We start from the raw sequence: 144,179 nt of genomic DNA on the forward strand, positions 1-144,179 counted from the left end.
AAGGTACTCCTCCCTCTTTTGTTTGGGTTTCAACCCTGTGTTTTTGTAGTGTTTGTTTGGTCTTTGTCCCCGTGCCTTTACACGGCACGCCGTAATTTGGGGTATAAAAAAAATTATTACGCATTCCTGCGCCTGTCTCCCGAATCTCTTCATACCAGCGTGACACACACACAGGCCACAAATTATGTGTTTATAATACCGCGTTAGGGGGAAAGAAATACCAAATTATTAGGGTGAGGCACATGGGCTACGAACAGCTTACTACACAACATACACTTAATATTAATTTCGTAGCTACAGTATACATATCTCCCTTGCATATTACATAATTTATGCAGCAGCATAACATTACAAGACATTTTTGGACTCACCTTGTGCTGTGCTCACTTAAACCAGAAGGTGGTGGGGCGGTCCTATGTGGGAAAATTTGGTCATCAAACTTTGTCATCAAAGTCTGTCGTTCTCTGGATTTATGGTGGGAACTCGGAAAAAAAACAGCAGGCTAATGATTGCTTTGCAATGCTTGCAGTTAGCCACTGATTCCTTGAATTTTCGATTTCCAACTTGTTGTGTAATGTTTATGTCAAATGGCCAATGAGCACCGATACGTTTTATCAAAAATTTCTCTTCATTATTTCTCTTCATATAACAAGGATTAAAAAGATCTGCCAGTAGATTGTCGACTTGATTCATGATGACTGCTGGCTAAGAGTTTGAAAGAAATGACATGATCAATCCAATCAAAGCTACTGTACATATTTTGTATTTGTATTTATTATGAATCCCCATTAGCTGCTGCCAAGACAGCAGCTACTCTTCCTGGGGTCCAGCAAAATTAAGGCAGTGTATACAATTTCAAAAACATTACATTCACAGATTTCACAACACATTGTGTGCCCTCAGGCCCCTAATCCACCACTACCACATATCTAGAGTACTAAATCCATGTGTATGTGTGTGTACAGTGCGTATGTTTGTGTTGCTTCACAGTCCGCACTGTTCCATAAGGTGTTTTGTAATCTGTTTTTTTAAATCTGCTTGCATAAGTTACCTGATGTGGAATAGAGTTCCATGTAGTCATGGCTCTATGTAGTACTGTGACCCTGTTGAGTCAATTGCAATTTTCCTAAGTCCTTTTTTGTGGCACCTGACCACACAACTGAACACTAGTCAAGGTGCGACAAAACTAGGGCCTGTAGGATCTGCCTTGTTGATAGTGCTGTTAAAAAGGCAGAGTAGCGCTTTATTATGGACATACTTCTTCCCATCTTAGCTACTGTTGTATCAATGTTTTGACCATGATAGTTTACAGTCCAGGGTTACTCCAAGCAGTTTAGTCATCTCAACTTGCTCAATTTCTACATTATTTATTTCAAGATTTAGTTGAGGTTTAGGGTTTAGTGAATGATTCGTCCCAAATACAATATTTAGGGCTAACTTATTCCTTGCCACCCACATTGAATCTAACTGCAACTCTTTGTTAAGTGTTGTAGTCATTTCAGTTGCTGTAGTAGCTGACGTGTATAGTGTTGAGTCATCCGCATATATAGACACTCTGGCTTTACTCAAAGTCAGTGGCATGTCATTAATAAAGATTGAAAAAAGCAAGGGGCATAAACAGCTACCCTGGGGAATTCCTGATTCTACCTGGATTATGTTTGAGAGGCTTCCATTAAAGAACACCCTATGTGATCTGTTAGACAAGTAACTCTTTGTCCACAATATAGCAGGGGTGTAAAGCCATAACACAAGTTTTTCCAGCAGCAGACTATGATCGATAATGTCAAAAGCTGCACTGAGGTCTAACAAGACAGCACCCATAATAATTTTATTAGCAATTTCTCTCAGCCAATCATCCCTCATTTGTGTAAGCGCTGTGCTTTTTGAATGTCCTTCCCTATAAGCGTGCTGAAAGTCTGTTGTCAATTTGTTTACTGTGAAATAGCATTGTATCTGGTCAAACACCATTTTTTCCAGAAGTTTACTAAGGGTTGGTAACAGGCTGATTGGTAAGCTATTTGAGCCAGTAAAGGGGGCTTTACTATTCTTTGGTAGCAGAATGACTTTAGCTTCCCTCCAGGCCTTTCTAGTAGGCTTAAACTGAATATGTGGCAAATAGGAGTGGCAATATCGTCTGCTATTATCCGCAGTAATTTTCCATCCAGATTGTCAGACCCTTTTACTATAATTCTGTATATCATTTATCTTTGTTTCATAGTATAGCATAGTTTATTTTTATTTCGTCACATGATGTTTTTAATTTGCAGTACGTTTGCCAATCAGTTGGGCTGCCAGACTTATTTTCCATACCTTTCCCCTCATCAAATCAAATCAAATGTATTTATAAAGCCCTTCTTACATCAGCTGATGCCAAAGTGCTGTACAGAAACCCAGCCTAAAACTCCAAACAGCAAGCAGGTGCAGAATCACGGCGGCTAGGAAAAACTCCCTAGAAAGGCCGGAACCTAGGAAGAAACCTAGAGAGGAACCAGGCTATGAGAGGTGGCCAGTCCTCTTCTGGCTGTGCCGGGTGAAGATTATAACAGAACATGGCCAAGATGTTCAAATGTTCATAGATGACCAGCAGGGTCAGATAACAATAATCACAGTGGTTGAATAGGGTGCAACAGGCCAGCACCTCAGGAATAAATGTCAGTTGGCTTTTCATAGCCGATCATTCAGAGTATCTCTACCACACCTGCTGTCTCTAGAGAGTTTAAAACAGCAGGTCTGGGACAAGGTAGCACGTCCGGTGAACAGGTCAGGGTTCCATAGCCACAGGCAGAACTGTTGAAACTGGAGCAGCAGCACGACCAGGTGGACTTGGGACAGCAAGGAGTCATCATGCTAGGTGGTCCTGAGGCATGGTTCAAGGGCTCAGGTCCTCCGAGAGAAAGAGAGAGAAAGAGATTGAATTAGAGAGAGCATACTTAAATTCACACAGGACACCGGATAAAACAGGAGAAATACTCCAGATATAACAGACTGACCCCCCCCCCGACACATAAACTATTGCAGCATAAATACTGGAGGCTGAGACAGGAGCGTTCGGGAGACACTGAGTCCCCATCCGACGATACCCCCAGACAGGGCCAAACAGGCAGGATATAACCCCACCCACTTTGCCAAAACACAGCCCCCACACCACTAGAGGGATATCTTCAACCACCAACTTACTATCCTGAGACAAGGCAGAGTATAGCCCACGAAGATCTCACCCACGGCACGAAACAGAGGGGGGCACCAACCCGGGCAGGAAGATCACGCCAATGACTCAGCCCCCGTAATAGGGATTGAGGCAGAAAATCCCAGTGGAGAGGGGAACCGGCCAGGCAGAGACAGCAAAGGCAGTTCGTTGCTCCAGTGCCTTTCCGTTCACCTTCACACTCCTGGGCCAGACCAGATGAACCTGTAGCCATATTACTTCAACAGTATTTAACATTAGATCGTCTCTAAGATTTACAGGAATGTGGTTCTGAATATGGACCACAACACCGCCCCCGTTGACATTTCTGTATTTTGTTACAACAGGGTATTGCTTCCACTGTATTGTCAAATGTATTATCTAAGTGAGTTTCAGAGATAGAATATGAATGTCATCTGCATCCTCCGGGTTGTTAATGTGAGCTATTTTTAGCACCTTTCTGGGTTGCTTGATTGTTTTTAATGGTTTACTGGGAAGCTTATCAGAAGTAGACGTGCTTATGTTATTTATATTGGAGCTGATAGTGCAGCATGAGCTGCATAAAGTGGTCTTCCTACTAGGGCACACCGCCTCAGTGCTAACAGTGTAACTCTGGTTCATATGCTAATGATTACTGCATACAATAACTGTAAGATAAACAGAGGTATTTGGTGCAATTAGGGGCACATAAATGAAGTTACTTACATTGTGTTTGCCAATGACCCTAGGATCATGTACAGTTGAAGTCGGTAGTTTACATACACTTAGGTTGGAGTCATTAAAACTCAACTTTCAACCACTCCACAAATTTCTTGTTAACAAACTATAGTTTTGGCAAGTTGGTTAGGACATCTACTTTGTGCATGACAAGTAATTTTTCCAACAATTGTTTACAGACAGATTATTTAACTTCAAATTCACTGTATCACAATTCCAGTGGGACAGAAGTTACATACACTAAGTTGACTGTGCCTTTTAAATAGCTTGGAAAATTCCAGAAAATTATGTCATGGATTTAGAAGCTTCTGATAGCCTTATTGACATCATTTCAGCTAATTGGAGATGTACCTGTGGATGTATTTCAAGGCCTATCTTCAAACTCATTGCATCTTTGCTTGACATCATGGGAAAATGAATAGAAATCAGCCAAGACCTCTGGTTCATCCTTGGGAGCAATTTCCAAATGCCTGAAGGTACCACGTTCATCTGTACAAACAATAGTACGCAAGTATAAACACCATGAGACCACGCAGCCGTCATAGCGTTCAGGAAGGAGATGTGTTCTGTCTCCTAGAGATGAACGTACTTTGGTGCGAAAAGTGCAAATCAATCCCAGAACAACAGCAAAGGACCTTGTGAAGGTGCTGGAGGAAACCGGTACAAAAGTATCTGTATCCACAGTAAATGAGTCCTATATTGCCATAACCTGAAAGGCTGCTCAGCAAGGTAGAAGCCACAGCTCCAAAACCGCCATAAAAAAGCCGGACTATGGTTTGCAACTGCACATGGGGAAAAAGATTGTACTTTTTGGAATAATGTCCTCTGGTCTGATGAAACAAAAATAGAACAGTTTGGCCATAATGACCATCGATATGTTTGGAGGAAAAAGGGGGAGGCTTGCAAGCCGAAGAACACCATCCCAACCGTGAAGCACTGGGGTGGCAGCATCATGTTGTGGTGGTGCTTTGCTGCAGGAGGGACTGGTGCACTTCACAAAATAGATGGCATCATGATGGAAAATTATGCGGATATATTAAAGCAACATCTCAAGACATCAGTCAGGAAGTTAAAGCTTGGACGCAAATGGGTCTTCCAAATGGACAATGACCCGAAGCATACTTCCAAAGTTGTGGAAAAATGGCTTAAGGACAACAAAGTCAAGGTATTGGAGTGGCCATCACAAAGCCCTGACCTCATCCTATAAAAAAATGTGTGGGCAGAACTGAAAAAGCGTGTGCGAGCAAGAAGGCCTACAAACCTGACTAAGTTACACCAGCTCTGTCAGGAGGAATGGGCCAAAATTCATCCAACTTATTGTGGGACGCTTGTGGAAGGCTACCCGAAACGTTTGACCCTAATTAAGCAATTTAAAGGCAATGCAACCAAATACTAATTGAGTGTATGTAAACTTCTGACCCACTGGGAATGTGATGAAAGAAATAAAAGCTGAAATAAATCACTCTACTATTATACTGCCATTTCACATTCTTAAAATAAAGTGGTGATCCTAACTGACCTAAAACAGGGAATTTTTACTAGGATTAAATGTCAGGAATTGTGAAAAACTGAGTTTAAATGTATTTGGCTAAGGTGTATGTAAACTTCCGACTTCAACTGTACATTTGATGCAGCATTATGACGACTCATTGTCACAATGGTAGAGATTAACTGAGCTGGTCTTGGATCATTGAAAAGTAATTGTTTCATCGCAGCCATGCGTGGACAGAGTCCAGGAGCCAAGATGATTTTGGATGTTAATCTATGGCAGGACCCAAAGGGCTTAAATGTTCGATGTCTACCCTTACTAAGGAATAAGACTTGGCCTGTGATGTAGTTTCCCCATAAGTGACAGAACACTGAGCCAATCACAGTGCACTGCTCCTATTTTCTGCTGGCTCGCCCCACCACCACAGAAAGCACTGAGCTAGACTGAGACACCTGCATTTTGGAGCTGCCTTACTCAAGTAAGCAAACAAGAGACCATGTTTGTATGCGGCTTTATTAACTCAATGATATATATATATTTTACATTGTTTGCGAACTAATATATGACATGTTTTAATGCCAAAATAACATGCAAAATTGGCAAGCCCCCCACCCCCCAAAAATAGATATAGAAAATGTATTTTGTTGCTAAAAATGTGGGGCTCAAAACAGGTGGGGCCCTGAATGATGGTCGCCACTGATTCTGATCTACTTTCCGGCTGTCTTTTTAGCCATTTATGAATGTGTTATTCAATGCGTTTCTATAGGCTAAAGTAGTAAAGGACAAATTCAATATTATATCAAATAAAATATTTTAAACCTTAATGTTGTTAAGCAATCACATCATATGAAGCAATTATTTGTTAAAATGTCAATTTATTGCTCATTAATCAATAGTAATACCATAAATTGCAGTCAATGACATGGAATGCAAGTCCTCAACAGATTAAACCTGTATAACACCATACAAACAGAGCACAAGTATCAACAGAAAACACATCGTTAGACAATTGGGATCAAGTTAACTTAAAAAATATATATTTGTATTAAAATGACAGCCATGTCCATTCTTCACTCATAAATAAACATAACAGCCCAGTCTACCTCATACAGCGTTGCCGTGTACAGTATGGTTGCCACAATTCTATTCAGATTATTCAGGACATACAGGAATGATTTACCTGAGTTCAACTCAAATGAGATACAAAAACATGGCAACCTCTTCCACAGAGAAATATACAACACTTACTGTACAGACAAAGACAAATCAGGAAAATAGATCAGTGTGAGCATCATGATACATGTATTCAATTGTGTTTGGACTAGGCATTTATATCTAACTAAACACACACTCACATGGCAAGAATGATAAAACTCATTCCTCCAAACCGCTATCAGGTTTCGTCTTTGCATCCATAGCAGGGTGAAGTCAGTTTCATCTCAAGCCCAGAAGACATGATCAGAGGTTAATAAAGATACTGTCATATTAGTAATTGTCAGAGGATGCCTACAAAACTACGGACTTAATATTCTGTGGTTGTTTGAGATTGAGAAAGAACAGTAGTCATTGAGAAATATTGTCAGAAGTGAGTGGTTACAGCAAGGTATATATATCCCTTGTGGTCAAGCTGCTGGCCCAGGATATCTTTCAAATGAGTAACAGAATACTCTAGCTAGTCTATCTAATCCTGTGATTGACAAATCGGAGCTATGAGAGCCGATTTCCAAATGCAACAATCAAACAATGAGGCACAAACGCAAACTGGCATGTCCAGCAACCAGGGCTGGCAGCCAATGACAAATACACATCCCTATAGCGTAATACACTGTGTTCAAGGCCAGGATGCAAGGAATACAATTGCCTAAATCAAATTAACTATGGAGTGCTGGTTTCTACTCTCAGGAATTCATTAAGATATTTTATATGATATTCAGCATCTGGAAATGTAAAGGACTTATTGTACAAAAAGAGAACATCCAAAGCCAGTTGGGTGTTGTTCCCAGAACAAATAATTTGCACTTTTACTTGCAAAATGCAGCTTATTTTGGTTAATGTACGTTTTCCCTATGTACACTACCGGTCAAAAGTTTTGGAACACCTACTCATTCAAGGGTTTTTCTTTATTTTTACTTTTTTCTACATTGTAGAATAATAGTGAAGACATCAAAACTATGAAATAACACATATGGAATCATGTAGTAACCAAAAGTGTTAAATCAAAATATATTTTATATTTGAGATTCTTCAAAGTAGCCACCCTTTCTTTGCCTTGATGACAGCTTTGCACACTTAGCATTCTCTCAACCAGCTTCATGAGGTAGTCACCTGGAATGCATTTCAATAAACAGGTGTGCCTTGTTAAAAGTTAATTTGTTGAATTCTTTCCTTTTTAATGCGTTTGAGCCAATCAGTTGTGCTGTGACAAGGTGGGGGGGGGGGGTTACAGAAGATAGCCCTATTTGGCAAAAGACCAAGTCCATATGATGGCAAGAACAGCTCAAATAAGCCTAGAGAAAATACAGTCCATCATTACTTTAAGACATGAAGGTCTGTCAACGCGGAACATTTCAGAGTTACCTCTGCTGCAGAGGATAAGTTCATTATAGTCACCGGTCTCAGAAACTGCAGCCCAAATAAAAGCTTCACAGAGTTCAAGTAACAGACATCTCAACATCAACTGGTCAGAGGAGACTGTGTGAGTCAGGCCTTCATGGTTGAATTGCTGCAAAGAAACCACTAGTAAAGGACACCAATAAGAAGAAGAGACTTGGTTGGGCCAAGAAACAGGAGCAATGGATATTAGACCGGTGGAAATTTGTCCTTTGGTCTGAGGTCCAAATTTGAGATTTTTGGTTCCAACCACCATGTCTTTGTGAGACGCGGTGTGGGTGAACGGATGATCTCCGCATGTGTATTTCCCACCGTGATGCAGAGGAGGAGGTGTGGGGGTGCTTTGCTGGTGATGCTGTCTGTGATTTATTTATAATTCAAGTCACTCTTAACCAGCATAGTTACCACAGCATTCTGCAGCGATACGCCATCCCATCTGGTTTGGGCTTAGTGGGACTATCATTTGTTTTTCAACAGGACAATGACCCAACACACCTCCAAGGCTGTGTAAGCACTATTCTGCCAAGAAGGAGAGTGATGGAGTGCTGCATCAGATGACCTGGCAATCCCCCGACCTCAACCAAATTAAGATGGTTTGGGATGAGTCGGACCGCAGAGTGAAGGAAAAGCAGCCAACAAGTGCTCAGCACATGTGGGAACTCCAAGACTGTTGGAACAGCATTCCAGGTGAAGCTGGTTGAGAGAATGCCAAAAATGTGCAAATCTGTCATCAAGGCAAAGGGTGGCTATTTGAAGAATATCAAATATATTTGTTTAACACTTTTTTGGTTACTACATGATTCCATATGTGTTATTTCATAGTTTTGATGTCTTCCCTATTATTCTACAATGTAGTAAATAGTAAAAAGAAAGGAAAACATTTGAATGAGTTGGTGTTCTAAAACCTTTGACCGGTATTGTAAGTACAGTTAAGCGTCAGGGTACAGTAGTAAAATGCTGCACGCGTTAAGTTCGTATTGACAGTGCTTAGGAATCAAAGTTGTAAATCACAAATTAAACCATCATACTGGTATCTCTACTCAGTACAGAGATTAATAAAGTTGAATAAAACACTTTTTTTAAATCCAGAACTACATATACAAAAAGTTCAACGTGGAAACCATAGTCATCGAGTTATAAAAATGAAAAAAAAGACACTTGAAGCGATTTGGTTGGAAGTGCATTTAAACAGAAGGCAAATTGACCCAAGCCTTCCTGTCCAGTGCATCAAAGGGTTATTTGTTCTGTTTTTACCCCTTCCCTGTCCCTTTTTAACATGTGTTGCACTGTCTTTACAAGTATTACCACATTCCAGTGACATAAATCCATACAATACTCTATTCATGTTTTTGCTTCTAGTGACCTCTTTAGGTTCCCTGTCTGTCAATCACTGTGGATCAGTAAAAAAAGTGCTGAAATGAAAGGTTGGATCATAGAGAGCGTAAGAAAGATAATTAGGGGAGTTGTGTAAGCAGGATAGAGCTTAAAATGGCTCATGAGGACAGCTTGGAGTAGCTGGGCGGTGAGAACTTGCGCTTCAGGTATTTGATGATATAGAGAGGGAGACAGCTGACGATGGTGATCACTGACACCTTCCAAAGGAAGGCTGGTGTCGTGATGAAACCCAGGTCTGGGATAAAAAAAACAACACGTGTTAGAAATCTGTCCAAATAACGGCACATACAATATGTGCCAGGCACTAACATGTTGATATACATTCATTTATTATCACTTTATTTTCAATTTATTCAAACGATTTAGTTGATAATTATGGATCCATGTTTTCTGTTTAAAAGAGCTTTTGCACACATGCCTGGAATGAGACATCACTGAGTGGAATGGTAAAACAATATAAGTAGCAGGAAAATATGCTCAATACGTCACATCAAATATGGCTGCAAAAGACATGGTCAGAGAATGGTCACTAAAGGAACATGAACAGGGCTGAGCAGTCACAGCACGGTCAAAAACAGTGATGAGAGGAAAGTGTGAAAAGGAAGTGGAGGAGAAGAGGTAGCGTTTCCACAGTGCTGCACACCTACCCAGAAATGCTCCAAAGGACACGCTGCCTATGCCTGTCCCAAGGACACATACAGTAGCAAAAAAGAGGATGAGCAGAGAGAGAGAGAGAGAGAGAGAGAGAGAGAGAGAGAGAGAGAGAGAGAGAGAGAGAGAGAGAGAGAGAGAGAGAGAGAGAGAGAGAGAGAGAGAGAGAGAGAGAGAGAGAGAGAGAGAGAGAGAGAGAGAGAGACCAAATGAGTGCCAGCATGAGAGAAAAAAAACAGGGAAAGAGATACAGGAGCGAGCGAGGGAGAGAGAAGATGGCAGACACGAACAAAGCACAGACCTCCAAGGTTTAATTGGGTTAACTCATAAACATAAGTGCATCAAACTAAAACACACAAGCTGCAGTGTAGTGCAAAGGGTGAGACTGTTCCACTACAAGATTAAAGTGTTTGTAAAAAACTGCCCTCCACATAACAAAAAGCAAGAGCAACATCAAATAATTTCCCCTCAACACTTATCAGCACAATAGCAAACAGCATACCATTTTTTGGTTTTTTTACTTTGGCCCTAAGGGGATAAATAACATTTAATCGAGTTGTTTATTTCCCTCAGGTAATCAACATTTGCTTACCGAAGTACTCATTGAGGAAGGCAAGCGAGGCTATGTAGCAGCCCAGACTGAGGAACTCTGCTAGCACCATGAGCCAGTGCCAGGTACGGATGTTGAGCGCCACCATGAGCAGCTCGGTGAGGATCAGCGCAGTGAAGGAGATGGCCACCACATGCACAAACTCAGACTCAAACAACACCAGTGCACCGTACATCAGGATGCCACCTGGGGGCGCCACAAAGAAGTGTTAGTGACGTAGTACTGGTTGAGTAACTGTTTAACCAGCTTGAGAAAGAAACTAGAGAATGATCAACTAGAATGAATTCTAGTCATCAACTAGAATCAATTTGTTTCTAGTTAATAACAATAAGACCTAACATTAAATGTACTAGCTTATTCTTTTAGGGAACCAAATATGACAAGTACATTAGGCCTTTGTTTTGGTTTATTTCTTAAGTTACTTTGATCCCCAATGCTCACTGAAAGCATGTTATTCAAAATATGTATTAGGATTCAAGTAAGTCTTAAGACACAGGATCTGACTCAATTACAGAATTTATGAGGGTAAACAGACAATGTGTCCAAGTGTATCCAAAAACCAACCAGGTAAACCACAGTACTGTAGCTTGACACTCATTAATCTATTCTATGGTGGTGCGTACTGTATTTTGATAGCCTTTCATTTAATTATAACACGCCGCAAATTGAGCTTAATAGCCTATTACTGATCACATAATTGCCTTTCCATACAGTCTACATACAGTGCATTCCTGGGAGTTAAACTGTAATAAATTAAAACCGACGATCGTGGCCTGATATTTTTTCTCCCCCCTCATATCTCCCTGTTTTTCATTGGACTTTGGTAATAGACCTTTAATTAAAAAACGAGAGCTGTCAGGAAGTGACGCTTCAGTAAGAACATAGATCTTTCTCAACACGCTGCATGGCTTAGCGATTACAGAAATATCGATTTACTGGACAGACAAAAGCCTGCGTGTAACTGCAGATGACGCTTGGAAACCTAAGCTACTGAGAAACAGGACTGTCTGAGAGTCAGGGGGCCAGGGGACTGACGCTATCGCACATACTAAAAATGATGAAATATAAGTGTGGTGCCTGGATGAACGGTCAGTAATAAAAGGTGTTTAAGCCAGTACGCTGCGCTTCGTTCAGGTTGCTTTCAGAAAATCTGCCATACTGTGCGGATGGATAATTTGGATATAAGAGTTGTGCACCTGGCCGACACCTTCATTACATTTACATTCACATTATCTTCATAACATCCATAATGTTTAGAAGCACTCTCACCTGTGTGTTAGTATTCATCATTAGAACTGTGTTAAGGAAATCTAACTCAGAAAGCTACAGGAGTATCCTGTCAATTCTCTTACCTTGGTAAATACTGATTAACACCCAAATGAGAAAAGTCTTGAAAGACAAGGAACGACCCTAGAAGAAGAGAAAAATACAGAATGGCAGACATCATACTCTAATTCCTGTCAAACCACAAAACACAACTTTTGAATTCACTTTAACCTGTTAAACCCTTAATGAAAATAGAATCAGTGTAAATTGACCATCCATTCCCTGTCAGCCTGTATTATATAAGAGAGGTTGTCATTTTACCTTGGTGAGGTCTTTGTAAAGCTCAGGGTACAGCAGGGCCATCTCTGGCTTCACGTCCTGGTCCAGCACCAGGGAAAATACAGGGAACATAGTGTAGATGGTAGAATACCTGCACAGAAGGGGAGAATACAGGACTGGAGTTAATACAGAACACTGTACCAGTGCATCAATAGAAAGGGGCTCACCTTCTCATGTTTAGATGCATGCACATACTGTACGCACAAATGGAAACAATTGCAGAAGAAATATAGACAACCACATACCCAACCATGAGAAAACCCTGGTACAAAGGGACTGATGCAAAGTAGAAAATGGAGGAAAACACTGCCTGCAAAGAGGGAGAGATATGACACATTTCATTCAAGTCCTTCCATATTCAGTACGAGTAACATAAACATGTTCAGGTCTGTTACCTGCATGGTTGATATGATCATGCCTCGGTGCATGACAAACTGGCCCAGGGCTGCTGAACGCTTGTAGCTGTTCCGGCCATGGACCATAAGCAGCCGGCCAATGTGCTTAAACTGAGTGATTGAGAAATCTGCCGCCAGGGATGCCTGCTTCCCCTCCTGCATGGGGAGAGCGTAAGTGCGTAATGTTATTCTACGGAAGGACACACCCCATATCCGACTAAATATGGCACCCATAACAGGTTTTGCATTTAATTTTTTTATTTTATTTGACTATTTAACATTATAATATGTGGATAGGATAAGAGGAGGAGTGATATGGGTTGTTTACCTTTCCTTCAATGCCGATACCACAGTCTGCTGCCTGGATCATACTGACATCATTACCTCCATCACCTGGGAGAGACAAGAGAGCCACACGTCAGCCACAGGCTCAATAATAACATGTAAAAGAGCCATATGGAAATAAGGCTTACGCCCCAGGATGATGACAGAACAATGTTAACACTGATGCTTGTGCTGTTTGCTTGCCATCTTGTGGACATAATTGGTGTGTACCTTCTCGTACTGGGTTTAGTTTCTTCTTTTCCAAAAAAGTAGTCAATAGTGAGGTATATTACTGGTAGGAATTTTCTACAATTGGCATTCATTTTACACTGAACATTGTAGCAGTTGTGTCTGATACAAAGGATGAGAGTGGTTAGTTGTTATGCATCTGGGTCTTGCCCAGGGTGCAAAGGGGCTCACCTATGGCACAGGTTCTGTTGGCTGTGTGCTGCTTGAGCAGGTGGACGATCTGGGCTTTCTGAGTGGGGGAGCAGCGACAGCAGACTACCGCCGGACACTGACACGCCAGCTCCACAAACTCATGCTCATAGTACCGCAGACACACCTGTGGGAAGATAAACATATAGATTCGGAAAATGCAAACACATCCGGACCCACACAAGAACATTTACATAATGAAGTATTTACTACACCATCTCTTCAGATCCATTCTTTTATTTTTTTATAGCTTTATTTAACTAGGCAAGTCAGTTAAGAACAAATTCTTATTTTCAATGACAGCCTAGGAACAGTGGGTTAACTGCCTTGTTCAGGGGCAGAAAGACAGATTTGTATCTTGTCAGCTCAGGGATTCGATCTTGCAACCTTTCCGTCACTAGTCCAACACTCTAACCACTAGGCTACCTGCTGCCCTGTCAATCAATGGTGTTATAATTAAGCAACAAGGCCAGAGGTGGGTGTGGTATATGGCCAATAAACCACGGCTAAGGGCTGTTCTTCTGCACAACGCATAGTGACTGGATACAGCCCTTAGCTGTGGTATATTGGCCATATAGCACAAATCCCAGAGGTGCCTTATTGCTATTATAAACTGGTTACCAATGTAATTAGAGCAGCTCAAATAAATATTTTGTCATACCCGTGGTATACGGTCTGATATACCACGGCTGTTAGCCAATCAGCATTCAGGGCTCAAACCACTCAGTTTATGTTTTTTTGGCTGCATCTACATTACAATCTGCTTTGAGAGGTCTGTGAGAAGTGTTTGTGCTGTAGTACCTCCAAGGAGTCTCCAGAGATAACCAGAGCACAGTCGTGTTTCCTTCTGAAGGCATTGAGCTCCAGATGGGCCTCTCCTCTGTTGGAGACCTGCTCGAGAGCCAGCCAATACAATTAGTGGAAGGACAGATACAGGACCATTTCTTCATCCCTTTAACACTCATCAAGTGACAGATTATTATCTTAAGATGAAAAAGAAAGAGAAGCGTACCGATCTGAATACATGAATATCTTGGCTTCTGGACACCAAATGGGAGCTTTTAGCGATACAAGTAGCTGTCTCCAGCTTATCCCCAGTAAGCATCCATATCTGAAGAGAAAACAAAACCATGACATGGAATCAGTGACAGCATTAAAAGCACCATTTTACAGTACTAGTCAGATTCTGGTATGACATGGAATGCCTCTTTTTCACAGCTAACATACTGTACATGGAAAGGACAGCGCAATATAAATGCATATAACAAGTTCACAGTTGTAGTAAAACACAAAAGAATAGTGTGGTCTCACACCTTGATCCCAGCGTTTCTGAGGAGCTCCAGGGTTGGCCTAACATCAGCCTGTAGTTGGTCCTCAACCCCAGTCAAACACAGAAGCTCCATCTCCCTCTCCAGACTCTCTACCACTGCTGCCACCTTCAGAGCCCGGTCATGGATACTCAGCTTGGCCTGGTTGAAACGGTTCTACACCAACACAGAGGGAAAGATAGTCAGTCAGTGAGGGAGGCAGAGATGAGAAAGGAAGTGATAATGAAAGAGATGGGGAGGTAGAAATCCAGTCAAAGGGAGAAAATCAGAGAGAAATAAATAACCATTGCAAAAGTGTGTAGCGCATAGGGCAAAAGAGAAAAGGAAATAAGTGGAATGAGGGCAAGTAGGCAGCTCATTTGGTTTGAAGATTATTTTCAATTCAGCAGGACATTAAGGAGGGACATTATGTTTTGCACCTCAAAGTCTGTATACTGCTCTTCAGACAGAGATTTCTTAGCCACCACCAGGGTCCGAAGCCCCTCCCTGGCCATGTTCCCACACTGCGAACAAAAGAGGGGATAGTTAGGAAAGAGTGATATGATTGATGAAACCAGAAATTACTGAACATTTGTAGAGACAAACTTACTCTCTATAGTCCAGTCAGATACATATTTATTAAACAAACAATATGTTTCAACAAATTTCATATGGCATACAGTAGGTTTAACATACGCTGAATAGCATACAGTACAGGCATAGATCCTTTAATCTAATTGAGAGTCAGCTGCATCAGAACAGCACGTACAGTCAACCAACAAAGACAGAAATCAATGGGGAATAAGGTCGCCTCGGGAGAAAGTTCAGAGGACACAAAACCCACATTTTATTGTTTTATATGAAACGCCAATGAGCTGAAAGTGACGCGCTGATTGCTTATTGACATGGTACCCATATAGCGCCACTGCTTGGACAGTCTACGGGATATTACAGTCAATGGAACATCATTAACACCATTGTTAGGAATATGACATACTGGATGCGTCCCAAATGGCACCTTATTCCCTATATAGTGCATTATATTAAACCAACGCCCTGATCAAAAATAGTGCACTAAATAGGGAATAGGGTGCAATTTCGGATGCATACATTAATGCCTCCTAGGAAAGGAATCCACTTCATGTTGGTCACTAATTAAATCAAAAACAGCCCCTGGTCCTAAATGACTCAATATTGCCAATACAATTATGAACATACAGTATTGCACACCCAGTCATGGGTGGGCCTGTTGATCTTGTGATGAATGAATGTCCTGGTTAACAACAGAGGTAATTACCCTGCATGTGTTCGATACATTTTGTTCATACGTACAACAGTCTGGATGGAAGCCTTACCTCCTCCTCCAGCCAATCATTGTACTGCACGATACTCGCCATGGCAACATCAGCACCCTTCATATAAAACGTGATGTCACCTGTGGTCTCCTCCTAGAGCAAAATATGAGAGAAAATGTAGATGTATATTCATATAAAAAGCATTCCAGTGCCATATAATACGAACACCAGACCTGAATTCAAATATAATTTTTTGTTAACATGTCTAGATGGGGTTTGCACCATTCTGACTTTTCTACTGGCTCCATTAGAGCAGGAAAGCTCAACCAAGCACAGCTTAAGTATTTGAAATGATTTCAAATAGTATTTAAACCCAGGACTGACTAACACACACCTACTCATTCAAGGGTTTTTCATTATTTTTAAAATGTTCTACATTGTATAATAATAGTGAAGACATCAGAACTATGAAATAATACATATGAAATCATGTAGCAACCAAAAACGTCCAAATATAGTTGACGTCGGAAGTTTACATACACTTAGGTTGGAGTCATTAAAACTCATGTTTCAACCACTCCACAAATTTCTTGTTAACAAACTAAAGTTTTGGCAATTGTTTACCGACAGATTATTTAACTTAAAATTAATGTGTCACAATTCCAGCAGGTCAGAAGTTTAAATACACTAAGTTGACTGTGCCATTAAACAGCTTGGAAAATTCCAGAAATTTATGTCATGGCTTTAGAAGCTAATTGACATAATTTGAGTCAATTGGAGGTGTACCCGTGGATGTATTTCAAGCCTACCTTCAAACTCAGTGCCTCTTTGCTTGACATCATGGGAAAATCAAATAGAAATTAGCCAAGACCTCAGAAAAAAAAAGTAGACCTCCACAAGTCTGGTTCATCCTTCGGAGCAATTTCCAAATGCATGAAGGTACCACGTTCATCTGTACAAACAATAGTACGCAAGTATAAACACCATGGGACAATGCAGCCGTCATACCACTCAGGAAGGAAACGCATTCTGTCTCCTAGAGATGAACGTACTTTGGTGCAAAAAGTGCAAATCAATCCCAGAACAACAGCAAAGGACCTAGTGAAGATGCTGGAGGAAACAGGTACAAAAGTATCTATATCCACAGTAAAACGAGTCCTATATCGACATAACCTGAAAGGCCGCTCAGCAAGGAAGAATCCACTGCTCCAAAACCGCCATAAAAAATCCAGACTACGGTTTGCAACTGCGCATGGGGACAAAGATCGTACTTTTTGGAGAAATGTCCTCTGGTCTGATGAAACAAAAATAGAACCGTTTGGCCATAATGACCATCGTTATGTTTGGAGAAAAAAGGGGGAGGCTTGCAAGCCGAAGAACACCATCCCAACCGTGAAGCACAGGGGTGGCAGCATCATGTTGTGGGGTTGCTTTGCTGCAGGAGGGACTGGTGCACTTCACAAAATAGATGGCATCATGAAGATGGAAAATTATGTGGATATATTGAAGCAACATCTCAAGACATCAGTCAGGAAGTTAAAGCTTGGTCGCAAATGAGTCTTCCAAATGGTCAATGAACCCAAGTATACTTCCAAAGTTGTGGCAAAATGGCTTAAGGAAAACAAAGTCAAGGTATTGGAGTGGCCATCACAAAGCCCTGACCTCAAGCCTATAGAAAATTTGTGGGCAGAACTGAAAAAGCTTGTACGAGCAAGGAGGCCTACAAACCTGACTAAGTTACACCAGCTCTGTCAGGAGGAATGGGCCAAAATTCACCCAACTTATTGTGGGAAGCTTGTGGAAGGCTACCCGAAGCGTTTGACCCAAGTTAAACAATTTAAAGGCAATGCTACCAAATACTAATTGAGTGCATGTAAACTTCTGACCCACTGAGAATGTGACGAAAGAAATAAAAGCTGAAATAAATGATCCTCTCTACTATTATACTGACATTTCACATTCTTAAAATAAAGTGGTGATCCTAACTGACCTAAGACAGGGAATTTTTACTAGGATTAAATGTCAGGAATTGTGAAAAACTGAGTGTAAATGTATTTGGCTAAGGTGAATGTAAACTTTCGACTTCAACTGTATATTTGATATTTGAGATTCTTCAAAGTAGCCACCCTTTGCCTTGATGACAGCTTTGCACACGCTTGGCATTCTCTCAACCAGCTTCATGAGGTAGTCACAAGGAATGCATTTCAATTAACAGGTGTGTCTTGTTAAAAGTTAATTTGTGGAATTTCTTTCCTTCTAAATGCATTTGAGACAATCAGTTGTGTTGTGACAAGGTAGGGGTGGTATACAGAAAATAGCCCTATTTGGTAAAAGACCAAGTCCATATTATGGCAAGAACAGCTCAAATAAGCAAAGGAAAGCGACAGTCCATCATTACCTTAAGACATGAAGGTCAGTCAATGTGTAACATTTCAAGATTTTTTACAGTTTCTTCAAGTGCAGTCACAAAAACCATCAAGTGCTATGATGAAACGGGTCTCATGAGGACAGCCACAGGAAATGAAGACAAAGTTACCTCTGCTGCAGAGGATAAGTTCATTAGAGTTAGTATCCTCAGAAATTGCAGCCCAAACAAATGCTTCACAGAGTTCAAGTAACAGACACATCTCAACATCAACTGTTCAGAGGAGACCGCGTGAATCTGGCCTTCATGGTCGAGTTTCTGCAAAGAAACCACTACTAAAGGACACCAATAAGAAGAAGAGATTTGCTTGGGCCAAGAAACACAAGCAATGGACATTAGACCGGTGAAAATATGTCCTTTGGTCTGATGAGTGCAAATTTGAGATTTTTGGTTCCATCTGCCATGTCTTTGTGAGACGCAGAGTAGGTGAACTGATGATCTCCGCATTTGTGGTTCCCACTGTGAAGCATGGAGGAGGAGGTGTGATGGTGCTTTGCTGGTGACACTATGTTATTTATGTTGAATTCAAGGCACTCTTAACCTGTTGGGTCTAGGGGGCAGCATTTGCACGTCTGGATAAAAAAAATGTACCCGATTTAATCTGGTTACTAATCCTACCCAGTAACTAGAATATGCATATACTTATTATATATGGATAGAAAACACTCTAAAGTTTCCAAAACTGTTTGAATGGTGTCTGTGAGTATAACAGAACTCATTTGGCAGGCAAAACCCTGAGACATTTTCTGACAGGAAGTGGATACCTGATGTGTTGTATTGACTTTAAACCTATCCCATTGAAAAACACAGGGGTTTAGGAATATTTTGGCACTTCCTATTGCTTCCACTAGATGTCACCAGCCTTTACAAAGTGTTTTGAGTCTTCTGGAGGGAGATCTGACCGAACAAGAGCCATGGAACGGTGATGTCCCATTAGACACCTGGCGCGCTACTTCATGTTGGGTACCCTCGTTCCAATACGTTATAAAAGACTATGCATTCGTCCACCTTGAATATTATTCATGTTCTGGTTAAAAAGGCCCTAATGATTTATGCTATACAACGTTTGACATGTTTGAACGAACGGAAATATATTTTTTCCCCTCGTTCATGACGAGAAGTCCGGCTGGCTTACATCATGTGCTAACGAGACGGAGATTTTTGGACATAAATGATGAGCTTTTTTGAACAAAACTACATTCGTTATGGACCTGTGATACCTGGAAGTGACATCTGATGAAGAGAATCAAAGGTAATGGATTATTTACATAGTATTTTCGATTTTAGATCTCCCCAACATGACGTCTAGTCTGTATCGCAACGCCGTATTTTTCTGGGCACAGTGCTCAGATTATTGCAAAGTGTGATTTCCCAGTAAGGTTATTTTTAAATCTGGCAAGTTGATTGCGTTCAAAAGATGTAAATCTATAATTCTTTAAATGACAATATAATATTTTACCAATGTTTTCTAATTTTAATTATTTAATTTGTGACGCTGACTTGACTGCCGGTTATTGGAGGGAAACGATTTCCTCAACATCAATGCCATAGTAAAACGCTGTTTTTGTATATAAATATCAACTTGATAGAACTAAAAATGCATGCATTGTCTAACATAATGTCCTAGGAGTGTCATCTGATGGAGATTGTAAAAGGTTAGTGCATCATTTTAGCTGGTTTTATGGTTTTGGTGACCCTGTCTTTGACTTGACAAAACATTACACACAACTCTTGTAAATGTACTGTCCTAACATACTCTAAATTTATGCTTTCGCCGTAAAACCTTTTTGAAATCGTAAAACGTGGTTAGATTAAGGAGATGTTTATCTTTCAAATGGTGTAACATAGTTGTATTTTTGAAAAATTTGAATTTTGACATTTATTTGGATTCAAATTTGCCGCTCTTGAAATGCACCTGCTGTTGATGGAGTGCACCACGGGTGGCACGCTAGCGTCCCACCTAGCCCCAAGAGGTTAACCAGCATGGCTACCACAGCATTCTGCAGCGATACACCATCCCATCTGGTTTGTGCTTAGTGGGACTATCATTTATTTTTCAACAGAACAACGACCCAACACACCTCCAAGGTGTGTAAGGGCTATTTGACCAAGGAGAGTGATGGAGTGCTGGGTCGTGACCTGGCCTCCACAATCACCCGACCTCGACCCAATTGAGATGGTTTGGGATGAGTTGGACTGCAGAGTGAAGGAAAAGCGGGCCAACATGTGCTCAGCATATGTGGGAACTCCCTCAAGACTGTTGGAAAAGCATTACAGGTGAAGCTGGTTGAGAGAATGCCAAGAGTGTGCAAAGCTGTTATCTATTCAAAAGGTGGCTACTTTGAAGAATCTCAAATATATTTTGATTTGTTTAAAACATTTTGGGTTACTACATGATTCCATATGTGTTATTTCATAGTTTTGATGTCTTCACTATTATTCTACAATGTAGAAAATAGTAAAAATTAAGAAAAACCCTGGAATGAGTAGGTGTGTCCAAACTTTTGACTGGTACTGTAGTTTTGTTGACCATTACATGGGTGGTAACTACGTCCATACCCTGATGATGATGCCCATCCTCTTGCTCTCTGAGGTGAAGGGGAAGATCTGCAGAATGTAGTAGGTTAGGACCTGTCCTGCTGGGGTCTTCAGCTGCAGGGAGGTCAGGTCCCTGTTCACCAGAGTCAGCCCTACGCTCTCCGTCCACCGCACCAGCGCCACCTGAAGAGGAGCAACATGCACACACACACACAGTAAGGTCAATGGTCAGGAACACACCTGCACTACTTCACAGACCCAGGTCCTCTGTGCCTCTCACTAGGGACTAGCTACGGGTCCACATAGAGGGTTCAGAGGTCAAGGTTAGGGGCTCTGTGTACGCTCACAGGGTCAACTTCCTGATCGCCTTGAATCAAAGGAAACACACAGGAAAGTAACTGGTTCATTGTTAAGTATCATTCACAGCTGAGAGTGAATACAATGAGACACAGAAGGAGGCTGTTGGCCTCATAGTAACAGAAGGACTATTAAACTATAATTCAGTGTCCAATTATTACACAATAGAAGAATGGTGAATAATCCTGAAGTCATAGGCTATGCTTTAGATTAAGACATATGGTGAAGGGACAAATGTGTTATCCAGAACCATTATAATGGTTGATAAACAAAAAAATATGCACATTTGGATAATTTGTTTGTCCAATTATCTTAAGTATCACTTGTGGTCAAAAAGCATAAAAGTAACATGGCCAATAATTGAAACAGAAAGGCAACTGGCCTCTACTTAGTTATCATAATGAATGGGGATCTTTGTGTGCGTGTCCCTTCCCCAACAATGGGGCATATGCTCAACCGCAGCTTCATGTAAACAACCTACACATCCATGCTCAGTGTGCCAAAATAAATATTTTCTGTGGTTTAACAACTGGTTGTATTACACACCATTGAACTACAAGAACATGCTTTGCATTTCAAAATAGAGTCCAGTACACTATTGTGATGCAGAACAGCCCTTTACTGGATATAACCCCAAATCCTGAAGCATCCACAGTTGTAATATTGATAGTTGGTTGCCTTACAAATACTCTGTATACAATGCTCTAGGTGCCTCATCTCTGGAGTGGAGTCCATTCACAAACAGAGGAGTGTTTTTCTGGTTTTCTTTTCCCTCCTCTCCTCAGCAGGAACTCCTGCCCCCCAAGTGAGTGTTCAGCTGCACACGACTCAATTCTCCACGGGTTCATTTTCAATTTGCTCACTCAAAGGTTGTTATTATACTCCTGACCTACAAATTGGAACTTCCTGCTAATACCCCATAATTTCTTTCTGGTTCCCCTTTGAGGTCCGTGCTAGAGCTGGCTATATTTACTTAACACACATCTGTGAATCATAATCGCATGGGCGTACGTGCGGCACATATGTGTGTACAAATGCGTACAGAGTCAGGATTTAATACCTACCTCCTCAATCAAGTTTATCAGCTCCATGGGAACGGTTTAAAGCCATGTCAACTTTGATACAAACTGTATGTAAATCATGTGTTACACAAGTAATGTAAGAGACTACCCGTGACTACTTGACGACAATGGCAGACCGGTTTAAAGTACCCAATCAATCATTTCAATAGCATTCCCAAAGTTCTAGTGATCATGTATATCAACATGGCAGAGCTGCATTTAAAATGAGCAGCAGCTAAGCATTTCATGATGAAAATGGATCTGTAATAGCTAAATTCTTCCCACCATGTCATTACCAATCAGAACTAGGATTTTAACAGCACTCACTAAATATCATTTTCTTAATTGATTTAGGGTGGTCAACATTGAAAATACTAGCTTGTAGCACTGTAGCTATCACACTAAAACTGTGCATTTATGTTAAACATTCATACATGCTGACTCTAGATAAATGTCCATATTTGCAGTTTAATTTGGTCACCTATTGAAAAGGTCAATCAGGGACTTGCATATGCAAGTGACAATACTCAACCAGCCAAACCAATGAATTGCTCCTTTGCCTGGTACTCCCCTTGGGGTCCCCTTTTCCATCGGCTATCCTATTACCTCCTATTGGAGATGATAAACTCCTACTTCATGAGACTCCACGGTCATTAAATGCCATGGTCAAACATTCTCGGGCCAGTTCCGAATGGCACCCTATTCACTATAGGCCCTGTTCCAAAGTAGTGGACTACATAGGGAATAGGGTGCCATTTGAGACGCAGCCCTCCTCTGACATCACAGGGTCAGAGGTTAGAGCAGGGCCCTGTTCACAGCATGGTTGACCAGAAGGTCAACTGACCCCTGACCTCGGGTCGGCCCACTTCATCTCCTTAATGACGGCTCATTACATTAGAGAGAGTCAGCTAATTAAAATATGGGCCTCATAGCGCTGCGCTGACAGGGCTCTGCCACTGTTGTCAATGAGGCTGAGGCAAGAGAGAGAGGGAAAGGAGAGCTAAGGGGAGAGAGAAAGAACAAAGAGAGCGAGGAGGAGAGAGCGAGTAGGAGAGAGAGATGTGAGCAGAGATGGAGAGGAAGAGACACAGATAGGGGTGAGGGGGAACTGAACAACCACAGACCCTTCTCATCGTCTCTCAGAGAAAATTAAATATTGATCAATCCAAGCAGTGCCAGACAATAGAGGGAGATAGAGCCGAGTGAAAAAGGAAATAAATAAATATACACATGAAGGTGGGACAGGACGGGCGAGCAGGCAGGCAATTCCAGAGCAGACAAAAAGGGAAACCGAGATATATCTTTTGTAACCGTTTAATCTTCATTTTGACTGCTAGGTTGAGCTCGAGCCCAGTGCAAGTCAAGGTAAGTTTCACAAAGGCTTCACAAAATCATTGGGTCATGGGTGAGAAACACTTCAATGGCCCTGAACACTGTACTATATGGTGGGATTAGCGATCCTTTGATATGTATTGAATATTTATGACAAAGTTATATGGCGAAGACTCCTCCTCATCCAGCAATTTGTCCTTGTGCCCTGTATGTATTCAATATTCATCCAGGACTTTCTTGGATTTATCAAAAAATAGTAACCACGTTTCCATCAGAACGGGCAGTAAATAATTGGGTAAGCAACGCCTGGTACTCCTAAACGGCCCTACTCTAGGATTACAAAGACAGACAGGCAGAGGAAGGTGACGCCACAGGACTGCCGTTGGGGTCTTTATCAGTCCAGATTCTTCCTTAATTAGAGCTATAAATTCTAAAGGACACTAACGCCGCTGATTAAAATAGCTTAACCTCTGACAACTTTATGGCTTCTGAGTTAACCTGGGCCTCAATGGAATGGCCATTATGACAAACTACGAAGATAATTTAGTGTTGAAGACGGACATCAGAGAGAAACATCAGAGAAACCGGGGTTGTATTCAGTAGCCACTAAACGGAAAACAATGGACTGAAACAGGGAGGGGCTACATGTACTTGTCCAATAAGAAACGCTTGTTTCGGTTTTCCGTTGCAAAACATTTTGCTTTGGTGTGCGTAATGAATACAACTCGGTGGAGTTAGTGCTGACCTCGTCAGGGCTGGAGGCCTGATAGGTGCGGTTGTCGTCGCTGAAGTCCTGGTCGGCCTCGGCGGCAGTGGACTCCGTCTCCCCGTTGGCGCGGGACTCGTAGACGGGCGTGACGTTGTGGCACAGCGCGATGGCCTTCACTGCCTCGTGGATACGGCTGCTGACGCTCCTGCGGACCTTGGGGGCCGCCGCCTTGGGGGCCACCGCCTTGGGGGCCTGGGCTGGCTGGGGCTTCCTGGATGGGGTGGAGCTGGTGCTGCTGTTGGACTGCTGGGTCTGGGAGCTCGGCTGTGGAGGCAAAGTACACCACATTTATTGTTATTCTGCATACAGGGAGTGGACTACGATGACATGAAAAACAGTCATTCCCTATAGGGAATTCCAAATAGCACTGGGCTACGTTCAGTTGCCAAACATTCTCGAATGTTGCAGATAGAAATGCCATGACTAGAGTCGACATGACTCCTTGTTCTACATGTTGGATTAGCATGCTTGTTCTACATAGCATATTTATATCTGAATGTTCCAAAACGTGTTCTCTGACAACTCCCATCAATTCAACTCAGTGGCGTCTCACGGGCAGCCCACTGTGCCAGCTAGGTTTGACAGAGTTGATGTGTTCCACTGAAGCGGATGGTTTCACCTTATTAACCCTTATTGCTGCTAGAAAGAGAGACTCCTACAAAGACGCAAAATGGAAACACTTCAGCAAGCCTACTACAATGGAGTGCTCACTTCACTATGAAGAATGGAAGAGGTCAAGTTATGAGAGCTCCTTTTATTGCCAGCTGCCATTAACATCATGTTTCATCCCTCTCTCTCTCTCTTTTCAGAATACCCTTCACTCTCTCTCTGTTTCAATCACTTACACCGGGGTGGGTAAAAAAATTGGTCTGATTAAAGGGTTAAACCTCTATTTGATTCCTCTATGTCTACATTGACATCTGTAGTTAATAGATTACTTCCACCGAGTTGGCAGATCTGTACACAACTGTGCTCTATAGTGTACATTCAATGTAACAATGGCATCACCATAGCTTTGCACATGATATTAAATTGATTTATTCCTATGAATTACATAATGTTTACAGATGCCTGCATAATTCAATTTCACACATTGATATCTATATGCCCTTTGTTCGTCACAAACCATTACCCGCAGGGACCTATAATGAGGTTATGATAGATTTCCACGTAGCGTTTCAATCAACCTCTGACCCTCTCTGTCATCTCAGTAATAAAGGGAACATGAAACACACCAGCACGACAAATCAATGGGGCTGAAGCGCTAGCTGCTATTGAGTAGTGTGCTAAAAAGACTCATCTTTCATTAGCCAAGCTTAAACAGAGTGCAGGCAGATGGTTCCATCCTCAGCACAGCTGTTAGGGGCCTGCCTGAGTGTGAACAATATCATTCTGTCATGCCTTCGTCTAGAGATCAACCACCTAGAGGGAACGCTGGTTTTTACTGTACGTCGGTGTAACGCTCAGGGACTGAGATTGAATGAACAATGAAAAGGCCAAGACAAGAAGTAGTGGAGAGAGAGGTTTAACTAAGTGTCTCTTTATGAGGAGTCGTGGGCCACGATCTCTCCTGGTACCTATGAAAGTTAATAAAACAAAGAGATCAATAGCTAATCTTTCTCCTGTTTATTCCCCTAAATGACAGGTGATGTTTGCACATGTTTACTGAAGTTTCTCAAATTCAGTGAACCATTTAGGACAATACTAAGAATGTGACCCTAAATGGTAGAGTATGATCACCTGTGCGTATGACTGCCCTATATGGCTCTGTATCTCGTCCATGGTGTCCGTCCCATAGGACACTGTCCCCAGGTGCAGCCGCTTGAAGATCATCTCGTTCTGTGTCAGAGTGCCTTCAATTCACAAAGCAGAATGAAGTGAGATTCGTATTAGAGGCAAACAACAGGTTATTGAGCGAGAGAGTCTCTATACCAGCACATAATTCACATACTGCTGCTCATCAAGTCATTTTTGAGTGGGTCATGTATGCATTCTTATAGCTAGTGTTACCCCTAGGATTTCTTTCAGCATTGGTGGCAGAGTTTAGTGGGGGGAGGGACATTTGTCCTCAGAAGAATGCCTAATGACCACGTACCATCATGCATCTCATTACCCGTATGGACTCCCTGTCCTCTCCAACCAACCCAACACAGCATACAAGAGATACTGAGTGTTCCGACTAAAAACTACTGAAAATGGAGGCAGCGGCTCTCGTTTAATGGATGCTGCTTGCCAGAATGTGTATTGATACAGCGTAAACCTGATTAGGGGGCAACTACCTTCCAATAACATCACGGGCCCACAAGGTTATCCAATTCTAACAGATTGATCGTTTTTGCTTTCTTTCCATGTGGTTTAACTATCAACTGGGATAAATAGGTAAGGAGGCTGACTAATCTATTCCTACTCTGCCTGGTAAGACAAAGAAGCATGTCAGGACCACCCCCAGAGTTGATCACTTTGATATAAGGTTTGGATCTTGGAAAGGACACTCATTTGTTCTAAAAGAGTCAGAGAAAGAATACATGTAGAATAAACAAAAGAGAAATGAACTAACAATCTCATGTGAATTCTATATTTTCAGGGATGCAAACAGGTGAGGACCCCAAAAGGTAACCACATTTTTGGGGCACGGAAATGAGTGAAAAATCCATGTGAAGTGCAAGAACATTTGGTTATTTTTTGAGAATAACAAGTCCATAATACAGATATGAAAATAGTGTCCTGATGTAAAGGGGAGTAGGGCTCATCATGACATGTCAGACAGTAATGCATCAGTCTTCAATGCAGCTGCATCTGACAAGTTGTTCTATAGAGGTGCATAAAGAAAAGTAAAACAAATCTAACATATTCCTAGACGCAGATTGTTTTTAAAGTTTTTTTTACAAGGAGTACATTAGCACAATGAAAGTACTTAAAGGCTGCTGCCCTATGTACATAGTCATGGAACACAGGTCATTTTAATGTTTACATACTGTTTTACCCACTTCATATGTATACTGTATCCTAGTCAGGCATATCCTATTTAACTATCGCTGTACATATACTTTTCTTCAGATATACTAAATATTCTATCCATATACTGTCGATATTGTCTATACATCCCATATACACACATATACAGTACCATTCAAAAGTTTGGGTACACACTCATTCCAGGGTTTTTCTTTATATTTTTCTAATTTTCTACATTGTAGAATAATAGTGAAGATATCAAAACTATGAAATAACACATATGGAATCATGCAGTAACCCCAAAAAGTTTTAAACAAATCAAAATATATTTTATATTTGAGATTCTTCAAAGTAGCCACCCTTTTGGCATTCTCTCAACCAGCTTCACCTGGAATGCTTTTCCAACAGTTTTGAAGAATATATATATCACTTGCAGTCGAAAGTTTAAATGCACTTAGATTGGAGTCATGAAAAGTCGTTTTTCAACCACTCCACAAATTCTTTGTTAACAAACTATAGTTTTGGAAAGTCGGTTAGGACATCTACTTTGTGCATGACACAAGTAATTTTTACAACAATTGTTTACAGACAGATTATTTCACATATAATTCACTGTGTCACAATTCCAGTGGGTCAGAACTTTACATACACTAAGTTGACTGTGCCTTTAAACAGCTTGGAAAATTCCAGAAAATTATGTCATGGCTTTAGAAGCTTCTGATAGGCTAATTTACTTAATTGGAGGTGTACCTGTGGATGTATTTCAAGCCTACCTTCAAACTCAGTGCCTCTTTGCTTGACATCATGGAAAAAAACGAAAAAAATCTGCCAAGTCCACAGCAAAAGAAATTGTAACCCTCCACAAGTCTGGTTCATCCTTGGGAGCAATTTCCAAACACCTGAAGGTACAACGTTCATCTGTACAAACAATAGTATGCAAGTATAAACACCATGGGACCACGCAGCCGTCATACCGCTCAGGAAGGAGACGCGTTCTGTCTCCTAGAGATGAACGTACTTTGGTGCAAAAAGTGCAAATCAATCCCAGAACAACAGCAAAGGACCTAGTGAAGATGCTGGAGGAAACAGGTACAAAAGTATCTAGATCCACAGTAAAACGAGTCCTATATCGACATAACCTGAAAGGCCGCTCAGCAAGGAAGAAGCCACTGCTCCAAAACCACCATAAAAAAGCCAGACTACGGTTTGCAACTGCACATGGGTACAAACATTGTACTTTTTGGAGAAATGTCCTCTGGTCTGATGAAACAAAAATAGAACTGTTTGGCCATAATGACCATCGTTATGTTTGGAGGAAAAAGGGGGAGGCTTGCAAGCCGAAGAACACCATCCCAACCGTGAAGCACGGGGGTGGCAGCATCATGTTGTGGGGGTGCTTTGCTGCAGGAGGGACTGGTGCACTTCACAAAATAGATGGCATCATGAGGATGGAAAATTATGTGGATATATTGAAGCAACATCTCAAGACATCAGTCAGGAAGTTAAAGCTTGGTCGCAAATGGGTCTTCCAAATGGACAATGACCCCAAGCATACTTTCAAAGTTGTGGCAAAATGGCTTAAGGACAACAAAGTCAAGGTATTAGAGTGGCCATCACAAATCCCTGACCTCAATCCTATAGAAAATTTGTGGGCAGAACTGAAAAAGCTTGTACGAGCAAGGAGGCCTACAAACCTGACTAAGTTACACCAGCTCTGTCAGAAGGAATGGGCCAAAATTCACCCAACTTATTGTGGGAAGCTTGTGGAAGGCTACCCGAAACGTTTAACCCAAGTTAAACAATTTAAAGACAATGCTACCAAATACTAATTGAGTGTATGTAAACTTCTGACCCACTGGGAATGTGATTAAAGAAATAAAAGCTGAAATAAATCATTCTCTATTATTCTGACATTTCACATTCTTAAAATAAAGTGGTGATCCTAACTGACCTAAGACAGGGAATTCTTACAAGGATTAAATGTTAGGAATTGTGAAAAACTGAGTTTAAATGTATTTGGCTAAGGTGTATGTAAACTTCCGACTTCAACTGTACATATATTCAGGACTCCGACATTGCTCATCCTATATTTCTTAATTCCATTCTTTTACTTTTTAGATGTGTATTATTGTGGATTGTTAGATATTACTGCACTGTTGGCGCTAGGAACACAACTATTTCGGCACACCCGCAATAACATCTGCTAAATATGTGTATATTTTAATGATAAGACATGAATGAAAGTTCATGAATAAAAGGTTTTTGGAGTGTTCTATGCTCAATCAAGCACATTGTACCCGCAAATATGAGTGACTTAGGTGAAACAAAAATGTTCAGCTGCCCCTTTAAGGACGGTAGGTTGCCATGGTAACTGTCTAGAATCTCTGACATCTCTTGGCTAAGTTAGCAGTTGCATCAATCGCAAACTAACATTGAAAAATAACCCAGCATGTGAACAAAACTAATGTAAATAGCCAAGAAACACTATGACAAAGTCACACTTTAGTAGACCTGGTAAACCCGACCAACTATGCCTATGTGCTTCCCAATTTGTTTTATTTCAGCACCACACTCACAGTGCCACAGCCCCCCAGTTTGTGGTGTGGAGAGATGACAGAGCATACCCATGAAGCACTCACTCTGATATGACATAACTGACATCACATATCTGACAACACTGTCTTTGACATTCTTTTTGTAGGATGCGTTGGGATGCATTCTGCGCACAGTCAATGATTTAGAAATGAGAAACTACACAGATCTACACGATTCATGTGGATGACCTATTTTGACATCCAAACAGCGAATATCGCCGAAAGCGACAAGCTTGCATTCCTGATGGTTACATTTGGTCATACTACAGCGGCTGTGTGTCCTGTCACCTGTTTTGTCAGTCAGTAGGTACACCAGGCGGCCCAGCTCCTCAGGAATGGTACTGGTCCGTACCACAGTACCAGGGATGTTTTCATCTTTCATGATCATCCAACCGTAGGCCGACTTCCCCATGTCCAGATTGACACGCAAGCTGCAGATACAAATAAAACAGAGGTCAAGTCAAATATGTGTTAGGCAAAATATGTTTTAAGCAAGCAAAATTAAATCCAACTACCATGATTCTACTCAAACAATGTCACCCAATAATATACGATTAGAAAGGTTAAAAAATGTAAAACATCACAGCACAACTGAACAATATATGACACATGGTGATAGGTGGGATGGGCTGAGAATGTCTGAGGGGCAGGATTAAAGAGCTTATGTTTGGTAATGTATTATTGTTATGTGACTGCTTTATATAAAAAGTAACCATGTTTGTCAAATATATATGTAAAATGTATGTATATGTAGCAAAAAAGCTGTAAAAAAAACAAAGAAATTTGGCCTCCGAAGAGGGGTTAATAAAAAATAATTTAAAAAATAATGATAAATAATAATGTTACCCAACAAGAGTCAATCAAAGACTAATTAGAGCAGTGAAATGGATTCCATGCTGTACCATAGTTAGATACACTATCTATACTGTGTCTACCTCTATGTGCTGTTACCTGATGGGGATGATGTAGGAGAATAGCACGATGAAGCGGAACAGGTTGCGAAACCAGGGGCCCACAAAGCCCTGCAGCGCTACCATGACAATAGACAGGACCACCTGTGCCAGGAACAGAGCCTTGGTAAGGCGGTTCAGCTCCAGGTCCAGCAGACCCACCTGTAGAGGCGAAAGAGGTCAGGGTTCAGAGGTTAAAGGTCAGGGTCAGAGCCACAGGTTAAAAAGACAGACAAATCATCCACTGGGACAAGATATACTTGGTTTAGTTGACTCTTTATGCATGCATGTACTTATTATGGATCCCCATTGGCAGCAGCTACTGTTCCTTTGGTCCTGCCACATTAAGGCATTTATATACAATTAAAAACATTACATTTCACAACACATTAACTGTGTACCCTCAGGCCACTACTCTACTACCACATATCTGCAACACAAAATCCATGTGTACGTGTGTGTATAATGCTTATGTTATCATGTGTGTGTGTATGCGTGTGTGTGTGTATGCGTGTGTCTGTGTGAGTCTTCACAGTCCCCACTGTTCCAAAAGGTGTTTTTGTTTTCCGTTTTTTAACTTCACTAGGCTAGGGGGCAGCATTCGGAAGTTTGGATGAAAAGCATGCCCAAACTAAACTGCCTGCTACTCAGGCCCAGAAGCTAGGATATGCATGGATAGAAACACTCTAAAGTTTCCAAAACTGTTAAGATAATGTCTGTGAGTATAACAGAACTCATATGGCAGGCAAAAACCTGGGGCAAATCCAACCAGGAAGTGGGAAATCTGAGGTTTGTAGTTTTTTTAAGTAATTGCCTATCCAATATCCTGTGTCTGTGGGGTCAGATTGCACTTCCTAAGGCTTCCAGTAGATGTCAACAGTCTTTAGAAGTTGTTTCAGGCTTGAATTGTGAAAGGGGATCGAATAAGAGCTGCTTCAACAAGTGGTCAAGCTGAAAGACATTAGTTTAGTCTCGTGGCCGTGAGCGTGACGCTCGTTCTCTTTCCTTTATAATGACAAAGGAATTGTCCGGTTGGAATATTATTGAAGATTTATGATAAAAACATCCTAAAGATTGGACATGTTTCTACTAACTTTAATGGAGCTTTTTTGACTTTTCATCTGGACTTTGTGCCCGCGCTTTGTGCATTTGGATTACTGGACTAAACGCGCAAACAAAAAGGAGGAATTTTAATTATGAGGTTTCTATTGTTTGAATTTGGCGCCCTGCAATTTCACTGGCTGTTGGCGAGGTGGGACACTCACATCCCGAACGATCCCCGAGAGGATAAATCTAATTTTACTGCTTGAATGCGTTACTTGATGTGGAACAGATTTCCATGTAGTCTTGGCTCTAAATAGTACTGTGCGCCTCCAATACTCTGTTCTGTACTTGGGGACTACGAAGAGACCTCTGATGGCATGTCTTGTGGAGTATACAGGAGTGTCTGAGCTGTGTGCCAGTGGTTTAAAACAGACCGCTCGGTGCATTCAACATGTCAATACTTCCCACAAATACAAGTAGTGATGAAGTCAATTTCTCCTCTACTTTGAGCCAGGAGAGATTGACGTTAGCTCTCCATGTACATTTAAGGGCCAGCCGTGTTGCCCTGTTCTGGGCTAATTGTAATTTTCCTAAGTCCCTCTTTATGGCACCTGACCACACGACTGGACAGTAGTCCATGTGCGACAAAACTAAGGCCTGCCTTGCTGATAGCATTGTTAAGAAGGCAGAGCAGCGCTTTATTATGGAGAGACTTCTCCCCATCTTAGCTACTGCTCCATCAATATGTTTTGACCATGACAGTTTACAATCCAGTGTTACTCCATGCAGTTTAGTCATCTCAACTTGCTCAATTCACACATTATTCATTACAACATTTAGTTGAGGGTCAGGGTTTAGTGAATGATTTGTTTTTGAAATATTTAGGGCTAACTTATTTCTTTCCACCCATTCTAAAACTGACTGCAGCTCTTTGTTAAGTGTTGCAACAATAATAAAAAACATTGTACAGCATAAAAACATTGAGCATGACATCCAGACATATCCTCCAACATAGCATACACAGTCAAATACTATCTCACAAGCTACAATACAGAACTAAATGGGTTCAAGTCATCAACTCCCAGTCTTAGAAACAACATTACAAATAAAAATGTATCCAGCTTCTAGAAGTGTTGTTTCTACAAGTGATCCTAGCAAGCATTTGTTCATAAGATTTATGATAAAAAAACATTAAAAAATAATATAAAATAAGATGCTAACCTCCAACATTTATTCTATCCACTGTTTCAGAGTAAGAGTGGCATGACCCTTCCAGAGTGGCATGACCCTTCCAAATTCTAAGGATTACTCTAGCTGCTGTAACGATACCAACAATGATCAGTGCAAATTCGTTACACAAATTCGTTACATTAAGTAACTCTGTTCTATCGCCCAAGAGACATATCAGTGAAACTGGAATTGTTAACCCCAACCATTCCTCCAGATATTTCAAAACATACTTCCAGAAAGGTAGTACATTCCCATATTGCGTGTAAAAATGTCCAAGTGTCTTTTTGGCATTTCCAACACAGAGAATTGTTGGTCAGCCCCATCTTACGAAGTCTTAGTTGGAGTCCAATAAAACAGAAATAACTCAGAAATTTTTCAGACCCCTTGACTTTTTCCACATTTTGTTACGTTACAGACTTATTTGAAAATTACACCGTTCCCCCTCCCCCTCGATCTACACACAATACCCCATAATGATTTTTTTTAAATTGTTGCAAATGAATTAAAAATAAAAACTTATATCACATTTATATTAGTATTCAGAATCTTTACTTAGTACTTTGTTGAAGCACCTTTGGCAGCGATTACAGCCTCAAATCTTCTTGGGTATAACGCTACAAGCTTGGCACACCTGTATTTTGGGAGTTCCTCCCATTCTTTCTCTGCAGATCCCCTCAAACTCTGTCAGGTTGGATGGGGAGCGTTGCTGCACAGCTATTTGCGGGTCTCTCCAGAGATGTTCGATCGGGTTCAAGTCCAGGCTCTGGCTGGGCCACTCAAGGACTTTCACAGATTTGTCCCAAAGCCACTCCTGCATTGTCTTGGCTGTGTGCTTAGGGTCATTGTCCTGTTGGACGGTGAACATTCGCCCCAGTTTGAGATCGCCGAAGCAGGTTTTCATCAAGGATCTCTGTAAATTGCTCTGTTCATCTTTCCCTCGATCCTGACTAGTCTCACAGTCCCTGCTGCTGAAAAACATCCCCACAGCCTGATGCTGCCACCACAATGCTTCACCATAGGGATGGTGTCAGGTTTCCTCCAGACGTGACGCTTGGCATTCAGGCCAAAGAGTTGGTTTCATCAGACCAGAGAATCTTTAGGTGCCTTTTGGCAAACTCCAAGCGGGTTGTCATGTGCCTTTTACTGAGGGGAGGCTTCCGTCTGGTCACTCTTCCATAAAGGCCTGATTGGTGGAGTGCTGCAGAGATGGATGTCCTTCTGGAAGGTTCTCCCATCTCCACAACGAACTCTGGAGCTACAGTACCAGTCAAACATTTGAACACACCTACTCATTCAAGGGTTTTTCTTTATTTTTACTATTTTCTACCTTGTAGAATAATAGTGAAGACATCAAAATTATGAAACAACACATATGGAATCATGTAGTAACAAAAAAAAGTGTGTTAAATCAAAATATATTTTATAATTTAGATTATTTAAAGTAGCCACCCTTTGCCTTGATGACAGCTTTGCACACTCTTGGTATTCTCTTAACTCTAGGTTATGGTCAATAATATCAAAGGCTGCACTGAAAGCTAACAATACAGCTCCCACAATGTTCTTATTAGCAATTTCTTCCAACCAATCATCAGTAATTTGTGTCAGTGCAGTACATGTTGAGTGCCCAACTTTATAAGCGTGCTGAAAGTCTGTTGTTAATTTGTTTACAGAGAAATAACATTGTATTTGGTCAAACACTATTTTTTCCCAACAGTTTGCTAAGAGCTGGCAGCAAGCTTATAGGTCTGCTGTTAGAACCAGGAAAGGCCGCTTTACCACTCCTGGGTAGCGGAATAACGTTGTCTTCCCTCCAGGCCTGAGGACAAACACTTTCCTCTAGGCTCAGATTAAAGATATGACAGATATGAGTGGCTATAGAGTCAGCTAGCTACCATCCTCAGTAGCTTTCCATCTAAGTTGTCAATGCCAGGAGGTTTGTTGATCGATAACAATTTTTTGCACCTCTCCCACACTAACTTTACAAAATTCAAACTTGCAATGCTTTCCTTTCATTTTTTAAATGCATGAATGCATCACTGTTCGTTGTTGGCATTTCCTGCCTAAGTTTGCTCACTTTGCCAATGAGCCACTACACAGAGACGGATCGATTGGTTTCAACAGAGAGACAAGAGAGAAAGACATCTACGCGTAAATATATATTGCATTTCTAATCCAAATGAGCGGTGTTTAGGGTGCTAAGTATTCTGGTTACTGTGAGCGTAGTTTCCAAATGCATGTACGATAGGTTGACCCTCTGTCTCTCCATCTTTCCCCACCCCCTTTCCATTGTGTAACAAGCCATCATATCGAGTCTGTCCACTAGGGTCTTTTATGTCATTTAAGTGTGTATGGGTATTGTGTGTTATTATTTCGTTAGTTAATAAATAAATGATTAAATCAATTTGTGTGGTACTGAATATTCAAAAGGGCTAGGGTTCTTGCAGATCCAATGATTATGTGATGTTCAGAATGAGACTGATGAGGTAATAATGAATAATTGACTGTTATTGATGTAAGAGATCTCTGTATATCTTTAGAGTTTAAGTCGGGAGATGATAACTCGTTAAACAACTCTTCCCGTGGTGCCACAAATTCCTAATGAGTTAATTGTTACATGATTAATTTAAAAATCAAGTAACAATTAGTTCGATAAATAACAGTCATCAGATTAATGATAGTCACGTCACGACACTGTTACTCCTCGCAGTTCCACACAGGGCAGGTCACAGGGAAGATTGAGGTTTTATCAAACAGCAGGGATGTAGACAGCAAGTAGCAGTAATGTTTCTTTGCCGTTGCAAACTTCTTCCTCTTCATTGCCAGTTCCTTGGACAGGTCCGGGAAAAAAGACAGCCGACGACCTTCCCACTGAAAGCCACTCTTCTTTCGGCGCTTTAAGTACCTTGTCCCAGGCTGTACATCGTAGGAAGCGGATGATAACCGTTCTCGGGGGCCTCTTCTCATCAGGCATGGTTAAGCTGCGATGGGTTCATTAAATTTCGAATTTGTGCCTGTAGTCAAATCCAAATCTTTCTGCAATGATTTTCTGCATTCACAAAATTAATCCACCGCCAGCCTCACTCCCCTCTTTCAGATTAACCAATCTCACCCTATTCTCCTACTTCTGTTCTCAAGTTCTTCGACACGATTTCAAAATATGTCCAGCTTCTTCTCGTGATTCTCATTACCCTTCTCCAGATGGGAGACAGTGAAATCCGTCCCTCTGCCCCATCCATCCTCTCTTGTATCACACCAACTTTTCCCTTTAGCTCGGTAGTTGTTTTATCATGGAGACATCAGATGCAACACCCAACAAAGTCATATTCATCTTTCCCATTCGCTCTAATAGATCCTTCAGATTTACCGATTTCTCCGGGTTTATGAGTTAATCCATGTCTGGGGGTGGGGGGGTATTCGGGAGGACTTGCTGTTTGTTTGCTAGTTGTTGTGAATACCACGTGTTAGGCTTGAATACATTTTTTGCATGTCGACATTCCAATAACACCACTTTAGCGAGATGTTTCAAAATGTAAATGATCTTTATATTAAACTGTACTTCAAGTCAATATATGAAGACAAAAATGAAAGCGTATGCTGTTGAATTTCAATATTTACATTCGGATATTAGGAGCTCTCTGAAGTGCTGCCATCTTTTTCGCGGGACCACGTGTCATGACTCTCTCCTTGGTGAGGATCAAAGGTGCCAGATCAGCTGGCAATGGCTGACAGATAGCCAAACTCTCTCCCTCTCTCTCTCACAGGGCCGGTTTTAAGATTTAACAGACGGTCATACAATTGAGAACTTTCTGTTTCTTGGTGTCTAGTTTGGGAGAATGGAATGTCTGGGTGTTACAGAGAGACTCTTGCCCAAAAAACTTCAACATCAAACAATGGACACTGGGACAAAATATTTCAACATCAGAATGTTGGGAATGATGACAGATGGAATATGGGAAACTAATGTATATTTTGTGAAGTCATTAAAATGATCAGAAAGACATTATAATGGAAGCATGGTAACTTTAAGAGTTGTAAATGTTGTAAAACTTACTATTAAATATGAAACTATTTTTGAAAAGATAGCAATGTGACTTTTGCCTTCTAAATCAGAATTGTTTTTCTTCAAACTTGTGCCCAGTCAGTAGCCAAGCCCAAGTGAGCTCAGAGTTTGTGTCAACATGATGGAACCACTGTTCAGGCCAGAGGGCGGGACTCGCTGAGAATTTAAATACAGACCAGAGAACGTAGTCCACACGTTGAAATGGTTAAAACTACAAAACAAGAAAATGGTAAGACCCTCTGAAACTCTTGACGAGTGAAGAAGGTAAAGACTAGACCAAACATTCACAGTCTGCAGCTGGGTATGTCAAGTAGTCTGGGACAACTGACCAAAGATGGGAGGGAAAAACTAAATGTTCATATTCCTGTGAGCGTAGCTTCCAAATGTATGTACGATAAGTTGACTCTTTTTGTCTCCCTCTCTCCTTACCACCCCTCCCTTTCCATGATGTAACCAAACGGTCATGCTTTTGCTAGTCCAGTAGGGGCCAATTTACATTCCATTATGTTAGTAATCAATAACCTATACAGTGTGTATGTGTGTTTATGCATTTCTGTGTGATTATTTAGTTAGTTAGTAAATCAATAATTAAGCCAATTTGTGTATCGCTGATTCATCACTTAGGCTAGGGTTCGTGCAGATATCCAGAATTATGCGATGTTCAGATTGAGACTGATGAGGTAATAATTCAGAATTTACTGTTATTAATGTAAGAGATATTTATAGATCTTTAGAGTTTGTCGGGAGATAGTAACTCGGTAAACAACTTTTCCCGTGGTGCCCCAAATACCTAATGAGTTAATTGTTACATGATTAATTTAATCAAGTAATAATTAAATGTAGTAGGTAATTATTCGATAAATAGCAGTCATCACAATAATAATAATCACGTCACAACACACGACTCCATTTCTTCTTTTTATTCAGTTTAGTCACATGATTTCTCAATTTGAAGTACGTTTGCCAATCGGTTGTGCAGCCAGACTTATTTGCCATTTATTTTGCCTCATAACCATACAATTTATCATCAATCCAAGCGGATTTATGATCTCTAATACACTATATTAGGCCCAGCCTTTGGATCTTTGGTTTTCCTAGATATGGCTACTATATTGTGATCACTACATCCAATGGATTTGGATACTGCTTTAAAGCAGATTTCTGCAGCATTAGTAAAGCTGTGATCAATACATGTTGATGATTTCATTCCTGTACTGTTTGTAAATACCCTGGTTGGTTGACTGATAACCTGAACCAGGTTGCAGGCACTGGTTACAGTTAGAAGCTTTTTCTTGAGTGGGCAGCTTGATGAAAGCCAGTCACAGTATTTAGGTTACCCAGAAAATTACCTCTGCTGACGTCACATACATTATCAAACATTTCACACATATTATCCAGATACTGACTGTTAGCACTTGGTGGTCTATAGCAGCTTCCCACAAGAATGGGCTTTAGGGGAGGCAGGTGGACCTGTAGCCATATTGCTTCAACAGTATTTGCTCAACGCAGCCTTGAAATGGAGTCCCGGAGCCAAGATGATTTGGAAGGAGTCCGTCATTCCTGTCTAGCATCTTCTGTTTTCAGAAGGTGTCAAAGTTATTCCAACAGAGCTACAGTAATCTTTTAGCCAGGTCTGGTATTGAAGGCAGAGCTGTAGTCGATGAACAGCATCCTCACATACAGTGGGGGAAAAAAGTATTTGATCCCCTGCTGATTTTGTACGTTTGCCCACTGATAAAGAAAGGATCAGTCTAGAATTTTAATGGTAGGTTTATTTTAACAGTGAGAGACAGAAGAACAACAACAAAATCCAGAAAAACGTATAAATTAATTTGCATTTTAGTGAGGAAGATAAGTATTTGACCCCTCTGCAAAACATGACTTAGTACTTGGTGGCAAAACCCTTGTTGGCAATCAGAGGTCAGATGTTTCTTGTAGTTGGCCACCAGGTTTGCACACATCTCAGGACGGATTTTGTCCCACTCCTCTTTGCAGATCTTCTCCAAGTCATTAAGGTTTCGAGGCTGACGTTTGGCAACTCGAACCTTCAGCTCCCTCCACAAATTTTCTATGGGATTAAGGTCTGGAGACTGGCTAGGCCACTCCAGGACCTTAATGTGCTTCTTCTTGAGCCACTCCTTTGTTGCCTTGGCCGTGTGTTTTGGGTCAAAAAAGGGAGATATAACTTCAGTGATTTTTGCAATTCGTTCTAGTCATTGGCAGTAGATAAATGGAAGGAAAGGCGGCCAAAGTAGGTGTTGTCTGAAGATCTTTGAAAGCATTTTTTGGTGTCCGCTTGGGGCAGGATGCACACAGCTATGGAAATAATCCCTGGGAACTCTCTCAGAAGGTAAAAAGGGTAACATTTGATAACCAAGTATTCCATATGTTGTTGGTCATAAAACAGAGCCCACCTTCTCCCTATCGCCTCGAAAAACTGTAAAACCCTCCGGTTGTATATAATCGATTTGGATGTCGGGGGAGAGACAAGTCTCAGAAAAACAGAGTATGTTGCAGAATCTGATGTCCCTCTGGAAGGAGATCCTTGCTCTGAGTTTGCCAAGTTTATTCATTAATGATTGAACATTGGCGAGTAGTATGCTCGGTAATGGAGGACGAGTCGCCCGGCATCTTAGTCTCAGTAAGACCCAGCCACGTCTGCCTCTCCATCAGGCGTCTCCGCTTCCTACTCTACGGTAGAACTCTCAGGTAGGCTGAGGTCTCACCAAAAAGGCTTGCCCATTGTTCCAGCGTCTCCAGTAAGGTCAGGAGGACAGTGAGTACCCAACAATTCATATCCAATAGTTCTGCCCGGGTGTATGAAGTAATGCACGAAACAAATTGAGTAAGAACATTTGAGAAAAACACTTAAAAAAAAACAAAGTAAAAACTTGCAATGTTTAATAGGGGCTCGGGGCGAAGCGCCATCTGTCGGTGCCATCTTAGCTTCCCACAAATTAACCAGATACTGACTGTTAGAACTTGGTGGTCTACAGCAGCTTCCCACAAGAATGGTATTTAGGTGTGGCAGGTGAGCCTGTAGCCATATTACTTCAACAGTACTTAACATGAGATCCTCTCTAATCTTTACAGGAATGTGGTTCTGAATATAAACAGCAACACCTCCACCATTGGCACTCCTGTCTCTTCTGAAGATGTTAAAACCATGTATTGATACCGCTGCATCTAAATGTATTATCTAAGTGAGTTTCAGAGATAACATTTGCATACTGACTATCTGTTACTAGCAGGATTGTGGAGTAACGGATTACATGTGAAAAAATTAAATATAATACCAAAAACGATAACTGTAATCCATTACCAGCTAAAATATTGTAATCAGATTACAGATACTTTTGAAAAAACTAGATGATTACTTCTTGGATTACTTTTCAATTCAGAAAGGATGTTTGCGAAAAAAAATCTTTGGCACTTCTGTTTTCTTAATGACTCTCAAATCAGCATTGAAAAAAGCAGCAAGTTTAAGTTTGTTCCACCTGAGCGAGTCTGACCACAAGTCAGAGATCACCATGATGACACACCAAATGTGTTTTATGGATCACAGGAAAAGTGCAGGAATAGGCTTTTTGTAGGCTACAGTGTGTGCAAATGGCGTAAGGAGGTAAGGCAATAAATAGGCCATAGTAGCGAAGAAATTACAATTTAGCAAATTAACACAGGAGTGATAGATGTGCAGATCATGATGTGCAAGTAGAAATACTGGTGTACAAAAGTTGGATGGGTTATTTACAAATGGGCTGTGTACAGCTGCAGCGATTGGTAAGCTGCTCAGAGAGCTGATGCTTAAAGTTAGTGAGGGAGATAAGTCTCCAACTTCAGCAATTTTTGCAATTCGTTCCAGTCATTGGCAGTCATTGGTCAAACGTTTCAGGTAGCCTTCCACAAGCTTTCCCAATAAGTTAGGTGAATTTTGGCCCATTCCTCCTGACAGAGCCGGTGTAACTGAGTCAGGTTTGTAGGCCTCCTTGCTCGCACATGTTTTTTTTCAGTTCTGCCGACACATTTTCTATGGGATTTAGGTCAGGGCTTTGTGATGGCCACTCCAATACATTGACTTTGTTGTCCTTAAGCCATTTTGCCACAACTTTGAAAGTATGCTTGGGGTCATTGTCCATTTGGAAGACCCATTTGCGACCAAGCTTCACGGTTGGAATGATGTTCTTCGGCTTGCAAGCCTCCCCCTTTTTCCTCCAAACATAACAATGGTCATTATGACCAAACAGTTCTATGTTCGTTTCATCAGACCAGAGGACATTTCTCCAAAAAGTACGATCTTTGTCCCCATGTGCAGTTGCAAACCATAGTCTGGCTTTTTTATGGCAGTTTTGGAGCAGTGGCATCTTCCTTGCTGAGCGGCCTTTCAGGTTATGTCAATATAGGACTCGTTTTACTGTGGATATAGATACTTTTTTACCCATTTCCTCCAGCATCTTCACAAGGTCCTTTGCTGTTGTTCTGGGATTGATTTGCACTTTTCACACCAAAGTACGTTCATCTCTAGGAGACAGAACGAATCTCCTTCCTGAGCGGTATGACGGCTGCGTGGTCCCATGGTGTTTATACTTGCGTACTATTGTTTGTACAGATGAATGTGGTACCTTCAGGCATTTGGAAATTGCTCCCAAGGATGAACCAGACTTGTGGAGGTCTACAATGTTTTTTCTGAGGTCTTGGGTGATTTCTTTTAATTTCCCCATGATGTCAAGCAAAGAGGCACTGAGTTTGAAGGTAGGCCTTGAAATACATCCACAGGTACACCTCCAAATGACTCAAATGATGTCAATTAGCCTATCAGAAACTTCTAAAGCCATGACATCATTTTCTGAAATTTTCAAAGCTGTTTAAAAGGCACAGTCAACTTAGTGTATGTAAACTTCGGACCCACTGGAATTGTGATACAGTGAATTATAAGTGAAATAATCTGTCTGTAAACAATTGTTGGAAAAATTACTTGTGTCATGCACAAAGTAGATGTCCTAACAGACTTGCCAAATCTGTTTATTAACAAGAAGTGGAGTGATTGAAAAACGAGTTTTAATGACTCCAACCTAAGTGTATGTAAACTTCCGACTTCAACTGTATGTAGTAGAAAGCGATGGGTTAGGCGAAGCCTACATAACCAACCCATAAAGTAAAATTTAACAACCATATATGGCCAGCTATGTAAACTTTAACATTGATTTATCCTGAAATAGATTTTGTTCAATTGGTAACATACATTTGTCTCTTCTAACGCCTCTTAAGGGGAAAGTAATCTAAAAGTAATGGAACGTTATCAGATTACGTTACTGAGTTTGGGTAATCCAAAAGTTACCGATTACAATTTTGGACAGGTAACTAGTAATAAATTACATTTAGAAAGTAACCTACCCAAACCTGGTTACTAGCAAGTTATCAATTTCATTTACCTTGTTTCTTAGGATACATATGTTGATGTGGGCAATTTTTTTGCACTTTTCTGGGATTATTGATTGTTTTTATTGCTAAACTGCTAGGCTCATCAGAGAGAGACATGACCGTGATAGTTGTGTTTGAGCTGATAGGGCAGGGTGAGGTGTACACAGTGGACTTCCTACAAGGGCAAACCGCCTCAGTGCTAACAGTATAACTCAGGTTCATAGGCGCATGATTACTGCTGACAATAGCTGTAGCATTGACAGAGGCATGCATATAGAAGTATTCCTTCATATAGAGACAGCGGGCTCCCTAGTGCATGAACTTATAAAGCTAGGTACTGGATAGGCAAATAATGCTTAAGCCATTTCTTAAGTCTCACTTTCAAGAGAGGACTTTTTTTTGTTATCACCTCCTAGCATAATGAGTTCCTCAACCTTATTACGTCAAGGGTGAAAAACACAGGAATAAATCAGGCAAAAGTCTCCACTGCAGTCTTTTATCATGCAAACCGTGTTGTTGGGCAGAGATGAGTTTCTTGGTGGCACTTCCTGGTAAACCATAAACTGCATTGTCACAAACCTCCTTGAATACCACAAAAAGGAGCCAAAAAAGAGAAAGTTCCCATATTGAAATGGCTTTTCCTTCAAAAGGTCCCAAGTTTTCTTTTATTTCTCAAGTGCATCGCTCAGCCAATGGAGCATGTGGGAAAATGATGTCAAAAAAAGAAGTGCCCTTCCCCTCTCTGGCAGGGCTCGCAGCAAAGCACCGAACACAGAGGTCTTTCATCTCCGCACCATGCAAACAAAAACAGCAAACCATAACATCTCCCCCTAAATAAAGGAACTTCGATTGAAAAGGGGGGAGGAGGAGGATGGGGGGTGTATATAAAGCAGGTGAATTCCAGTGCTGCTAAGCCCCTACCAGCCCCATTCCCCAGAGAACTGAGAGCACTGAGAGAGCAGTGACTGACTTATCTGCTGTAGTTAAACCCCCGCTGTAGAGGGGGGTAGAAATATCCTCCCCACCCCAGTGCCTCACTACATGGTTCATGCTTGAGCTATTGAGAAAAATAGGGGGGTTGGTAGATTAAAATTAAGAAAAATTTAAGACAGAGGGCACAGTTTAATGGCTGAAAAGCAAAGGATACCATTTTGCCTGAACAATGGACCAACCTTCATTTTCTGAGGCTCGCTGAGGATCAGATGAAGTCACTATTCATTCAGTCGGGGGGGGGAAAGGACTCAATTACCTCAACCTAAAGATGCTATCAATGAATAAAAGTGCATATTTTACTCCATTCATCCCAAACCCATTAAAAGTGAAAGGAATTATTTAATCTGGCTGCACGGCTGTGTTTGTGTGAAATTTGATGATGAATTACAGCCTTGAGACATGCATATTCATTGAGCAAAAGCCAAAGAATCCTAAAACTAAGACCATGGCAAAAATAACAAGCAGGTAGTATATTCAGGAACATTCCACATGATTGTGCTTAAAAGAAAAGGGAAAAAGACAAAACAGCAGAGAAAGCATTTCAGATCTTATTGTATATCATGCTAACCATTCTAGTAACTGCCAATGTGCTCTGTGAGGTACCAGTGGAAATAATAAGTACAAAAGATCTTGCATAAACGGGATTCAATGAGGAATAGACGTTGGGGAATGTCTCACATCACAGAACGTTGATGTTCTGTTTTAACAACATCAAAATAAAAAGAGCAAAGCTACACCTGATGTCCTGCCACTGAGATCAAGTGCATTGTGCTGGCTTGTGTCACAATAGATTATGAGGCAAAAACCTTCTTGTGACTTTAGCCACACTGTACTGACTTTCTCCCCAATCTCAGTCTCCATATTGGCACTTCTGACATCTCCTTGAAATATTGAATTCCTCTCAGCCGCGGAGCTTACACAAAACACTGGCCCTTGCTGTTCGACCGGCAACATCAGCGATCTTATTAAAAGGAACTTGTGTCAAAAAATGTCCATAGTGAGGAGAGTGTCAACCAACAAAAAGGTTAACACAGAAGAGTGTGGTTGTGGCAAAAATCTTTAGGTAAGAACTCTGTACACATATCAGTGCATGCCAGAGATATTCTTCCTTCTACTGTTGCCAAAACAGTGCCAGACAGCGGGATCTAGTCGATAGCCCTCTATCAGTTGACCCGCGTCCATCTAATCTGAAGATCTTGGGTTTGAAATCTTATATTTAGAAACGCGTTTTCATTAATCTCCTCGTTCTGGGGAGAATAAACGCTCAATGGGGATTCTGCAGGATTAACTTTGTGCTGAAAATGTAATTTAAATCCTGGGTTGGTTAATTTCCCTCCAGGTTAATTAGCATGGGGGTGACCTTTAGAATTGACAGGTCATCAGTGATTGATTACTGATTAGAGAAAGGCAGCAGAACGGAGAGAGGAGTTCTGTGGCTCTCAATGCTGTACGGGCCTTGAAACTTTTGAGGCTTATAATCTTACAAATCTGTCACCACTGAAATGTTATAAATGGTATGACAACATTTCAGTTTTTTTGTAGTTGCTTACTGTACATCTTTAATAAAAGGGGAGCCTTAAAGGGATACTTTGGGATTTTGGAAATGAGGCCCTTTATCTACTTCCTCAGAGGCAGATGAACTCGTGGATCCCATTTTCATGTCTCCGTGTCTAGTATGAAGGAAGTTTGAGGTAGTTTCAAGAGCCAGTGCTAACTAGCGTTAGCGCAATGACTGGAAGTCTATGGGTATCTACTAGCATGCTAGCAGACACCCATAGACTTCCAGTCATTGCGCTAACGATAGTTAACAATTGCGCTGACGCTAGTTAGCAACTTCCTTAAAACAACATGCAGAGACATAAAAATGGTATCAATGAATTCATCTCACTCTGGAGAAGTAGTTAAAGGGCCTCATTGCCAAAACCCCAAACATCCCTTTAAATAAAATAGAGGGGTTATATTTGGTGTAACATTATGGGTTATCTGTTCATATAACAAGTCTCTTACACAAAAGCACATATAAAGACACACAAATCTCCAACTTCTTTCTGCCTGTACACAAAAAACACTTACCTTATTCTTGGGCGAGGACGTGTTCAGTACACTCCTGGTCTCTTTTCCTGTGTAGATCACCACCCCTATCACTGTGCCTGTCAAACAGAGAGACAGGAAAGCAATGCTGCTCATTAACTGGAACACACAGACATTTCAGACTCATCTTTGTCAAGTAAGCGGGAGGCAGGTAGCCTAGTGGTTAAAGCGTTGGACTAGTAACCGAAAGGTTGCAAGATCGAATCCCTGAGCTGACAAGGTAAAAATCTGTCATTCTACCCCTGAACAAGGCAGTTAACCCACTGTTCCTAGGCTGTCATTGACAATAATAATTTGTTCTTAACTGACTTACCTAGTTAAATAAAAGGTATAAAAAAAATCATGCAAAGCACAGAGAGCGGCTGTGCTCTATGCTTGTAGCCGCTCAGCCCCACAGACAGAGACAGAGGTTTAATGGGTTCGGCTCCTGGCCGGACTCTTCCCATGGAAGCAGCTCTTAAAAGCCAATCGATACTCCACCATCTTTATTTGCAGATTCATTAAGGCACCCTTATTACAGAAGACAAATGTGTCATTAATATTAAATGATCTTAAATGGGAGAGCAAGACCAGTAATATACTTAAATACAGCCCATGCAATCCCCCAACTAAAAAGGCTAAGAGGGAGAGAGGACACGACTGGGTGAGACAAAGGGTAAAGAGAAAAAAACTGAAAGATTAGGTGAGGAGGAGAGAACATTCGGTGAGGAAACAAATCAAATGTTATGAATCACCTTGACTGAAGATAAAATGGCAAAAATGGGACAAATGGTTTTGGCACAGACGAGTTTTCATTTAAATATGTGAATAACTTCTCACACCTAATACAGCAAAACCGTGATCATCTGAGGAGTGCTTTACCAGTCCCAGACAAAGACCTAAGTCTATCGAGTGTCCTTCTGATGAAAGCCAAGGAGAGTTATGTGGTGGACAATGACAAAGCCTTACAAGAATGATGTCAGAGCTCTAAGTTAGGTGTGTGTGTGTGTGTGTGTGTGTGTGTGTGTGTGTGTGTGTAAGTAAAGGTGGGTTGGGGGCAATAAAGGATGTGTGTTTTTGTGTTCAAGGTCAGGCCAAGGGAGAGAGGGAAACCGCAGATCAATGGTGTGGAGAAGATGACTGAGAAAGCATCAAACACTTTCTACTAAGACAACTGTGGTGTGGAGAATTAAGCTAAGCAGGCTGACGTAGGAGAAAGTTATACACTAAGCTCACACATTTAATTGAAATGTATTTAAATCTCCCATTTCCACATCATTGTATCTCACTAAAAAAAGTAATTGGGTTGGATGGAAAATGTGATCCCAAGTCATAAACAACTACACATCAGAAATGTCTAGATAAAGCTTAATTGCAAACTTTGGATGCAAAATGAAAATTACATGTTGACCTATCTTGGCCTATGACAGTAAACATATCATAAACCACACAGTTGAGAAGTTTCTTTTACTTACCAGATGCCACAATAGTGCTGGCCCAAAGGGTGTGGTCAATGCTCAAACTCTCATGGATTTGTGGGTCACCGTCTTCCTAGAGGGGAAAATTCAAAAATATGTTTATCTTTGCTCAACATTCAAGAAGTAAAAGGTTACTTTATAGGGTAATACCTGACCACCCATCCTTAGACGGTGCAGCCAGAATACCAGAAAGCCATTCAGTACCATTCATTTCCATAAGCACCTGCTACCATGGGTCCAAGCTACATACTGTAGCTACATACTCCCTTATCGATACTTTCACTAGATGTGGCGATAGTGGGGAAAGAGGCTCCTTTAAAAGAGTCCTTGGGGGGTTGCAGATGAGATTTCAGTGATACATAAGCCCCCAGAGGGCCTCGTTTCAGAGTAGTACCCCCACCCCCGATGCTCTTAAATAAAGACGTACGCTGAAAACAGCTCGAGTCAGAATAAGTGCCGAGGCAGGGGCTCCGATTTCAGCTCGAATTGCATGCCTGATATGATAACTATGATACCCAAGCGCCCACATCCGGTCAATTCATTAAAACAGGGGAAAAGGTGCATGAAAAATAAAATGGCAGGTTGGCTGAATGCTTGCCCGCTCTGACATTGACATAATTTTCCACATCGTTCTTAGAGTCTGACCACTGAATGTAGAAGTAGGGAACACAGAAGGAAACAAAGCTTCATATCCGTCTTGAGGAAGGAAAGGAAAGCCTCATAAATAGGTACGTTTAGTTGAAGGGGGTCAGTGGGAATGGCCGGGACTAAAAGTACACGTTATGCAAAGGAAGGCCGCGGAGCAGAGCGGAGGATGAATGAGCAGAGGAAGTGCTCGCTCACTAAGCCTGGTGTGTGGCCAAGAGTGAAGGCGATACACAAAGCCCCTCTGTGTTGGGGCTCTACTCTCTCTGGGGGCTGCACTAATCTGCTATTAATAAAATAAAATAAGTGAGGGGACGGATGGAGGAGAGCAGGGAGGACCTTCCTGTGATGTCAGCACTCAGCACCATGCCTCCTGGAGATACTGCTGCTGCTCACACTATTCTTTATTGTTGTCATTTGTCAACGTGGTATATCCCTTTGTGATGTTGATCCTCTTTTTGTGTTCATGTCATGTACCTTTCACATTCGTTTGACAGTGTGATGTCAGTGAGCCACTTACCCTTGTGAAGTTTCCCTCAAAACTGTGGATGTCCAGCTGAGGCTTCTGGGCATAGACATAAGCATTGATGGAAAAGAGGTCCTGAGAGAGGGGTAGAAATTACCTGAATAAAGTAATCAAGTACATTTTTTCAAGCCTTCCTAACTCTCCCAGTGAGAGAGTATCAAAGGGTCAGGTCAGGTGTTGAAGAAACCTGTGAGGTTTGCCAAAGATAACACCTGCTATAAAAGGATGGGATTATCGTGTCAGCGAAAAGAAGTGTGTGTGTGTGTGTGAGACACAGTAAAAACAACCCAAAACTTTAAAAAAAAGATGTAACTGCAAACACACATACAGTACAGACACTCCCTTACTCTCTTCTATTATCTCAACCCCCTTAAAAACTGTATCAAGCTGGGGGCTCCCGAGTGGCGCAGGGGTCTAAGGCACTGCATCTCTGTGCTAGAGGCGTCACTACAGACCCTGGTTCAATTCCAGCCTGTATCACAACCGGCCGTGACTGGGAGTCCCATAGAGCGGCGCACAATTTGCCCAGTGTCGTTAGGGTTGGCCGGGGAAGAATAACAATTTTTCCTTAACTGACTTGCCTAGTAAATAAAGGTTAAAAAGCGCCATTTCAGTTGTATGACCTGTCGCCGATCTTACTGCAGCCCACTCCCCTTGTGGAACAGAATTGATTGTAAACATTAAATTATTCAGCCAGGCTGCCTCTATGCACCGGGTACCCTCAGTTATGCTCACATAGTGCTCTCAGGGTGAGAACATGGCAGGGATGGGAAGATTATCTTACTCAGCCCCAGTGTAGAGCTGTTGCCAGTAGATACCTCCTACTGATGAAATAGAGACACTCTAGAGCCAGACACAATAGAGGCAGAATTATGTCACTTTCTCAGACACAGTTGCAGCAAGTGTCTTCCCACATAGACTAAATGTCTCATCAAGATAGGAAAGGAAAAAGGAAATGGATGGGGTTCTGAATCAAATGTTCAAATAAATAATGTGCTTATGTGAACAAGAGAGTTTTATGAGAAAAGTGTATCTGAAGTTAGAATTTGTAACCTCGATTAGTAATCTGGTCAAATAGCGATACTGAATTCTGTTGTTTTTCCCCTCTGTCCAACATAAATTCAATTCACTCTCAAGTGTTACTGGGTGAAAGGTTATCCCTGTATAAAGATCATTCAATCATAACACATGGGACATATAACTAATAAAATAGAACCAAACAGCTCAATAGACCTCATCAAATTGACAGAATATGATTTGGTTAACAACTGTATGGATCTTTTCAAAAGCTTGTCACAATTCACTGAACGTTAAAATGACCCCACAGCCTTCTAAAAATCATCCTGTTACAATAAGTAGGGAGGTTGGGTTTAATTGGGGTAAAAAGTAATACTACAATGATTGCCATCCCCCATCGACTGGAAACCTTATATGGTAATGCAATCATCCAGTTGACTTACTGAAACTTGAATTCTGTGGTCACATTAAGTAGTGACAGAAAAACAAACATAAATCTAAAGTGGTTAGTATCATCTCATCGTAGAGAAAGAAGGTACTGTGTTCTAGGGTATTCTGGCTGTCATGAGGATAAGGTTTCCATGCCACATTAAAGACCACCTAATACTGACAATAATGTTTTTAATAACACAAAATAGTTAACATAATCACTGAATATTACATGACATTTGTCAGTTATATTAGTCACATACTGAGAACAGGTCATGTACATACCCCCAGAGCAGGTAGTCTTTGTGTGCAAACAACAGCAACTTTCAATTTCCAGTCGGTCTCGCCATCTAATTGGTCCGTCCTGATGAAACATGAACCTAGAAAAACAAAACGTTTTACAGTAGGTATGCTTTTAATCCCTCATAAAAAATAACTGTGTGTAATCAGAGACGTTTGGGTTTAGTCAATACCTCAAATATGAAAGATATGCAGTACAGTGAAAGAAGATGTATACATATTATAAATATCAGTTCTTAGTCTGAAAGTATTAATGTACTAATGGTCAAAACATTACATTATGCCTGCTTTCAACATGTGTGCACTGCACGATATAGAGCCATGAGAAAGCCACTTAGCCATCCACAAGAGCCTAACAAATGCTTAGAGTTCATGAACTGTATGGATCTGAGGTAATATTCCATATGAAACTGACGGATGAGGACGGCTATTTGACAGAGAGGCTAAAGGGCAGCTTTAAATGGGCCCAGGGGATTAAGCATGATGGAAAACATATCGCTGAGGATGATTCATGGCTGCTATGATGACTCTGCTCACATAACACCACTGAGATGTTGTGAGGGCATAAAGACATCAGTGCTCCCTGCGAGGGCATATTGGCACATAGGAGATCGATGGAAATTATGTCCAGAGCCTTTATTTCTCATGATACCTCTCAGAGAGGAGCCCGAGACCTGATGGGACCATTGATTAATTGATATTTAAATCATCAGTCACTGGAGGAGTCTGGGATATCGTTTACATTCCCCAGCCAATCAGCTGATGGTAGGGAACACAGAGGCCTCTGATGAGACGAGTCAGTAATACCACACTGAGCTCAATACTGTCCCTTATCATCAGTCAAAGGCTCATTTCACTCATGCATTACATTCTATAGTACTGTATCTATAGTAAAATCATGGACTGATGTTGAGTTTTTTTTATTACTTCTATTCAAAAAGGTGGACATGCTTGTTCTATTGCTTGTAAATGCAAAATAGTTCAGATTTTGATTGATACTGTACTTTCGTGGGCAGGGTTTTTCATTACACATATAGGTCACAGGACAGTCCCTAAATCTACAATAAATCATAATCTGTGTTTTTCTGGACAGAGAGCCAGATCTAGGGTAAATCCTGCTACTTTACTATAATGTGACAAGAGAGGATTATTGAATTATGTGAGGACAGGCTTTGGCAGTCCTGTATTTGAATATCTAATGCTTTGGAAATTGGAACGTGTTTATATCAAATATATTTTATCACTACTGTAACTGTAAAGAATTTGTTTGGGTGTTTATCATTCCCAAATCCGATATCTGAATGTTTAACTCTTTATTCAATCTACCGTACAACTTTTACTAGAAAAAGTACTAAACTCAACTTTACTTTTCCAGAAAGGTTTGTTTCAGTGAGCTACAGCTGAATTAGATAGAAAGACAAGGTGGGATATTTGAACTGTCATGACTTTACTTTCTCTACACTATTGTATAACCAAAATCGCCAGTAAATATTAGCCAAGATAAACATGACAGGGGAAAGCATAAAGTTACTGACTGGATAATGTAATAACACTACTCTAATTGAACAATCCCTTCCCCTAATCATTTATATGGACTACATAACTTTGTAGTGGTCTGTTAAAGTCAAACTTTATTATCTACACTATAAATGCACAATGTAAAGTGTTGGTCCCGTGTTTCATGAGCTGAAAAAATAAAACAATTTAAAATCACAGAAATTCTTCATGCACAAAAAGCTTATTTCTCTAAAATGTTGTGCACAAATTTGTTCACATCCCTATTAGTGAGCATTTCTCCTTAGCCAAGATAATCCATCTACCTGACAGGTGTGGCATATCAAGAAGCTGATTAAACAGCATGTTCATTACACAGGTGCTGGGGACAATAAAAGGCCACTAAAATGTGCAGTTTTGTCACAATACAATGTCACAGATGTCTCAAGTTTTGAGGGAGCGTGCAATTGGCATGCTGACTGCAGGAATGTCCACTAAAGCTGTTGCCAGAGAATTGAATGTTCATTTCTCTATCATAAATTGCCTCCAATGTCATTTTAAAGAATGGCAGCACATCTAACCACAACAGCCCATGTCCTCCACATCCAGCTTTTTCACCTGCGGGATCATCTGAGACCAGCCACCCGGACAGCTGATGAAACTGAGGAGCATTTCTGTCTTTAATAAAGCCCCTTTGTGGGGAAAAACTCATTCTGATTGGCTGGGCCTAGCTCCACTCCCTTGCCCAGTCAAGTGAAATCTATTGTTTCGAGCCTAATTTATTTATATCAATTGACTGATTTCCTTATATGAACTGTAACTCAGTAAAATCATTGAAATTGTCATATGTTGAGTTTATATTTTTGTTCAGTATAATTACACTGATGGTATTTGTTGTGCTTTGGGAATGTTGTGTTTATTCCATGTTACAGACACTTTGAGACCCTACAACCCACCAGTCTTCTCTGATGTCCTTAGAAATATCATATCTGCAGGGATCCTTTGGTTCTGCAACAAAACATTATAATGAGATAAAAACAGAAAAAGATGAGGTGAGAATTAGCTAGTCAACTAAGGCCACTAAGTGAGCTTAGTATGGTTGTCAAAATGTTAGCGAGTGCAGTAACAGTAGTCCTGGGATATTCCTGAATAATTAAACAAGGTCACTTCCATGACCAGGCAGTTACAGTGATCCAGTCATATGAATCACTTACGGCCATATGATACTCAAACACAAAGTGAATTTACAGGATTGCAACATTGCTCACAAGAGCTATAAGAGACCCACCTTTTCAACTATGATGAGATCTCCAACTTGTATGTCAGAACTCTTCACTTGAACTTTACCTGAGAGAAAAATAAAAGACAACCAAGATCACAAATGTCTGTAAATAGACAGAAACACAGAAAGAAATCTCTAAAGTGGCTCCTTTACAGACACATTGACTGTAGATTGACTGCCTCATAAGACACACTATGAATGTTTAAACAGAGGTGAAATAAAATGCATGTATTGATCTTTGGTCATTGAAAATGATGCTGACTCTTAAAACCACAACCCTGTTTTTCTATCACTCTTCTTCTCACTCCCTCAACTTTGAAGAGATTGATTACCTTGACCATGCAAATGTAATACCCTTCTGTTTTGATCCCTGGTGTGAGGCATAGACAAAAACATGGGCACACCAGGTCACTCTCAATTATATCCATTCAATACCCTCTTTCCGACACATAGACACACACTAGACAGACACACCACACACTAGACAGACACACCACACACTAGACAGACAGAAGGCACACACACACACACACACAAAATAGACCAGGTGTGGGAAACTGTCGACCCGCATTCCTTTTGTGGGCCGCGGACCAATTACAACAAACAAAACATTTATTAATTCATTTTTGGGGGATTTCTTCTGGGGGGGAACTCTTGAGAGTTAGAATAATAGAATACACGTGCAATTTCAAAATGTGACTGCTGATGCACAACCAGCAGTCACTCAATTTGCCCATGTCAGCTAATATTTTTTCGATTGGTAAGTTCTTCTAGTGGCCCGCTATCTGATTGTGTAGTAAGCATGGTCGAATTACCCACTGATCATCAGTTATCATGTTAAACTGAAAATATTTGCTTCCATCCTATGGCAAAATGTGTAGAATTGCAGCGAACTTGCTTTAAAATAAAACAACATTTTCTCTACGCCCCATGGCAAAATGTGCAGAATTTCAGGAAACGTACATTTTGTTATCATTGCTATCACCCGCAAGGTGTGGGGGGGGGGATGTGTGTACGCAGACCCACGAGACCCGAGTTCCGTTTTTTTTGGGGCCCCCACCCAAGTTGCCCATCCCTGCACTAGACACACACACATTCTCTGTTTGAAACTGACATCCCTCTCCAGTGTCATGGATATCACACTAGAGGATTTCCTCACACACACACAACTGTTTGCAGTCTTGGAAAGAAATCAATGCAATTACAGCAAGTAGAATGACTTTCGTTAGAATGCAGAACCCTGTGAGTGTTGTTCCTTAATTGCATGGGGCAAGCTTAAGTACAACTACAATATCATTCAGCATCATGTGACCAATCAATTGTGAGCAGAGGAGCAGCCATTTCCACAACAGTTACAGTAGTATCTCCATCCATACAGAGAAGGAGGATATTTTTTGTTGTTATGAACCTCGCACTGTGAGCTTGCTGTAGAGCTGGGAGTTCATCTCCTTGTCCCTCTGGTACCGTCGGACCTCGTCCACAGCCTCACGTACCATTGTAACAGCCATCACAAAGCCCTGGGTGGCAGAAATAAAAACACACAGTTGACATGTAACACACAAGTACTGACAGGATGTAATACAAGTGTGTTCATATTTAGGACTGGGACAACGTCAGTTTTTGTGTTCAAAAACAAAGGTTAGCCTATACAAAACATTCACACTAATCCTGAAAAGTGAAAAACACATTTACCAGAGGTGCCCAGTAGGTGTACAAGTACCCTATTTTTAGGGCTGGCACGAACTGGGAGCAGGCCACCACTAGAAAGTACAGGTTCAGGAAGAACTTGAACTGCTGGTAGAGAACCTGAGAAGAATAAGAAAATGATGATTGAATATCTGCACTGAAGAAACAACGCAGACAGTCATAGCACACCGGATGGGTTAGATCAAATCAAACTTTGTCACATGCGCCAAATACAACCGGTGTAGACCTTACCGTGAAATGCTTACTTACAAGCCCTTAACCAACAATGCAGTTCAAGAAAGAGTGAAGAAAATATTTACTTAATAAACTAAAGTAGAAATCGATTAAAAAAAGTAACAATAAAATAACAATAACGAGGCTATATACAGGTCCTAGACTTGGCGCTCCAGTACCGCTTGCCGTGCGGTAGCAGAGAGAACAGTCTATGACTTGGGTGACTGGAGTCTGACAATTTTTTGGGCTTTCCTCTGACACCGCCTAGTATATAGGTCATGGATGGGAGGAAGCTTGGCCCCAGCTTCCTTGGGCACAGGGACTATGGTGGTCTGCTTGAAACATGTAGGTATTACAGACTCGATCAGGGAGAGGTTGAAAATATCAGTGAAGACACTTGCCAGTTGGTCCGCGCATGCTTTGAGTACACGTCCTGGTAATCCATCTGGCCCTGCGGCTTTGTGAATGTTTATCTGTTTAAAGGTTTTGCTCACATCGGCTACCGGGAGTGTTATCACACAGTCATCCGGAACAGCTGGTGCTCTCATGCATGCTTCAGTGTTGCTTGCCTCGAAGCGAGCATAAAAAGGCATTTAGCTCGTTTGGTAGGCTCACGTCACTGGGCAGCTCGTGGCTGGGTTTCCCTTTGTAGTCGGTAATAGTTTTCAAGCCCTGCCGCATCCAACGAGCGTCAGAGCCGGTGTAGTAGGATTCAATCTTAATCCTGTATTGACGCTTTTCCTGTTTGATGGTTCGTCTGAGGGCATAGCGGGATTTCTTATCAGTGCCGGATTAGTATCCCGCTCCTTGAAAGCGGTGGCTCTAGCCTTTATCACTATGCAGATGTTGCCTGTAATCCATGGCTTCTGTTTGGGATATGTATGCACGGTCACTGTGGGGACGACGTCGTCAATGCACTTATTAATGAAGCCAATGACTGAGGTGGTATACTCCTCAATGCCATTGGATGAATCCTGGAACATATTCCAGTCTGTGCTAGCAAAACAGTCCTGTAGCGTAGCATCCACGTCATCTGATCACTTCTGTATTGAGCGAGTCATTGGTCCTGCCTGCTTTCGTTTTTGCTTGTAAGCAGGAATCAGGAGGATAGAATTATGGTCAGATTTGCCAAATGGAGGGTGAGGGTAAATTTGTGTGTCTCAGTGTGTGGAGTAAAGGTGGTCTAGAGTTCAGCAATGACTTGGTGAAACATAAGATATTACAGTTTTTAATATCCCATTAGTAGGATAGTCTTGATCGTATTTCATCCATTTTGTTTTCCAATGATTGCACGTTGACCAATAGAACGGATGGCAGTGGGAGTTCACTCACTCGCCTACGATTTTTCAGAAGGCAGCCCGACCCCAGCCACCTTTTTCTCCGTCTTTTCTTCACGCAAATGACTGGGAGTTGGGACCGTTCCCAAGAAACCAGTATATCCTCCTCGTCGGACTCGTTAAAGATATTTGTCCAGTTCGAGGTGAGTAATCGCTGTTCTGATGTCCAGAAGTCATTTTCGGTCAGAGAGATGGTAGCGGCAACATTATGTACAAAATAAGTTACAAACAACGCAAAAAAACTCATAAAATAGCACAGTTGGTTAGGAGCCCGTAAAACGGCAGCCATCCGCTATGGTGCCATTTTCACATTGAAGTGGAAGAAGATACAACAGCTCTGCTCTTACTTGTTACACATTAGCCTGTGTAGGGATGGAAGGAAACAGTGTATTTTTAAGTTCTCTCGTTAATTACATTGAGATTTCACTTTGCAGAGTCACAAAGTGTTCCCAATGGCAGCGATGGGCACGTCCTGAGTGTGTCAGAATAATCTATGAAGCAGAGCAACAGGTTCAATAACTGGGCCTACGTAAGGTGCGCATTGTCTTGATAGTACTGTATTGTGTTTGTCTAGATCAGCCTTTGTTTCAAGTGGAAGATATTTCCAGAGTAGATGTGTCAGATGGCACACACAACACACACCTGGGACAAGTGTCACATAAGAGTCCCAGGTGTGGTGACTCGACCACACATTACACTGTCAACTTGTGCGTGATATTTCAGTGGGGAGTCTGAACTTCTTTAGCAGAGTGAGTTCAGATCAGACATGCAGGAAAGACCTGCTTTCAAAAAGGTTGGCATATGACTCCCACTAGTCTCCCATATGTGGGAGTCTAACTCCCACAGATAGCCAAATTCCATTTTTTTGTAACGATCACAATGATGAGCGCTTGCTTCCAGTCCCAGATTATTAGAGCCAATGGGATCAATGAATGACGCTCTATAGTAAATGAACTCCTTGACCTTTAGGATAAAGCATACTGCTAAACCATTTAATAATTCAAAGTGAAGGAGAAAATCGGAGGGTTTGGCTCAATATGGATGAGAATATGTATGTTTCTGAGAGACAGTTGACATTTTATGACTCTGGCTGAAGACCAGTGTCTTCATCATGAAGCCATCTGGTAAATAAAACTGAGCTTTGGTTGATCTTAAGCTTTTTCTTCAGAGCCAAAATTTGTTGGAAACTTAACATTACACCTCAGTTCAGCAATTTCTTCGCAGCATGTTCTTCTATACATTTTTCTAAATATATGTTGGAATTGTATGCACCCTGAACTATACTACTCAAAAAAATCAAGGGAACACTAAAATAACATATCCTAGATCTGAATGAATGAAATAATCTTATTAAATACTTTTTTCTTTACATAGTTGAATGTGCTGACAACAAAATCACACAAAAATAATCAATGGAAATCCAATTTATCAACCCATGGAGGTCTGGATTTGGAGTCACACTCAAAATTAAAGTGGAAAACCACACTTCAGGCTGATCCAACTTTGATGTAATGTCCTTAAAACAAGTCAAAATGAGGCTCAGTAGTGTGTGTGGCCTCCACGTGCCTGTATGACCTCCCTACAATGTCTGGGCATGCTCCTGATGAGGTGGCGGATGGTCTCCTGAGGGATCTCCTCCCAGACCTGGACTAAAGCATCCGCCAACTCCTGGACAGTCTGTGGTGCAACGTGGCGTTGGTGGATGGAGCGAGACATGATGTCCCAGATGTGCTCAATTGGATTCAGGTCTGGGGAACGGGCGAGCCAGTCCATAGCATCAATGCCTTCCTCTTGCAGTAACTGCTGACACACTCCAGCCACATGAGGTCTAGCATTGTCTTGCATTAGGAGGAACCCAGGGCCAACCGCACCAGCATATGGTCTCACAAGGGGTCTGAGGATCTCATTGCGGTACCCAATGGCAGTCAGGCTACCTCTGGCGAGCACATGGAGGGCTGTGCGGCCCCCCAAAGAAATGCCACCCCACACCATGACTGACCCACCGCCAAACCGGTCATGCTGGAGGATGTTGCAGGCAGCAGAACGTTCTCCACAGCGTCTCCAGACTCTGTCACATGTGCTCAGTGTGAACCTGCTTTCATCTGTGAAGAGCACAGGGCGCCAGTGGCGAATTTGCCAATCTTGGTGTTCTCTGGCAAATGCCAAACGTCCTGCACGGTGTTGGGCTGTAAGCACAACCCCCACCTGTGGACGTCGGGCCCTCATACCACCCTCATGGAGTCTGTTTCTGACCGTTTGAGCAGACACATGCACATTTGTGGCCTGCTGGAGGTCATTTTGCAGGGCTCTGGCAGTGCTCCTCCTGCTCCTCCTTGCACAAAGGCGGAGGTAGCGGTCCTGCTGCTGGGTTGTTGCCCTCCTACGGCCTCCTCCACGTCTCCTGATGTACTGGCCTGTCTCCTGGTAGCGCCTCCATGCTCTGGACACTACGCTGACAGACACAGCAAACCTTCTTGCCACAGCTCGCATTGATGTGCCATCCTGGATGAGCTGCACTTCCTGAGCCACTTGTGTGGGTTGTAGACTCCGTCTCATGCTACCACTAGAGTGAAAGCAGCGCCAGCATTCAAAAGTGACCAAAACATCAGCCAGGAAGCATAGGAACTGAGAAGTGGTCTGTGGTCACCACCTGCAGAACCACTCCTTTATTGGGGGTGTCTTGCTAATTTCCTATAATTTCCACCTGTTGTCTATTCCATTTGCACAACAGCATGTGAAATTTATTGTCAATCAGTGTTGCTTCCTAAGTGGACAGTTTGAATTCACAGAAGTGTGATTGACTTGGAGTTACATTGTGTTGTTTAAGTGTTCCCTTTATTTTTTTGAGCAGTGTATTATAAATTGGTACATGACACATCTAATATAAGTTTGTAATAAGTTTTTATTTTGTCCTTTAGAACGACACATGTCTAAAGAGCATCCTGATAGATAAGCTAACATTCAGCACTGTGTGTAAACTCACCCCAGGCACAAAGGTGAAGAAGTTGTACTTCTGGTTTTTGATGGCGTTCTTGGGGTACTTCTCCTCACACTTCTCCGGGTGGCCCAGCCACACTGTCCGGGCTTTCAACTCCTTCGTCCTCCGACACATACGAGCCAAGCAGTCACAGCAGCTGAGGGACAGAATGAAGAACGTCAACACCATCAGCCACGGGTGACGTTGTCACGAGAATCCCTTATTCCCAGTGAGTAGTAGTCCAAGAACAGAAGAAAAAAATGTGTTCCTGCCAGGTAATCCAAACAAAAGGAGAAAGAATGGCATCTTAAGAAACATAATTGGAGTATAAATACATAAGTCCCAAACAAGGTTTTTGCTTTCACGGTTATCTTCAATTAAACAGAAACCCTAAATAAATAGCCTGACACTAAACACGCTTTGTTCAGACGGCCTTCCTCATGGACGGCCTCCCTCATGGACGGCCTTTGGAAAGGTCTGAAGTGTGGCATCACTGCTATGGAAATAAAATAGGTCAGGTGAGCTACCAAAGGAAGTTGCGTAATGTTTACAGGTAGATTTTATAATGTAAAGAAACCTCTAGCTATGGAACGGTTTATTTACACTTTTATCATGGGATTGTTACTGTGTTACTGGGGTTCAGCCTGGATACTGCATAGTAGAGACTAGTACAGATTCTTGAGTACACATTCACATTCTCCCAGAGCAGGCTAGGTTTCTCATCGTTCATAGCATCGCTGAGGAGAAACAATGTGGTGGTCCAGTCTGCTAATTAAATCCTAAGCCATGTCACTGTTAATTAGATCTACTGGGTTGCTTTGACACAATTTTTAACAAAGCTCTTTTAGCACTTTAAATTAACTGAAAAGGTTAGGAGCACTCCAGGGCGGATTTCCATGTGAATGTTACGGCAGCCAGACTTCATTGCCAGCTGAAGAGACCAGTCAAGTCCCACTCAAGAGCCAGACATATGGAATAAATGCTTTTTAGGACATTATGTAATAATTGCACATATTGTCTACTCCATAGGTTCTTTGTGAGTTTTGCCAGGGGTGGCTGAGTGGCACTGGTAACATCCAGAGATTAGCCATTCTCTATGCATCTGAGACTACAAGAGGTTGCAAAGAGGCGAGAATATCTGTTTCAGTACAGTCTCTGCAAACACATTTGACATGCATAATGGCTACTTCATAATGGCTGAGTGATGTGGACTGTGTGTGATACAACTGCTTGTCTTTAGACAACTAGCTAGTGGTAGGGATAGCTAACATGGGTCTATATTCAGATGCATCTGACTAGGCCTCTGCCCTAAACTCTGGCACTAGGGAGAAAAGAAAGTCTGGCCTCATGGTGTACACCGTCATGCTGATTGCCTTGGCATTTACACTCTTTAAGCACATTGGCAAAACACAAAACAACATAAATCAACTTTGAAAAAAATGTGTTTGTGTTGGCTTCTATGTAACCGCTCTCTACATGCCACCGTCCAGATTCATAAGTGAGATTATTTGCTCAAATGAATACTATTTAAATAATAGGACATTTGAATAAGCAGGGGTTATTCTGCGTGAATTATTTGTGTTTTATAATCCTCGGCTAAGCATACATAAAATTACTGGAAAGCATCAAACTGGTCAGCTGTGAAAAATCCGATTTGTTCATTAGGGAAAAGATCAATACGCAGTTTTGGGCTGGAGATGCACCACTGATAACCAAACAACACTGAAAATGTAATATTCTATCAAATTCATACATAAACATTTCTAAAAGTTATTTGTTTGGCATTAAAATATCCCTCTTCCATTTGTTTACAAACCTTATTACATTTTATTGGTGTTAGTGCTGATAAATATTTCACTCTAACACATTGTAAATTGTATTTTAGTAGAGGACAAAACCCATCAAATAAATCATTAGCTGGATAAGCCGCATTGTATTGTTTGACCTCAAAGTATTTTGGGACTGGTAGTGCGTATCGAGGAACTCAACCAAAAACATCCCCTCTGCTCACTTCATGCACAGCTACCAGTGCGTTGGAAATCCAAACTGAGCTTCTCTGGCATACAATACAAATATACCAATAATGCACCCTCCCCTCTTCCCCAACACACACACTTTGGGGCAGGGAATGCCAATATTTTTGTGATTTGAACTGAAGTCCCTAAAACTACATTACCATATAGGGCTCCCGAGTGGCGCAGCGGTCTAAGGCACTGCATCTCAGTGCAAGTGTATCACATCCGGCCTTGATTGGAAGTCCCATAGGGAGGGAGCCAATTGGCCCAGCGTCGTCCGGGTTTGGCTGGGGTAGGCCGTAATTGTATATAAGAATTTGTTCTTAACTGACTTGCCTTGTTACATTTTTTTTTTTATAAAAATTAAAAAATATATAGTATAGCTCATCTTTCAATAAAGCCACTGGTTGCTTGATGAAAAACAAAAACCTTCCAAGTGCCCCTGTAGCTCAGTTGGTAGAGCATGGTGTTTGCAACGCCAGGGTTGTGGGTTCGATTCCCACGGGGGGCCAGCACAGAAAAAAAAAAATGTATGAAATGTATGCATTCACTACTGTAAGTTGCTCTGGATAAGAGTGTCTGCTAAATGACTAAAATGTAAATGTAAGGCTGAATCCCAATTCTGCACCCTCTTCCCAAAGTGTGCACTCACACATTCAGGACATGGATTTAAAAGCATTGGATTTGTGCAAGCATTAGCTAGAGAAAGTTTCCACCATTGTTAAATCTTTGACAGGGAGTGTGCAAGTCAGGAGAAGGGTGGAGAATTGGGATGCAGCCCAACAGTTAGTGGTTCCACTTCCGCCTACCTGCCACAGAGGATCTTCCAGCCTCCCATGAGAAGCCACCCCAGGCCTCTCTGTCTCTGGTTGACCCTGGCCCGAGGCAGGGTGTGGTAGTCACTCTCATCATTCTCAAAACCTTCCTCAGACATCATCAGGGGCATTTCGTCCAAGTTAGAGGGTTCATCTTCTAAAGAATACCTGGAAAGGAAAAACAATAGGCTTTACTGTAAATAATACAGCTATATACAAGTTAATTTCAAGCAGGCACAGATACTAACAAACCTGCAGTGAACATATTGACAGAAGAGACCTTACAGCAAACGCATGTACGCTTACAAAATACAGACGTTTGATAACTGGGCTTGTTGTTACAGCAAAATATTTACAAAAACAGGAAGGAACTCATGGTAAAAGTGAGAACTTGGGAACTAACAATAATGAAGACGAGGGCAGAAAATTCTAGACAGTTGTTTACCCAGACAACAACAAAGGCCTATCAGGGTGAGGATCTGTATTGATTGCAACCTTAAAGCAGGGGAACTTGAACATTTGTCAGTTGGTTTCACTGATTCACTACCACTCTGATAAAGAAAAGGTTCAATTAATTAATTTGCTGACACATTCCTCCTACTTTATTGCATTACATCGATTCAACTGGGCCACATTTTTCACTTAACAAATAGGATCCTAGCATCCAGATCCAAACATGTATGGACCCTAACAGTCTTGATGCATGTAAACTAATCTCTACTGCATTTTAAAGCTTTAATATCGCTGATGTAGGAATGAAAGACTACTGACAAATATAATTAAGCCAGAGGAGAGGTTGGCTTGGTTCCTATGTCCTGGAGTAGCACACAATTCACATTAACACTAAAATAAAGGAAACTCTCTTGGGGACATAATGTCTTATCCATAAGGACTTAAGGAAGTAGGAGCAGATCTACTACAATACCAGGTAGAGGGCCTCTCAATGAGCTGGACTAACTAGACAACATACTGTGTATTTGAGAACATTTGCACATTCTGTTAATCTTGCCTCAGTCATTGAATGGCTCCACAACTCTCCAATGCAACACAGACACATTTTGATAGATAAGCTACAATGCAACTGGTTTAGTCCCATGAGGGTATCAGATTCACTGACACTAGGCTATATTGGTGATTAGAACAGCTTCTCCCCTGGTTACTGTAAACCCCTGGCTATTTTCCTTTCTGTGTTCATGTTATTCTATAAGTAGGTATAAGCTATTCCATTTCTTCAATTGATCCTTTGTAAAAAAGATTTACAAACCACTTTGCTTGAGTAATAATTGGCCCGTACAAAATATCAAAGGGATATTGTCTAGCATTTATTTTCAACAACGCATTGTCTCATCATGAAAACCTGTAAAATATGATACCTGCATTGTATCAATCATTGTTTCACTCTACACTGAAACAATGGTTCCCCTACATTCAAATGGAGGAGTGAGGAGCCATGCCCAAGACAAATGCTAGGCCTTGCATAATAATCTGGCCAAGCATTTGTTGATTAATCATTTAATTCCACCAACAACTACACAAAAATGGACAAAGGCAACAATTGATGATGAAAATGTAAAAAAATGTGGTGGTGTTGTTGTACTTGTAAAAGATATACATGAAGCGCAGATGGAGGACTTTAGTACAATCTCAGGGCCAACCCATCCCATACAGTAACACTTGATGCATTTAAACTCTACCGAGCAGTGCAATACGCCAAGGCATACGATTCTATGAACTGGTAAATCAGGGAGATTCCCTACTAATGTTCCTGCTTATCAGAAATGTGAGTTTCTGTCAGACATATTATGTGGAGGGGATGTGGTGGAGAGAGATAGCCTAGTTGGAAGTCATTCCAAAAGAAACTGCACTGCTGACAGCATCATTGAAGATTTGATTAAATGGAAAACAAAAATGATTAGGACTAAGCTAGGCATATATAATAATATCTAGAAAAAAAATGAAGTGTGACGTTTTCATAAACTCAGACCATGCTGAATGTCCATGGCTAGATGAAGAGGAGTGAAAGTAAGGGACAACACCTTTTCAATAGAAACCACCTACAGAGATTCAAAGAGCCATGAAAATAGGATTGTGAAGGTGTAAGGAGGTAGGGAAGCACGTTTGCTGGCATTGCTTTCTTCAAAATGCACTAACAGACTCAGCAGTGAATGTCTTTATAATGGCCACATTCGAGGTCCATTAGCAAGGACACATCCTCAGCAGCAGGTTATTGATCAGTGAGCTAGTCAAGCGCTCTGCCTCCAATTCTCTTCCTACTCTGAGCCAATCCGGGCCAGCAGATGGGTCGCACTGTATTACCTAGTTTCAAATCATGAGTTCACTTGGAAATGTGGAAATAAGCACTGTTTGCAAATAAATAAGAATTTGTTCTTATGACTTGTCTAGTTAAATAAAGGTTAAATGTAAAAAATAAAATAGCCAACCTAGATATATAACCTGATGACAAAGAAGGGGCGAGTTGTAGAAAAACGTCATGTGACGCTTGGCGTGTCAGCAAAGCTGTTCTGTTATCTGGCGGTGCTTGGCAAATAAAGGGCTCCTGAGTCCTAGTCATTCCTAAAATAGCAATAGGTCTCGTCTACTTTTCCTAGTCAAGAGAGATTAGCAGTTATCATACAGCTAACATTAGCTAGCAAAGAACCCTGCTTCGTTTGTTGAGGCCAGAGGTAAGAATTGCTTATTAGCTCACGCGGCTAGTCACGGAACAACTATTATTTCAACGTCCCCAAACTACTGAAATGCAAAATAAATACTTATAACGATGTCTCCACCGGTTGAACAAAAAACGTGTCCCATACCTAGAATGTCTTGCAGTGTTGTAATAAGCAATTTTTTCCGAGCCCTTCCGCATCGGGTTTAGTGGGATGCTGTCAGCCATCTTGGCTGGACTATACACATCTTGACGTCACTGCCAGTACCGGAAAATGCTTTTCTTACAGTATGCCATGTTCAACGTATCTGGGAACTCGGAATTCTCCGACCTCGACTTCAGTGCGTTACCGACAACTGGGAACTCGAAAAAAAAACGAGCTCCGACTAGGAAAAATCTTTTGAACGGTCATCCAACTCGGGCCTCTTTCTCGAGCTCCGACTTTCCGACTTGAACATCACTGACTGACATCGTGATTTCACCTAGCATTTTTCCGAGTTCCCAGTTGTCGCGAATGCACCATTATTCGGTCTGACTGGATTGACAGATGCGAATGTGGGATTTTATTAGCTCAGTTCGTTTTGTAGTCTACAATTATGAATTAATGTCGCTACATGTTAAGCAGTAATGCTTAACACAGTAAAAGTTGGAAAAATCACACTTCTCAAATTGTAGATATTTATTTAAAGTAGCATGAAATATTGTAATCTAGACAAATAAATTATTTTCTTTCAGTAGATGTCTGTCGGCCCAGCAAATTTTGCTTGTAAAAATATTTGCTGAGATTGAGAGGATCCACTTCCATTGCTTTTTAGGCCATCCTACCATATGCACACTAATTTTTTGTTGTTGTCTGTAGCCTTCATGCAGAAAAGAGGCAAATGTCTCTGGTTTGTATCTGTGATGCCTCTTCTGTACATCACATTTAGAAATCTAAAAAACAGTTCTCAGTGGAGGAGATAAAATGCTGAAATCTCTAACAACAAGATAAACCAAAAATGCAACTTTTTTGACTAAACCATATAGCTTACATTCTGTTTATGTATGCATCTATAAGCCAATTGATTGTTTTCACAATTTTATCTAATATACATTTTGGATGCAGAGAAAATAACCTAAATGAGAAAGCTGAAATAAATGCTGATAGACTGCATAAAGTCAAGAGTAAAGTCCAGTGAAGAAATGGGACATGCAATTTAAGCTGAAGTAAATTCAATAAATGATTGTCCAACCTTAGGCTTGCTCAATTACTTGCACAAATTCTTCAATTTGAAATGCTGCAGGCCTACATGTGAGGCCTCGTTATAAAGACATTTGTGCTTTGCACCAACTAGCAGCAGTGACCAACCGACAGATTCCTCTCTTTGTATTTCTATATCACATTTTCCATGTCACATTTTCCCTTTTTAGAGTAATAGAGTATGTGTCTACAGTAAGCACCATGGACGAAGTGAAACAACCTGTTTGTGTAGGCAAAACCAACATTTGCAAATGGACAATTCCATAAAACAAGAATGAAATACTGTAGGTCTGTGAATGAATAAAACATTTTTTTTATCTCTATATAATACATAGTCAACTTGTTTTTACAAATAAATCAATCATTTATTCTCTACATTGTTTGTATAATCTATTTATCTTATTAATCTGCCATTCAATTTATTTAAATTGATCCCAATCTCTTTACTGTCATCAATTAACATAGAAAAGTGTCGGGTCGGTTAATTCCAAGGTCCATGGCTGTCTTTCCAAGACTGGTCATTGGTGGGCTACTCCCAGTGCTGACTCTGTCCATGCCTGCCGTCATGGGATAAAGCTGTAGAATCCCCCCATTCTGGATCACTGAAATCTCATTCTTCTTCATGGCTAGGCCGTTGGTTATAGCTGATGCGTAGCGGTTCCAGAACCCTGGGTCCACGTTCATGGCCCGTTCCGTCAGGTCCTTCTGAAACATCTCTCCAAACTTCATGGCAGCTTCCCCACCCAGCAAGGCCATGGGGTTCTCCACTGACAGACGCCTGCCTCTTCTGGCTGGTGCGTTGTTCCACATATGAGTGCCCATGTGTACCTAAAGAGGAATGGGGAGAGGGGATGGAGGACATAAAACCCAAATACATTAACATTAGTCATAGTTATTAGCTAAGCTATAAGCTAAGCTAAAAATATTCTGAAATTGTTTGAACAACAGGTACTGAGTCTTAAGAGTGTTTGGGAAGAAAATACAGTAATTATAATCCCATTAAAATGTGTAGTACCTTCAGGTTTCCTTTAGTTGTGAATGCCCTGCCACAGATGGAGCAACCGAAAGGTTTCTCCCCTGTGTGGGTCCGCTCATGGATCTGTAGAGCGCTGGCTGAAGAGAAGTTCTTCCCACACGCATGGCAGTTGTGTTGCTTCGGGGTCCGTCGAAGTTGAGGTGGCCCAAGCAGAGAGGTAATTCCTGGGCTCACCAGAGATGGAGGAGCAGCAGGGACCTGGAGGCCGAATGGATGATGCAGCCCCTCATTGAAGTTCGTTGGTCGATGGTGCCCATTCATTTCAGATTTGATCATCCTTGGCGCAATGCTGGTAATCAGGCTAGGAATGCTTTGACTGGAACCTAAAACAATTAGATAACGGGATGTTTAGAGTTTTAATATGTTGTGGGGATAACTGAATAAGATCTACATTTGCTAGATAGTGAAGGGGGAAAACAACATTTTCAACCGTTGTAGTGATATAGAGCGTTTAAAAATAGAACACCTTTTTACATTGTTGTTACATCTACTCTATACAACAGGTATTATCAGTTGATATTGTTATCTCACCACGTTCTTTACTCAGGAATAGCGTACTGTAAGGACTCTCCTGTTTCACACACTGCCTGTTAGGTTGCATCCCTCTCAGATCCAAAGTCACTCCATTTTCCAGTACCGGAGATGAGGTGGGCGAATCAAATTGCTCACTCTTCACTGAGGCTGTGATCTCTTGGGACTCTCCACTGTGCTTCCCAGATGGGGAATTGCAGAGGTGGACCTCAGAATTGCTTTGCACAGGTGAAACTGGTACATGCATACACGTGGACGATTCAGACACGGTTGGGCTGCTGGCTGGATTGTGATTCTGTCCTTCTCCCACTATAGAGGAGTGGATAGCAGCACGGCGCTCACTGTCCATAAAACCATTCATCATTGACTTTAGCCCAAAGGAGTGGTTTAGGTTTATGGTGGAGTCTATCATTTTCATTTGGTTCTCCAGTGCAGCTATGCTGAAGACAACAGCATCAGAGTTGGGAGGAGAACTAGAGACAGAGCTCAGGGGTTTAAGGGTATCTACACCCCCCTCTTCATCATCCTCTTCCTCCCCCATGGAGTTGTCATACATGAGGTCATTGTCATAGTTATTCAGGCTATCAAAGTTCTTCTCATGGAAGGAGAGATCAGTGTCGAGGTCCTGTAGGCCGTCCATTAAGGGTGAGTTTGAGATCTGACCCCCCATATGCATGCGGATGTGCTGCTGTAGAACTACAGCATTGGTGAACTTCTTCTGGCAGATGGGGCATGAATGTTGAACCCGGAGAGGAGGGTTTGCTCTGTGGACACCAATGTGTGTATTCAGGTTCCCTTTGGTGGTGAAAGCCCTGCCACACACCTTACATTTAAAGGGCCTCTCCCCAGTGTGGATACGGTAGTGCATCTTCAGCGCGCTTTGGCAGCTGAGCACGCGATGACAGAGGACACACTGGTTGGGATCTGTTATCTTCTTGTCTATGTTTTCCACCAGCTGCTGGAGCTTTGAGGTCTCTGACGTTTGCATAGAGTCCAGGAGGCCACCGAATGGAAACTTTGCTTTGAACGGGTCAGAGGCCAGGGAAAGTGGTAGAAAGTTGGAAGTCAGAGCACTGGGCTCAGGTGTGGATGTGGTAATAGTCATGGCTTTACTTGTTGCCACAGTAAATGGACTCACCCTGGATCTAGTCATCCAGTTTTGGGGCAGATGAATTTCCTCTGCTTTCAAGACATGGGAGGATTCCCCCTCCTGATTAGACTGTGGAGACTCTAAAGCTGTGGGAACACTGGTTTCATTTCCTGTAGTGTTCAGTGACAAAGACACACATTCACTTAAGGCTGGGGAGGGCCTAAAAGGAGATTTGATGGGTGGTGTGAGACTTAGAGATCCACGTGAGCTTCCCATAGTAGTGAGAGAGAAGGGAAGCTGAATACCCATAGAGGTGGGTACCGTCGCTGAAACAGGCTTGCTATCCAGCCAAGTGGTTCCTGTTTTTTCAGGCGGGAATGACATGCCATAGGGAATACCAGAGCTCGTTGGCACATTGTCTAAATATTCCGGCACTGGATAAGGGTTCATCTGAACATGGGGATACTTTTCTTTGTGTCTCTGGAAGTGGACTTTCAGGTTCCCTTTAGTGGAGAAGCGATTGCCGCAGAGGTTGCACTTGAAGGGCCTCTCCCCGGTGTGAGAGCGCAGGTGGATCTGCAGCGCGCTGTCGCTGCCAAACACTTTGGCGCAGAACCTGCACTTATGCTTGAAAAAGGGCTCCTCGGGGCTGGGCTTGGTGTCGAACATGGACACACTGGGCAGCTTGCCATTCCGGTGGTGCTTCATCAGGGCGTTGAGGGGGTCGAGGGCATTTGTCGTGGCTGCGATGCTGGCCAGGGGGTTGGGGAAGATGACACTGCTGGGGGGGCTCTGAGGTAGAAATGGCAGGCTGGATGGTGAGCTGAGGAGACTGTTGCTCTGATCCTGCATGGAAAGTGGGCTGGACGAGGTCAGGGTCTGAGTACAGCTACTGCTTGTGTGTGAGTATGAACCCATATAGGGAGGATGTAATGAGGAAATATTGTTGCAGCTAGTAGGGGGAGGGGCAGAGTTGTCAGAAGGAGCTGAGGTACATCTAGCATCTCTCATGTGGGCCTGTCCATCTGAAGTTTGTTTGGAGAGTGTGTGGGACCTTTCAAGCACAGATGCCGAAGACACAGATGCTTGTCCATTGACAGCAGAGGGTATGGTCCCAGACAGTGGTAGGACAGGGGGAGCGATGAGGCCTTGGGAGGGGAAAGTGTTTGGTGCCAGTGAAAGGGCCCTAGAGACTGGGTTTAGTGCTGTTTGTGTGGGCTGTCTGTTCATGAAGGCCACCTGGCTACGGATCTGCTCAATAAGCTGCAACTGGTGGACCTGTTGCTGCTGCAAAGCCAGCAGGTGCTCTAGGATCACTGGGATGGCCGCTGTGGCCGCCTTCCCTCCTGCCCCACTGCTTTGGAGGCTCTGGGAGAACTGGGCAACAGCCACCCGGGTACTGTGGAGGATCTCCAGCGTTACGTTCGTACTGGGCATGCTGCTAGTCACAGAGGACAACTGAGATGAAGGGATGGCCAACTCAGTTATATCTGGGGGATTCTGGGGGCTAGATGACTTATATTTGTCATGGTGCTGCTGCTCCACCTCCATGGATTCATCCTCCTTCTCACCCATGTTCATCTCCTCTAACATATCTGTGCTGTCATTATCATTATAATTCATAGGCTCCACCAGTTCAAGGCCCCTGTCCGCTGACTCCATGTCTGCTGAGTCACTGTGGGCCAGGTTAAGAATGGCCAGGCTGAGGGTTGGAGAGGATCCAGCTGGGGACCCCTCAGGTTCAGGGATCCCCTCATCTTCCTTCACAATGTGGACCTGAGGTAGGTCCTCTGTGCAGCTTCTCTGGTGCTCATACAGTTCAGCCCAGGTGAAGTACTCAGCAATTTTTTTACGCACATGCGTTTCCTCAATGCCACTGCGGCGCTCCTCCTCATCCATTCCCTCCAATAGAGCTGCATGGAAAACAGGGGGAGAAGAAAATAATTGTTAGTTAATATAACTTGGATGACAGACTATAACCCTACAATTACAGTAAGAGTAAACATTTTCAATGATAAACTAAATCTATAGTTTTCATTCTAAATGTATAGATTATTTGCATCATATTAGATCCAGTTTCTACTAAATTCAATCTCCTTGTATGCAGCTGTTGTAACGGCTCTCGTTGGTGGTAGGAAGAGTAGACCAAAGCGCAGCTGGAGGCTCGCTGGAGGCTCCGGACTGGGGCCCGTCGCTGGAGCCTCCAGACTGGGGACCGTCGCTGCAGGCTCCGGACTGGGGACCGTCGCTGCCATCTCTGGACTGGGGACCGTCGCTGCAGGCTCCGGACTGGGGACCGTCGCTGGAGATTACGGACTGCAGACCGTCGCTGGAGACTCCGGACCTTGGCTCATCACTGGAGGCTTCGGGCCATGGATCATCACTGGAAGCTTCGGGCCATTGATCATCACTGGAGGCTCTGGGCCATGGATCATCACTGGAGGCTCCGGGCCATGGATTATCACTGGAGGCTTCGTGCCATGGATCATCACTGGAGGCTTAGTGCCATGGATCATCACTGCAGGCTTCGTGCCATGGATCATCACTGCAGGCTTTGTGCCATGGATCATCACTGGAGGCTTCGGGCCATGGATCATCACTGCAGGCTTCGTGCCATGGATCATCACTGCAGGCTTCGTGCCATGGATCATCACTGGAGGCTTCGTGCCATGGATCATCACTGGAGGCTTCGTGCCATGGGATCATCACTGCAGGCTTCGTGCCATGGATCATCACTGCAGGCTTCGGGCCATAGATCATCACTGCAGGCTTCGGGCCATGGATCATCACTGCAGGCTTCGGGCCATGGATCATCACTTGAGCCTACGTGCCATGGATCACCACTGCAGGCTCCGGGCCATGGATCATCACTGCAGGCTTCGTGCCATTGATCATCACTGCAGGCTTCGTGCCATGGATCATCACTGGAGGCTTCAGACCATGGATCATCGTACGTGGAGCCGGAACAGGTCTCACCGGACTGAGGAGACGTACTGGCAGCCTGGTGCGTGGAGCTGCCACAGGGCTTACCAGGCTGGGGAGAACCACTGGAGGCCTGATACGTGGAGCCGGAACAGGTCTCACCAGACTGGGGAGATGCACTGAAAGCCTGGTGCGTGGAGCAGGCACCGGATACACTGGGCCGTGGAGGCGCACTGGAGGTCTCGAGCGTAGAGCTGGCACAACCCGTCCTGGCTGGATGTTTACTTTCGTCCGGCAAATGCGGGACGCTAGCACAGGACGCACTGGGCTGTGAAGGCGCACTGGAGACACAGTGCGCAGATCCGGCACAGGATATCCTGGGCCGAAGAGACGCACCGGAAACCAGGAGCGCTGAGCCGGCACAATGCGTCCTGGCTGAATGCCCACTCTAGCACGGCAAATGCGAGAAGCAGGCAAAGAGCGCACTGGGCTGTGCATGCGCACTGGAGATAGTGCGCATCACCGCATAACACGGTGCCTGACCGGTCACACGCTCCCCACGGTAAGCACGGAGAGTTGGCTCAGGTCTAAACCATGACTCCGCCAAACTCCCCGTGTGCCCCCCCAAACAATTTTGGGCAGCTTCCTCTCGGGCTTCCGTCGTTGTTCTAATTCCTCGTATCGTCGCCGTTCCTCTCTTGCTGCCTCCATCTCCTCCCTTGAACGGCGATACTCTCCAATCCGCGTCCAGGGCCCTTCTCCATTCATTATTCCCTCCCATGTCCACTCATCCTGGCCACGCTGCTTGGTCCGTTTTTGGTGGGATCTTCTGTAACGGCTCTCATTGGTGGTAGGAAGGGTAGACCAAACCACAGCGTGGAAAGTGTTCATGATTACTTTTATTCACAAAACACTTAAACAAAATACCAAAAGGCGAAAACGAAAGCGCACAGTTCTGTCAGGCACGGACACTAAACAGAAAACAAGATCCCACAAAAACCCAAAAGGAAAATGACAACTTATAAATGATCACCAATCAGAGACAACGATAGACAGCTGCCTCTGATTGGGAACCACACTCGGCCAAAAACAAAGAAATAGAAAACATAGACTTTCCCACCCGAGTCACCCCCTGACCTAACCAAACATAGAGAATAATAAGGATCTCTGAGGTCAGGGCGTGACAGCTGTTAATTTGATTTAGTTAATCAATCAAATTATGTGACCTACCAATTGTGCATACTGCAACTTAATGAAATTGATTGATTATTGATTTCCAATGCATTCATACAGTTAAAGTGCCATGTCCGTTGAGTACAAATTGGGTCTTTGAATGGCTCATTCCCTATTGCAATCAACCACTCTAATTTCCGCAGCAGGAATTTCAAATGCTATTCTACAACACTTGGCTCTGTCAAACAAACAAATCATTGTCTATTAGAGCATGCCTGGGAAAAATGCACCATTATCTTTGTGAAATCGTTTACAAAATGACCTTCTGTAAACATGCTGAAAACAAGTTCATACAACAGCAACATTTCCAAATAATATTTCATAGCTAATTCGAATTACTACATTCTGTGAATTCATGTGAGATTATATTTCGAGTGTAGTAATTTAAAACCCAATAATTGATCTTCATGTAATCAATTCTATAGGAACCTTTTAAATGATTAATCTATAATGCTGTTTCTATTTGAAAGTAATAATTAGTTTAACATGTTATCAATCTAGATCATTAAAAGATGTATTTATTGGTCTGATGTTGATGTTAAATAACTTCACTTATACTTAGCTACATAATCCAGCTATAAACACATGGCAAGCCATTTTTTTATTCCTGGCTGCAAATACCTCCCTCGCACACACAGAAAATTATGTTTTAACATGATATTTATCTAGATCTTGGACATGCAATAGCTACTGCTATGTTAATGTAAATTCTATAAGGAATAAACAGACTTTCATACAATCTCATGTCCTCTTGTTCAGTATCCTGAGTGATATTCTGGCAGCTGCAGTAACTGTAAAAAGTCTAGAGAGCTTAATTCTTTTAGACATTAAGCTTCTCCTAAATGCCCTCAAATCAATGCAGTTGACAGGGAAATCGCCATGGCATCTGTTAAAGCTGTGTGTTGTTAGGAGGCAGATGAGCATGCCAGCTGGGTAATGCTGGGAAGTTCCAGCGAAACAATACTTTATGTGCATCCAAAATGGCATCCTATTTCCTATATAGTGCACTTTTGACCAGCGCCCATAGGGTTCCATTTTCAACCTTTCTTTTATTGCACGCACACCCAAGTTGCTTTTCAATGGGCATTGAAACAACTTTTCAATGGGCATTTTGGAATGAATCAATTCAGTCTATAAAATCAGAAAAAATGGATAACTGTGCATGTTTTACCCTTCTATAGAATAAGATAGAATGGAAATATGGCTTAAACTTACCATCAAAACATGAGTGCTGTGATCTATCCAAGGTTTTGTCTATTCAGTACATCAAATAAATAAAATGTAAATGTTTTGTTGATCACTGTTTGTTAAAAAACTAAACATTGTAGCAAAAACATTTTCTTGGTGTGTGCTTAAAACCTTGTTTCTTACCCTTTTTCAGTGCCTTCATGGCACTGGTTGAAAAACATTTTCTGGGTGTGTGCTTAAAACCTTGTTTCTTACCCTTTTGAGTGCCTTCATGGCACTGGTTGAAAACAGGGCCGTTGTGACAGCACATACACAAAGCAGCTTTGATAATGCGTGTGTGTGTGTGTCTGTCTGTCTGTATAGTGTGTCTCTGTCTAGTGTGTGTGCGTGTATTTGTGTGTGTGTGTGCATGTGTGTGTATGTGTGTGTTTGTATGCGTGTGTCCAACAATGTCTGGCATACTGTGTGGTAAATAAATTCTAGTTCTGAGGGATTAGTGATGAGTGCTTTTTGGAGTCAGTTCGGTTTCAGTTTGATTATAAAAAAAACGGTTTTCAATTTCAGTTCCGATTGTTTGTTTTTTTTAACATTAAATGCACTATGCATCATGAGAGTGCAATGCTGTAACAACACATAATAAAATAATTAATAAAAGTCCCATGATGGTAGTTACTGCTTATCACTTATTAACCATCATTTGTTCACATTTCTTGACTTTCATAAAATATTTCAGTTGTTGTGTTTATTACATTTGTTTTATTTGTAGACTTTATTATTTCATTCCAAGTCATCATCTCATCTCTATAGATCTGCTGCCTATGCTGTTTGATAAAATCACTATTTTAGTAGTTCTTCAACGTAAATGAGGCATACTTTTATGACTGCTGAATACCAACTAACAGTCATATCATGTATTTTCAGGTAGAGATACCTTGCGAAACAACTGCTCTCTATCCCTCTTGATCGCACAATTCTTCTCTCACTGTCAGTGTCTGGACCACACTAACCTAACGTGCCAACGGCGTAAAAGAAACACACAGAACTGGACAAGTTGGCACGCAATGGATTATGGTCATTGTAGTTAATTAACTATGTTTCCAACTCTAAACTATGTAGAATATTGGCCTGTTGGAAACTACAACATGACACAGTTCAGGCTTGATCTGATTTATCTTTAGAGAAACTGCCAAAGTGAGCATTGAGCTCACAGAAAAAAACTAAACGAAAGCAAATAAAAATAATTGAACCGATGTTGGTCAATTAGTTGTTTAAAACCTCGAAAATAACAAACATTTCTGCACTAATTAATTGTCACACCAAGTTAAATAATAATTGATCGTGGACTACAGGAAAAGGAGGGCAGAGCACACCCCCATTCTCATCGACGGGGCTGTAGTGGAGCAGGTTGAGAGCGTCAAGTTCCTTGGTGTCCACATCACCAACAAACTATCATAGTCCAAGCTTCCTGCCATCCAGGATCTCTATACCAGGCAGAGTTAGAGGAAGGCCCTAAAAATTGCCAGACTCCAGCCACCCTAGTCATAGACTGTTCTCTCTGCTACCGCACGGCAAGCCAAGTCTAGGTCCAAGAGGCTTCGAAACAGCTTCTACCCCCAAGTCATATGACTGCTGAACAGCTAATCAAATGGCTACCCGGACTATTTGCATTGACCCCACCCCTTTAAAAAAAATATATTATCTATTATCTATGTATAGTCACTTTACCTCTACTTACATGTACATATTATCTGGACTTACCTGTACCCTCGCACATTGACTCGTTACCGGTACACCATGTGTAAAGCCTCGTTGTTGTTATTTTATTGTTGCTCTTTTATAAAAAAAATTTAGTTAATCTGTAAATATTTTTCTTAAAACTGCATTGTTGGTTAAGGGCTTGTAAGTAAGCATTTCACGGTAAGGTCTACACCTCTTGGATTCGGCGCATGTGACAAATACAATATTATTTGTTTTGATTTAATAACCTAAACAGTATACAAAACATTTGAGTAGAGAATCAGTGTCATTGGCTCATCTAAGTGGGTGGCCTCAAGACCACCAATGTTAAGTCACTTAGCAAACAGAAGTAAGACCATGATGCCATGATTAGCTAGAGTTGGATTTTCTAAACAGATTAAAAATATTGTTCTAATTGATAATTCAAATACTATCATTCTTCATAGTTAATATAGGGAAAGTTGTTGCTGTATCAGAAAGCTACCTCAACAACAAAAACAAAAAAACTTTTCACAATCTAGGTGGATATATTATGGCTCTTACGAGAAATAAATGACACAATGCACTATCCAAACACAGGAACAAAGGATGGCCAAAATATATTTGTACCGTTTGTTTACTGTGGAGAGCAAAATCATTCACAGCAATTGAGATTTTGAAATGAAAACAAACAGATCAGAGTGAGGAATCAGTTTACACAGCAATGGTTCCCTCTCGACAGTGTGGCATACATGCTTCAGAGGTCAATGGCACAGATGCACTAATTGCATTATGATCCTGACATACAGCACTTGCCCCTTGTAGGGTGAGGTGGACAAAGGTTAAATCAGCAGGCTCAATCAAAGCTCATCTCAGAACACACCCCCTGCCTGGTGGGGGAAGGGACAAAAAAGTGCCTTGTTGGCACTCAATGCAATCCCACCTTTTCATAGTACTAATCTGCCACATTTGTCAACAATACAGGCCAAGCATGAAGTCCCTAGAAAAAAATGGCCTGATGAGTTGCCTAACATTGAATAACTGATAAATCCTGCATAATCTTTGACTGAGGTGGGGGGAAATATTATAAACTAATTACTAAAATAAATACCATGCAGATAATATAATAAACCTGATAGTAATGAATCATTTTGTGTTTAAGGACCTCTGAGCAAGATTCTGATGATTCTGATTCAATGATTGTGCCAAACCCTATTACAACCCCTTTAACACCATAACACTTCTAAAACATATCAAAACTAGATTATTTCATTAGACCTGTGAGTATTTAAAAATATATATCTTATCACAAATTAATGTTACCATAAAATATATCATATATTATCATAAGGATAAATGTGCTATTACTGTAAAATATATTTATTTAAGTTGATATATCTATCAGCCATATGAGAACAATATAGGCCTACACTTATGTGCTGTCCTGAAAACTTTTAAAACATTTAGCCTTTGATTTGGAGGGAGGGAATAGCATTGGTACAAATGACGAATATCTTAAACAAAACAAAAACTGTCATCTAGAATTTGTATCTATGGAAAATGGAAAAAATACTTTAAGACTATTTAGGAAATGTGCAGAAAGCATAAAATACATTGTCTCAAATAGAACTCAATTAAAATAGTCATGTTTGAGTGGCTCAGATAAATATTTAAACAATGCAATTTCTTGTCTTGAATGGATTGAATAGATTAGTGGGATAAATACTATATTTTTGTTGATATTCATATTTTATACATATAGGCTACTGTATCTGTAAAATATGAATCTAATCAGGGAAACATTTTCAGACCAATAGGCTCCCACTGGGCACACCACGTCATTTCAACATTGATCATTTGGTCATTTGTTTGAGACATTGATCAATGAGATTACAAACTATATTCCTCCACTCAAAAAGACAGCCAAAAGTTAGTTGAATTTCCATTGTGTTATCAATATGCTTTCAACCATCTAAAAGCACAACCAAATTCCATTGGAAAAACAATGTATGATTTTTGGTTTAGTTGCCACCCAAATGTCTATCACTACGCTTTCAACTGTTTAAAATCACAGTCCTATTGTTTAACTTAGATTTTTGGTTGAGATGGAGACGTGAATCCAACATATACATTATTCATTTGTAGACAAACTGGAATGAAGTCAGTGGGACAGAACTATCTAATTAGAACATACATTGCCTTCAAATGTTGCATTGACAACCAAACACAATTCAATATCACTAAATATCATTACATTTGAAATCAACCACAGCTTGAAACCCTACGCCTATGTATTGTTGATGGTTTTTGTTGAATCCTTAGTGAATTGAAACAATAGCTGTTGATGATTTTGCAAATGCTATATAGGCCTAAATAGCATAATTGATGATATGAGTGATAAAGTATTGTCACATTTTGTTTGCTCTATTAAACCAACCCTTTGGAATGACATTGATAGCAACAGAAAATCTATTTCATTTTAAGTGGAGATCTGTCAACAATCATTCTCTCGATAAGCACATTGGTCATAGTCAGTGACAAATATCATAGCTAAGCAGGACTTGGTAGATCAAAGGGTAGCTGTAGATAGATCAATTCTCCAGTAGGAGGTGCTGCCCAGCCTATTGTTTTTTTCTGATAGTGGAAATAATGTTGAAGATCTGACATTGTTTTAAAGGTACAAATTCAACATATTTTATAATAGGTTTGTCCATGTTAATATTTGGTTACCATGATGACATAATCCTGTGGTTTAAATTTCACCCTCAAAACAACAGTTTACGTTTAGTTTTTTTTTTTTCAAATACAATGTATTTTCCATGTAGATTTTACGTTACTATATGTTGACAAAATAACTTGAAACAACGTTGATTTAAGCAGTTTGTGCCCACTTTCAATTGCAGTAGAATATGAAAAATTATATGACATATACGTTTTCTTTTCCATACCTGAGGATCAATATAGTCTAATAAAAAAAAAAATAATTGCTTATAATGCCTACCTCTTTCAAAAAACGAAGTAGGCTAGTAGACCTGCCCTAATGATCTTGGACTCTTCCATAATCCAAAACCGAACTCTCATTCTAGACTTATAGCTCATTGTGTAAATCATATGTCAATTGTACCATAGTTGCCTACCATATGTGTGACAATGAAACATTTTTATGATATAGTTTTCCATTAACATTATAAAGTTACACTAAAGTATAATATACACAGATAGGGAGCTGATGTGGATCTTCTGTGAAACTATTTCATTTTAATAAATGGGTCAAAATAATGTCAGATATGATTTAATGACAAATGTAATAACAACAACAATAATTTTTTTTATGTTCATGTAGGGCCTAACTGTTTCAATATTCCTTCACATCGAAAGGACATCTCTCAGGACACATTTCTACCATTTCCTATGGGCAAAATTGCACGCATAGCTCATGAAAGTGTGCTTTGATATCGATCAGACAATAGTCTATCCAGAGTTATCTTATCATATCCGAGGGCAATTTAATGTATTTATGCTAATTTATATTATTTATCTAGGCTATAAACTAGCATTTATTTATAACACTTTCTTAGATTGAATAAGAGATATCACACTGAGGTGCCGGATAAAGAACGTTGAAAATCTGCACCCATTCACCGTAGTCCTTATATTTGTAACAACTTGGGAAGTAAAGGAAATACTAAAATCGTTTGTTTTAAGTCCCTGACCCTAATAAAAAATGGTTTTAAATAAGGCAAAGGGTTATAATAATATATTAATGGTTAGGAAGGATTATAATAATATATTAATTAATAACTATTCAAGCTAAATAGGCCTACTGTAGCCTATTATAGTCTGGCAATCAAATATGCCCACGATAACTTTTTTAATGCTTTTTTTGTTGTTGCATAAAAGTGTGTGTGAATCTCACGTACCATGTTCTGTGGCGATGTCAGTTTGCAACGCTTCCTCGTCCAATTTGAGATGTTGTGGCTTCGCTTGCTTGCGGCGGGACATGTTGTCAGTTCACTGCTAGTTGCTCTTGTTGCCTTTGGCGGATACATCAGCATCTAACAAATAAAACCCGTTAGAGAGAGTCGGGTCTGTGAAATAAGGGATAACCTATTAGCTGGTGTTACTTACCCATGTGCAGATTGCGCATGTCGGTGTAATTATGATGGAGGATAATGCTTGATGACTCTTGGTGGCTTTCGATGGGGGATTGGCTAAGGTCCAACTGACCCACACTAGATATGGAAATGAGGGATGGATTTGATAATTACACTATACTTTACCTCCTATCCACCTGTCTTTCCGCACGGTCCACCGTACAACAGTAATGGACATTACTAAGTCTAGAACAGTTCTCTCCCTTCTGGTTGGTTTGTTCTGTTTTTACCCGCCACACTTTTGTAAATGTATTTGTGCCATTCGTTTTTATTGTAGCCTACCTTTTCCCCAACGCGTCTTTAAGTTTAAGTGAGTCCCATTGCGATCATAAGTCCTTTCTTTTCATTTACTCCACTTCCATTTCTGTTTCTTCCACGCTTTGACTATTGTACTTTATTTTGGAGATCTACACATGGATAAGAAAGTCCTGGCTGGAAAAGTGTTGCCCAGTGCCTTTATCCTCCTCGTCTTCTATTTGTCATGAAGCCGAGCGGAGGAGGGTGAAAGTAAACCAAAAAAAGAAGATAGCGAAAGTCCGGTTCAGGTGCCCAAAAAGATGTCACGGGGCCGTGATCGAATACTTATCTCTGTTTTCGTGCATAACAATCTAGTTATTGCGCAAAAGTAATGTTCCAAATCCCAGACCGACGCCGAATCTCATTGCGATGGTCGTTCCGAGGAGCGGGTTCTTGGTCTTCCTTGCCCGCAGCTGCTATTCTTTAGAAGCCTCCGCCTCTAGTCCATTATGAGAAGCCCTGTAGCCGAATGTGATAGGCGACCGCTAGGATACCACAGAAGGTGTTGGCAGCGTTACTTCAGTTTCAGCGACCTCCCACAGCTGATGTTTCAGTTGGCTTATGGAGCCATTTTACTGGGTTGATAAGTTGTTTTCTCAAACAATCAAACTGAGTGTAACTAACATTGGCCTATAGATAATTAAATTACAAATGTCATTTTTGAGGTTTGATGTCTTACTAAGAATACACTGTTGTAAGAGTTGTGTGGATATAATTCACCAATCATTTCCTCTCTGAGATAATATTAGGTTTTAAATTAAATGTATCAAAGTGGGTGTTTTAGTTGTGGCCCTCTCATCAGCTATTGTTCAAAAGTCTGTAATTATGGTATTAAAATATGTGTCCTGCCTGGAGAGGGCAGAATCAGCTGTTAATAACTGCATATAGGACTACTACAACACAACCTTGTATTGATCGCCTTGTCTCCCATTCCTTTGGTATAGAGCGGTAAGAAGACCCACTCCTTGAGGAGTACAATTTATTTTGACCTATCAGCTTTCTACAGACTTATGATGAGTAGCGAGAGTGGTTGAGAGCTCTCTTATCTCGAAACTTAACCCTCCTTGATATAATATTGATTCTTTATAACTAGCTCTGCACACAAACTACCTACTTGACCACTATCATGTACAACTACAATGCTGGAACACTGATCTCCTGCTTCTGCAAAGAAAATCATATTTTGAAACAATTGGTATGATTTCATTTCAGTACTGTACTTTTACCAAAGAGAAGCACAATAACTTACAGTACAGACACAGATCAGCCTACTTAAACTGAATGTATGAACCTACTTATCATGAGTAAATGATTTAATCCAATAGGATAGTACATCACATGCATGCTATAGCAAAAAAGTGCATGAGCTTCAGTAGAGGGAGGGGTTTAGGGAAGTGTTTCTTTCCCAGGGACCAGTGAGATTTGTGGTGTTCTGTTCGTTCAACCTTCTGATTATTTTGATTTTTTTTACAGTATCAGCCTACTTTAGATTGTTTTCACCGTGGGGCACAATTATACTTTCTCAATCCTGATATGTGCATGCAGAATTTTTTTTTTCTTCCAAAATACATTGTTATAGATGGTAAACAATCGTGGTAAAGTATGTGTATAAAAAACATGTTTACTGCATTTTGCCTGTATCACTAAAGTCTCAACGAAACAAGAAGCTCGTTTCAAGGTAAACAACGTCTTGGAGGCCAGTGCTCAAGTGTTCATATTGAAGTGCTTCCTGTGGCATGTTTTTGTGTGCATTGATTACAGTGGGGTGTGATTTACTACTGGCCAAATGGATGAGCAGATTTTACCCCCTTCGGTCAGGATCTGTCAGCTGAGGAATGTGTGTACTATTTGGGTTTGGTGACCTACGATGAAGATATGACATCCTGTGACCCCTGTCCCTGTCCGTGCTCAAAGACACTGATCAGCAAGACAGCAACAGCAAAATGCTAAGCTTTGCATTATGGGTTAGACAACAGATGACTGACACCAGCAGGCCTGGTGAGGGCTGTACAAGGAAGAACAATTGAATTATTTTGGGACACTTTCAAATCTATTTGGAGAGACAACACCATTTCTCTGACATTGAGCAACATTGCAGGTGTTTTACTATTTACCACATAAGGAACACCTTACGTTAACTTGCACCTGTGTAGTAACACTGTAATTACTATTGTAGCAACATTACATAAGCATGTTACATATCAGTATGGTACTATTGATAGTAAGCTTCTATAGTTATCATTTGGTATTACTTATTTGAAAATATCATTCCACAAAAGGGTTCTCAGAGGAGCACCATGTTTGGCAACATTCTGTGCAGTCTGCCTGCACGCTACACCGTTACAAAATAGATAAAAAATAATTACACACATACTAAGGGTCTGTTTCCTCGTATAATCACACAAAGAGATTTTTCTTGAAAATGATCATAAATCACAGCCTGGATCAATACAGTGGGGCCTGGCTGCAATGGGCTGATAACACAATCAATACTGGGTATTTGGGTTTTAATTAATACATGACAGAGAGTCAGACCTTATATCATGAAATATTATGATCTAAGCTCTGTCCCTTTAGTGCTCCAAAGATGTTCTTGATATCTGTAACTGTTAATCAGATGTAGTTGGGATCAAGAACTTATAGGTGTAAAGAGTTTGTGAAACAAGAGTCGGTATAGTGTGTGTGTGTGTGTGTGTGTGTGTGTGTGTGTGTGTGTGTGTGTGTGTGTGTGTGTGTGTGTGTGTGTGTGTGTGTGTGTGTGTGTGTGTGTGTGTGTGTGTGTGTGTGTGTGTGCGCATGCGAGCGTGTGCTTCTTCAGCTCTGCCTTCTATACATTACAGCATGTGCGTGGGAAAGAAGGGTTTTGTTTTTGTCCACACATCCCTTGACATGAATGTGGGGGGCTCCCGAGTGGTGCAGCGGTCTAAAGGCACTGCATCTCAGTGCTAGATGCGTCACTACAGACCCTGGTTCAATTCCAGGCTGTATCACAACCAGCCGTGATTGGGAGACCCATAGGGCACCGCAAAAAAAAAATATATATATATTTCCTCCAGTAATGAAACCATTATTTTAGAGGGGGCACAACAGCCTTTTCCTGCATTCTAGAGCCATAATCATAAAAAAAATATTTGATATATATTTTTCTGCATACGTTATCTAAGTATACCTCTTCACCTGTTCAATTATCATTTTAATGAGGGTGTCATTCTGACCGTTGTAAATCACACATCTCAATATACTGCACTAATGCCTAGGATATTACATCCAAATTACAACACAGTACATATGATCACAACATATGCTATCAATACAAGCATATAACACGGTATCATAATTAATACACAAATGTGATATTATCATAACGTGCCGGATTACATTTAAACCAAGGATTTTTCTGCATATCTAAGCATACCTCTTGAGCTGTCTGTATCCTCCTGATTGGTGGTTCTTTTTTTAAAGAAACAAAATATGCTTCTCTGCATCTCTGCTAAAATCTGGGGAAAAGATTGAAAGGAATGTGAGTCTTATTCAGTACATTTAGTAATGGCTTGCTTTTCTAAAGTCTAGCAACCTTTCCAGCAGCCATGCCAGCTAAGATAGTTACACAAGCTACTTGATTGATAGCCTGAATTGGCTTGATAGCTACACTAATAGAACCATATAGGGTTCTTCGGTTTGTCCCCATAGGAGAAACCTTTTTGGTGTTAGGTAGAACCTTTTGCAAATGGTTCTACCTAGAACCCTATATGAAGGGTTCTGCATAGAACCCGCTATAAAGGGTTCTCCCAAGAGCAATTGCTGGAACCATCTAGGAAGGGTTCTACCGAGAACCATTTTATCTTTGGAGGGTTCTTTCTAGAATCGTCTATGGATGGTTCCACCAGCCTTATTAGCCTTTAAAATAAAATTCTTTATGGCAATAAGTACAAAAAGCTTTTCTTTGAGGGCCTAGTTCTACCCTAACACACTGTTCTGCATGCGGCTATGTAACCCTGACCGTTCACCGGACGTGCTACCTTGTCCCGTACCTGCTGTTTTCCACTCTCTCTCTCTACCGCACCTGCTGTCTCTGACTCTGAATGCTCGGCTATGAAAAGCCAACTGACATTTACTCCTGAGGTGCTGTCCTGTTGCACCCTCTAGAGCCACTGTGATTATTATTATTATTTGACCCTGCTGGTCATCTATGAACATTTGAACATCTTGGCCAGGTACTGTTATAATATCAACCCAGCACAGCCAGAAGAGGACTGGCAACCCCTCAGAGCCTGGTTCCTCTCTAGGTTTCTTCCTAGGTTCCTGCCTTTCTAGGGAGTTTTTCCTAGCCACCATGCTTCTGCATTGCTTGCTGTTTTTTATTTAACTAGGCAAGTCAGTTAAGAACAAATTCTTATTTTCAATAACAGCCTAGGAACAGTGCCTTGTTCAGGGGGAGAACAACAGATTTGTACCTTGTCAGATCGGGGATTTGAACTTGTAACCTTTCAGTTACTAGCCCAACGCTCTAACCACTAGGCTACCCTGCCGCACTTTGTGACATCAGCTGATGTAAAAAGGGCTTTATAAATACATTTGATTGATTGATTGATTAGGAAACTCCCGGTTTACAGGCCACATCAGGCCTGCAAGTCACATTATGCTGGCTTGCAAAGTGATGTATAATTCCTATTGGAATCCAGCCAGAGTTAGGATATCCAACAAGTGGAATATTTAATCACTTGCAACTTGCATTCAAAATGACTGCCAGGGTAGGAAAGATTGTATACATAGACTACCTCAACCATATAAACAGGAACAACCATCGCAGTACCAGGTGTAATAAGTGGTATAATTACTAACAGATTGGATTAGTTTAGATTTTTTGAAATGTATTTATCTTTGTGTAGCATTAAATTAATCAACCAATCAATGCACATGTAAAAACACAATAGAACATACTGGGAAATATGGCTAAATGTAGAACCCTTCTCGCCTTCCAAAGAACCCTTCTTGCCTTCCAAAAAATCATTCTTGCCTTCTAAATAATCATCAAAGAACCCTTTCTTCCAAAATCAGTTCTTTGGATGTTAAAGGTTCTGGGTAGAACCCTTTTCCTTACAAATAACCTTTTTTTTCCTAAGAGTGTAGTTATGAGTTTGGGAGATTGGGAACCTATCTAGCTGGCTAGCTAAAGCCAACTTCATAAAATTGCTAGGTGGCTAGTATTACAGAGAAATAACAAAACATTTATGTTTTATTTATTCATCAAGAAGGAATCAATAGGCTACAAATTAATTTACAAACATACCTCCTGTGAGTCCTGTACATCACCAGCCGCTAAAATCAAATCAAACACAGTGTGTGTTACTCTACACTCTTTCTCCTCCGCTGACGATACTGTCTGCACGCACTAGAGTATCTAACGTCCTGCCAAGCATATCTTTGCTCCGTGGTGCACCTTGGAAGGAACCACTTACTAGGGAGAATAGGGGAGGGTACTTTTTGTCTGGTCCAGCTAGTGTGCCCCCTCCGCAAAATATCACCGACAAATATTTGTATAAATAATTATGATCGTGGGCTTAAAAATGAAGTCTAGAAGTTAATTTAACATGTGAATCTTTTTTAAACAGGACAGATCTGAGGGGACATGTGCCCTTGTGCCCCCTATCAGCATGACTTCTTTGAATGAAACTGTAATGTTGTTTTATGCTACAACAAGGATGAACAAGAAGGAGAAGTACATGTTTTTCAAGACCCCAATATAATATTGTTAAGTTGATAATACAGCTCAGAAAGGCAAGCTAATATACCAAACCTTTACTAATCTGCCATTGAAACTAAATGGGTGCAGGTACTGTACCTCATCACAAAGCTCAAAAAGAAATCACAAGTGAACAAAGAAGGGAATGAACAGAGAGTGATAGACACCTTTAGGTTATGTAGAGCGGGGCTGAGTGGACTAGACATTTCTGATGGCTTTAATTCACCATATCTGACCTGGGATCCTCTCTCTTTCTTTCTCTCTCACCCACTGCTTTTATCTGGCACTGTGTTACAGTATTGATTTTTTGTATCTTTAATGCTGGATAACAGGACAGAGCGCTAAGGGAGCCAGATTGAATGGAGAGCTCTCCTCCAGATTGCTGCTATTCTCCACCTTATTGCCTCCTGTCGTTCATGGTTTCACATGATGTCCAGTGTGTCAGGATTGCCTTCCAGAAATAAACAAGCTGGATGACGATACCACTGGCCTGGGATAGAGATGATGAGAGGAGCTTAGATAGAAACTACAACAAAACAACTCTTTACACCTAAATCTACGTTCTACCTCTGCATGGGACATGAATGTTGTAAATATTTGCTCTGACTCTATGAGTAGAACTATCCTGGGACATTGTTATTTTAATTCACAGCATATGGTCATGACATTGTCATGTATTTGTCAATGTATCAATCAAATGCCCAGTTCCAATTATGACTATGCAAATTCCTTATAACCAACATTATGGTTTATTTAACATACAGGTGTGATTACCTCAGAAATATACAACAATTTTCTCCTTATTGAGTGAGTTGATTTACTCATTTTGTAGTTACACCAGAGACAAGGTGTTTAGCTAATTCTCAAATTTAACACATCTAGTAACAGACTGGATAAACATTGCATTATAACACCTCTTGGACTGACATCCTCAAACAAGTAGGTGACTTTTTATGATAGGGTTGGGAGCTTTGTTGACCTTTAAGCTTGCATAACAACCCCATCTGAAACAAAATGGTGGATTTAAGGAGAAAAAAGTAAATTATTTATTTTCACCACCTCCAGGGAGTACATGGAAATTACAACAATGAGTGCAATATAACATTGGTTAAATAAAGCCTGTGAGCATATAACGTCTAACAGTGGGCAAAAGAAGACTCAAGGCACAATATAATTCAGACACATTTAAGACCTGAACTAGAAAAGACCCTGTTATTACAGAGAATGGTTAAAGTATGGGAAGGTATCAAATCGTTTATGTGTTGATCTCAGTGTGTCCTAATGTGACAAAGGTTATTTAGTAGCACCCTATATTGATACCATGTGAGACCAGCCTCTCCAAAGGTTACAGGATATATAAGGTCGTTGTAACTATTTTGAATGGTACAAATGAGAGTATTGTAGACCTCTATCATAGCTGTTTTCTTGATAAAAAGGGGAATATATTCTTGGATGTACCAGTAGGATGTCTTTTGTGTTGTTTGAGGATGTCCCGTTAATGTTTTTCAGATAAAAGGACAACCAAGGAGTCCTTTCATAGCCTTCCTCAAAAAGCATCCTACACTCTTAGAAAAAAAAGCTGCTATCTAGAACCTTAAAGGGTTCTTCGGCTGACCCCATAGGAGCACCCTTTGAAGAACCCTTTTTGGTTCCATGTAGAAACCTTTCTAGAGAGGATTCTACATGGAACCAAAAAGGGTTCTATCTGGAACCAAAAAGGGTTCTCCTATGGGAACAGCTGAAGAACCCTTTTGGAACCCTTTTTTCTAATAGTGTACCTACTGATATCCCTTTGTTGATTTCTAGCTTTAGTAAAACCACGTTTTTATACCAGTCCAGCTGTAATTTAGCTGTCAATATGTCCAGACAAACTTTTTAGAGAGGGCTACAAAGTCAGAGAGGGCTATTGCAAGAAACTACATAAGATCTCTTTTCAGTTAATATTAATTATTGCTTTTCTGGAGAGTTTAAAATTGGGATCCTTTGCTCCAGAGAAGGGCATTTCTGGGCATAGAGTCGACATGGAAATGAATAATATAGAAAATATTTAGAATATTCCAAAAACAAATCTTTTCCCTTATAAAATTCCACTACATTTATTTTGTATCTCAAATAATGCAAAATAAAAATAAATCAATTGAACAATTAATGTTCCCTGCAGGACAAGGATTGTCCTGAATTTCAAGAATCGCTCTATGTTTTCCATGTCGACATTGGCATATGTCATTGAAATGGAAACTGAAACATTTACTGAAGTTGTAATGCTACACTAACTAGCATCTTTGACACATTAAAGCAACATATGTAAAGATTCTGGAGCCTCTATCCAGCATGTGAGTCTCAGTAGGAGACAGGGGACAAGATAACGATTTGGAAACTCATCCCTAAAGCATGCGGGGAGAAACACATAACCATGTTTAAGTACTCATAATTCACCTATACAACTGTCCCTTGATTACCCACATAAACGAATGACTCATGAACAAAGATGGTATAGCATAAACACCAGAAACTAACCAGAATGAAACCACTTACTCCTGCACTTTTAAATACAGAAATGTCATTCTACATTCGTACATCTACACTTTTCATAAGTACAGCAAAAGTAAATCATTGTGCATTTCAGATGCATATAATAGGTTTTTTAGAAAGGCTTGACAAGATAGTGTGTCTGAAAATAGTTTCCCCTACTTACATGCCACTGGTGTGAGATCACAGATGCTTGCACTTGTAGATTTCAAGCTCTGTACACCGATCGGGAATAAACAGATGGTGGCAATGATGTGTCTGAATTTATAGATTAGCTGGATTCCTCTCTGCCTGTAAAATCTCCTCAAACAGACATTTCAAACAACACCGAACCTGGGAGGACAAAAACATTATTTTAATTGGATTGCATTTATTCTTCACTGAAATAAGTGTTACCTTGCCCCAAAAATATGTTGAATTAGTGTAGGTTATAAACAAGAGACGGCTAGGGCAGTTTGAAAATAAATAGAATTTAATGAAGTTCAGCAAGTCTGGCAAACAAATAGTGATTTTACTCCTGCCCATTCAAACACTTTTACACTCTAAAACGTTTGTCACTGTCTGCATACATTGAAAAAGAGGCGTGAAAAAAGTCTCAGACCCATTTTTATGTGAATGTTGACTAAGAATGGTCTCCATCTGTGTAAACCATCTGAAACGGGGACTTCCTGTGAGTCAGTCTGAAGCCTGAAGCAATCAAAGATATTTATCATGCAAGATGGCACACATTTCCATGGTTACGCTTTGTTACTGGTCTCCTATACATTGAGTCCCAAATATATTCTGCAGTGTTGGGAGTTGGGACAGGTCAGTGTGTCTTATACCTCTAAAATGCCCTAGTTAAATCAAAGCTCACTTTTAAAGCGACAATCAACAGTAGAAATAATAACAAAGCTTACTCCCCGTCACTGTTTGGCAAATGTTTTTGACCACTCTCAAATTCCTAGACAGAGCTATGGAGTCAAGTAGTCACCATGCATGATATCAAAAGTATAGTTTTAACCATGTTTTGAGGCTATAGAGTGGTTGTTTACATTTACTTTGTTTACAAACATTGGAATAAAATAAGTAAATGTGAACAACCACTCTATAGCCTCAAAACACAGATTGCCCCATTAAGGTTGTAAGTATGAAATTACTGTACATTTCAGTGCCAGGAAGACATCTTTTTTTATCCAAAAGTCCAAAGATATGATCATAATGCTGCCTTCTCATGTAAATTTGAGATAAACAAGAACAAGATTCATGAATATATTAGTCTCATATACAAAGTAGGGTCATACCTAATGTTTTAGTGATCAAGAGAACTCAATAACAGGTTCAATAGCAATGTTTTCCCATATCCCCTCATTTTTACTATGGAAATTTACAGTGCCTCTGTAAGTCTGTCATAGGCCATCTTTTGCATGTTCTTCTGAATATCCTCATTAATGCAAGCTTTGTTTTATAGGGTTCCACATAATGACATGTTCAGCGGTTCAGAGAAAAAGTTAACTAGTCCTAACAAACCCAGGGGATCATAGGACGGAGGGGGACGGAGGACAGGAGACATAAACAGCACGACAGCTTCCCAGGGTCTCTTTTCCTCTCCCTTGCTCTCCTGTCCTCTTCGCTGATATTAGTGTTTCTCTATGACACCGCCCTTAAAGTTAGCATCTTCCATCTATCAGGGAGGATGCTGGAGTGATGGGTTTCTGCAACTACTTATTGAGATTGTAAATAAATGCCACAGCATCAAAGGGCTAAGAAGATGGAGACTAGATTAGGAGAGATTAGGAGAGACTGTAAAGGTTCCATCCATAGACTTTATGATGGTTTTCCTCTGCTACAGTGAGATGTTCTTCTTTTACAATCCGACTGTAAAATATATAACTTGTTTGTTTTGGAAAATTCATAAATTGGGGTTATCATTTCTCGGTAGGAGTTTTCTTTTTTATTACCTGTGGATTTCGCATATGTTGTGCAATTGTACAATTCTTAAAGAGCGACTGCCCCTAAAAAGCAACTTCTCGTTTTGAAACGGCCTATGGGGCATCAATATGAGTCTGAAACATTTATTGTAATGTCAAAATTGACTGCAAAGTGTAAATGGGATAATTTTGGTCATAAAGTAATTATTGTCCAAAACTGAGATTTTCAAGATGATAGGAAAAAAGTGTATGTCACGGGATGAAGGGTACTGTACAGTTTTCCTTTGGTTGGGTTGGGTTTATTTCAATCCTGCCCACATGCCCACAGTTGGCAGCACCCAAGTAATCATAAATTCTGAGAGCAGCTGCACACGACCCGATTGTAATGCCCATGGTCAATTGGGTTTGAGATTCGATATCCCTATGGGGCCAGTTAGGGACCACCAGTAAATTACACAATGTATGTATAAGGGACAATATTTTTAAAGGTCAATAGCTCCAAATTTCAATGGCTTAAAAGCCTCAAACCAACTATAAATTGTAAAAATTCATATCGAAAGCATTTAATGAGGTAACTAAAAGATGTGCAACATGAAAATATTGTTCCATTTACATTGGGTAATTTATTGACAGTCTCTAACTAGCCCCAGAGCTAGGCTATGTAATGTCAAACCAACTATGTCACAGTTGCACACCAGCAGGCTGAAGCTAATTGGCTAAAGAGGTTGGCTAGCACTAGCTAGCCTAGGCTACTTCAGGACACGAGACCTGGTTAGACTGTTTCAAGCTATCTAGAAGGCGGAATTACTGTGTACTGTTTTGGCAGAGTGAATATTTTGGCAGAGTGACTGTACACTTACCATGTATGAACACACATACACAAGAGACACCCACATTAAACCACCACCCCAAGACAAGTCTCGTCATGGCCGCTGCATTTCTTAATGACCAAAATGAAAAACAAGGCCAAATCAGGAAGTTCAGCATTTTTCTCTGGCACTTGCAGTTTTTCTTGGGTTGGGTTTAAACATATATGTGTCAAAACATATAAAGACAGACTTTTAGAAAAAAGTATTAACATCAAACAATGTAATCTTCTATCATGATGTAGGAATTAAACACCTCAATGTGCCCAAATTAGTCCTAAAGATCAAATAAAACATTGTTTCTTGACTGGTTTTAGACCTCTATCTAGCTCACACATGCATTGATGATCCAATAAAACACTGTAAGTTACGGATAATTGCAAAGTCATGGTAGATAGAGTTAGCATGGTTTATTTGATTAACCTCTAGTGACAGGTCAGATGTTGTGAATATATTTTGACCCAGATGATGATGGGTAATTTATGACCTCTTTGTGAAGGGTAATCAATAGAAATACAGGGATAGGGGCCTCCCGAGTGGCGCAGCTGTCTAAGGCACTGCATCACAGTGTTGTGGTGTCACTACAGCCTGGGGTTCGATCCCAGGCTGTGTCACAACTGGCCTTGCCAGGAGCCCCATAGGCACAATTGGCCCAGCGTTGTCTGGGTTAGGGGAGGGTTTGGCCGGGGTGGGCTTTACTTGGCTCATCGTGCTGTAGCAACTCCTTGTGGCGGGCCGGGCGCCTGCAAGCTAACTCAGTTGAACGGTGTTTTCTCCGACACATTGGTGCAGCTGGCTTCCGGGTTAAGTGAGTGGGTGTTAAGAAGAGCGGTTTGTTGGGTCATGTTTTGGAGGACGCATGACTCGACCGTCGCCTCTCCCGAGCCCGTCAGGGAGTTGCAGCGATGAGACAAGATTGTAATTGGATATCACGTAATTGGGGAGAAAAAGGAGGTAAAATCAAACATTTTAAAAATCAAAAAAGCCAGGGATAAGCAGCCGGACAGCAGAGACTGCTTGGTAATATCATACCACCTTGACACATGTTTCACAGGGCTGTTGCCTTCGTGAATGCCGATTTAATCGCTACGGCCACACACATCCACATGCACACACTTGCACACATGCATTCTCTTGTAAAACCTAAGGCAAGAATAAGAACCACTGATGTTTATCTCTTGTTACCTGGTTATATGCCTTTGCTCTCGTTTAAAACACGGCTGACAAACACACAAAATGGCAGCATGTGTGTCAAAGAAGCCATTTACCAGAAAAGAAGGGAAGGAAAAAAAACGTTACATGATGTAAACAGTAAAATAGTCCAATATACTTTACAGCAGTTTTACAGCACATCCTGGACTGGATCTGACTGACTGCCTGCAGTCAAACTCGCCTCATATCCGGCCCCCTTCAGAAAAACAGCAATGTGTTGTTCTCCTCTCAGCCATCCTCACTGGGTGCTACACTTAAACCGCCACCCGCTTTGAATTCCTAATGGTTGTAAACAAATGCAATTTCACATTTCCTGTAGTCTAGACACAACAAAGGAGGCAGAGGCATAGTATAGTGGGAGTGCACTGCAAATCTTTAACAGGCAAATTACAGTAAAAAAGGGAAAATTTAAGAAAAATCTGAATAAAAAAATACATAAAAAACGGTTACGCCATTTGTATAAAATGTTATGTAGAATGTAATTTATTTATTTTCTGGCTCTGACATGGCTCGCTTGTCAAAGGCTTACTTTACTCAAATGTAATGTTTTTAAACATATTTTCAATATTCACATACATTAATTCATCATATACTTTTGACAGAACCGCTTGTTGTTATACGCAACAAAAATGCATAATTTTTTGGGCGAATGATACCAACATCCTTGCTTTTTACTGAGGCAAATTGCTAAGCCTCAGAACCACACAGGAATGGATCAAGGAGCGATTATTGATTTAATCACACAATCAGCTGCATCCACTTCAGGCAAAAGTAGCTAATCCATAACTACCTTCTACCACTAATAGATTTACAACTGAATTTAACAAACCCAGGTCAGCTTGGCAGATTCACTAGGGCTACATCCAAATGTAGTGGAACACTACCTATGTAGTGGATTTTTTTTTAAATATATTTTTGTCACCTTGTCACCTTTTTGTGACAATAATTGTTTTACCATAGTTGTTTTGCTAGATATTCGGGAAAAAAACTTGGATAAAGACAGAGCTCAAATGGTGTTCAGGGCAAGGTAAGGGTAAGATGATATTAAGAGACATTCATGAACATATTTATTTAATATTTTCATTTATTTGCACTTATCTTATGCTTACACGTATATTTGTTTTACATGTTTATGTTGAATATGTGAGACAAATAAAGTAACACCTCACGGCACAACGCCTCGCCCCCATGTTACCTACTTGGTGTTTGTACAGTAGGTACTGACATGTATGTGCAATTGATAAATGCACACACACACACCTACATGTTAATGTTTTTTGAAAGTACAGTACGAGTCAAAAGTTTGGACACCCCTACTCATTCCAAGGTTTTTCTTTATTTTTACTATTTCTACATTGTATAATAAAAGTGAAGACATCAAAACTATGAAATAACACATATGGATTCATATAGTAACCAAAAAAGTGTTAAACAAATTCAAATATATTTTATGTTTGAGATTAATCAAATTAGCCACCCTTTGCCTTGATGACAGCTTTGCACACTCTTGGCATTCTCTCAACCAGCTTCATGAGGTAGTCATCTGGAATGCACTTCAATTAACAGGTGTGCCTTGTTGAAAGTTAATTTGTGGAATTTCTTTTTTCTTAACCTCTCTAGGGTAGGTAGGGGGCAGTATTTTCACATCCGGATAAAAAACATACCCGATTTAATCTGGTTATTACTACTGCCCAGAAACTAGAATATGCATATAATTGTTTGATTTGGATAGAAAACACCCTAAAGTTTCTAAAACTGTTTGAATGGTGTCTGTGAGTATAACAGAACTCATATGGCAGGCCAAAACCTGAGAAGATTCTGTACAGGAAGTGCCCTCTCTGACCATTTCTTGGCCTTCTACACCCACCCAGAGGATCTCTGCTGTAACGTGACACTTTCTAAGGCTCCCATAGGCTCTCAGAAGGCGCCAGAACGTTGAATGATGACTTTGCAGCCCCTGGCTGAAAAACAGTTGCGCATTTGGATAGTGGTTGATCTGAGAACAATGAGATGGGCGCGTGTGCACGTGAAGAGTCCATTTTACATTTTCAGTCTTTGAACGAAAAAGACGTCTCCCGGTCGGAATATTATCGCTATTTTACGAGAAACAAGATTCTCTGGTCTGATGAAACCAAGATTTAACTCTTTGGCCTGAATGCCAAGCATCCCGTCTGGAGGAAACCTGGCACCATCCCTATGGTGAAGCATGGTGGTGGTAGCATCATGCTGTGTGTCTTCCTTTCCTGTGGTGGTCCTCATGAGAGACAGTTTCATCAAAGCGCTTGATGGTTTTTGTGACTGCACTTGAAGAAACTTTCAAAGTCCTTGAAATTTTCCGATTGACTGACCATGTCTTAAAGTAATGATGAACTGTCATTTCTCTTTGCTTATTTGAGCGGTTCTTGCCATAATATGGACTTGGTCTTTTACCAAATAGGGCTATCTTCTGTATACTATCCCTACCTTGTCACAACACAACTGATTGGCTCAAATGCATTAAGGAAAGAAATTCCAAGGTACACCTGTTAATTGAAATGCATTCCAGGTGACTTCCTCATGAAGCTGTTTGAGAGAATGCCAAGATTGTGCAACGCTCCCATCAAGGCAAAGGATGGCTACTTTGAAGAATTTCAAATATAAAATATATATTTGATTTGTTTAACACTTTTTTGGTTACTTGATCATGTGTTATTTCATAGTTTTGATGCCTTCACTATTATTCTACAATGTAGAAAATAGTACAAATAAAGAAAGACCCTTGAATGAGTAAGTGTGTCCAAACTTTTGACTCGTACTGTATGTAAATTGTAAAGTATTTTGTCAGTAATGTATTTTTTATTATGTGTTGGACCCCAGTAAGACTAACTGTCGCCATTGGCGTCAGCTAATGTGGATCCTAATAAATCAAATCAAATAAATAACATTTTCTATATTAAAAACCTTAATGTCCTATTAGATACCCAAGACTAGAAGAAGTCAATTAAAAGAAGAAAACAAACAATCTGAGAGCAAGAGAAAAGAGCCTCTTGGGTGGAAAATATAGTCCTGGGAAAGCTTAGGTTAATATTGGACATCCATTCTAAAAGTATTTTTGAACAATTCAGTGTTGTACTCAAACACAAAATCTATGAATACTTCTCAGGGGCGGAGGACAAAGCTAGGCTTGGGTCGTACATCTCTGAGTTTTGAAACAATGGTTTGTTTGTGTGCCTCGATCACTTGTGCTCATGAAAGCAGACACTTGAAAAACTTTTTTTCAGCAAAACACTCTAAACCTACATCCTGGTATAAATTTGCAAAACGCAATACAGACCTTATTGTGTGTGGAGTAGACGCAGGATGCATACAAATAGAAGCCCCTCTAAAATGGCCCATTCCTTGCATGGCTCAGTGGTTAATGTACAATAAATCAACAAAAGAGGGCTTTAATACGACCACTGGGCAGTGCCGAGGCTACTGTTATTTTATCTTTTTGCAGTATTTAATTGGAAGGTTTTCCTGAAACATTACACCCCGCTTCCAAATGACTTTGCCCAAATCTAAGAGGAGCTTGATAAGAATTTCCTCCCTCCCCCTTCACTCCTTCTCTCTTAAAGTTTTTCTTTTCCTTGTCTTTCACGAGAGAGCAAGTTTTTACCCAGGGAGAATAAAGTTACAAGTGTGTGGCATTTTGCAGAGGGAGAATGAAATTGGAAGCTCAGTGGGATGGATAAGGACAGGCTGGGAAAAAGGGAAGTTGGCAGTGGTGACGGGTCAACAGCCCGCCTCAGAGTCTTAGCCACTGCACCAGGTGTCCACTTAATTCAAATGATACTATTATTCATAGAGACAGAGGCAGAGAATTTAAACACCCCCAAAATAATTTGCAACTGAATACAGATATAATCCTGGAAATATAAGTCTCCATTAAGGCTATCCCATTTAGCAAACAAGGCTCCCTTTGTGCAACATGTTGTGGGTATAAATCAAGAGGCTGAGAACAAAATGGGGAGAAAGAAAAACACTCTCTCTAAGATGAGAACTGAGAATGTCACTTCCCCTTGATATCAGAATAAGAATATTGTGTAAGTTTAGTACTTAAAAATGATATTATAATATATAACAACATTTAGAATGGAAATCTTTAGCATCCTATTATAGACATTTTAGAATATCAATTATCATTTTTTTCTGGTCAGCTTGATTTAGTCATGGTCCTAGTATTTTGCTTCTTTTTAAAGGGATTCTCTGGTACTTTTGTATAGTTCTTAACCAGTATGGTGCATTCGGAAAGTATTCAGACCCCTTGAATGTTTCCACATTTTCTTACGTTACAGCCTTATTCTAAAACGGATTACATATTTTTTTCCCTCATCAATCTACACACAATACCCCATAATAACAAAGTGAAAAACAGGTTTTTAGAAAAATAAATACCTTATTTTCATAAGTATTCAGACCCTTTGATATGAGACTCAAAATTGAGCTCAGGTGCATCCTGTTTCCATTGATTATGCTTGAGATGTTTCTAAAACTTGATTGGAGTCCACTGGTAAATTCAATTGATTAGACATGATTTGGAAATGCACACACCTGTCTATATAAGGTCCCACAGTTGATAGAGCAAAAACCAAGCCATGAGGTCGAAGGAATTGTCCGTAGAGCTTCGAGACGGGATTGTATCAAGGGACAGATCTGGGGAACGGTATCAAAACAATTCTGGAGCATTGAAGGTCCACAAGAATACAGTGGCCTCCATCATTCTTAAATGAAAGAAGTTTGGAACCACCAAGACTCTTCCTATAGCTGGCCGCCTGACCAAACTGAGCAATCGGGAGAGAAGGGCCTTGGTCAGGGAGGTGACCAAGAACCCGATGGTCACTCTGACAGAGCTCCAGAGTTCCTCAGTGGAGATGGGAGAACCTTCCAGAAGGACAACCATCTCTGCAGCACTCCACCAATCAAGCCTTTATGGTAGAGTGGCCAGACGGAAGCCACTCCTCAGTAAAAGGCACATGACAGCCCACTTGGAGTTTGCCAAATGCACCTAAAGGACTCTCAGACCATGAGAAACAAGATTCTCTGGTCTGATAAAACCAAGATTTAACTCTTTGGCCTGAATGCCAAGTGTCACGTCTGGAGGAAACCTGGCACCATCCCTATGGTGAAGCATGGTGGTGGTAGCATCATGGTTTAGGGATATTTTTCAGTGGCTGGAAGACTAGTCAGGATCGAGGGAAAGATGAACAGAGAAAAGTACAGAGAGATCCTTGATGAAAACCTTCTCCAGAGCTCTCAGGACCTCAGACTGGGGGTGAACGTTCACCTTTCAACAGGACAATGACCCTAAGCACACAGTCAAGACAACGCAGGAGTGGCTTCGGGACAAGTCTCTGAATGTCCTTAAGTGGCCCAGCCAGAGCTTAAACCCAATAGAACATCTCTGGAGAGACCTGAAAATAGCTATGCAGCAACTCTCCCCATCTAACCAGACAGATCTTGAGAGGATCTGCAGAGAAGAAAGGGAGAAACTCCCCAAATACAGGTGTGCCAAGCTTGTAGCGTCAGACCCAAGAACACTCGAGGCTGTAATCGCTGCCAAAGGGGCTTACATTTACATTTACATTTTAGTCATTTAGCAGACGCTCTTATCCAGAGCGACTTACAGTAGTGAATACATTTCATACCACGCATTTTTTTTTTTTGTACTGGCCTCCCGTGGGAATCGAACCCACAACCCTGGTGTTGCACACACCAGGCTTCAACAAAGTACTGGGTAAAGGGTCTGAATACTTATGCAAATGTAATATTTCATTTTTTTTTATAAATTCATTTGCAAACACTTCTAAAAAACATTTTTTCGCTTTGTTATTATGGGGTATGGTGTGTAGATTTATGAGGAAAAAAAATATTTGATCAATTTTAGAATAAGGCTGTAACGTAACAAAATGTTGAAAAAATCTAAGGGTCTGAATACCTTCCGAATGCATTGTAGTTCTGAAAGTAGCTCATGAGCCAAAAGTGGTCCCCTATGAATACTGTACTATGTCACATATATGATCTTCTTCAACCCATTATGTGAGACCAAGAAGCCTACAGTATATCACTTTACCAGGCCAGCACAAGTCAACCTATAGGTCCGGACTGTGGTCAGTGTTCACAGCTGACCCATTTCCCCTTCCCAATCTCTAGAAAAAACCCTCACCATCAACACAGATAATATCACCACTTCCTAAGATGATTTTCAGCTGCCTTGGCTCCGCAGTAATAAATGTTTGCCTGCGACTGAGGGCAAAGCCAACTTCTCTCAGCCCAGCTAAGGTAAGGACTAAGGAAGCAGAGCTGAGCACTGTTGCTATTGCCCCCCAACAAAGTGACCCTGTAATCCTCTATCTATACCCTCACCTACATACAGTATGGAGACACTAATGATCCTGAGAAATAAAGTCCCTCTAACATCATTACTGGATCAATTGAGTTCTGAAGATAAGTGTTTGATAGACTGGTGCAATGCTTCAATGATACCAAACAATAGCCATATAGAGGTCTGATACCCTAGCCTAGTGATTGAATGGTGAAAGGTAGGAAAGGGGGAAAGACAGACACAGACAGTAAGGTGAAGCAGTAGGAGTAAAAATCCTTATCTGACTTCAATCCAAATGAATAATATTGAAGTAGTTTTCAAAAATAGAGTGTTTTCAGAAAGCTTTAGAGAGAAATTAACTCCTCACTATTGACAATGTCTTATTCACTGTTAAGATTGAAAAGACAATGGTTGGACCATATCTGCTACTGTTTCAAGGGGCTGTAGAATTCAGTGATTTTATCAAAAAATCGCCAGTTTCTAATGCCATTTTAATTCACTACCTGCCAATGGACACCAATACTACAAAAAAAAAAATTGGTTATGTATTGAAAACTTGAAAACATTTTTCATAATGAACACTGTACTAAAACAAAGCATTCTAAATGTTGCCACAGAAGAAGCTGGAATTGACCAAGTGGCCATTTAAGTGTTCTTAACAGCCATTGGAGAGGTGATGGGAGCGGGATGACCTAAACACTTCATCAATCAATGAAGGAGCCAGTATGAGGCTATGTGATTGGTGGAGAATGAAGGCAATCCATCTTTTTTACTATTGACTGTTCTCAATTCCACTCAGGTAATGCTCTTTTCTCCCCCTCTATTCTTCTCTTTCAGTGTATGTTTAATGGATTAGTAAAGAAGTTAAGCGCAAAATAAATTAAGTAGTTAAGTATGTGGTACATAGATAAAATACGCCTGGATTTACAAGTATTGTATCTGATGTAAACATTTAAGCACATATTAAGTATACAATGTAAACTCTGTTTATTACAGGTGTGACTGTTGCATTTATTTAATACAGTCCATTGCACACAAAAAATCTTGACTTCGATATCAACAAGTCTCCTTGATACAGCCTGGGCATCCATCAAAAAAAGTATGAAAATGTATAAATTAGGAATGAAATATGCTCCCTTAGCTGTCAATTTCTCTGTCTTTTGTGAATAGCTCTCTCTTCCGCCCCCCCAAAGTTGAAGTTCCCATGACCTATCACAATACAGTGATGAAGTATTCAAGCAGTGATGTATGAAATTCACGCAAATAATACCTTTGTCCCTCCACACCGGCTAATTATTTGACAGATTGGAACCGTATTGTGTGTGGATATTGTGTAGGACCCATTGGTTTAAGGCCCTCACCCATCCCCCACCCAATAAAGAGGTCACTTGCAGAAAAATTCCTTTATAGGCTCCTTTTCTATTCTTTGTCAGAAGATTACATTTTTTCACCACATTTTGGAATGACAAAATGAGGGAGAACTATGGGGTTTGGAGGAGGCTCTGTGTGCAGAAGCAATGACAGAGGGGCCAGGACAGCAGTCAGGGACAGACTTAAAAAGACTTTCTCAAGCAGAAATATTTAATCTTTTTCAAGAAAATAAAGTGGGGAAAAAAGTACGGGGACAAAAAAAGAAGCCAATCACCCACAGGACGTCCTCCCTCCTTAAAGGTCTGTTAAGAAAACGGGAAAAAAATACAATATGTAAATATAAATACATTTGCATATCTAATTGCGATACCTTCCCACATTTCAACATGCAATGAAAGTCAAATGTTTTATAGCTTCACCTAAAAAAAGACACAATGAGTACAAAAATGTATGTGTTTTCAGGGAAAAACATTTCCTTTTATAAATAAGCAGGATGAAATATTTATTCACTTCTCAACCTTCGGTCCATGGGATGTTGCTGACCAGTTCAATAGATAGCTAACACTGATTTAGGTAGTTCTCAAGAGATAGTTTTAGAAGGACTGCTTCAAAAATCATATTAATAAATGAATCGATATCAATAAAATGTTTGCTCAAAAAGTGGGAGGATAAACTTATAAGTGCCTTCAGAAAGTATTCATACCCATTGACTTACTCCATTTTGTCTTATGGCCTGAATTCAAAATTGATTAAATCTATTTTTTAAATCTCACATCTACACCCAATTACCCCATGATGACAAAGTGAAAATATATTTTTTGAATTTTTAGCAAATTTATTGAAAATTAAATACAGAAATATCTAATTTATGCCCCTAAGTCAACACTTTGTAGAATTCCCTTTAGCGGCGATTACAGCTTTGAGTTGTCTTGGGTATCTGTGTCAGCTATGCACGTCTGGATTTGGGGATTTTCTCCCATTCTTCCTTACAGGTTTTCTCAAGCTCTGCTAAGTTATATGGGGAGCTGTGGTGAACAGCAATCTTCAAGTCTTCCCACAGATTTTCAATAAGACTCAAGTCATGGCTTTGGGTGGGCCACTCAAGGACTTTCACATTCTTGTTTTGAAGCTATTTCAGCGTTGCTTTGGTTGTATGCTTGGGGTCATTGTCCTGTTGGAATGTAAATCTCCACCCCAGTCTAAGGTTGTTTGCGCTCTGAAGCAGCTTCTCATCAAGGATTTGCCTGTATTTGGCTTCAGTCACTGTTCCCTCTATCCCAGCATTTCCCAAACTCGATTCTCGGGACCCCAAGGTGTGTACATTTTGGTTTTTGTCCTAATACTACACAGCTGATTCAAATGATCAAAGTTTGATGATTAGTTGATTATTTGAATCAGCTGTGTAGTACTAGGGCAAAAACCAAAACATGTACCCCTTGGGGTCCTGAAGACCGAGTTTGGGAAACCCTGCTCTATCCTTACCAGTCTTCCAGTCCTTGCTGCTGAAAAGCATCCCCATAGCATGATGCTGCCACAACCATGCTTCACGGTATGGATGAAGTTAGACAGGTGATGAGCTGTGCCTGGTTTTCTCCATACATAGCGCTTTGCATTCAGGCCAAATAGTTAAATGTTTGTCTCATCAGACCACAGAATCTGTTGCCTTATCCTCCGTTTTTCACATGCCTTTTTGAAAATTCCAGGTGTGCTGTCATGTGCCTTTCTCAGGAGTGGCTTCCTTCTGGTTACACTCCCATAAAGCCCAGATTGGTGAAGTGCTGTAGAGACTGTTGTCCTTCTGGCAGGTTCTCCCATCTCAGCCAAGGAACTCTGCAGTTCTGTCAGAGTGGTCATTGGGTTCTTGGTCACCTCCCTGACCAAGCTCCTTCTTGCCCAGTTGCTCAGTTTGGTCGGATGGCCAGATCTGAGAAGAGTCTGGGCAGTGCCACATTTCTTCCATTTCCCAATGAGGGAGACCACAATGCTCTTGAAAACTTTCAACACTCCAGATATATGCCTCTTCATAATTCTATCTTGGAGATCTAGGGACAGTTCTTTGGATTTCATGGTATAGTTTCTGTTCTGACATGCACTGTCAACTGTGGGACCTTATATAGACAGGTGTGGTCCTTCTAAATCATGTCCAAACAACTGAATTGGCCACAGGTGGACTCCAATCAAGTTGTAGTGACATCTCAAGGATGATCAACGGAAATTGGATGCACCTGAGCTCAATTTGGAGTGTCTGTCACGTCCTGACCAGTATAGGGGTTATTTGTTATTGTAGTTAGGTCAGGACGTGGCAGAGGGTATTTGTTTTATGTGGTTCAGGGTGGTGGTTTGTTTAGAAGGGTGTTTGATTTATTATTTTCCGGGTTTTGGGTTATGTTCTATGTTTTTTTGTATTTCTATGTACTTTCTAGTTTAGTATTTCTATGTTAGGTATTGGGTGTTGGACTCTCAATTGGAGGCAGGTGTTTGTAGTTGCCTTTGATTGAGAGTCCTATATATAGGTATGTGTTTTGTTTGTGTTTTGTGAGAGATTGTTCTGTGTATAGCCTTGTGCCTTTCCAGACTGTTATTCGTCATTGTGTCTTTTTGTGTACGTGTTTATTTTGGTTTTTCCTTCTTTGTCCTAATAATAAAGAATATGAGTGCACATTTCCCCGCTGCATCTTGGTCCGCTTTATCCGACAACCGTTACAGTGTCATTGCGAAGGGGTGTGATTACTTATGTAAATTAGATATTTCTGTGTTTCATTATCAATACATTTGCAAAAATTTCTAAAAACATGTTTTCACTTTGTCATTATAGGGTATTGTGTGTAGGGTATTGTGTGAGAGAGGAAAAACATCTACTTAATCCATTTTGAATTCAGGCTGTAACAACAAAATGTGGAATAAGTCAAGGGGTATGAATAGTTTCTGAAGGCACTGTATATGACGTGTTCAGAATTTAAATCACCAATGTATCTGTCAGTACAGTTCTGCTTCTCTTCTGCTCTTCTATAACAGTCCTTCCAATCTTGTCTTGCCCAACAGGGGTTATCAATACCTACTGATTTCCATTTGAATGTCCCTAGTTGCACTTCTTAATCTGTAGTTTAAGACTATTCTGTTGAAAATGATTAACTAAACAGATGTTAAAACATTGTCACACATACAAAATCAAAGACAGATGAAATGTTTGATTATGTTTTGAAACTGGCATATACTGTATGTGTGTATTAGCATGATGATGATTTTGCTTTGCCTTATCAGTTGTTACATGTGATAATGCTAATGCTATGCAAAAACTAATAGCGTCACAAATTAAGCTTGCTGCTAATGACCTGTATCGTGGCATTCAGTGTTATTGGCCACAACCCCAATATCCTGGTCCTAAAATTACCTGGGGATGTACTGTTGGCATCTGGCTACTAAGTACAAGGGACTGATTGAAAGCATCTGTGTGGCCCATCCCACACCAAGCCAGGCTAAGGTTGAAAGAACACCTGGCATTGGCTCAAGGAAGAGGTGGCTAGAGTAATCGCACAAAATGGCCTCCACAGAAGGTTAAAAACCTTGATATACAAACTTGATATGCAAACCTGATAGTGTGAATGAAATAGAAGTGAAATCTCACCATCTAAAGCTACCATAACTTTCATTCACACTCCCTTCTCTATTGCCAAAACAATAATTTTTTACAAAGAGGAAGTTCATGTTGAATTGTAATATATACATTTATAATACATCTATAACACATAGCCACTTAAACAACACATTTACCTTATTTGAATAAGGGGACACCAGCAATGCTAACACATTGTGAATTATTATGAACATATTGTTCTTATTACAATGTTAGTGATGGCACTAAGTGCCTGGGAGTGTGTGCACATGTGTAAGTGCCTGCATACGTGCGTGTTGGGGCAAAGAGTGCATTATGCCCCGATCCAGGTCCTGACCTTTAATTTCAGCCTAATTAGTATCTCATGTCAACTGAGAGATAGCTGCTTAATCACCAACCATCATTCCTCAGTTGTTCCACTTGCCACACACACACACACACACACACACACACACACACACACACACACACACACACACACACACACACACACACACACACACACACACACACACACACACACACACACACACACACATCTAACACCTGCATCATTCACCCTCAGGAGAGATGTAAAGTTGTCATCATGGAGTCAGGTGAGGACAGACAAGAGAACAGCATTGCTTTCTGCTGCCTAAATCTCTACCTTACTGTATTTTGTCCTGGTAACTATCAATGGAGAGGACTAAAAACGGAGGGAGGATGCTCTCAATAGAGGTGACAAAGTTGACTTCAGTCAGGGAGGGTAAGGACAACAGCCTACTATGGGAGCAGTGGTATTCCTCAGGCCCGTTTGTGTATTGAAATGTATCTCTGGATGTTCTACTCTGGCTAATGGCTGTGTCAGCTCGTTCATCTGTGTCACACCACTGGCCAGGCAGGCTCTCGGCAGGGTGAGGGGGGTACGGAGGGAGGGTCCATGGAAATGAGACCCATTCATTCACCCCCCTCATTGGCATATGGCATGGCATTGTCCTTGGCCGCTTAGCCAGAAGTGATGCAATTTGTTGGCATGTCTTGTCATTTCACAAACTAACCATCCCACTGAGGGCCCCAGAAAGCAACAACACAAGACATGGAAGGGCAGACAACAGAAAAATGTGAGATTACAGAGAATTTGAGTTTCAAAGATGCTCTAAAATGTTTGACAGAAGAAAAAAAAGGGAAAATCTATGTGAATGGACATTATGCCATTTCTCAGTTCAATCTTTATTTATACGATGGAAGAAGTCACTTTAAAATAATGGACACACTCCCTCTTTCTGCTGATTTGAATATTTTTCATATTTTCATTCATTGACTGTTTTTGTATTGGTTGTGTAGATAATCTTATTTGAGACAGTTATTATTTGGGATTTGGGACATATGCCTTTTATTTGTTTTTGAAATAGCCATAATCTATCATATTAAATTAATCCACAACAAGAGTTTCAAGTTCTAATGTCACATGTACAAGTACAGTGAAATTCCTTTTTTGCAAGCTCTAAACATATGATAATAATGACGCATGTGCTGCTAATTCTCCATATGTTTCCAGAATTTAGTCTTTATTTTCATCTGTTCCAGCCAAGGATGTTGACCCCCAAGCTGTCTGTTGTTTAATTAGCCCTCACAGGGGGAAACAAAATCTTCAAAGAACACAGCTCTGCTTTGTGAAACGTTAAATCCAGTTCCAGCTCCTATTGTCTGGAGTTTGCTTATAGTTGACCTCACCTTCTGGTATGATCTCTTCCTGAAAGGAGTGGCTCACGATGACTGCGGGAACAAAGGGGCTCTCCCTCCAGGGAAGCCCTGAGCTGTCAGTGGGAGATGGTAGGCCACGTCACGTCACAGTGACATTAGCTCTGCTACCCTGCACCGGAGATATAGACACAACCTGTCACAAAGCATGGGTTCACTATAGACAGATGTATTTAAAATATACTTCAAATATGGGGGGAAATATTCAGAGGAGATAATGCCAGAGAGAAAAAGAGAAAGAGAGAGAGAGAGAGAGAGGTGCTGTGGTGGAAAAGTGTAAAGATCTGCCCTCTGAGAAGTCTTCAATTACTCCTGTCTAGTGTCAGGTGATTAGCTTGGGTCTCAACTTCATATTCTATTCAAACACAGTCTAGCTCAATTATATCCACCGTTGCACAAGTTGTTTGCGCAAGACTTTAGTAGTCACTTCATCAGTGCTGAGAAATGTCAAGTGAAAGTAACTATTGATAGAGACTTGTGCATGAGGAAGATCTCTGTCCAACTTTGTTTAAGTCATTGTGTAGAATACAGAGTAATTAATTTAACTTGATGTAAATATTCTTGCTGCTCAGTCCTACCTTAAGAGTAGCCAAAGCCATGCTGGAGGTCCACAGCCACAATAAACAACATCCTTCCTGCTCCACTTCTGCTGTTAAACATCAGAGCTGCTACTGCCCCTGGTGGAGATGGGGGATAGCTGTTTTAGATCTACACTGCATGACCAAAGGTATGTGGACACTTGCTCGTAAAACATCTCATTAATTGCTGCGGGGACTTGCTTCCATTCAGCCACAGAAACATTAGTGAGGTCGGGCATTGATGTTGGGCGATTAGGCCTAGCTCGCAGTCGGCGTTCCAAGTCATCCCAAAGGTGTTCGATGGGGTTGAGGTCAGGGATCTGTGGAGGCCAGTCAAGTTCTTCCACACTGATCTCGACAAACGATTTCTGTATGAACCTCGCTTTGTGCACGGGGGAATTGTCATGCTGAAACAGGAAAAGGCCTTCCCAAAACTGTTGCCACAATGTTGGAACCACATAATTGTGGTTCCAAAAACTGAAATATTACATTTACATAAGCATTCATACCCTTTACTCAGTACTTTGTTGAAGCACCTTTGGCAGCGATTACAGCATCACATCTTCTTGGGTATGACGCTACAAGCTTGGCACACCTGTATTTGGGGAGTTTCTCCCTTTCTTCTCTGCAGATCGTCTCAAGCTCTGTCAGGTTGGATGGGGAGCGTTGCTGCACCGCTATTTCAGGTCTCTCCAGAGATGTTTGATTGGGTCCAAGTCCGGGCTCTGGCTGGGACACTCAAGGACATTCAGATACTTGTCCCGAAGCCACTTGTGCGATGTCTTGGCTGTGTGCTTAGGGTTGTTGTCATGTTGAAAGGTGAACTTTCGCCCCAGTCTGAGGTCCAGAGAGCTCTGGAGCAGGTTTTCATCAAGGATCTCTCTGTACTTTGCTCTGTTCATCTTTCCCTTGATCCTGACTAGTCCCCCAGTCCCTGCCGCTGAAAAACATCCCCACAGCATGATTGTGCCACCAACATGCTTCACCATAGGGATGGTGCCAGGGTTCCTCCAGACTTGACGCTTGGCATTCAGGCCAAATAGTTCAATCTTGCTTCCATCAGACCAAAGAATCTTGTTTCTCATGGTCTGAGAGTCTTTAGGTGCCTTTTGGCAAACTCCAAGTGGTCTGTCATGTGCCTTTTACTGAGGAGTGGCTTTCGTCTGGCCAGTATACCATAAAGGCCTGATTGGTGGAGTGCTGCAGAGATGGTTGTCCTTCTGGAAGGTTCTCCCATCTCCACTGAGGAACTCTAGAGCTCTGTTGGAGTGACCATCGGGTTCTTGGTCACCTCCCTGACCAAGGCCCTTCTCCCCGATTGCTCAGTTTGGCCGGGCGGTCTTGGTGGTTCCAAACTTCTTTCATTTAAGAATGATGGAGGCCACTGTATTCTTGGGGACCTTCAATGCTCCAGAATTTTTTTGGTACCGTTCCCCAGATCTGTCCCTCGATATAATCCTGTCTCGAAGCTCTACGGACAATTCCTTCGACCTCATGGCTTGGTTTTGCTCTGACATGCACTGTCAACTGTGGTACCTTAAATAGACAGGTGTGTGCCTTTCCAAATCATGTCCAATCAATTTATTTTACCACAGGTGGACTCCAATCAAGTTGTAGAAACATCTCAAGGATGATCAATGGAAACAGGATTCACCTGAGCTCAATTTTGAAACTCATAGCAAAGGGTCTGAATACTTATGTAAATAAGGTATTTCTGGTATTTCTGTTAATAAATGTGCAAAAATTTCAAAAAACATTTGTATTTAATCCATTTAAGAATAAGGCTGTTACGTAACAAAACCCCAAAAAAGTAAAGGGGTATGAATACTTTCCGAAATAACCAAAACAACCAGCAAATGCATCCAAGAAGTTTATAGAGTCACAAGTTTGATGTAATCGGACCAAATTCTAAACATTTGATGAATGGAGTGTGAAAAGCTGTCATCAAGGTAAAGGGTGGCTACTTTGAAGAATCTAAAATATAAAACACTTTTTGATTACTGCATTATTCCACGTGTTATTTCATAGTTTGATGTCTTCACAATTATTCTACAATGTAGAAAATAGTAAAAAAAAGAAGAAAAACACTGGAATGAGTAGGTGTCCAAACTTTTGACTGGTACTGTATGTCAATCATTTTTTGAATAATGGTAACCCATTGTATAAAGGTGATTATGCCCTCGAAGCCGGGGTTTGGAAGATATATTGACACGGTTTGCCGGTGCGAGACCAATACCCTCCAAACACCGGCTTCTCGGGCATAATCACTTAAATAATTCTGCCATCAAAATGTTGAAAATTGGATTTCCCCCTGCAACTGGCTCTGATCTTAACCTAATGAAACAGGCTCTTAGGGAAGTTCCCTAAGTGAGCTCCTCTGTGGTGGTCGGTGAAACCCTCAACCTTCTGGCACCTAGCCCTGTATGGCATCGACTGTACCACAAAAGCAAAGTAGATATCCACGTTTATAAACTCAGGGTTGCTACAGATATTGTTATTTGTGGTCATAAACATTATTTTGAGTTAATTCTGATGGGGGAGAGTATTACATTTATTTTACAGTGGGGAGGGATGTGCATTTGTTGTTGTGTTGGACCAAATGTCTGATTTTCAAGGTATTCCAGTGCTTGAATTTCTGAGTTCCAAAATCAGTTTAATGTAGGCTAATTCAAGCCTCTTGTATTGTTTACAATTGCAGGGGTAACATGAAAAAGAAAATGTATTTGTCATGTAATTTCATTACCAGATCATATTGTGAGTAGGCCCACTCATCTATGTAATTTGTCATTACAGTATATGCAGAATAATTAGAAGGAAGAACGTTGAGTATTGCGCAACAGTCTATCCTACACAATTGCGCACTGTAGACTCAGTGTCCAATCTGAGGCACAAAAACACATGAAAACTTGACCTCATTACCTTGATGTTCTCGCTGTTAAATCTAAGGAGACCCTGCTGTAAATCAAGCAGACAGCAACAGATGATCAAACTCAATTCACTAGGGATATTAGATCCAACGTGGATCCAGGCACAACTATCTTCACTGGCATAACGAATGAGACACCAGAATATTCTGGACATTCCTCGCAAACACCTTTTCTCCAGCTCTGGGGCTGTTGTTGCATTGCACACATCACAGCAGCTGTTTGTCACTTGGCTGTCATTCGGAAATGTCCTTCCTGGATCAGATGATGTGTGAAAATATCATGGTGTAACTAATCAGCTGAACACCAAATGCCCATCCAACAAGTATTATGCATAATTATTGAAGAACCATGTTAAGGAATGTATCAATTTAGGTTTTAAAGATGCACTATGCAGAAAACACTCTGCCATTTTCTGGTTGTCAAATTTGAATAGTTTACCTAATTTCAGTTGATGTGACAAGACAAGCAAGTATACCGTAAATAATCATTGTAATATCTAAACCGCTGTACAAAATATTTTCCATACCCAAAATGATTGTATTTTCAGCAGTACAAAACTGAAAGTAAAAGATGCAAAAACTAAGCATCGAAATAGAACACACGGAACATTTGTATCGCTTCTTAGACTTGCTTTAGAATGACAGATCAATAACACACATTTATAAGTGAATATGGTCGGGTAGCTCAAAAAGTTACATTTGGCAGCTTTTGTCACGGGTGTCGTAATGTAGAGACCAAGGCGCAGCGGGTTGCGTGCTCATAATTATATTTATTATAGCGAACACGGAAAAACAATAAACAAAGAACGACAGCTAACAGATTTGCAGGCTAAAAAACAGCAGTGCAAATACAACTACCCACAATCAACCAGGTGAAAACAAGCTCCCTATATATGACTCTCAATCAGGAACAACGATGTACAGCTGTCCTGATCGAGAGCCACACAGACCAACAAAGAAATTACAAACTAGAAAAACCTAGAATACCAAAACAAGAACATACACCAAAACCCCGGAACACATAAATAAAACACCCCTCTACATACACATAACCCCCGAACCACATAAAACAAATACCCCCTGCCACGTCCTGACCAAACTACAATAAGAAATAACCCCTGTTACTGGTCAGGACGTGACAGCTTCAAGTGTCATGATAAGGTGACTATTTCGGTTCGAAGCATTCGATTTTGCAATTGCATTTATTATTTTGTATTTGTCTGCCTATAAAAACAGTTTTCACCCTGTAACATAAATGTTATGTAGTTACACTGCATTTCTGAAATCTCTATACAAAAAACTGTCCGATAACTAGATCCAGGATTCTTACAGGGTTCAAGGTCAATGTCTAATTTCACTGATTAATCCTTAATATATGATATAACAACAAGACTGCCATAAATGCAAGGACAGAAAAGTCATGATTTTGGATGAATCCGTCAAGACACCAACTATGATAAAAGGTTGAACATTTTTATGACATGAAAAAAACTGGCAGATTATTATCAGTGACTTATCGACAGCTGTAACAAGGTGTCCAGTGTAGTAAATGCTCACTGGTACCCTAGTTTATAGAAAGACAATTTTGCAACTGCACAACAACTCTCACTACTTTTCAACCCAGATATACCAAAGCAGTTAGCCAAAAAATAGCACTTATTTTTTTCTCGACTGTCTTTAATTGGATGACTGTATGGACGCCGCACTGCCATTCTCATTGGACGAAAGGTGGGGGAGCCATTTCCAGCCATCAAATCATCCTTCAGCAAGGTAGAAGTGACGGGCTCAAAGGGAGATGGAGAGCAGGGCTTTGCTTGCCAAGGTGTTCACCATAAGCCCCCGGTGCTGTTCTACTGACACAAGTGCCACAAAGAGCCAACCACCTCATCATTTTTCAGGAACAGGGCCTGTCGCCTGACTGAGAGGGTGGGCTGAGCTCCTAGCTCTCAGCAGCCACCAGACATACCTCTCCAGCACAACCTGCCTAACTGACTGCAGAGACTGAGACATTCGTCTACTGGAGGGATTGTCTTTCTTACCCTGATGTATGGTTCTGGGGACACATGTCACATTATTCTTGGCCCCTTGTTGGCCCTAACATTACAAACTCAATGTCGCTGAGTCAGTAAATCCCTGTGATTTTATTTGAGATCTGAACAATCTCAAGTACATAGTTTATATCTCTCTTCTGATTACGTTTCCCCTTACACAAATCATCTGAAGTTTTTGTCTGTTATATATGATATTCAACCATTCTCTCTCTCTATTTTCCATGTTTTCTTTGTGTGAAAATGAGAGAATACATTTGGCATGAAATCCATCAAGTTGATTATGTTGTTAATGTTATCACCACTGTAACCCAGAGTCTTTAAATCAGAACAAATTCATAAATCATCTCACAACTGTCACCTTTATTTGATTAAATCAGGGTCACACAGAGTGATTCTTAGTAGTCTAAAACAAATCTACTTTGAAACAAAAGTATACACCTCACAAACATGGTTATGGGCAAAAAAATAGAAGAAAGAAGACTCCTGTACTGTACCATGTCAGATATAGAGTTGAAATGTACTTAATTTTGCATTCCAATATTACACTTTATACACACTACCATTCAAAGGTTTGGGGTCACTTAGAAATGTCCTTGTTGTTGAAAGAAAAGCAATTTTTTTGTCCATTAAAATAGCATAAAATTGATCAGAAATACAGTGTAGACACTGTTAAAATTGTAAATGACTATTGTAGCTAGAAATGGCAATTTTTTTATGGAATATCTACATAGGCGTACAGAGGCCCATTATCAGCAACCATCACTTGTCACGCCCTGACCTTAGAGAGACGTTTTATTTCTCTATTTGGTTAGGTCAGGGTGTGATGTGGGGTGGGCATTCTATGTTATCTATTTCTTTGTGTTGGCTGAGTAGGGTTCCCAATCAGAGGCAGCTGTCTATCGTTGTCTCTGATTGGGAATCATACTTAGGCAGCCTTTTCCCACCTGTAACTCCAGTGCGCATTCACAGCCCGGTGTGCTAGTTGCCGACTCCCCGCATTTGCCGGGCTAAAGTGAGCATTCAGCCAGGACGTATTGTGCCGGCTCAGCACTCCTGGTCTCCGGTGCATCTCCTCGGTCCAGGATATCCTGCACCAGCTCTACGCACTGTGTCACCAGTGCACCTTCACAGCCCAGTGCGTCCTGTGCCAGCGTCCCACATGTGCCGGGCTAAAGTGAGCATTCAGCCAGGACGGGTTGTGCAAGCTCTACACTCCAGACCTCCAGTGCGCCTTCACGGTCCAGTATATCCTGCACCGGTTCTACGCACCAGGTCTCCAGTGCGCCTCCACAGCCCAGTACGTCCTGTGCCTGCTCCTCGCACTCGCCCTGAAGTGCGTGTCACCAGTCTGGTGCCACCTTTCCCGGCTTCACGCACTAGGCCTCCAGTGCGCCTGCCCAGTCCCGTGTGTCCTGTTCCTGCTCTCCGCACTCGCCCTGAGGTGCGTGTTCCAGTCTGGCGCAACCTGTGCCAGCCCCACGCATCAGGCCTCCAGTGTGCCTTCCCGTTCCAGAGCTTCCGGTGACAGTTCCCAGTCCAGAGCTTCCGGCGACAGTTCCCAGTCCAGAGCTTCCGGCGACAGTTCCCAGTCCAGAGCTTCCGGCGACAGTTCCCAGTCCAGAGCTTCCGGCGACGTTTCACAGTCCGGAACCTCCTGAGACGGCCTACAGTCCGGAACCTCCAGCGGCGGTCTGCAGTCCGGAGTCTCCAGCGGCGGTCCCCAGTCCGGAGCCTCCAGCGGCGGTCCGCAGTCCGGAGTCTCCAGCGGCGGTCCGCAGTCCGGAGTCTCCAGCGGCGGTCTGCAGTCCGGAGTCTCCAGCGGCGGTCTGCAGTTCGGAGCCTCCAGCGGCGGTCTGCAGTTCGGAGCCTCCAGCGGCGGTCCACAGTCCGGAGTCTCCAGCGGCGGTCTGCAGTCCCACCCGGACCCTCCCCTATAGGTTCAGGTTTGCGGCCGGGAGTCCGCACCTTTGGGGGGGGGGGTACTGTCATGCCCTGACCTTAGAGAGCTGTTTTATTTCTCTATTTGGTTAGGTCAGGGTGTGATGTGGGGTGGGCATTCTGTGTTATCTATTTCTTTGTGTTGGCCGAGTAGGGTACCCAATCAGAGGCAGCTGTCTATCATTGTCTCTGATTGGGAATCATACTTAGGCAGCCTTTTCCCACCTGTGTTTGTGGGTAGTTGTTCGGACAGAACTGTGCGCTTTTCATTTATTGTTATTTTTGTTCGAGTGTTTCATTGAATAATAAAAATCATGAACACTTACCACACTGCGCTTTGGTCCACTCCCACCCCGTCCGACGAAAACCGTTACATCATTCCTGTGTTCCAACGGCACGTTATCATTTTAAAAGGTTAATTGATCATTAGAAAACCCTCATGCGATTATGTTAGCACAGCTGAAAAATGTTGTTCTGATTAAAGAAGCAATAAAACTGGCCTTCTTTAGACTAGTTGAGTATCTGGAGCATCAGCATTTGTGGGTTCGATTACAGGCTCAAAATGGCTAGAAACAAGTCACTTTCTTCTGAAACGTGTCAGTCTATTCTTGTTCTGAGAAATGAAGGCTATTCCATGCAAGACATTGTCACAAAAAAAAAGAAATACCTTATTTACATAAGTGTTCAGACCCTTTGCTATGAGACTCGAAATTGAGCTCAGGTAAATCCTGTTTCCATTGATCATCCTTGAGATGTTTCTACAACTTGATTGGAGTCCACCTGTGGTAAATTCAATTGATTGGGCATGATTTGGAAAGGCAGACAACTGTCTATATAAGGTCCCACAGTTGACAGTGCATGTCAGAGCAAAAACCAAGTCATGAGGTCGAAGGAATTGTCTGTAGAGCTCTGAGACAGGATTGTGTCGAGGCACAGATCTGGGGAAGGGTACCAAAACATTTCTGCAGCATTGAAGGTCCCAAGAACAGCGTAGCCTCCATCATTCTTAAATGGAAGAAGTTTGGAACCATCAAGACTCTTTCTAGAGTTGGCCGCCTGGTCAAACTGAGCAATCAGGGGAGAACGGCCTTGGTCAGGGAGGTGAGCAAGAACCCGATGGTCACTCTGACAAAGCTCCAGAGTTCCTCTGTGGAGATGAGAGAAACTTCCAGAAAGATAACCATCTCTGCAGCACTCCATCAATCAGGCCTTTATGGTAGACTGACCAGATGGAAGCCATTCCTCAGTAAATGGCACATGACAGCCCGCTTGGAGTTTGCCAAAAGGCACCTAAAGGACTCTCAAACCATGAGAAACAAGATTCTCTGGTCTGATGAAACCAAGATTGAACTCTTTGGTCTGAATGCCAAGCGTCACATCTGGAGGAAACCAGGCATCGCTCATCACCTGGTCAATACCATCCACCACCATGGTAAAGCATGGTGGTGGTGCTGCTAAGGTTCACCTTCCAACAGGACAATGACCCTAAGCACACAGCCAAGACAATGAAGGAGAGTCTTTCAGGACAGGTCCTTGAGTGGCCAAGCCAGAGCCCAGACTTGAACCCAATCGAACATCTCTGGAGAGACCTGAAAATAGCTGTGCAGTGACACTCCCCATCCAACCTGACAGAGCTTGAAAGGATCTGCAGTGAAGAATGGTAGAAACTCCCCAAATACCGGTGTGCCAAGCTTGTAGAGTCATACCCAAGAAGATTATAGGGTATTGTGTGTAGATTACTGACATTTTTTTATGTAATCCGTTTTAGAATAAGGCTGTAACGTCACAAAATGTGGAAAAAGTCAAGAGGTCTGAATACTTTACGAATGCACTGTACTGTATATACGTTAGCAGCTAACAATTTCCACGAACAGTGCCCCCTAGTGTCTACTGGGCCAGGGCTGGGTTTCTACTAAGCTAACATAATGGAATTGTTTTCCGATGGTCATACCAAGGATCATTTAGCTTTTTGATTAAAATCTTAGGACCCCTGTAGGTATAATGTTTATAATTGTATTATTATTTGATATAACATTGAATTTGGCCTTACTGCTATTAACCCATAGAAATGCATTGAATAACATATTCATACATGGCAAGACAGGTAGTCAAGAAATGTATCAAAAGGATGTAGGTTGTGAAGTGTCTTTCCAATATGTTCAGAGATATTAGAAAGCTCAGGATTTCTTTGTTTAAATACACATATTTAACCTCTTTTTGGGGGGCACTAAAGTTACCTTCAGATATGTCTTGTGGGCGTCGTAGAGCAAAACATGTACATGTTCATGAGAGTTTCAGCTTTCGATAGTGGGACAATATTAGTTTGTAGTTTAAACTGTTCGGACACTACAGACGTTTTTGTAAGTAGACCGATTTTGGGGATGTCTCCTGGTCTGACAAACACGCTGTAGCTCTGCCACATTCCAACGCAGATGATGAAGGCCGCCATCGGCGAATGCGGTGGATTGAGATGCAGTTCGTCAATCGACTCTAGTGGGTTTATTAAAGACGCACTCCAGCTATTTTTGAACTTTTCCTGTTGAAGGAACATTCTCCCACGTATAAAATAGTGTTCTTTAGACAGTACTCCAACTTCATGGAGTAGGCCATTCAATGGGTTTGTGTCTGATAGTGCCCTCTGAAGTCATTTAGGTATCCCCAAGAAAGATTTACAAATATTTTGATCAAATATTTAATTTGGCCTTTACTTCAATAGCCCATAGAAACACATTGAATAACACATTCATAAATTGCAAAAAAGACAGTCAAAAAATAAATAATAAGGAATAAGGTTTTGAAGTGTCTGTCCTATACATAGGAGATATAAGAAATCTCAGGAAATATACATATAGATTTTTTTACACATATTTACTTTTTTTGGGTAAACACAAAACTACCTTCATACTTCCATTCATTTTTTAATGGTGCCGGTTACATTCAGACAAGCCCCATGACACCATGACACTTGTGGGGTCATAGAGCAAAAAAGAGAACATTGTGTTCGTGAGAATATCCCCTTTCCACAGTGGGGTAACATTTGTTTGTAGCTCAAGCGGTTTGGACGCTATAAAGAGAAGTTGGCACATCAACAGAAACCGACTTCAGATGAGTCATTTTCGTGAGAAGACCTATTTTCGGTATGTCTCATGGTCTGACAAACACCTCTCGGCCACCTTCCACGCAGATGTGGAAGGCCGCCATAGGCGGATGCAGATATCTCAATCTTAAACTGACAGATTTTGATGGGGATTTTTTATTATGTTACTTAGATTGACGCACTAGTGCATCAATAAATAGACTCTAGTTTTTTATTTAACCTCTCTAGGGTAGGGGGCAGTATTTGCACGGCCGGATAAAAAACGTACCTGATTTAATCTGGTTATTACTACTGCCAAGAAGCTAGAATATGCATATAATTGTTTGAATTGGATAGAAAACACCCTAAAGTTTCTAAAACTGTTTGAATGGTGTCTGTGAGTATAACAGAACTCATATGGCAGGCAAAAACCTGAGAAGATTCCTTACAGGAAGTGCCCTCTCTGACCATTTCTTGGCCTTCTACACTCTCTTTATTGAAAACTGAGGATCTCTGCTGTAGCGTGACACTTCCTACGGCTCCCATAGGCTCTCAGAAGGCGGCAAAACGTTGAATGATGACTTTGCAGGCCATGGCTGAAAAACAGTAGCGCATTTGGATAGTGGTCGATCAGAGAACAATGAGACTGGGGGCGCATGCACGAGCCGACATCATGTTTTTATTTTTTCGTCTTTGAACGAAAACAGGGTTTCCCGGTCGGAATATTATCAAACAGCGGTTGACATGCTTCGAAGTACGGTAATGGAATATTTAGAATTTTTTTGTCACGAAACGCGTCGGGCGCGTCACCCTTCGTCACCCTTCGGATAGTGTCTTGAACGCACGAACAAAACAGAGGATATTTGAACATAACTATGGATTATTTTGAACCAAACCAACATTTGTTATTGAAGTAGAAGTCCTGGGAGTGCATTCTGACGAAGAACAGCAAAGGTAATCAAATTTTTCTTATAGTAAATCTGAGTTTGGTGAGGGCCAAACTTGGTGGGTGTCAAAATAGCTAGCCCGTGATGGCGAGCTATCTACTCAGAATATTGCAAAATGTGCTTTTGCCGAAAAGCTATTTTAAAATCCGACATAGCGATTGCATAAAGGAGTTCTGTATCTATAATTCTTAAAATAATTGTTATGTTTTTTGTGAACGTTTATCGTGAGTAATTTATTAAATTCACTGGAAGTTTGCGGTGGGTATGCTAGTTCTGAACGTCACATGCTAATGTAAAAAACTGTTTTTTGATATAAATATGAACTTGATTGAACAAAACATGCATGTATTGTATAACATAATGTCCTAGGCGTGTCATCTGATGAAGATCATCAAAGCTTAGTGCTGCATTTAGCTGTGGTTTTGGTTTTTGTGACATTATATGCTAGCTTGAAAAATGGGTGTCTGATTATTTCTGGCTGGGTACTCTGCTGACATAATCTAATGTTTTGCTTTCGTTGTAAAGCCTTTTTGAAATCGGACAGTGTGGTTAGATTAACGAGAGTCTTGTCTTTAAAATGGTGTAAAATAGTCATATGTTTGAGAAATTAAAGTAATAGCATTTCTAAGGTATTTGAATATCGCGCCACGGGATTCCACTGGCTGTTGAGTAGGTGGGACGATTTCGTCCCACATACCCTAGAGAGGAAAAAAACTGTGCTCATCCAAAGTCGATACAATGTATAAATTGTCTGTGTATATGTGTTTAATTCCTTTTCTTCATCCCTACTCCCTCTCTGCAGACAACTTTGTCAACCACTTTGAAAAAAAGGTTGACGACATCCGCTCTCTTCATTCATTCAGCCTATTGAGTCTACTTGTCCCACTTACACAGAACTACGCTACGCCTTGACCTCTTTCCCCCCTCTCACAACCAGATGAAGTCCTGCGACTAGTGAGGTCTGGCCGCCGACAACCTGCCCAATCGACCCCATCCCCTTCTCCAGACCATCTCTGGAGACCTTCTAACCATTTCTCACTTCCCTCATCAACTCATCCCTGACCACTGGCTGCATCCCCTCTGACTTTAAAATGGCCAGAGTCGCTCCCCTACTTAAGAAACCAACACTCGACTCATCTCACGTCAAACATTATAGACCTGTATCTCTTCTTTCTTTTCTTTCCAAAACACTAGAGCGTGCTGTCGCTGATCAACGTTCGATATCTTTCTCAGAACAATCTTCTTGACCCTAACCAGTCAGGCTTCAAGAAGGGTCACTCAACCAAGACTCCTCTTCTCTGTGTCACGGAGGCTCTCTGCACTGCCAAAGCTGACTCTCTCTCCTCTATTCTCATCCTCCTAGATCTCTCTGCTGCCTTCGACAGCTTGAACCATTAGATCCTCCACTCCACCCTCTCAGGGCTGGGCGTCTCAGGCTCTGCACACTCTTGGATTGCATCCTATCTGGCAGGCCGCTCCTACCAGGTGACGTGGAGAGGATCTGTGTCTGCACCACGTACTCTCACTACTGGTGTCCCCCAGGGCTCGGTTCTTAGTCCTCTCTTCTTTTCTCTATATATCAAGTCACTCGGCTCCGTCATATCCTCAAATTGTCTCTCCTATCATTGCTATGCGGATGACACTCAACTACCTTTCTCCTTACCCCCTTTTGACACCCAGGTGGCGAAATGCATCTCTGCGTGCCTGCAGAGTAATTTTTCCAACAATTGTTTACAGACAGATTATTTCAATAATAATTCACTGTATCACAATTCCAGTGGGTCAGAAGTTTACATACACTAAGTTGACTATGCCTTTAACCTCTTACATCTAGACGTTCCGCTAGCGGAACACCTGCTCCAATATCCAATGATAGGCGTGGCGCGAATTACAAATTCCTCAAAAATACAAAAACTTCAATTTTTCAAACATATGAATATTTCACAGCATTTTAAAGACAAGACTCTCCTTTATCTAACCACACTGTCCGATTTCAAAAAGGCTTTACAGCGAAAGCAAAACATTAGATTATGTCAGCAGAGTACCCAGCCAGAAATAATCAGACACCCATTTTTCAAGCTAGCATATAATGTCACAAAAACCCAGAAGACAGCTAAATGCAGCACTAACCTTTGATGATCTTCATCAGATGACACACCTAGGACATTATGTTATACAATACATGCATGATTTGTTCAATCAAGTTCATATTTATATCAAAAACCAGCTTTTTACATTAGCATGTGATGTTCAGAACTAGCATACCCCCCGCAAACTTCCGGGGAATTCGCTAACATTTTACTAAATTACTCACGATAAACGTTCACAAAAAGCATAACAATTATTTTAAGAATTATAGATACAGAACTCCTCTATGCACTCAATATGTCCGATTTTAAAAAGGCTTTTTGGTGAAAGCACATTTTGCAATATTCTAAGTACATAGCCCAGCCATCACGGGCTAGCTATTTAGACACCCGGCAAGTTTAGCCTTCACCAAAATCAGATTTACTATTATAAAAGTTTGATTACCTTTTGTTGTCTTCGTCAGAATGCACTCCCAGGACTGCTACTTCAATAACAAATGTTGGTTTGGTCCAAAATAATCCATCGTTATATCCGAATAGCGGCGTTTTGTTCGTGCGTCCCAGACACTATCCGAAATGGTAAATCAGGGTCGTGCGCATGGCGCAATTCGTGACAAAAAATTCTAAATATTCCATTACCGTACTTCGAAGCATGTCAACCGCTGTTTAAAATCAATTTTTATGCAATTTATCTCATAAAAAAGCGATAATATTCCGACCGGGAATCTCCTTTTCGGCAAACAGAGGACAAATCACAAATACGGGGGCGGCCAGGGCACGCGCCTAAGCCCACAGTCCCTTGATCGGCCACTTGAGAAAGGCGATAATGTGTTTCAGCCTGGGGCTGGGATGACGACATTCAGGTTTTTCCCGGGCTCTGAGCGCCCATGGAAGACGTAGAAAGTGTCACGTTAGAGCAGAGATCCTTTGTAAAAGATAGAGATGGCAAAGAAGTTCAAGAAATGGTCAGACAGGCCACTTCCTGTAAAGGAATCTCTCAGGTTTTGACCTGCCATTTGAGTTCTGTTATACTCACAGACACCATTCAAACAGTTTTAGAAACTTTGGAGTGTTTTCAAAGCCAATAATTATATGCATATTCTAGTTACTGGGCAGGAGTAGTAACCAGATTAAATCGGGTACGTTTTTTATCCAGCCGTGAAAATACTGCCCCCTAGCCATAACAGGTTAAACAGCTTGGAAAATTCCAGAAAATTATGTCATGGCTTTAGAAGCTTCTGATAAGCTAATTGACATTTAAGTCAATTTCGAGGTGTACCTGTGGATGTATTTCAAGGCCGACCTTCAAACTCAGTGCCTCTTTGCTTGACATCATGGGAAAATCAAAAGAAATCAGCCAAGACCTCAGAAAAAGAATTGGAGACCTCCACAAATCTGATTCATTGGGAGCAATTTCCAAACACCTGAAGGTACCACATTCATCTGTACAAACAAAAGTACGCAAGTATAAACACCATGGGACCACGCAGCCATCATACCGCTCAGGAAGAAGACGCGTTCTGTCTCCTAGAGATGAACGTACTTTGGTGTGAAAAGTGCAAATCAATCCCAGAACAACAGCAAAGGACCTTGTGAAGATGCTGGAGGAAACAGGTACAAAAGTATCTATATCCACAGTAAAATGAGTCCTACATCGACATAACCTGAAAGGCTGCTCAGCAAGGAAGAAGCCACTGCTCCAAAACCGCCATAAAAAAGCCAGAGTATGGTTTGCAACTGCACATGGGGACAAAGATGATACTTTTTGGAGAAATGTCCTCTGGTCTGATGAAACAAAAGTAGAACTGTTTGGCCATCACAACCATTGTTATATTTGGAGGAAAAAGGGGGAGGCTTGCAAGCCGAAGAACACCATCCCAACCGTGAAGCACGGGGGTGGCAGCATCATGTTGTGGGGGTGCTTTGCTGCAGGAGGGACTGGTGCACTTCACAAAATAGATGGCATCATGAGGATGGAAAATTACGTGGATATATTGAAGCAACATCTCAAGACATCAGTCAGGACGTTAAAGCTTGGTCGCAAATGGGTCTTCCAAATGGATAATGACCCCAAGCATACTTCCAAAGTTATAGCAAAATGGCTTAAGGACAACAAAGACAAGGTATTGGATTGGACAGAACTGAGAAAGCATGTGCGAGCAAGGAGGCCTACAAATCTGACTCAGTTACACCAGCTCTGTCAGGAGGAATGGGCCAAAATTCACCCAACTTATTGTGGGAAGCTTGTGGAAGGCTACCCGAAACGTTTGACCCAAGTTAAACAATTTAAAGGCAATGCTACCAAATACTAATTGAGTGTATGTAAACTTCTGACCCACTGGGAATGTGATGAAAGCAATACAAGCTGAAATAAAAACTCTCTCTACTATTATTCTGAATTGTGAGAAACTGAGTTTAAATGTATTTGGCTAAGGTGTATGTAAACCTCCAACTTCAACTGTATATTATCTATGAATTTAAGCTATTTATTCATCTATAAATGCTAGAATCCTCAATTGGACTAATTAATGATATAATTCCCATTGATTCTTGAAGAATAAAATGTATGCCTTATGATCTAAGTTCAACTGTCGCACCCCATCAGAACATTGTTTTACTCCAATGTTTGTCAACACTAAATATAAACAACAACACTGTATGTAGACTCAAAACATGGTTAAAACTTTAATTTTGATAACATGGACGGTCAGACCATGCATCCATAGGTCTGTCTATGAATGTGACAGGCCTATCTCTCACCTATTTACAAAAACAGTGGCAAGGTGAACACTTTGTTATTGTTTCAACTACGGATTCTTGCTTTAATGCCAAGATGAAGTGATATTTCTCCATTTCTCCTTTAGAGTTAAGGTTAGTCATGTAAGCTAGCTACAACGATGACAGGTTTTATTAACTGATTACTGAACTGCTGTTACTGTAAATGGTTAGCTGCTAACTGATATACTACATGACCAAAAGTATGTAGACACCTATTCATCGAAAATCCCATTACAAAATCATAGGAATTATTATGGAGTTGGTCCCCCCTTTGATGTTATAACAGCCTCCACAATTCTGGGAAGGCTTTCCACTAGATGTTGGAACATTGCTGCGGGGACTTGCTTCCATTCAGCCACAAGAACATTAGTGAGGTCGGGCGCTGATGTTGGGCGATTAGGCCAGGTTTTTCATCCCAAACGTTTTCGATGGGGTTGAGGTCAGGGCTCTGTTCAGCCCAGTCAAGTTCTTCCACACCGATCCCAACAAACCAATTCTGTATGGACTTATTTTTGTGCACAGGGGTATTGTCACGGTTGTCGTAGGAATGAGCGGACCAAAGTGCAGCGTGTGTGTCGTTCCACATTTTTTATTTATACTTTGAAACTATGCAATGCATAAATAAACTGAATGACAAAAAACAACAAACCGTGACGCAGAGGTGAAACATACACTACTCAAAATTATATCTCCCACAAACCCAAGTGGAAAAAAACCTACTTAAGTATGATCTCCAATTAGAGACAACGAGGACCAGCTGCCTCTAATTGGAGATCATCCCAAACAAGCCCAACATAGAAATACAAAACATAGAACCTGAACATAGAAATACAAAACATAGAAAAACACCCCCGTCACGCCCTGACCTACTCTACCATAGAAAATAACATCTTACTGTGGTCAGGACGTGACAGGTATTGTCATGCTGAAACAGGAAAGGGCTTTCCCCAAACTGTTGCCACAAAGTTGGAACCACAGAGTCATCTAGAATGTATTTGTATGCTGTAATGTTAAGATGTCCCTTCACTGGAACTAAGGGGCCTTGCCCGAACCATGAAAAACAGCCCCAGGCCATTATTCCTACTCCACCAAATGTTACAGTTGGCACTACGCATTGTGGCACGTATCATTCTCCTGGCATCCGCCAAACCCAGACTCGTCCTTCGAACTGCCAGATGGTGATGCACGGTTCATCCCTCCAGAGAACACGTTTCCACTGTTACAGAGTCCAATGGCGGCAAGCTTTACACCGCTCCAGCCGACGCTTGGCATTGCGCATGTTGATCTTAGGCTTGTCTTAGGCTGCTCAGCCATGGAAACCCATTTCATTAAGCTCCAGACGAACAGTTATTGTGCTGATATTTCTTCCAGAGGCAGTTTGGAACTCGGTAGTGAGTGTTGCAACCGAGGACAGCAGTCGGCGGTCCCGTTCTGTTAGCTTATGTGGCCTACCACTTCGCGACTGAGCTGTTGTTGCTCCTCGACATTTCCACTTCACAATAACAGCATTTACTGTTGACCGGGGCAGATATAGCAGGGCAGAAATTTGACAAACTGACTTGTTGGAAAGGTGGCCTCCTATGACGGTGCAAAGTTGAATGTCACTGAGCTCTTCAGTAAGGTCATTCCACTGCCAAGTTTTTCTATGGAGATTGCATGGCTGTGTGCTCTATTTTATACACCTGTCAGCAACGGGTATGGCTGAAATAGCCAAATCCACTCATTTGAAGGCGTGTCTACATACTTTTGTATATATAGTGTATATCCCAGCTACCAAAAATTGATGGAGTGCGTCCTTAATAAACCCCCTTTAAGTCGATTGACGCGCTGCATCTCAATCCTCCGCGTCCGCTAAGGTCGGCCTTCCTCTTCTGGGTGGAATGTGGCAGAGCTATAGCAGTGTTTGTCAGACCAGGAGACATCCCGAAAATTGGTCTTCTCACGAAAACTTCTTTATTGTCTGAACGGTTTGGTCTACAAACTAATATTACCCCCCACCATCGAAAGCTGAGCCTCTCATGAACATGTACATGTTTTGCTCTGTGACGCCCACAAGACTCATCTGAAGGTAACCCGGTACCAGTTTAAAAAAATGATTGAAAGAATGGAAGTACTTTATTGCCCCCCCAAAAGAGGTTAAAAATGGGTAAATTAAAAAAATCTTTAAAAAATCTGAGCTTTCTTATTTCTCTTAGATATAGGACAGACACTTCAAAACCTACTTTGTTTCAATTTATTTTTTGACTATCTGTTTTGCTATGTATAAATATGTTATTCAGTGCATTTCTATGGGCTAGTACCAGTAAAGCCAAATTCAAAATTTCATTAAATAATACAAAAATATATGTATTTATACCTACAGTGGTCCTAAAATTCCAAATCAAATACCTAAATGATCCTTGGTATGACCATCTTAAAACAATTCCATTTGTTAGCTTAGTAGAAACCCAGCCCTGGGCCCTTAGACTCTGGGGGTGCTGTTACTGTAAATGGTTAGCTGCAAATGGTACTTAGCTAACCATTGGTATTCTTATTCAATGATGGTATACAGCGAAAACAACAGTATATATTGCTAGACTAGAAAAATGCCCCAAGCTACAGTATATCCTTTCACTGTCTACAGCAGGTCTCCAGCTATAGGTCTCACAACTATACTCTGAGGTGGAACCAGAACTGTTCTGCTTCACTATCAGCCTGATAGGGTGTCTTGGGTGTGTCCAGAAATGGAAGTGATGTGCTAAACAATGTTAATTTTGGAAGCTATTTTAGATAAAAATGTTGTCTTAGTCTTTTGTCTAAAATACTTTTTAGACTTAGTCCCATTTTAGTCATTTCATCGTTCATAGTTGTCGTCATTATCAATCTACTAGAACTCTGGACAATGTTTGTCTGGTTGTAGTCCCAGTCATTTTAATCACATTAAACTGTTCTTTCTCCATGAAATAACTCATATTTACCTTCCAAAATGTGCACATTAAGATAGCCTTGTTCAACCTGGCCTACTATCCCCCTCACATACCTGGAAACATTGCTATTGCAGCAGATTGTAACCAATACCAGCCATAATTTACCATATAGAATACAAAGCCTTGGATACACTTTAAACAATTTAGGCCGGCAGCTCAGATTTTCTCCCCATCATAATCTTGTGATAGGTAAATAATAGTGATTCCCTTAAAAATGGTTTAACCTTTTAAACTCTGACACCCTCTGGTGGCATTTTGTCAGTGACACAAATTGTAAACTACCTTCGCTAAATACATTTTGATTTCAAAACTACAAGTCCTACAAATGCCTTCTTAGTACTCTTAGAAAGGTAATAACTGTGGGATTCTGATACATGTGTACAGTAACAACGTGATTATTATAGAGCCAGAGCAACAGCAGGAAAATATTATAAAAATAAATATATATACAGTACCAGTCAAATGTTTGGACACACCTTCTCATTCAAGGGTTTTTCTTTATTTTGACTATTTTCTACATTGTAAAATAATATTGAAGACATCAAAACTATGAAATAACATATGGATTCATGTAGTAACAAAAAAAGTGTTAAACAAATCACAATATATTTTACAATTGAGCTTTTTCAAAAAAGACACCCTTTGCCTTGATGACAGTTTTGCACACTCTTGGCATTCTCTCAGCAAACTTCATGAGGTAGTCACCTGGAATGCATTTCAATTAACAGGTGTGCCTTGTTAAAAGTTAATTTGTGGAATTTCTTTCCTTCTTAATGCGTTTGAGCCAATCAGTTGTGTTGTGACAAGGTAGGGGAGGAATACAGAAGATAGCCCTTTTTGGTAAAAGACCAAGTCCATATTATGGCAACAACAGCTCAAATAAGCAAAGAGAAGCGACAGTCCATCATTACTTTAATACATGAAGGTCAGTCAATCAAGCGCAGTTTGCAAAAACCATCAAGCGCCATGATGAAACTGCCTCTCATGAGGACCGCCACAGGAATGGAAGACCCAGAGTTACCTCTGCTGCAGAGGATAAGTTCATTAGTGTTACCAGCCTCAGAAATTGCAGCCCAAATAAAAGCTTCACAGAGTTCAAGTAACAGACACATTTCAACATCAACTGTTCAGAGGAGACTGTGTGAATCAGGCCTTCATGATTGAATTGCATCAAAGAAACCACTACTAAAGGACACCAATATGAAGAAGAGACTTGCTTGAGCCAAGAAACACAAGCAATGGACAATAGACTGGTAGCAATCTGTCCTTTGGTCTGATGAGCCCAAATTTGAGATTTTTGTTTCCAACCGCCATGTCTTTGTGAGACACAGAGTAGGTGAACGGATGATCTCTGCATGTGTGGTTCCCACCATGAAGCATGGAGGAGGAGGTGTGATTGTGTGGGGGTGCTTTGCTGGTGACACTGTCTGTGATTATTTAAAATTCAAGGCACACTTAACCAGCATGGCTATCACAGCATTCTGCAGCAATATTCCATCCCATCTGGTTTGATCTTAGTGGGACTATCATTTGTTTTGAACAAGACAATGACCCAACACACCTCCAGGTTGTGTATGTGCTATTTGAACAAGAAGGAGACTGATGGAGTGCTGCATCAGATGACCTTGCCTCAACAATCACCTGACCTCAAACCAATTGTGATGGTTTGGGATGAGTTGGACCGCAGTGTGATGAAAAGCAGCCAACAAGTGCTCATCATATGTGGCAAGTCCTTCAAGACTGTTGGAAAAACATTCAGAACATGAGGACATCTTCTGCTGCTAAGCTTCCCACTAAAGCTAGTAAGAATCCCGGAAGAAAAGTGCTCAAAATAGCCCACGTTAACATATGTAGCTTAAGAAACAAGGTTCATTAAATAAATAACTTGCTAATAAGAGATGACATTCATGTTCTGACTATGTCTGACACTCACTTAGATAATACCTTTGATTATACAGTGTTAGCAATACAAGTTTATAACGTTTACAGAAAAGATAGAAATGCCAATGGCGGAGGTGTTGCTATTTCTATTCAGAACCACATTCCTATAAAGATTAGAGAGGATCTCATATCAAATACTGTTGAAGATGAATCTGCCTCACCTAAAGCCCATTCTGGTAGGAAGCTGACCACCAAGTGTTGATCACATCTTTACTAATGCTGCAGAAATTAGCTTGAAAGCAGTATTCAGGTCCATTGGATGTAGTGATAACAATATAGTAGCCATATCTAGGAAAACCAAAGTTCCAAAGGCTGGGCCTAATATAGTGTATAAGAGGTCATACAAGAAGCTTTGTAGTGATTCCTATGTTATTGATGTAAAGAATATCTATTGGTCCGTGGTGTGCAATGAGTAGCAAACAGACTCTGCATTTGACACATTTATGAAATTGCTTATTCCAGTTGCTAATAAGCATGCATCCATTATGAAACGGACAGTAAAAATAGTTAAAATCCCCGTGGATTGATGAGGAATTGAGGCAAAAGTATGAGGCACGATGAGGCAAAAGTAATGGCAAATAAGTCTGGCTGCACAACCGATTGGCAAACTTACTGCAAATTGGGAAATCCAGTGACTAAACTGAATAAAAAGAAGAAGAAACTACACTGTGAAAGAAAGATACATGAAATAAATAATGATAGTAAAAAGTTTGGAGGGTTAAATGAAATTCTGGGAAAATAAGCAAACTCGGTTCCATCACTCAGTGAAACAGATGGTTCATTCATCACAAAACCAACTGACATTGCCAACAACTTTAATGAGGGCTATGCTGACACTACACATCCAAGTATATCTGACCAAATTATGAAAGACAAGCACTGTAATTTAAAATTCTGTAAAGTTAATGTCGAAGACATGAAAAAATTATTGTTGTCTATCAACAATGACAAGCCACCGGGGTCTGACAACTTGGATGGAAAATGACTGAGGATAATAGCAGATGATATTGCCACTCCTATTTGCCACATCTTCAATTTAAGCCTACTAGAAAGTGTGTGCCCTCAGGCCTGGAGGGAAGCAAAATTCATTCCGCTACCTAAGAATAGTAAAGCCCCCTTTACTGGCTCAAATAGCCGACCAATCAGCCTGTTACCAACCCTTAGTAAACTTCTGGAAAAAATGGTGTTTGACCAGATACAATGCTTTTTTTACAGTGAATAAATTGACAACAAACTTTCAGCATGCTTATAGAGAAGGACATTCAACAAGCACAGCACTTACACAAATGACTGATGATTGGCTGAGAGAAATCGATGATAAAAAGATTGTGGGTGCTGTTTTGTTAGACTTCAGTGCAGCCTTTGACATTATCAGTCTGTTGCTGGAAAAATGTATGTGTTATGGCTTTACACCCCCTGTATATTGTGGATAAAGACTTACCTTTCTAACAGAACACAGAGGGTGTTCTTTAATGGAAGCCTATCCAACATGTTCTAGGTAGAATCATTAATTCCCCAAGGCAGTTGTCTAGGCCCCTTACTTTTTTCAAATCTTTACTCATGACATGCCACTGGCTTTGAGTAAAGCCAGTGTGTCTATGTATGCGGATGACTCAACACTATAAACGTCAGCTACTACAGCAACTGAAATGACTGCACTTAACAAAAGAGCTGCAGTTAGTTTCAGAGTGGCTGGCAAGGAATCAGTTGGTCCTAAATATTTCAAAAGCTAAAAGCAACTAAATATAATAATGAATAATGTGGAAATTAAGCAAGTTGAGGAGACGAAACTGCTTGGAGTAACCCTGGATTGTAAACTGTCATAGTCAAAACATATAGATACAGCAGTAGCTACGATGGGGAGAAGTCTGTCCATAAATAAGGCAGGTCCTACAGGCCCTAGTTTTGTCACACCTGGACTACTGTTCAGTTGTGTGGTCAGGTACCACAAAGAGGGACCTCAGAAAATTACAATTGACTCAGCACAGGGAATCACGGCTGGCCCTTACACAGAGAGCTAACATTAATAATATGCAAGTCAATCTCTCCTGGCTCAAAGTGGAGGAGAGATTGACTTCATCACTACATGTAATTGTGAGAGGTATTGACATGTTGAATGCACCGAGCTCGGACACCCATGCATACCCCACAAGACATGCCACCAAAGGACTCTTCACAGTCCCCAAGTCCAGAACAGACTATGGGAGGTGCACAGTACTACATAGAGCCATGACTACATGGAACTCTATTCCACATCAAGTAACTGATGCAAGCAGTAAAATTAGATTAAATGACCAGATAAAAATACACCTTAAGCAACAGCGGGGACTGTGAAGCAACACAAACATGGGCACAGACAAATCCATTCACACACACAATAACATACACACTATACACACGTACACATAGATTTTGTGTTGTAGATATGTGGTATTAGAGTAGAGGACTCGGCAGCAGCTACTGGTGATCCATAATAAATACAAATACAAAACCACAAGCTCAGCTGTTCAACAGTTGTTCCGTCCCCGAGCCCAACTCAAGAGAAGACTTGATGTGCGAATGCATATACAGTTGTAGTTGTTTGAGAAGGCATGCAAAATTGAGCAGGAATGGGGACATTTCCGTAACAAGTGTCAAGTCCTAGCTGCTGGAACTCAGATTCACCCCTGTCCCCTGAAACACCCACATTGGTCCCCCGTTGGGACCATATTCCCAAACATCTCAAATCAAATCAAATCAAATTTATTTATATAGCCCTTCGTACATCAGCTGATATCTCAAAGTGCTGTACAGAAACCCAGCCTAAAACCCCAAACAGCAAGCAATGCATGTGAAAGAAGCACGGTGGCTAGGAAAAACTCCCTAGGAAAAACTCCCTAGAAAGGCCAAAAACCTAGGGAGAAACCTAGAGAGGAACCAGGCTATGAGGGGTGGCCAGTCCTCTTCTGGCTGTGCAGGGTGGATATTATAACAGAACATGGTCAAGATGTTAAAATGTTCATAAATGACCAGCATGGTCAAATAATAATAATCATAGTAGTTGTCGAGGGTGCAACAAGCACGTCCGGTGAACAGGTCAGGGTTCCATGGCCGCAGGCAGAACAGTTGAAACTGGAGCAGCAGCACGGCCAGGTGGACTGGGGACAGCAAGGAGTCATCATACCAGGTAGTCCTGAGGCATGGTCCTAGGGCTCAGGTCCTCCGACAGAAAGACAGAAAGAGAGAAAGAGAGAATTAGAGAGAGCATATTTAAATTCACACAGGACACCAGATAAGACAAGAGAAATACTCCAGATGTAACAGACTGACCCTAGCCCCCAGACACATAAACTACTGCAGCATAAATACTGGAGGCTGAGACAGGAGGGATCAGGAGACACTGTGGCCCCATCCGATGATACCCCCAGACAGGGCCAAACAGGCAGGATATAACCCCACCCACTTTGCCAAAGCACAGCCCCCACACCACTAGAGGGATGTCTCCAACCACCAACTTACCGTCCTAAGACAAGGCCGAGTATAGCCCACAACGATCTCCGCCATGGCACAACCCAAGGGGGGGCGCCAACCCAGACAGGAAGACCACGTCAGTGACTCAACCCACTCAAGTGACGCACCCATCCCATGGACGGCATGGAAGAACACCAGTACGCCAGTGACTCAGCCCCTGTAATAGGGTTAGAGGCAGAGAATCCCAGTGGAAAGAGGGGAACCGGCAAGGCAGAGACAGCAAGGGCGGTTCGTTGCTCCAGCCTTTCCGTTCACCTTCACACTCCTGGGCCAGACTATACTTAATCATAGGACCTACTGAAGAGATAAGTCTTCAGTAAAGACTTAAAGGTTGAGACTGAGTCTGCGTCTCTCACATTGGTAGGCAGACCATTCCATAAAAATTGAGCTCTATAGAAGAAAGCCCTACCTCCAGCCGTTTGCTTAGAAATTCTAGGGACAATTAGGAGGCCTGCGTCTTGTGACCGTAGCGTACGTGTAGGTATGTACGGCAGGACCAAATCGGAAAGATAGGTAGGAGCAAGCCCATGTAATGCTTTGTAGGTTAGCAGTAAAACCTTGAAATCAGCCCTTGCCTTAACCTCTTGAGGATACCGTAGGATAGGGGGCGCCACAGCGCATTTTGAAAAAAAATCGTTCCCATTTTCAACGGCCTACTAATCAAACTCAGAAGATAGGGCATGCATATACTTATTATATATTGATAGAAAACACTCTAAAGTTTCTAAAACTGTTTGAATGGTGTCTGTGAGTATAACAGAACTCAAATGGCAGTCAAAACCCCGAGACCGATTGAAACAGGAAGTGGAATTCTGAATTGTGGACTCGACTTCTCATCTTTCCTTATTAACCCCTCTTCAGCGTCTGATCCCGTTAGCGGGATCAAAATCCAGCGAAAAATCATATCGCCAATTAGCATTAAAAAAAAATCATAATTTAAAAAAAATAAAAAATAATATATATATTTTTTTTTTATAGATACACCTCTCCTGAATCGACCCACGTCGTCCGATTTCAAAAAGGTTTTACAGGAAAAGCAAATCATTAGATTATATTAGATGAGTCCATCGTAAAAAGCAGCTTCATAGCCATTTTCCGACCAACCACTTGCATCACATATAATCAAAAAACAGCTAAATGCAGCACTAACCTTTTACAAACTTCATCAGATGGCATCCCTAGGACATCATGTTATACAATGCATGCATTCTTTTGTTCAATAAAGGTCATATTTATATATAAAAACAGCATTTTACATCTCTGTCTGAGGTTGACTACATAATTTCCCCTCAAAAGCGTCCCGGTAAACAATGCTACATTTCCCTAAATTACTATCCTATAACGATTTTTTAAATGTATATTGTCAATCTAACATTTATAGATGAATATCTCTTGAGAACACCTGTCATACCAGATTTTAAATTAACTTTACTGGGTAATCACACTTTGCAATAAAAGGAGATGCGATACTCAGAAAATTAGCTAATATACAGAGCTCGGCGCCATCTTGGAAGCAATCGCATGTCACATCTCATCTTGTATAATATTGTCAATAATCGCCTACCTTTAGTTGTCTTCATCAGAAAGCATCCCAGGTCCACAACAGATGTATTTTCGGTCAAAAAGTCCATACTTCACGTTCCATTAGCCTGATGTTGGTAGCGCGTCCTATGGCTCTCTCGAAGCGCAGGTCTGAAGTTCAGAATAAATGCAATGCTCGCGCATGTAGGTTCGTTCAAACATGTCAAACGTTGTATAAAATAAATCTTCAGGGCCTCTAACACCAAGAGAGCCAATAAGATTCGAGGGGGATGATGTCATGGCCTTTAAAACCGTATCCAAAGGTGGGGGCAGACATGGCCGCCGGCGTCATAATGGTGATGGCCCATCCCCTGTGACCAATTTCAAACTCGTGTCATTCACTGAGTTTTGACTCTATAAGGCTCAAACCACTGTGAAAGGACTGGCGACATCTAGTGGAAGCAATAGGAAGTGCTCACTGAACCATGGTTAACGGTGTGATTAACCTGTTATGGCTAGGGGGCAGTATTTTCACGGCTGGATAAAAAACATACCCGATTTAATCTGGTTACCACTCCTACCCAGTAACTAGAATATGCATATACTTATTACATATGGATAGAAAACACTCCAAAGTTTCTAAAACTGTTTGAATGGTCTCTGTGAGTATAACAGAACTCATTTGGCAGGCAAAAACCTGACAAGGTTTCAGGCAGGAATTGGCCTGTCTGACAAGGTGTCGTTCTTCTTGTCTCTGTTTATTGAAGAGTGAGGATCTTAGCTGTCCCGTGACACTTCCTACGGCTGCCATAGGGTCTCAGAAGGCGGTAAAAAACTGAATCGTGGCTTTGCAGGCTCTGGCTGAAAAAAAGTACCGCGTTTGGCTAGTGGCTGGTTACAGTACTGTGAGACTCAGGCTCGTGCCCGCGTCGACCGAAAGCTTTGTTTACTTTCCTCAGTTTAGCTAAAAGGAGATTCCCGGTCGGAATATTATCGCTTTTTTACGAGAAAATTGGCATAAAAATGGATTTTAAACAGCGGTTGACATGCTTCGAAGTACGGTAATGGAATATTTAGATTTTTTTTGTCACGAATCGCGCCATGCGCGCGACCCTGATTTACCATTTCAGATAGTGTCTGGGACGCACGAACAAAACGCCGCTATTCGGATATAACGATGGATTATTTTGGACCAAACCAACATTTGTTATTGAAGTAGCAGTCCTGGGAGTGCATTCTGACGAAGACAACAAAAGGTAATGAAACTTTTATAATAGTAAAGCTGATATTGGTGAGTGCTAAACTTGCCGGGTGTCTAAATAGCCGTGATGCCTGGGCTATGTACTTAGAATATTGCAAAATGTGCTTTCACCAAAAAGCTATTTTAAAATCGGACATATCGAGTGCATAGAGGAGGTCTGTATCTATAATTCTTAAAATAATTGTTATGCTTTTTGTGAACGTTTATCGTGAGTAATTTAGTAAAATGTTAGCGAATTCCCCGGAAGTTTGCGGGGGGTTTGCTAGTTCTGAACGTCACATGCTAATGTAAAAAAAGCTGGTTTTTGATATAAATATGAACTTGATTGAACAAAACATGCATGTATTGTATAACATAATGTCCTAGCGTTGTCATCTGATGAAGATCATCAAAGGTTAGTGTTGCATTTAGCTGTCTTCTGGGTTTTTGTGACATTATATGCCAGCTTGAAAAATGGGTGTCTGATTATTTCTGGCTTGGTACTCTGCTGACATAATCTAATGTTTTGCTTTCGTTGTAAAGCCTTTTTGAAATCGGACAGTGTGGTTAGATAAAGGAGAGTCTTATCTTTAAAATGCTGTGAAATAGTCATATGTTTGAAAAATGGAAGTTTTTGTATTTTAGAGGAGTTTGTATTTCGCGCCACGCCCATCATTGGATATTGGAGCAGGTGTTCCGCTAGCGGAACGTCTAGATGTAAGAGGTTAAAAGTAGAAAGTTTGCAGCCATCCACTTCTTTATGTCTGAAACACAGGCTTCTAGCGAGGGCAATTTGGGGCTTCACCATGTGTCATTGAAATGTACAGCTGTGTGTCGTCCGCATAGCAGTGAAATTTAGCATTATGTTTTCGAATGACATCCCCAAGAGGTAAAATATATAGTGAAAACAATAGTGGTCCTAAAACGGAACCTTGAGGAACACCGAAATTTACAATTGATTTGTCAGAGGACAGACCATTCACAGAGACAAACTGATATCTTTCCGACAGATAAGATCTAAACCAGGCCAGAACTTGTCCATGTAGACCAATTTGGGTTTCCAATCTCTCCAAAAGAATATGGTGATCGATGGTATCAAAAGCGGCACTAAGATCTAGGAGCACGAGGACAGATGCAGAGCCTCGGTCTGACGTCATTAAAAGGTAATTTACCACCTTCACAAGTGCAGTCTCAGTGCTATGATGGGGTCTAAAACCAGACTGAAGCGTTTCGTATACATTGTTTGTCTTCAGGAAGGCAGTGAGTTGCTGTGCAACAGCTTTTTCAAAAAATTTTGAGAGGAATGGAAGATTCGATATAGGGCGATAGTTTTTTATAATTTCTGGGTCAAGATTCGGCTTTTTCAAGAGAGACTTTATTACTGCCACTTTTAGTGAGCTTTGTACACATCCGGTGGATAGAGAGCTGTTTATTATGTTCAACATAGGAGGGCCAAGCACAGGAAGCAGCTCTTTCAGTAGTTTAGTTGGAATAGGGTCCAGTATGCAGCTTGAGGGTTTGGAGGCCATGATTATTTTCATCATTGTGTCAAGAGATATAGTACTAAAACACTTTAGTATCTCCCTTGATCCTAGGTCCTGGCAGAGTTGTGTAGACTCAGGACAATGGAGCTTTGGAGGAATACCCAGATTTAAAGAGGAGTCCGTAATTTGCTTTCTAATGATCATGATCTTTTCCTCAAAGAAGTTCATAAATGTATTACTGCTGAAGTGAAAGCCATCCTCCATTTGCGAAGGCTGCTTTTTAGTTAGCTTTGCGACAGTATCAAAAATAAATTTCGGATTGTTCTTATTTTCCTCAATTAAGTTGGAAAAATAGGATGATCGAGCAGCAGTGAGGGCTCTTCGATACTGCACGGTACTGTCTTTCCAAGCTAGTCGGAAGACTTCCAGTTTGGTGAGGCGCCATTTCCGTTCCAATTTTCTGGAAGCTTGCTTCAGAGCTCTTGTATTTTCTGTATACCCAGGGAGCTAGTTTCTTATGACAGATGTTTTTAATTTTTAGGGGTGCAACTGCATCTAGGGTATTGCGCAAGGTTAAATTGAGTTCCTCGGTTAGGTGGTTAACTGATTTTTGTCCTCTGACGTCCTTGGGTAGGCAGAGGGAGTCTGGAAGGGCATCAAGGAATCTTTGGGTTGTCTGAGAATTTATAGCACGACTTTTAATGCTCCTTGGTTGGGGTCTGAGCAGTCAGGCCTTTTTATTATGGCCACAATCATTTTCCTCTTCTCTGATTGTCCAAGTGTGATCCCCTCCCCACTGGGTTATTGCAGCTAGTGTTGACAGCACTGCCCCAACCTAGCAGCTTTGAGAAATTCCTTGTATATTATGCTCACCCACTCGGGGGCTCTGGCTTTATTGGACCAACCCTGCCAGGCAGGCTCAGACTTGAGGGGGTGGTGCTGCTTAGTGGGTCTCTGACCACTTTTATCTTTCTGTCTTGGCTGCGGATAGGCTACTATAAAACTGATAAGGACTTCTCCTTAGTGTGTGGGTCACTCAGGTAGGGGATCTTTCCATTATGATAGGACAATAAATAAATATACTATGTTTGTAATTTATTTTAAAGTGTATCCCATATCTGCATAAAATTTAAAACTCTCTCTGTCACAACTCCTGCTAACAAGCACATATGGGCTCCCTGCTTTTGCCAAAATGTTCCTTTTTCACTCACCACACCTTTCCAATCACAAAAACACACACCCCATCTTCCACCACAACCACACTCCTGCCACATATACACCGGCACATACCCTCATACTGTGCCTTCTATATCCTGTTTGCTGTGTTTTTATCTCTACCATGTTGATTCCTACCTAATTTCGGGCTTTTGAGTACTTTTGTGTTCCAATTCCTTATAGGTACTTTCTTCTAATGCTGTCTTTAATCTATTTGTAAATACTATAAATAGAAAGTTGAATACTTATTATTTTACAACATTCCCTATCTTGAAGAGTATAATGTATTTTTTTATTGTTTTCCTGTTTTTTATTACAATCCCTACCATGGATAGTATTGGGTGTTCCATTTTTCGACTCCTCTATGGGAACTTTGTAATATTTAGAATAGCCATGAAGAAGTGATTGGTGTCTCAGAAGAGTTGATTATCAGTGTACAGTTTATCGACTACGAGAGCTACACATTTCCCTTTTAGTCTATTCACTTTGAAGAATGGGTACAGAACTTTGCTCCATTCTGCAAGTTCCTTCGGGAACTGATCATTCATGCCTATTTTCGTCCAATCAAGTCTTTGGCCCAAGCTTTTAACCATTATTTTATGCTTAAAGAATGCACATTTGGCAATGATTGTGCACTCATATCTCTGTCCTTTCTGTCCAAAACGATGTACACGTTCGAGTTTGATTTTGCTGACTGGAATCTGTAGCGCTTTAACCAGGAAATGTTTCACCACACTCCCAGATCTTCACCCTCATTCTCTTTAATACCAGTAAGTACCATATTTTCTCGCATAGATCTAGTCTGTTTTTCAAGTAAGGCTCTCTCAGAAGCATGTTTTCTTTTTTAAGTTCTTTAATGTCCATTTCAATAGTATTGACTGTACGTTTTAGCTTGTTTGTTTCTTTACCCATTGTCACAGCTTTTTTGTCACTCATCTCGAGGCATTTCTTCAACTCCTTTGTATCTTTACTGACTAGTTCAAGTGTGCCCAATTTATCAATTATCAACTTTAGCAAGTCGGTTCCTACACTTAGCCTTCCAGGTGATGAAAAGCATAAATCGTCTGTGTCAGTCGAGGAGTCTCATTTTCTTTTGGGAATTGGTTCTCCATGCTTACACTCCGACATGTTCAAATTAAATCAAATCAAATTGTATTGGTCACGTACACATGGTTAGCAGATGTTAATGTGAATGTAGCAAAATGCTTGTTCTGTGGTGACTGTGTCGGTAATATTGGTTGATACATTTCTTTAGCCTTATAAATTGTTTTGTGTTGTTATCCAGACTGAAAGTTATTGCCCACAAGTATATGAGTATTTGAAGTGAAGTGCTAATATTTAGTCAGATTTACAGATATTGAATACTACGTTTTTATCAGGAGGCATTGTTTCTCCAAACCTGTTCCTCCCTACCTTGGCATTAATAGATTAATTAATAGATATGAATAGATTAATTCATAGATAATAGATGCATAGAATTAAGTTAAAAGGGTGAACTCCTATTTTGAAGGGACAGGAAGTGTTGGCTGTGCATTTTTCGAATGACAGGCAATCCACATTTAACCCCACCCACATGTGAAAATAGAAATATCAAGTTGTTTTTTGTTTATATGCAAAAACAAGATAACAAAAATCAAGACATTTTCCATTTTTACCCTTTAATTAAAAAAATATTAAATAAATCGGTCCGTTTTCACGTTGATGATTGCACCATTTTAACACAGAAAATGAATGAACCACATGACCCACCGTGGTCAGTATACTTTTTGGCCAATTGTCTTCCTAGTGAAATAGAAAAAATAAGCAACGTGAAAACGGCTTGTTTTTTGTTATTGAGTTGTGCATATAAACAAAAATATATATTTCTGGTATTTCGATTTTCACAAGTGGGTGGTGTTCAATGTGGAATTACCTGTCATTGGCCAAATGCACAGCCAACACAGCTCATACTACTAACTTCATTCTATTACCTATCAAGTTATCTATTAATAGCTATTAATGAATCTATTTGTGCCAGTGGCGTAAAGAACTTAATAAAAAATACTTTAAAGTACTACTTCAGTAGTTTTTTGGGGGGTATCTGTACTTTACTATTTGTGTTGTTGACAACTTACAACACTACATTCCTAAAGAATGACACCCAAATGTTGTTGTTACATTTATAAGGCTCATGCAGGATAGCAATATGGTCCAATTCATGCACCGATCAATACAACGCATTGGCATCCCCACTGCTTCTGATCTGGTGGACTCACTAATCAAATACTGCATTTGTAAATTATTTCCGATTGTTGGAGTGTGTCCTTGTTTAAAATCGTGCCGGCTGGTTTGCTTAATATCAGGAATTTTATATATAGAATTTACTTTTTACTTTCACTCAAAGATTATTATTGTGTACTTTTTCCACCACTGTACTTACAGTGCATTCGGAAAGTATTCAGACCCCTTGACTTTTTCCACATTTTGTTACATTACAGCCTTACTCTAAAATTGATTAAATCACTTTCCCCCCTCATCAATCTACACACAATACCCATTAATGACAAAGCAATTATTTTTTATTTTTTTTACATTTTAGCAAATGTATTACTTTTTTTTAAAACTCTGATAAGCTTGGTGGAATTGTAGCCATATTGCTTACATTTGACACCTGAAGGTGGTCTTGAGAAGGGCTAACCGGGCTCTCTTACAGTTACGACAACACGGCTCAACGGTGGACAAACATCTGGGCCGAAGGTATGCCAACCTCTTCCTCTTTCTCAGGGAAGAGCGGAGACTGATAGCCCAAGGAACACTCAAAGGGCGAGAGACCCATGGCAGAGCAAGGAAGGGTGTTTCGGGGCATATTCGACCCACACTAGTTGCTGGCTCCAGGTGGTGGGATTGGCAGAGACCAGGCAGCAAAGAGTCGTTTCCAATTCTTGGTCGGCTCACTCCGACTGGTCGTTGAACCGGGGGTGGAACCCGGAGGACAGGCTGGCGAATGACCCAATGAGCGCGCAGAATGCCTTCCAGAACCGGGACGAGAACTGAGGACCCTGGTTGGAGACCACGTCCACTGGGAGTCCATGGATCTGGAAGACGTGCTGCACCATGAGCTGGGCCGTCTCTTTGGCAGAGGGTAGCTTGGGGAGAGGAATGGCGGTGTTGCCACCAGACAGGGAAAGAACCGTGATGAAGTCCAGGGATATGTGAGACCAGGGACGGTGAGGGACAGGCAGTGGTTGAAGAAGACCAGCCGGAGCTTGCCAAGGTGTCTTGTTCTGCGCACCGACTGTGCAGGCAGCGACGAACACAGAGACGTCCCACCTAGCTTGCCTGGAATTGAGATGCTTGGCGGTGCGGCTATATTCCAGGTTCTTGTGGTTGGTCCACGCAATGAACGGATGTTCCTTCCCCTCCAGCCAGTGGCTCCACTCCTCCAATGCCATCTTTACCGCGAGAAGCTGCACCCTGGACGTAGGCTGGGGCCAATCCACCACCGCTCTCACCTTCCCGGGATCCATCTGTACACTCCATGCAGTGATGAAACATGGTGAAGCCCCAAAATTGCCCTCGCTAGAAGCCTGTGTTTCAGACATAAAGAAGTGGATAGCTGCAAACTTTCTACTTTTAAACTCGGACAAAACAGAGATGCTTGTTCTAGGTCCCAAGACACAAAGAGATATTCTGTTGAATTTGACAATTAATCTGGATGGTTGTACAGTCGTCTCAAATAAAACTGTGAAGGACCTCGGCGTTACTCTGGACCCTGATCTCTCTTTTGAAGAACATATCAAGACTGTTTCAAGGACAGCTTTTTTCCATCTACGTAACATTGCAAAAATCAGAAACTTTCTGTCCAAAAATGACGCAGAAAAATTAATCCATGCTTTTGTTACTTCTAGGCTGGACTACTGCAATGCTCTACTTTCCGGCTACCCGGATAAAGCACTAAATAAACTTCAGTTAGTGCTAAATACGGCTGCTAGAATCCTGACTAGAACCAAATAATTTGATCATATTACTCCAGTGCTAGCCTCCCTACACTGGCTTCCTGTTAAGGCAAGGGCTGATTTCAAGGTTTTACTGCTAACCTACAAAGCATTACATGGGCTTGCTCCTACCTATCTTTCCGATTTGGTCCTGCCGTACATACCTACACGTACGCTACGGTCACAAGACGCAGGCCTCCTAATTGTCCCTAGAATTTCTAAGCAAACGGCTGGAGGTAGGGCTTTCTCCTATAGAGCTCCATTTTTATGGAATGGTCTGCCTACCCATGTGAGAGACGCAGACTCAGTCTCAACCTTTAAGTCTTTACTGAAGACTTATCTCTTCAGTAGGTCCTATGATTAAGTATAGTCTGGCCCAGGAGTGTGAAGGTGAACGGAAAGGCTGGAGCAACGAACCGCCCTTGCTGTCTCTGCCTTGACGGTTCCCCTCTCTCCACTGGGATTCTCTGCCTCTAACCCTATTACAGGGGCTGAGTCACTGGCGTACTGGTGTTCTTCCATGCCGTCCATGGGAGGGGTGCGTCACTTGAGTGGGCTGAGTCACTGACGTGGTCTTCCTGTCTGGGTTGGCGCCCCTCCCCTTAGGTTGTGCCGTGGCGGAGATCTTTGTGGGCTATACTCGGCCTTGTCTTAGGACGGTAAGTTGGTGGTTGGAGACATCCCTCTACTGCTGTGGGGTCTGTGCTTTGGCAAAGTGGGTGGGGTTATATCCTGCCTGTTTGGCCCTGTCCGGGGGTTTCATCGGATGGGGCCACAGTGTCTCCTGATCCCTCCTGTCTCAGCCTCCAGTATTTATGCTGCAGTAGTTTATGTGTCGGGGGGCTAGGGTCAGTCTGTTACATCTGGAGTATTTCTCTTGTCTTATCCGGTGTCCTGTGTGAATTTAAATATGTTCTCTCTAATTCTCTAATTCTTTCTTTCTTTCTTTCTTTCTTTCTTTCTTTCTTTCTTTCTTTCTTTCTTTCTTTCTTTCTTTCTTTCTTTCTTTCTTTCTTTCTTTCTTTCTTTCTTTCTTTCTCTCGGAGGACCTGAGCCCTAGGACCATGCCTCAGAACTACCTGGCATGATGACTCCTTGCTGTCCCCAGTCCACCTGGCCGTGCTGCTGCTCCAGTTTCAACTGTTCTGCCTTCGGCTATGGAACCCTGACCTGTTCACCGGACGTGCTTGTTGCACCCTCGACAACTACTATGATTATTATTATTTGACCATGCTGGTCATTTATGAACATTTTAACATCTTGACCATGTTCTGTTATAATATCCACCCGGCACAGCCAGAAGAGGACTGGCCACCCCTCATAGCCTGGTTCCTCTCTAGGTTTCTTCCTAGGTTTTTGGCCTTTCTAGGGAGTTTTTCCTAGGGAGTTTTTCCTAGCCACCGTGCTTCTTTCACATGCATTGCTTGCTGTTTGGGGTTTTAGGCTGGGTTTCTGTACAGCACTTTGAGATGTCAGCTGATGTACGAAGGGCTATATAAATAAATTTGATTAGATTTTTGATTTGATGATATAACCCAGGAAGGGGATGGTGGAGCGATGGAATTCACACTTTTCCGCTTTCACAAAAAGCTGGTTCTCCAGGAGGCTTTGGAAATCTGTCGGATGTGGAGCACGTGTTCTTGGGCGGAGCGGGAGAAGACGAGGATGTCGTCGAGGTAGACGAAGACGAACCGGTTCAACATGTCACGGAGAACATCATTAACCAGAGCCTGGAACACAGCTGGGGCGTTGGTAAGGCCAAATGGCATGACCAGATACTCATAGTGACTGCTGGCCATGTTGAAGGCAGTCTTCCACTCATCCCCTTCCTGTATCTGCACCAGGTGGTAGGCATTCCGTAGGTCCAGCTTGGAGAACGCGGTGGCCCCCTGGGTGCGGCCGAGGAGATGAGTGGTAGCGGTTCTTCAACGTGATGTTGTTGAGGCCCCGGTAGTCGATGCACGAGTGCAGGGTTTTGTCCTTATTCACCACAAAGAAGAACCCTGTGCCGGCGGGGGAGGCAGAAGGACGGATGAACCCTGCAGCTAGGTCGTCCTCAATGTAGGTCTCCACAGCCTTGGTCTCCGAGTATAGTCGTCCTCGGGGCAGAGTGGTGCCTGAGAGAAGGTCAATCCTGCAGTCATAGGGTCGGTGCGGCAAAAACGAAGTGGCCTGGGCCTTACTGAACACCTCCCGGGCCTTACTGAACACCTTCCGGAGGTCCTGGTATTCCGCGTGAATGGCGGAGATGTCCGGGCAACTTCCGAGCCCACAGGAAGACATCCTGGGGCAGATTGTGACTTCAGACAATCGGCGTGGCAGAACGGGCTTCAAACCATAATGGCACCAGCAGTCCAGTTTATGATGGATTGTGTCACTGGGGCCAAGAGAATCCCAATACCACGAGAACCTGAGGAGACCTAATCAGCATATTTTGGATTGCCTCGCTGTGGTTCCCTGACACTCATAGCTTGATGGGAGTGGTATTGTGAGTGACCCGGCCTATAGAGTGCTCGTCCAGCGCTCTAACATCCATGGGATTGGAGAGGGGCTGAGTAGGGATGCCAAGCTCGAACGTCAGGGTAGCTCCAAAAACCTATTTTCGGACCCAGATGAGTACCCGGAGAGATTTTGACTGGTTCCCCACATCAGGATGGCATGGAAAGGGGTGCGAGTAAGGGGAGAGCAATAAGTTCTCCATAAGGCCCACCAGAGTACTCGCCCCTTCTTGATGAGCCAGGTTCTTTAATGGCCAGGTTGCCATGAAATGTCCCGTAGCTCCACAATATAGACAGCTCTGGGTGTGGATATGGCATAAGCACTCAGCCGGAGTCAATCTAGCCCTGCCCAGGTGCTTGGACTCTGAAGGAGGCAAGTCAGCAGCCCTCGGTGATTCCCGAGAGAACTCGGGTGACGTCGGGTTCACTCGGACATGTAGATTTCGGGGGTCTCCGGGATTCGTCTGAGGCAAGGTGGGAATCGAGGGCGAATAAGGACAACTGCGCACAGATTCCCTCTCCCTCCTACGTTCTTAATGTTGCCCATCAATCCGGATGGTCAAAGCTATGAGGGAGTCAAGGTCCATGGGCAGCTACCGGGCTGCAAGCTCATCTTTGACCACCTCTGATAATCCGTGAAGAAACATGTCAAACAATGTTTCCGGGTTCCAGGCACTCAGCCACCAACGTGCGAAAATTCACAACGTAGTCAATGTGGATGACCCGCTGCCCAGTGGGGAATCCGCGGAATTGCTCCAGCAAAGTCTCAAACGCCTGGTCATGGCATTCTGTCAGTGTATGGAGTCCCTCCATAAGACATTGCAGTGACTCCTTGTGTCGTCCAATGGTGGTTATTTACTGGGAGACAGCATTGTGAAGCCGGTCTGAGTCTGCTGGGTCGGTCATGGCCAGTTCGTACTATAACATTTTAGAGAAGACCCAGATGCAGACAGTGTCGAAGTAACAAACGTTTATTACTAGAACAGGGGGCAGGCAGAACAACAGGTCAAGGTTAGGCAGAGGTCAGTAATCCAGATCAGAGTCCAAAAGGTACAGAACGGCAGGCAGTCTCAGGGTCAGCAGAGTTCAATAATCCAGTGTGGTGGGGCAAGGTACAGGACGGCAGGCAGGCTCAGGGCAGGCAGAATGGTCAAAACCGGGAAAACTAGAAAACAGGAACCATAGAAAAGACAGGAGCAAGGGGAAAAGCGTTTCTATGCTTGACGAACAAAGCGAACTGGCAACAGAAGAACAGAGAACATAGGTATAAATACACAGGGGATAATGAGGAGAGATGGAAGACACCTGGTGGGGGGTAGAGACAAGCACAAAGACAGGTGAAACTAATCTGGGTGTGACAACAACCTGAATATAAAATTGATTAAATGTAGATGTTTTGTCACTGGCCAACACACAGCACCCCATAACTTCAAAGTGGAATTGTGTTTTTTGACATTTTTACAAATGAATAAAAAATATAAATCTGAAATGTCATGAGTCAATAATTAATCAACCCCTTTCTTACGGCAAGCCTAAATAAGTAAAATGCATAAAAAAGTACAAATGTGCTTAACAAGTCACATAATAAGTTGCATGGATATACACTGTGTGCAACAATAGTGTTAAACATGATTTTTGAATGACTACCTTATCTCTGTACCTCCCACATACAATTATATGTAAGGTTCCTCAGTCAAGTAGTGAATTTCAAACACAGATTCAACCAGAAAGACCAGTAAGGTTTTTCAATGCCTCGCAAAGAAGGACACCTATTGGAAGATGGGTAAAAAAAAGAAGACAACATTGAATATCCCTTTGAGTATGGTGAAATTATTAATTACACTTTGGATGCTGTAACAATACACCCAGTCACTACAAAGATACAGGCGTCCTTCCTAACTCAGTTGCCGTAGAGGATTTCCCCGTGAGGCTCAGGGATTTCCCCGTGAGGCCAATGGTGACTTTGAAACAATTACAGCATTTAATGACTGTGATA

General features: G+C 41.5%; 2 protein-coding genes and 1 non-coding gene across 4 annotated transcripts; 1 reads left to right on the plus strand and 2 right to left on the minus strand.

The window, feature by feature from the left end:
* Positions 1 to 9,167: 9,167 nt before the first annotated feature.
* LOC106588231 (ATPase phospholipid transporting 9B) lies at positions 9,168 to 64,984 on the minus strand. 2 transcript variants are annotated; one of them, XM_014177039.2, is made up of 30 exons: positions 64,868 to 64,984; positions 62,046 to 62,219; positions 59,228 to 59,378; positions 54,680 to 54,793; positions 54,396 to 54,504; positions 52,994 to 53,052; positions 52,662 to 52,713; positions 50,197 to 50,291; positions 48,460 to 48,540; positions 47,292 to 47,367; positions 45,820 to 45,896; positions 31,003 to 31,163; positions 30,340 to 30,482; positions 26,243 to 26,355; positions 24,479 to 24,766; positions 21,005 to 21,166; positions 16,081 to 16,173; positions 15,166 to 15,249; positions 14,732 to 14,902; positions 14,431 to 14,529; positions 14,220 to 14,309; positions 13,401 to 13,545; positions 12,985 to 13,049; positions 12,657 to 12,812; positions 12,507 to 12,571; positions 12,244 to 12,352; positions 12,009 to 12,066; positions 10,639 to 10,842; positions 10,043 to 10,075; positions 9,168 to 9,630 (listed from the first exon to the last, which is right to left on the minus strand). In XM_014177039.2, the coding sequence occupies exons 1-30, from the start codon at positions 64,945 to 64,947 to the stop codon at positions 9,494 to 9,496; spliced, it is 3,444 nt and encodes a 1,147-aa protein (XP_014032514.1). In that variant the 5' UTR covers positions 64,948 to 64,984; the 3' UTR covers positions 9,168 to 9,493. The 2 variants fall into 2 exon arrangements, with proteins under 2 accessions (XP_014032514.1, XP_014032515.1); XM_014177040.2 differs by lacking the exon at positions 10,043 to 10,075 and having other exon boundaries at positions 64,868 to 64,977.
* On the plus strand, positions 61,675 to 61,747 carry trnaa-ugc (transfer RNA alanine (anticodon UGC)). Its single transcript has one exon. It is a non-coding gene; the product is annotated as a tRNA-Ala (tRNA).
* Positions 64,985 to 65,383: 399 nt separating the features above from the next.
* Positions 65,384 to 80,650, minus strand: sall3b (spalt-like transcription factor 3b). The gene is made up of 5 exons (XM_014177041.2): positions 79,804 to 80,650; positions 79,596 to 79,730; positions 67,527 to 70,529; positions 66,975 to 67,318; positions 65,384 to 66,787 (listed from the first exon to the last, which is right to left on the minus strand). Exons 2-5 carry the CDS (start codon positions 79,675 to 79,677, stop codon positions 66,416 to 66,418), a joined length of 3,801 nt encoding a protein of 1,266 aa, XP_014032516.2. The 5' UTR covers positions 79,678 to 79,730; positions 79,804 to 80,650; the 3' UTR covers positions 65,384 to 66,415.
* Between the last annotated feature and the right edge of the window lie 63,529 nt (positions 80,651 to 144,179).

Source organism: Salmo salar, chromosome ssa27, assembly GCF_905237065.1.
Source record: "Salmo salar chromosome ssa27, Ssal_v3.1, whole genome shotgun sequence".
NCBI lineage: Eukaryota > Metazoa > Chordata > Actinopteri > Salmoniformes > Salmonidae > Salmo > Salmo salar.

Coding starts and splice junctions, on each gene's coding strand:
- LOC106588231 (XM_014177039.2), bottom strand. CDS start 64,947: ATGGCTGACAGCATCCCACTAAACCCGATGCGGAAGGGCTCGGAAAAA. Junction 21,167..24,478: donor AGGCCTCCAGCCCTGACGAG/GTCAGCACTAAC, acceptor GCTCCTCTTCAG/GTGGCGCTGGTGCGGTGGAC. Junction 15,250..16,080: donor ATGATTGGCTGGAGGAGGAG/GTAAGGCTTCCA, acceptor TTTTGTTCGCAG/TGTGGGAACATGGCCAGGGA.
- sall3b (XM_014177041.2), bottom strand. CDS start 79,677: ATGTCCCGCCGCAAGCAAGCGAAGCCACAACATCTCAAATTGGACGAG. Junction 70,530..79,595: donor TGACATCGCCACAGAACATG/GTACGTGAGATT, acceptor TTTTCCATGCAG/CTCTATTGGAGGGAATGGAT. Junction 67,319..67,526: donor ATTCCTGAGTAAAGAACGTG/GTGAGATAACAA, acceptor TAATTGTTTTAG/GTTCCAGTCAAAGCATTCCT.